The sequence below is a fragment of the Dipodomys merriami genome, unplaced genomic scaffold (assembly GCF_024711535.1).
Source record: "Dipodomys merriami isolate MVZ:Mamm:240054 unplaced genomic scaffold, mDipMer1.0.p SCAF_42, whole genome shotgun sequence".
In the NCBI taxonomy this organism is placed as follows: Eukaryota; Metazoa; Chordata; class Mammalia; order Rodentia; family Heteromyidae; genus Dipodomys; species Dipodomys merriami.
The window spans coordinates 10,405,946-10,543,873 of NW_027205826.1; the positions used below are offsets into that span (position 1 = coordinate 10,405,946).

Here is a 137,928-nt window from a genome sequence, read left to right on the forward strand (position 1 = left end):
CACTGAAGCGAGCCAGCCAAGCACCAGGGGCTCCCCTGCCTTGGGATCATGAGGGACACAGAGACCTATGGCTCCACCCCTTAGGACAACGTCCATGAATCTGTTGAGTTCCACCATGACACACCATGGTGGTAAGGGAGACCAGTGTGCTGATTCTGAGCCCCCCTCCCTTCCTCATGTCCCATGTCCCACAGTCCCTCCCTACAGCCCAGGCTCCTGAGGCCTGGTGACAAGGCCATCCCTGCCCCTCAGGTCAGCATTCTGCGTCTCTGTACCCTCCTCCCTTGACTTCCCCCTAAAGCACGCACCTCCAAATTCACCCTGAAACCACCTCTCTCTGAACTTGTCTCCTGTCAGGACCCAGGAGGCTTCTGGGAGAGTGGGGGGTGGAGGTGGGTTGGGGGTAAGCAAGTGTCCCCCCCAACCCCAGGAAGCTCTTGTTCCCCTCCCTCCCCTCCACAGATGGGCCTTGGGGTGGAGGATATAGGGAGGTGACCTCACCCCCATTCATATATCCCACCCAGGGCCTCTGGTCCAGCTCTCCCATCCCCTCATCCCTCAAGCCTACCCTGCAGTGCTGCAGCTGAAAGGAGGGGGCAAAGCACACACACACACACACACACACACACACACACACACACACACACACACACACACACACACACACACACACACACACACGCCAGAGAGAGCCTGGAGGACCCACACAACCGAGGGCAAGGAATGGAGGAAAGCAGAGAGGGGCAAACGAAACAGTCAGACAGACAGAGGAGGTAGGGAGCTGGCAGAGCACAGGGTGGAGGGCTGTCTAGGAATTGGCTATTGGGACAGAGTCAAACCTTTGTGGGGGGGGACTTCCAAGGAGCATTCAGCAGGGAGAAAACCTCCCCCACAGAGGCCCTGCCCAGGACCAAAGCCCACCCACAACACACACACACCCCAGTCACGGGGTTATCTCTGATTCAGTTACTCCTACACCGCCACCACCACCCACATCCTCCATCCTGCATTCAATCCAGCCTCTTCAAGGGACCAGCATGTGAATGACCAGCCACAGACCTGGCCACCGGCCTTCCCCCCCACCCACAGACTCCCACCTAGTGGGGAGCCCACCATCCTCCAGACACAGCTGCTGATACCGCCACTGACATCCAGGACACTCCACACCGTGTGATTTATGAACTTTAATTTGCCCAGATCCTCCGTTATGCCTGTCAGGGTTTTTGTCTCGTGGAACACCCCCTTCCCCCCCGCCCCCCCGCCCCAGCCCCTCTCCCCTTCCCTGATGTTTAATTTGAAGCATCCGTCTGTAGCATCCCAAGGTGGGGATGGCGGCAGGGCTGGATGTATTCACCACTGACAGCGCCATTGATTTTCTCTCTTGGACTGCATAATGCAAGATCTATACACACCGATAGGCTGGCCCCTGCCCTTCCTTTGAAGGAACGGTGCCCTTTTTCTATCTCACTCTGATGTCCCCTCACCCTGGCACATGCTGATATATAGGAGGGGTGTCTGTCCCCTGCACTGAAGATAGATTCTCCTGGGCCCTGGGATGACTGTCCTCGCTGGCGGACGCCGTTCAATCTGTCCTCTTTACAGGAGCAGATTGGACACTGGGGGAGCAGCTTGCAGAGTGAAAGGAGGAGGGCAGGGGAGCTGAGGAGCTGTCATCTATCAGGAGAGACGCTGAGCCCCTTTCCAAGGCTCCTCCTGACTCACCGAGCCTGAGCCAGGGAGCCTGTTCACCTTGCAGCCCTCCTCCTCCTCCTCCTCCTTCCCCTCCTCCCCCTCCTCCTCCTCCTCCTCCCCCTCCTCCCCCTCCTCCTCCTCCTCCTTCTTCTCTTCCTCCTCCTCCTCCTCACTGGGCAGCTGCAGACAGGTGTCTAGATGATCCATTGTGATCTGCAGCAGCCTGGCCCAAAGCAAGAATTAATAATACACCCTGCACCACCGAAGCTGACATTCTGTGGAGATTGTTAGAAATCTCCCAGCTAGGTCTGGAAGCATGGCTCAAGTGGTAGAGTGCTTGCCTAAAAAATTGCAATGCCCTGAGTTCAAAACTCCAGTAATGAGACAGAGACAGATATACACAGAGAGAGAATGAGAATCTTCCAGCTAGAGACTAATAGGGCTGCTTAAGAATGGATTCCACCTCCAGAAAGACTACCAGGATTGAAGTCACTCAATCTGATTGCTCCTTTCGTCTTGTCCCCTGGAACATCCTAGGCATGAGGGTGGCATGTTCTGGCACTTTGTCTGGAGATGTTAAGTGGATTCTTAAGACAAATCCATGTTCTACTCATCCTCACCTGGCCCCCACCCTCTAGTCCCCAACCCAGATGGAGCCTTTTCTGCCCCACTACAGGCCTTGTCATTGTGAGTTCCCTAAGATAAAGATAGAATTGTGTTTTCATGGGGCTGGGAAGGTGGCCCAGTGGTAGAGTGCTTGCCTTGCATGCATGAGGCCCTGGGTTCGATTCCTCAGCACCACATAAGCAAAAAAAAAAAGCCGGAAGTGGCACTGTGGCTCAAGTGGTAGAGCGCTAGCCTTGAGCTGAAGAGCTGAGGGACAGCGCCCAGGCCCAGAGTTCAGGCCCCACAACCGGACCCAAAAAAAAAAAAAAAAAAAAGAATTGTGTTTTCATTTCTTTTGTTGGTGGTGGTGGTGGTGGTGGTTGTGGGGCTTGAACTCTGTCCATGCACGCTGTCCCTCAGCTCTTCAGCTCAAGGTGAGTGCTCTACCACTTGAGCCACAGCACCACTTCCTGTTTTCTGGTGGTTAATTGAAGATAAGAGTCTCACAGACTTTCCTGCCTGGGCTGGCTTTGAACTGCGATCCTGAGTAGTAGGATTACAGGCATGAGCCACAGGTACCCGGCTTTTGTGTTTCCATTTCTTTTTTCTTTGGTCGGTTGTGGGGCCTGAACTCTGGGCCTGGGCGCTGTCCCTCAGCTCTTCAGCTCAAGGCTACCGCTCTACCACTTGAGCCACTTCCGGCTTTTTCCTTTTTGCTTATGTGGTGCTGAGGAATAGAACCCAGGGCCTCAGGCATGCAAGGCAAGCGCTCTACCACTGAGCCACCTTCCCAGCCCCGTGTTTCCATTTCTTTAGCCCATGCCCAGAGCCTAGCACTGAGCTGAAGCCACACAAAATTGCTCTGAATGGATGGATGATGGCTGGCTAGCTGGCTGGCTGGCTGGATGGATGGATGGATGGATGGATGGATGTTGAGGAGGAGAAGGCACTCAGCATGAGCTCTGAACCCACTGAGAACCTAAGGGGTAGGGTGCTTCGCAACTCTGAAAGGTAGTGTTTTTCCTCCCTGGTCTTGTCCTGCCCCCCTCTCCCCAATACAAGGTTTGCAGCCACCCTCTAGGTTGAGGACAGCATCCTGGCTGTCCCCAGGTATGGATGCTACTCTGGTGACTATAAATCATCACATCAAACTTAGTAGTACAGAGCCCTGAGTACAAGGCAGCACCCAGTATGGTAATCCTCTGAGCACCCCAGAAAAAGCTTTTGAACCCCTAATCTAAACACAAATAGGACAAGCAGATTACAAAGACAGTGCTAGGCCCAGAAGCAAGCTGGCCACAGGCAGAGAACTGAGAAACCCACTGGAAATGTATCCCAGTGGTAGCCTGCTTGCCTAGCATGTGTGATGCCAGCCCCAAGGGAAACAAAACAAAAAAGCCAGGTGTAAATGGTGCATGCCTGTAATCCTAGCTACTCAGGAGGCTGAGACCTGGAGGATTGCAGTCCAAGGCCAGCACAGGCAGAATAGTCTGCAACACTCTCTCTCCAATTAACCAGCAAAAAGCTACTTGGAGGCATAACTTGGGTGGTAGAGTGCCTGCCAACAAGCACAAGGCTCTGAGTTCAAACCCATATAAGCACACATTTTTTTTTTTTTTGGGTCCGGTTGTGGGGAACTCTGGGCCTGGGCGCTGTCCCTCAGCTCTTCAGCTCAAGGCTAGCACTCTACCACTTGAGCCACAGCGCCACTTCCGGCTTTTTTCTTTTTGCTTATGTGGTGCTGAGGAATCGAACCCAGGGCCTCAGGCATGCAAGGCAAGCACTCTACCACTGAGCCACCTTCCCAGCCCCAAGCACACATATTTTTAAAAAATCCTACAATGTTCAAAGGAGCCCTACCCTAAGCCCCCAAACAGCATGATCTGGTCCAAGAAGGGACAGTCAGTTCTGCTCTGATCAACCCTGTTGCAGCCCTATGGCCAGGCTCTGGCATTTAGCTCCATGTCTAAAAGAAGCTTAAGCCTGTCTGCTCCTCAGGGCCACCTAAGGGCCCTGTCTTTTAGTGGGCTGAAGAAAGGAGATTCCCTGTGTCAACTCAACATAAAATCACGAACCCCTTTCCTACACCTTGCATTCTTCCTCCACCTGCCCCACCCTGACCAAGAGGTTTGACTCCTGGGGAGTGGGCACAAAGGCCAGCCTGCTGACAGCCAGAGGTGTGGTCCTCCTGGAGATTGAGTGAGGTGGCAGCTGTGACTGCCAGGCATGAAATGCCATCAAATGGCATTTATAATTTGTATGTATGTATTGCTCAGCCTGAGATTTCCAGTTTCCAGCACAAGGCTGGTTGCGTCCCTTCCCACCTCCCATTCAGGTCTGTGCACCACCTGGTGGCCAGTTTTAGCCACTGCACCCAGGGTCCCGAACAGCCCAGGGAGGGAAGCCATGGTTGGACCTTGGTTCATATTTCGCTCCCCTACTTCCCCCCCCCAGGCCCCGCCCCGTGTGTGTGTGTGTGTGTGTGTGTGTGTGTGTGTGTGTGTGTGTGTGTCTGTCTGTCTGTCTGTCTGTCTGTCTGTGTCTCCATCTCTGTCTCTCTCTGTCTGCCTCTCCTCTCTCTCCCTCTCTCTCTCTCTCTCTCTCTCTCTCTCTCTCTCTTCTCTCCCACTCCTGGGGTCTTAAGCATCTGCCTAAAGCCTCTCAGCCTTTCCTCTACCCACCCCAGACCCTAGTTGCCTGTGTTCCTACCACATGGAACTTCACACCATCCCAGAATGCACTGCATTCTCCTGACTGTGGGCAAACATCTCTTCCTTCCTCCTTCTGATTGGAAGCTGCTCACTTCTATCATCCACCTTTCCTGGCAAACTTCTACTCACCCCTCAGGAAGCCTTCCATGACTCCCTCAGGAGGAATTATGTCCACTGACCTCTAGACCACACATTGCTCTCAGATCACAGCAGCCTCAAGGTCCCTTTGGATCATGTGTGTCCCACATTAGCCACCCATGGGTACCATTCTTGGTTTCTAACAGGTCCATGGGCCATTAAGAATAAAGGAATCTGCTGGGCACTGGTGGCCCACGCCTGTAATCCTAGCTACTTAGGAGGCTGAGATCTGAGGATCATGGGTCAAAGCCAGCCCAGGTAGGAAACTCCGTGAGACTCTTATCTACAATAAACCACCAGAAAAACCGGAAGTGGCACTGTAGCTCAAGTGGTAGAGCGCTCACCTTGAGCTGAAGAGCTGAGGGACAGTGCTCAGGCCCAGAGTTCAAGCCCCATGACCCACCAAAAAATAAAAAAAGAATAAAGGAATTCAAGCTGATGGGCTTCTAGGCAGCCAAGTTGATTCCTGCTGGAGCAGACAGGAGATGTGTGCTTTCTGGTACCTGCTCTGCCCTGCCCTGCCCCAGCTCCCACCAGGGCTAAGCCTGAGCCAGGCAGACTAATGGAAGACCTGAAGGAGACCAAGACTGGAATTCATCCCATGGATCCAGGCCTCCCCTTCTCTCCACATCCAGCTCCTGCTTCTGACCACCCTGCAAAGACCCTCCTCCTAGGCTCCAAGGTCAATGGTACTGCCCACCCCCAACCATCCCCAGGACCTCCAGCCTTTCACAGTCCAAACCTTCAAAGCTCCTGTTACTGCAGAGCCCTTCCCTCTGGACGCCCTGCTCTGCTTTTCAGTAGCTGCAGTTTATTTTGCTATTTGTTCCCCCCCTGGATCTTGTTCAAGACCTTGGATACTTGAACAAATGTGCCTTTGGGTTTGGTATTGTATATTTGTGCTCTCTTAAATTATATGATTCAAGTGGCCAACATCTGTCTTCCTGGATCGTTGCCAAAAAGGAAGCGCAGCTTCTTCCTCCTACCCCAACCCTCTGGCCAGCAGTGAGAAGATATGCCAGCCATTCACTAAACAAATAACTTCCTAGCACCTACCGCATGAAAGGCCCTGCTTTGAGTATATTAATCCTCCACTCCATCCTTCCTCTGGGTCCTCTCTCCACCCATTCTTTCCTCCCTCTATCCCTCCATCTCATGGTCCCTCCCTTCATCTGGCCCTACATACAGAGTGCTCCTAGATGGCTCATCTATTTAAGGATCTTTCAAGGACACCATTGAGCACCTACTGTGTACTCAATACTATTACCTTTGAAAGCTACTGACAGATGCTCAACCTTGACCTTTGCCCTCAAAGTAGAGTCTATGCGAATGTATAAAGGGATTAATGCAGAGCCCTTGGGAAAGTGCTCATCAGGATCAACAAGTGACAGTCAGGTCAGAGGTGCCTGATGACAGAGCTAAACTGTGAAAGACCATTAGTATTAGAGAAGATAGAAGGTACCCAGGACATTAAAAGGCCCTTGGATTGGCTCTAAGACAATGTGCAGGACAGAAAAGACAAGAATGGCCTTGAGTTGAGAGGAGTCAGGCTGAGAAATTCAGGGATGTCCCCTGACCAGGACTGAAGTACCCAAGAACCATGATTCTCAAATTACAGACCTCCAAACATTTAAAATGAAGCTTCTCCCTATTAGCTTTTCCTGCAGCCACCATCAGACACTTTTATGGTTGCAGAAGTGTGGTTGTGCTTCTTTCAAAGACACTCTAGCACAATTAGAGCATTTTCCAAAAAACATCTCTGCAGCAAAGAATTCTTCCTTTATTCTTCTTTATGTTGCCAGCCTCCTAGAAGGAGCTCAGCCTGGGCTCCCTCATCAGAGAGGAAAAAGAGGAGGTCAAGTTCATAGCAAAGTGCTCTTTCTCCTTAGGAGGACTACTATGTAATAAGTCCAAGGTAATTGCATTCTGCTGTGTGGTTATTAAATTTGGGGAAAACAAATATAATAAAATATAGATGTTGGTAGGGATTGAAAATAAAAGTGGAGGATAAAAATAACACCGATAACCACAGGTTTCCTGGAGCTTACCTTAAAGGATATTACTCAAGAACGAGGACATCTGTGTGCCCAGAAATTTACGACAGGCCCAGGATGGGGGCTGGAAGAGCCTTCCCAAAGCTACCCCTACTTTCCTGGGTCATGAAGGAGAGGTGGGTGGTGGGAGCTAGGCTGGGGAACCTGGCCCTCATGTCCTGGCTTGGGTAAGGTACTGCAGGGAACAGTAGAGAAAGCCTCCTGTTACTTGAGTAGGCATATGGGTAAAGCCCTACCGGAAGTAGTAACTTGATTTCACTTTATTCCAATTCCTGAAGGAATGGGAGCAGGAAGTAGGAAGGAGCCCTTGGCTGAACAGAGAACTGGGGAGACCCTACTGCTGACATTAGATGTTCTCCAACTGGAAGAGCAGCAGGAGACAGGTGCTTAGAGTTCCTTCCATTAAATGAAGAAAATACCTGCACAGACGCCCCAATGGACAGGTCTCATGAATCTCAAATACTACCTAGAAACGCCAAGCAAGGGTTTGGAGGATTTCAGGGACAAGAAAAGAAATGGTGGAGTGTGAAAAGAAGATGGATGAGGGGGTGGGAAAAGGAGGAAAGGGGAGGGAAGGGAAGAGGTTCCATGCTCGGTGGAGCTGTAATTACTAACAAAGACCAGAAAGGGGCAGGGAGGCTGAAACAAAACGCGTGGATGACTCTTGGCCCTTGGCGGACACCGTAATATCCCGGTTCCTCCGCCGGGAGGGTTTAACTACCCGGAAGCGGAAGTCTCGTTCTCTTCCGGTCTCTTTGGCTCCTGCCGCTTGCTGTGAGTGTCTGTGCTGGTACGAGGCGCAGAGGGGCCGATCCGGGGCAATCCTCGGCCGGGTGGGGTTCGGGAGTCCCGGGCTGGCCTCTAGGGTGCGCGGGGGAAGGACGGGGGTGCGGCGACCCGGAGATTTAGGAGAAGGAGGGGAGCAAGGGCGCGCTACGCGCTTGTAACACCGAGGTCTGTTTCCAGGCTCCGGCCCGCGCCGCGCGTCGCCATGGTGAGTTGGGCCTCGGCCCGGGCCCATCCTTGGGGGTGGAGGGTGGGAATGGTCATCCGGGGGGCGCGGGCCCCGCCGGGCGAGCGCGCGCAGGGTCTTCCCGAGATTCAACTCCTCTGTTGTTGCAGCCTCGCAAAATCGAAGAGATCAAAGATTTCCTGCTCACGGCCAGGAGGAAGGATGCCAAATGTAAGCGATGGCGGGCGCGGGCCAAGCCGGGTGGGGTGAGCATGCTGGGCCCCGCGGGGCGGGCCGGAAGCACGGGCCTGGCTGTCATTTCTCCTCCCAAAGGGCCAAACCCAGGGGCGAAGAGTTTGTAGGGCCGTCTTCCTTACTGGCTGTGAGAGTCGTGGGGTTTTGTTGTATGTGTTGGAAAAGAGGGACCTCTTAGAAGTTTTGGTGGGGATTTTTCGGGACAGGCCAGGCTATCCTGAAATTCCCCATCCTCCCTCTTGGCCCTCCTGAGGGCTGAGGTTTGAACTTGAGACTTGGGTAAATGAGTGCTCCACCATTTGAGCCATTACCTCCCCTCACACACCACCCCGAATCAAGGATTCACAGCATAGGAATCAGTTTAGCGCTGGCTGTGCATAGGTATCATCTTTAGTAGTCTATTGTCTTGCTATATTGTCCGCTTTGTAAATAAAGAGGTGAGGAATCACACCATAAGGGAGCAGGTGGTCTTCTGTTCTCAAGATTTTATACAAGGGAGGGAGTTGCTGATAACAGGTCTTGGGTTTATATACGTTGTGTTACTTGAGCCCCATGAAGACCCACATCATTCATGGAGGTGTAACAAAGTTGAGCTGAGGTGTTCAGGTCAACCATCTATACCATGGGGCAGTTACAACCAGAGGGTGGATAGGAAATGCTTTATATTTAGGCCCCCATACCAAAAGAGGGCCTTTGACTCCATGGTGCTGTATGAACTGGTGGCAGGGTGTGCCCGTGTGGCACATGGCTGCGCTATAAAGAGGCTGTCATTGGAGTGCCTTCCTTCAGTCTGGTTGTCCCCTGTTCAAGTCCAGCTCTCACAAGCATTTCTTACATTCCCTGGAAGGTTAAGAAATGATTAGGTGTATGGGGCTGGGAAGGTGGCTCAGTGGTAGAGCGCTTGGCCTTGCATGCCTGAGGCCCTGAGTTTGATTCCTCAGCACCACATAAGCAAAAAGAAGAAAGCTGGAAGTGGCGCTGTGGCTCAAGTGGTAGAACACTAGCCTTGAGCTGAAGAGCTGAGGGACAGCGCCCAGGCCAAGTTCAGGCCCCATCACCGGGAACCCCCCCCCCCCCAAAAAAAAAAGAAATGATTAGGTGATGTGTCTTATAAGGGTGGGGTCACAGTCCCCTAGGTGTGAGGTATTCATTAATTGGTCACAATAAGCTGGGGGTCTTCCACTTTTTTTTTTTTTTTTTTGGGTCCGGTCGTGGGACCTGAACTCTGGGCCTGGGTGCTGTCCCTCAGCTCTTCAGCTCAAGGCTAGCGCTCTACCACTTGAGCCACAGTGCCACTTCCGGCTTTTTTCTTTTTGCTTATGTGGTGCTGAGGAGTTGAACCCAGGGCCTCAGGCATGCAAGGCAAGCGCTCTACCACTGAGCCACCTTCCCAGCCCAGGGTCTTCCACTTTCAATTGAATAAAATCTACCATCCAGGCATGCAAGGCAAGCACTCTACCACTGAGCCACCTTCCCAGCCCAGGGTCTTCCACTTTCAATTGAATAAAATCTACCATCCTGGCCATTTTGGAACATAATGTCTTAGAATTGGTTTGGGGCTGGGTACCAGATTGCATGCCCCTATCATCCAAGCTTACAGCAGGCAGGATAAATTGGAGGGTTGGAGTCCAGGCTAGCCAAGGCAAAAGTAACCACAACAGAAAAGACTAGAGTATGGCTCAAGTGGTAGAGTGCTTACCTACTAAGTCTAAAGAGCTGAGTTTCCCCAGTACCTACAAAAAAAAAAAATTTTTTTTTACAGCTATCTGTAGAGCAATACAGTATACCTAGGGTACTGAAACAGTATGAATGGTTAAGTGTTCTGAGGTATTAAAAATAAGGCCAGAGCATTGGGCACCGGTGGCTTATGCTGATAATGCTAATCTACTGAAGTCTGAAGTATCAGTCACCAACAAAAGAGCAGGACTGGGGGCATGGTTAGCACTACTTCTTTTTTTTTTTGGCCAGTCATGGAGCTTGAAGTCAGGGTCTGGACACTGTCCCTGAGCTGCTTTTTGCTCAAGACTAGCACTCTACCACTTGAACCACAGTGCCACTCTGGCTTTTCTGTTTATGTAGTACTGAGGAATCAAACCCAGAGCTTCATGAATACTAGGCAAGCACTCTACCACTAAGCTACATTTTCGGCCCCTGAAAAGCTCTCTGATGCAATTAACACAATGTTCTCAGTGGTGATACTCAGTGTGACAAATACCTGTCTTAGATAGGCGGGAGTTCAGATGAAGTAGCTCCCAAGCTCTTGAGTACTGAGAGATTTCTGCCTTTGGGAGGCAAGAGGCAGTGTGGTGAGGTAGGCTCACACAACTCTATTCGTGGTTGCCACTCAGCAGTGTGGTCAGGTGATACTATACACATGAGGAACAGGAGCCTGCATGCTTCTGTAGCATTCTTAACTGCTCTGTTCTCACAGCTGTCAAGATTAAGAAAAACAAAGACAATGTGAAGTTCAAGGTGCGCTGCAGCAGATACCTGTACACCCTGGTCATCACAGACAAGGAGAAGGCAGAGAAGCTGAAGCAGTCCCTGCCTCCAGGTGAGGGCACCTGAGACTGAAGCTCATACTGGCAGAATGGAAGCCCAGAGTTTCCCTCCTGATCTCAGAAACGGGGAATTGGCCTGCAATTGACAGCTCTTATTGTTCTTAGCTCAAGGGCCTGAGTTCAAGCCCCAGTACTTTGAAGATATTTAAACTGAAAGCTCCCTGTGAAGACATAGATTCAAATGTAAAGCATCTTTTTTGTTTTTCTCCCCTTCTAGGTTTGGCGGTGAAGGAGCTAAAATGAACCAGACACAGATCGGAACTGTACATTAAAACCTTGAAAAGTCAGTCCTAAGTGTCCTTTGTCTTTAGAGATGGGAGGGTGTCTTGTCCCTGGAATTTGGGCTGGGGTCTCAGTGGAGAACTAAAGTGGGTCTTCTCAGTCCCCGTTGCAAGGTAAGTTGATAATGGGAACAAGGAGAGGAGCCAGATGCTCCCATACACCTGAGACTAGACAGCTGGTTTCAGGAGAATAAACCAATGAGAATTGAAGAGGGGGGAGATAGGAGGCTGCAGGCTAGGTCATCCTGAATACAGTGGGAGGCAGGAAGCTTACTGGCCTTACAGATGAAAGGACATTTAGATGAGTGGGGTCGATGGGCATGGAGCGGTGGGCTTGCGTCAGTGAAGGCAGTAATGGGAAGTGGGCCTGTCCCATCTGTGGAATAGTGTGGGACAGAGGCTGGTTCCTTCCTGGCGGATCTTAGCTAGGCCTCAAAGGCAGTGGGAATCCCCTGGCCAGCAGGGGGTGAGGGCCAGCTGCTTCCACATCCCCCAAAGGCCAAGGTCAACATAGAGAGTCCAGCCAATCTTGATCCTCTCTTAATCTCTGCCTCTTGTCCTATTATGTGGAAATTAACCAAACCTAGTAATTGTTAGCTTAAAAGTTTTGAACTTTTACTGGCACTGTCAACATGTGGAGTATGTTGAGATGAGCCACAAGGTGGCGTCACAATACAGCAAGTAACCATCTGGAGAATGGTTTGTACTCAGTTCCATTTTCAAGATGTCTCCTTTCCCCCCTTCTCTGCTTTTAAGAAGTATGGTATGGGGTTGGGAATGTGGCATAGTGCTAGAGTGCTTGCCTAGCATGCATGAAGCCCTGGGTTGGATTCCTAAGTACCACATACATAGAAAAAGCAGGAAGTGGCTCAAGTGGTAGAGTATGATCCTTGAACAAAAGCTCAGGGACAGTGCCCAGGTCCTTAGTTCAAACCCCAGGACTGGCAAAAAAAAAAAAAAAAAAGTATGGTATGTACCCCCTGTAATCCCAGCTACTTGGGAAAGCCAAAGGTAGAATTACTGTCTAGGCTGGCCCCATTGACCTTAACCTGAAAAAGCAAAGGGGGTTGGGGCTAGTGTTCAGTTGAGAGCCTGGCAAGTATGAGGTCCTGAGTTCAAGCCCTAGTACTGCCAAAAGAGTGAAACACTGCTTGGTTTATCTTGATGGTTCACCTAGCAGGGTTTGTAAGGGAGTGAGGTCATTTTGTGGGATCTGCTGCGTGTCTGGGAAGCCATTGGTTTTGTTTACCCCAGTAGAGGTTGGTACACAGGCCGCTTGCAGATACTGACATCTGAAATATGGTATCCTTGAACAGGATTCCCTAGGAAGAGAGTTGACAGCTCTGGTTCTTTTGTCCCTAGTTCTTTGTCCAGATGTTTGTCTCAGCTCCTAGGAGACCCTGTAGGATTTGGCTGGCTGGGCCAGAAAAGTCTCCTTTTCAGGCACCATTATTCAGTCTACAAGTGCACCTTGGGGTCAGGGCTGAGCCCAGAGATTGTGCTTGGGTAGGACAGTTTTGTGTTCGGGGTGTGTGCGCACTTGTTCGTGCTGGTCCAGGGGCTTCAATTCTGGGCACTGTCCTTGAGCTTTTGTGTTCCATGCTGGTACTCTACCAGTTGAGCCATACCTTCACTTTCAGCTTTGTGGTGATTGATAAGTGATGAGTTTACAGATTTTACTACCCAGCCTGGCTTTGAACTGTAATACTCAGATCTCAGCTTTCTGAGTAGCTAGGATTACAGGCATGAGCCACCATCGCACAGCTGAGTAGAATGGTTTTGAGCATACAGGTGCTGCTAACACTTAGCTATAGTGAACACTCAAAGGCTACTCCTCAGGTACATGATAAAGTGTGGGCCACAGTTGCTGGTTTCAGATTCATCTCTGGGAGGTTGGTTCCTGATCAGCCTCTGCTTTCCTGGCTCACCTAGTGATCCGCTGGCTTTCATAGAAACTGCTAGAACCCTGTCTCCCAGTTTGCAAACTAGCTCAGCAGGTTTTGATGGCTGGCTAAAGCTTTCTATAGCTCTGGCCTCCAGCCCCTACTCGTCTCCCCTGCACCATATTTAGTCTCCATCCCCACTGCTGCCTCCCTCTTAGGAACTTCTGGTTTCTTGCCCTGTCTTCTCTCAGGCACTATGTTTACCAGCTGGGAGGGAAATGGAAATCCAGGGCCTCACCAGTCAAATGAAATGGAGTGGTGGTGACAGGATGAGGAGCCTCAGCCTTCCCAGTGCCATTTGCCTGGTGGAGCAGGGGTAGCCCCTCTCCAATTCCAGGGGAAGGTGGCCTGTTACTCCCCATGAGGGCAGGGATTGTATTGGCCCATCCATGAAACTTTTCCATAATAGCCAAGATACAGAAGCAACCCCACAATGGATGAGTAATCCGAAAAATGTACTTCTACACAGTGGAGTTTTACACAGCTAGTAGAATAACAATGTCAAGCCAGGTGTCAGTGGCTCATGCCTATAATCCTAGCTACTCAGGAGGCCGAGGTCTGAGGATCACAGTTTAAAGCCAGCCTGGGCAGGAAAGTCCCTGCGACTTTTACCTCCAATAAACCACTAGAAAACTGGAAGAAGCTCTGTGGCTCAAGCAGTAGAGCGCTCACCCTGAGCTGAAGAGCACAGGGACAGTGCCCAGGCCCAGAGTTCAAGCCCCACGACCAACCGGAAAAAAAAAAAAAGATCATTGGCTGGGAAATGGAACTAGAACAAATCATGTTAAGTGAGGTAAGCCAAGATCAGACAAGTGGCGCATGTTCTCCGATATGTGGAAGTTAAATCTAAAATGCATTAGGATATGATAAAATACACAGGATTCTAGATACAATGAGACCAAAAGAGTATATACTCTTAGGAGAAAAACAAAGATGCAATTGCCTAAATGCCTGTTCATATTTATATAAAGTAATACACATCCTGAAATGAACTCTTAAGATATGGAAACACAAGTTTGCTTTTTGTTTTTGATTTGCCAGTCCTGGGGCTTGAACTCCAGGCCTGGATACTGTCCTTGAACCTTTTTTTTTTTGGGGGGGGGAGGAGTCCTGTCGTGGAGCCTGAACTCTGGGCCTGGGTGCTATCCCTCAGCTCTTCAGCTCAAGGCTAGCGCTCTACCACTTGAGCCACATCACCACTTCCAGTTTTTTTCTTTCTGCTTATGTGGTGCTGAGGAATCAAACCCAGGGCCTCAGGCATGCAAGGCAAGTGTTCTACCACTGAGCCACCTTCCCAGCCCTCCTTGAACTTCTTTTGCTCAAGACTAGCACCCTACCACTTGAGCCACAGTGCCTCTTCTGGCTTTTTCTGTTTATATGGTACTAAGGAATTGAACCCACAGCTTCAATGCATGCTAGGTACTAAACAACAATCCCAGCCCCAAAATCTTTGTTATTCATTTTTGTTGTTATGCCAGCCTGGCTTTGAACTGGGATAATCAGCTCTGTCTCCAGAATAGCTAGGATTACAGGTATGAGCCATCTGTGCAGCCTGTTGTTTTTTTTTTCTTCCTAGTTTCTTTTTTTTTAATTTTTATTTATTTATTTTTGCCAGTCGTGGGGCCTGAACTCTGGACCTGAGTGCTGTCCCTCAGCTGTTGAGCTCAAGGCCAGTACTCTACCACTGCAGCCACAGCACCACTTCTGGCTTTCTCTGTTTATGTGGTGTGGAGGAATCAAACCCAAGGCCTCATGCATGCAAGACAAGCACTCTTACCACTGAGCCACCTTCCCAGCCCATGTTGGTTTTTTTTTTAAGAAATATTTCTTTTGAAGTGCTGGGATTGAACCCAGGACTTTGGATTCTAGGAAGAATTCTGGGCAAGTACTCTACCACTGTTTTTCATCCCAAACCCTTTAGTTTTTAGGATTTTTGTTTGCTTCTTTGTTTTGTTTTGTTTTGCCAATCCTGGGGCTTGAGCTCTGGGGCACTGTTCCTGAGCTTCTTTTGCTCAAGGATAGCATTCTACCACTTGAGCCACAGCGCCACTTCCAACTTTTTCTGTTCATGTGGTACTAAGGAATCAAACCCAGGGCTTCATATGGTAGGCAAGCACTGTATCACTAAGCCTCATTCCCAGCCCTAGTATTGCAACCCACCATGTGCTCCTTAATCCACCATGACCAGGAGCAACACAATAATGCAGACCAGACAATGAAACTGAGGTTTGGGGGTACCAGGGGACCTTAGCTCTCCGCCAGCAACAGATCTGAAGGTTCTGTTAACCAAGATTTTTACTGGTCTTGTGCAAGGAAGTAAGGTACAAGCTTCAACATATGACAACATTTTGTATATAAGTGGCAGGTAACCTTATTCTGGGAAAGAGCTAAACAGCAACAGCCTATAATTTGCATAAACCTTAGGCTCCCACACAGTTCTGATTGACCTTTTCCAGGAAAATTCGGCATTCTGAGAGTATATTGGTAGAAGGCATTCAAATTCCCAATCCCTTCTGGGCCTCACAGCTTGGATTTGTGGGCTCTCACATCTAGGCTTTAGTTTTTGATGATTCTGTCTTCTTTACCTTATGTATGGTATATTCAAATGTATATCTTCGGGGCAGGGGTGGCCATGGGGAGGGTACAGAACCTGAGGGAAAAAGGGTGAAAAAGTGCAGCATGGAACTCACTGGACATGGATGAAAGGCAACTGCACAACTCAGGTGGAGATGAGAGGGAGGGGCTGGGAGAGAATGAGGGAACAGAAGATATTGTCGGTAAGGAAATGTGCTCATTATCTGACTCATGTAATTGTAATCCCTCTGTACATAACCTCTATAATAACAATAATTTTTTTTTTGGTCAGTCTTATGGCTTGAACTCAGCCTGGGTGCTGTCCCTGAGCTCTTCAGCTCAAGGCTAGCACTCTACCACTTGAGCCAAAGCACCACTTCCAGTTTTCTGGTGGTTAATTGGAGGTAAGAGTCTCATAGACTTTCCTGCCTGGTCTGGCTTTGATCTCACCCTCCTGAGTACCAAGGATTACAGGCATGAGACACCGGTGCCTGGCGAAGTAAAAAATAAAAAAAAATGTAAACAAATGGAAGCAAAAGCTCTGTGTTCTAGTCTTAGCTCTGATTTTTGACAAATCCTTGAGAGAAGTGTTAACCACTTCTCCACTTGTGAGGACATTTCCATCACCTCCAAAGTCCCTCCGCCACCTAGTCCCAGGAAAGCAGCCCCAGGTGTGCCCTTCCCTGTGTTGGCCAATGTCTTCTTGCTACTGCCCCCACTCCAGTTTTCCACTACTGGGGAAACTCCAGGGGAATCCTACTCCTGTTCAAGCTGATCCCCTGATCACAGGTCCTCATCTGATCAGACTGCACAGAACTCTTCCCCTCACCTAGTTCATCTAGTCTGGCCTAGACCCCACCCTCCCTTTACAAGTGCACTCAGGGCTCTTCTTACCCCTTGAGGAAAATCAGAAAGGAAAAGGAAGGGCATGTAACTTAGCCTAGGATGGTGGCCATACTGGCCTCAGCTAGGATATTGAACTAGGGACCTGATGTGGCACTAATTCCTGTGGCTGGGGTGCTTGTAATTAATATACTGCATAATAAAAATCAGCTTTGCCTTCACAACTAGATTATCGATTTATTCCAGCATCTATTATGAATTTATCCAGGTCTTGTGGTGCACACCTGTAATCCCAGCACTTGGGAAGCAGTGGCAGGAGGATTTCAAGTTGGGAGGCCAGCCTAGACCATATAACTCCTGTCTCAACAAACAAACAAAACTCAAGAGCTAGGAATATAGAGTGCTGGGCTGTGAAAGGCCCGGGTTCGAATCGGGGAGGAGAGCGGATTTAGAGCAAGCCCTCCAGTCTCAGGCCACCCTGCTTGCTAGTACACCGATAGACGCTTTAATTACTTTGACTTGACTTTGTAGTAAGTCATTAATAAGAAGCCTGGGGACTTAGAGACGGTTTTGGTTGGAGCCAGTGGGAGTGCCCAAGGGGCCAGGTGGAGAAGGGGGAGCAACCGGGGGGCGGGGTCTGATCTGGGGCGGGCCAATGAGGGGAAGGATCCACTGAGGGACGTGGCTGAGGCGGGGGCGGAGCCAATGCGGGGAGGAGCTGGCCGGGTGGGGCGGAGCTGGCCGGCCGGGCGGGGCGGGGCCGGCGTGCGTCCCGGGCCGGTGGCAGCCACAGCGGCAGCCGCGGCGAGCGGACGCGCGGCCCTCGGGACCAGCCATGCCGGCGGCGCGCGTGGAGTACATCGCACCCTGGTGGGTGGTGTGGCTGCACAGCGTCCCGCACCTGGGGCTGCGCTTGCAGCCGGTGGACAGCACCTTCCGTCCCGGCGACCCGAGTTACCAGGAGGTGAGCCCCGGACGCGGACCTCCGCGCCGCCGCGCGCGCCCGGAACCCCGCGCCGCCCCTGCGCCCCTCGGACCGGCGCTGCGTCCCGCCGGCCTCTGCTCCCCTCTCTCCTTTCTCTGGACCTCGGGCCCCGCGTCTCCTCTCCTGGCCGGGGACCTTGGGGCTTCGTGAAAACCGGAAAGATCGGAGCGAAGCCGGAGTTGGGAAGGAGAGGACGGGCGGCGTTGGGAAGGGACGGCCGGGCGGCCGGGGCCGGGCGGGGGCGGGGCGCTAGGGTCCGGGGACCTGGCGCGCGAGGGAGGTGCCGAGACGTCTAAAGGCACCCCAAGTTCTCCCCAGGCTCTCGGAGACTCGGGGCCAGAAGTTGAGGCAGAAAGTGACGAGTCTCTGGAGTCCGAAGCCTCCCCCCTTCCCCCCCAAGACCGGGTGCCCGGGTCCCATCTGCCAAGCTGGAGCAGGCATGGGGGTGGGGGGTGACATCTCTCCTGCGCACAGATAACCTCAGCCCGGGTGTTTGTTTCAGGGATCAGTCCCCCCTCCCCTCCCCATCCGGTTGCACACCACCATCCTGAGCCCCCTCTGATGCTGATAACTAATCTCTCTTTGCCCTCCCTTGAGCCTGGGCTGTCCACCCCTCTCCCTCTTCCCTTCCCTCCCAAGACCTGCTGGGTCTTGGAATTGGGGGGGGGGGGTCGTCTTGACCACTTTCCTCATCCTTGTGTTTCAGCCTGTCCATCGGGGCTGTCCCTTCTATACAGATTTCCAACCCAAAGCCAGCCTCTAATCTCCCTTCCAGACAGCTGCAGTCTTGGCCTGTCTCAGGTGTGGTCAAGCCTGTCTAGGCTCAGGCCTCTGAGTCCCCCTCCCTTGAGTCCAGGACAGGCTGATGCTTTACTGCCCATCGGAGGACTTTGACCCCAGTGGCCTTTGCCTGATTCCATGGCAAGGCACAATCTCCTGATCCTCAGGAGAGGCAGTTGGGCTGAGGCCTCTGTGGAGGCTGTGCTGGGAGTCACCAGCTCCCCTCTTCCTCCTCAGACCTTCCTCCTTCAGGGCATAAAGGATCCTGATTGGGTAGCGTGTGCATTGCCCAAATGACAGTGACCCGGAGTCTAATAATAACTTCTGCTGCCTTCAGACCCCTGTAGTTGGTGCCTGACCTTTGGGGAGAGGGAGAATGGACTTCTGGAGTAGCTGGGGACACTATAACGGGGAGGCAACTCTGTGGGCAGGCCTGGCTCCTTTAGATCTGTGCTCATCTGGGCCTGCCCTGCCCTTGCAGGAACTAGGAGCTGCTGACTGGGATTGCCCCCAGGGAACCTTCCGCTCCCAGCTTATACGTGAAGCAAGGCGGATGTGACTTCAGAGACAGCTGTGTTGTTGGGGTTTGCCTCAGATCCCACACCCGGGATCCCAGCCATATCTTTATCTCTACTGGAGAAAATCTGACCACCGCCCCCTCCATCCAACTGGGTTCCCCCCTTACCCTCCAGATGGCACTTGCCAGCCGCTGTGGCTGGAGGGCCTGAGCCTGTCCCTCCTGCTCTAGTGCCAGGGACAAGTGGCAGCTGAACCAGGGGAATCCATTTACAGCCCTACCCCTCTCTTCCAGCCCCCTCCAAGGCCACTGCTCCTGCCCAGGCCCCCACCCCTATTCCATCCTGGGTAGAGACCTAGCACTGAAAGGGAGGTGATCTGAAGGTGTTACTGAAGGCCACTCCTAATTTATTTAGTTCCCCTGTTGTCTGACCATGGGTTTCTCCTATCCCTCTGAACACCAACCAGTTACTACCAGAGTCAGGTAGCCGGTAGTTCACCAGTTGAGTTGGACACCTGTTATCACCACTACAAACTTGATTTTGGCCTAGCACTATGCAAGGCCCCAGGTGACATGATAACCAGGGCCACAAGGCTTTGGGGAGTGGCCACTGGGGAGTTTCTGGGCTATGGGGCCTTGGAGAACAGCCACTGGGGAGTTTCTAGGGCCCGCCTTTGGGAGCAGCGCTCTGCAGCAGCCAATCATTGGGGCAGGAGCTCCTTCTATTCCCATGTGACCATGCATTGTTGTCTTAACTTCCCTGAGACTTACTCTCCTCATAAGTAGGAAATGAAATGTTCCACATAACATGCCTAGTACAGAGACTCCCTTAGCACATCAAAGGACTGGGTAACACAAACCTAGACCTAGCACCACACCCTAGGAAAGAGCTGCAGGCAGTACCTCAAATGTCCAAACCAGTCCGAGACTGGTGGCTCCCACTGGTAATCCTAGCTACTGAGGAGGCTGAGAGCTAAAGATTGTGGTTTGAAGGCAGCCCGGGCAGGAAAGTCTGTGAGATGCTTTATCTCTAGTTAACCAACAAAAAAGCTGGAAGTGGAGGTGGGTCTCAAGTGGGATGAGCAAAAAAGGTCAAAGACAGCTCCCAGCCCCTGAATTCAAGCCCCAGGACCAGCACACACACCAAATAAACAGGCAGGTTTGTGGACATACGTAGTGTGTGTGCATGTGTGGAAATAGGCAGCTCCAAGTCTCCAGCAGCCATGGAGAGTGTCTAGATTGTGTGTGAGACCTAGAAGGCAAATGGAGCCTTAAGAAGAACAGAGCAGAGAGGGAAGAGGTGGTCACCTGATTTGCAGCTGGTTACCTGGTGAGCCTTGAAGAACCTGACCAAGATGAATCCCAGAATTTCACTGAGAAAGCAAAGCCACCTCCTCACCCTCTGGGGTGTTTGGGGTCAGTGAAAGCCATGCCCCCACCCCTGTTCTCTGATGGTGGTTCCCTTCCCCCTCTCCTCAGTGAACTGGAGCCTGAGTCCCCAGGAAGGCCACCTGTCCTGCATCCTCCCCCCCCCCCCGCCCCCCAGCCTGTAGTAGAGATTGCCTTGGGGCCAGGAGAGGCCAGAAGAGCAGAGGAAAAGGAGAAACAGGGTCAGTGGCCTGGGTGGGTGTCCAGCTTCAGGCCACCAGGTGTGCTATCTGGAAAAGAAACAGCCCAGATCTCCAGCCCCAATTTTGTCCCCTCCAAAAACAAAGATGGTGCCTGTTTCAAAGAGCTCCAAGTGAGGGCTGTGAGCCAGCAGACAGGAAGTGGCTTCCTGCTCCTCTCTCCCTGTCCTAAGTGGCCAGCTATTCTCAGAGGTGAGTTAGGAAGTAGAAGGAGGTGTTTTGCCAGATGCTGGTGGTTCACACCTGTAATCCTAGCTACTCAGGAGGCTGAAATCTGAGGATCACAGTTCAGTGGCAGCCTGGGCAGGAAAAAGTGAGATTCTTATCTCTACCACCAAAAAGCTGGGAGTGGAGCTGTGGCTCAAGTGGTAGAGCGACAGCCTTAAGCAAAAAGGCTGAGAGATGGTGCTCAGGCCCTGAGTTCAAACTCCAATCCAGCACCCCAAAAAAAGGAGGTGTCTTACTTTGCGTAATTAGACAGATGGATTCCTGTGCTGCTTTGAGGGGATTGAGTTCATAGGCTCCCCAAGGGGTTCCAAGGGCCTGTGAGGAGGAGATAGAGCACAGAAGCCTGACCCCAGTGGGGCGGGGCGGGGGGACAGATCTGGGGAGGAGAGAGCAGGTAGTGAGGCATGTGGGAAAAGAGCTGAGATCCAGAGGAAGCCTCGTCCATCCCGTCCCAGATTGAGTCACGGTCACCAGACTGTCATGCCTGGTGGGCCGACTGGGTGCTCTGGGCTCTGAACCCCAGCTTCCCCCACCCCTCACTTCTACCCAGTGTTGACCACCATCCCCCCTTGGAGCCCAGCCTCAGTAGTCATGGCTCCCAGGTTTTGGGTCCTGGCTGGTGCTTCCTACCACGGGTTCACCATTGCCAAATGACAAACCACAAACCTTGGAGTCTGGGGAGAAGGGGTATGTCCCCCACAGCCAAGCTTTTCTCTCTCCCCTTCCCTCCCCTGCCCCTCACACTCCTTGTGCTCTAGGACTTGGGTGTTAATTAGGGGCAGCAAAACAATTGCTTACTGGGGAGCAGTAGGTGATACCAAGTGTGGCTAGTGTGGTTCCCGCTGCTCTCTTCCAAGCTCCCCTTCCTCTCTTTTCCCTTCCCTCACCCTGCCTCCTCTGCCCCTGTCCCACACACCCCTAGCTTCCTGCTCCAGTCCTCCCCCAGGGAGCCGAGAGTCCCAAGGCAAGCAAATTAAAAAAAAAAAAAAAAGCTGGCTGTGGGTTTCTCAGGCCTGGCCTTCCTGCCTGGGCTGTATCAGTGACCTAATTGAGACCAGCTGTCCAGCCTGGAGAGGCCCCAGGCCACCGAAGTCCAGGGCAGAAGTGGAAGAGGACTGGGCTGCAGAGGGTCAGAGAGGACAGGAGGCTTCTCAGAGCCTACCCACCGTGGGGACTTGGCTGGCTTAGTGGAAATGAAGTAACTGCACCCTCATGTCTTATCTAGACCACTTCTGGAAAGATCTTTCCTGGCCAGATGGGGATGCATGGTTAAACCCATGTTGTTGTTATTGTTGTTGTTTTGCCCATCACAGGGACTGAACTCTGGGCCTGGGCGCTGTCCCTCAGCTCTTCAGAAGCTCAAGGCTAGCACTCTACCACTTGAGCCACAGCACCACTTCTGGCTTTTTCTATTTATGTGGTACCGAGGAAGTGAACCTAGAGCTTCATGCATGCATGCTAGGCAAGCACTGTACCACTTAATCATTCATATTCCCAGCCCAGGAGCAAGTTCTTCAACAGTCAGGGAAGCCTGGACTAAGTCACATCCATCTGTTGCCCGCAGTGTGCTGACCCACCATGCGCTGACCCACCTGGCCTCTTTGGCTGTCCTCACCACTTCTGCCAGCTGTCCCTGAGACTAAGAAGCCTGTCCATCCAAGGCGACCGTCAGAGCCCATCGGGGCCCTAGTGGCCTGCCTAGGTCCTCACAGGGCTGGGCAGCCTGCAGGGGGAAGGGGAGGGGGTACCGGGAAGGGGAACCATGAGTATCCATGCCACTGTGCTCTGCCCATCTGGAAAGTGGCAGAGATGTCAGACCATAGCCACTCACCTCAGGCCATCTCCCTGCGCATGTCTGGGCACATGGCCTGTTCCCCTACAGACCTCTGGGTCCTGTGGTATCCCTGCCCTGCTCATGGCCACCCCCAGCCTACAGATTCCCTGACACAGGCTGTCCGGACCCATGCGTGGAGCATTCTAGTTGGGGGTCCTGGAGAAGCAAGGAGTACTGGCCGCTCACGTCCAGCCCTAGCTGCTGGCTGTCAACCCCAGAGGCCATCTGGTGTCCATCTGGCCAAATCAAGAGATTATCTTGAGACGGTAGTGGAGGAGGAGAACCAGACCTCTCGACAAACCTCAGCCTTTCCCAGTACAAGACTGTGAGATACTTGGAGGCCCGAGAAGGCTTCTCCGGCCCCCCTCAGGATCCTGGCTTGGCTGCTTCCCTTGGTACTGGGTGGGCCATCCCTTACAGGATGTTTCTCTCCCCGCCCCCCACCCCACCCCACCCCCAGCTGGTCTTTTGGGAATCTGGATAGGCCTATACCCAAATGGGCACATTTGGTATAGGATGGCCTGGCACGGTGAGACAGTTGATGTGCCAGTGTCCTTCTCTTGACCTGTCTGAATCCCAGGGCACCCTACCCTAGCTCTGTCTTCTCCTGAGGCCCCTGGATGCTCTGGCCCTCTGCAGCCTCTTCCTGTCTATGTTCCAGGGCGAATTGTATAAGTCTTGCTCTAGTTCACCATTCAGGCTGGTCTCAGAATTTATCATCAACCAGATTCTGGTGGCTCATAGTTGTAATCCTAGCTACTCAGGAGGCTGAGATCTGAGGATCGTGGTTTTGAAGCCAGTCCTCAAGGCAGACAAAGTTGAAAGTCTCTTATTTCCAATAAACCAGTTTAAAAAAAAAAAATCCAGAAGTAGATGTGTGGCTCTAGTGGTAGAGTGCCAGTCTCGAGCAAAAAAAGCTGAAAAAGTGGTCCTGGTTGGACCTGATCAGTATCTTCCTCCAGGTTTACAAGCCAGAAATCTGAGCTAGCTATACATAGCTTTCCTGCCCCTGCAGCCCCTCGTGACCCCCAAGGCCACCCACTCTTTCTTCTGAGCACCCCACTAGGCCCAAGTGCCAGCTCTCTGTGTTCAGACTGAGACTGGTCCTAGAGACAGAAGTGGATGGCAGACACACCGCGTCTGTCCTGCTCTTACTGCCAGCCTCCCACTGCCAAGGACAAGAACTGACCCGGCCCTTCCCTCTTCCAGTCCCTGCTGTTCCTGGGGCTGCTGGCCGCCGTGGGCCTGGGGCTGAACCTTGCCTTCCTCGCCACTTACCTGGTGTGTACTTGCTGCTGCCAGCAAGACCATGGGGTGCAGAGCAAGCAGCGAGGCTCCTGCTGCATCACCTGGATGGCGGTGGTGGCCGGGCTCTTCTGCTGGTGAGTGTCCCTGGGCCTGCCTGGGCCTGGGCTGTCTATGGTTTTCCTAGCTCATCTGTGGTCATGACACTCACCCTCCCCAAGCCCAAGTGGCTCATCAGCTGTATGGCCTCGTGCTCCTGACCCAGCTCTAGAAAGTGGACATCCAGGTTATCAGGACCCATTACCACCCTGAGTCTGTGAGGTTGAAGGCAGCAAGTCTGTCTCCAGCCCAGATCAATTCTGTTTTTTCCTGAGATCAATACCTTCCAGTGCCTCTAACTGGCTCTTCTGTTTGTGCTGGGTGAGGAAGGAGGACTTGTACCACGTGGAGGAACCTGAGTTACGTGGCCCACTCCACCTGAACAGTATCAGTGTGCACACACATGCCAGCTCTTACCAGGAGTTGTATCTTCTCTTGTTCCTGTCTCTATCCTAGAGACTTTTCCAGAAGCCTAGAGTCCCCCCTGATGTGCCCCTGGATGAGGCTACCCTGTGGATAGAACCCCTTATTTCTCCTCAGCAGGATGGGTCCACAGGCAGAGCACCTCGCTAGCCTGCTTTTCTTTTATTAGACATGTTACCATGCTGGGCCTGTTGATACATGCCGTAATCCCAGCACAATCAGGAGGCAGAAATGAGAGGATGGAGAACTTGAGGCCAGCCTGGGCTACTTATCAAGTTCTAGGTCATTCTGAAACTTTCAGTACTTGTGATACAGGGATCTTTGGCTTCTGCAATTCAAATTGAGCCCTACAAAACAGAAATTGGGCAAAATTACCAACCACAAAGCCTATTTCATAATTAAGTGTTGCCTGCCCTGTGTGTGTGTGTGTGTGTGTGTGTGTGTGTGTGTGTGTGTGTTACCAACCACAAAGCCTATTTCATAATTAAGTGTTGCCTGCCCGTGTGTGTGTGTGTGTGTGTGTGTGTGTGTGTGTGTGTGTGTGTGTGTGTGTGTGTGTGTGTGTGTGTGTGTGTGTGTGTGTGTGTGTGTCCTAAGGCTAGAATTCAGGCCTGGGTTCTGTCCCTGAGGGTTTTTTTTGTTTTTTGTTTTTTTTGGGTCCGGTCGTGGGGCCTGAACTCTGGGCCTGGGCGCTGTCCCTCAGCTCTTCAGCTCAAGGCTAGCGCTCTACCACTTGAGCCACAGCTCTACTTCCGGCTTTTTTCTTTCTGCTTATGTGGTGCTGAGGAATCGAACCCAGGGCCTCAGGCATACAAGGCAAGCGCTCTACCACTGAGCCACCTTCCCAGCCCTGTCCCTGAGTTTTTTTTGCTCAAGGCTAGCTTCTACCACTTGAACCACAGCTCTACCTCTGACTTTTTGCTGGTTAATTGTAGATAAAGGTCATAAACTTTCCTGCCTGCTCTGGCTTCCAATTGTGATCCTCAGATCTCAGCCTTCTGAGTAGCTACAGGCATGGATCACCAGCTCCTGGCTGTTGTTGCTTTTGACACATGGTGTCTCACTATGTAGGCCAGACTGGCCTCAAACTTTGATCTTCCTGTTTCAGCCTCCCAAAATCTGGGATTATAGGTATGTGTCAATATGCCCTGGGTATTCCACATGATTCTGTGACTACAGTCCATGGACCTCATCCTGAAACCATTGAATTAGGAGTTGAGGGCACCCTGAAAGAGGTTCTATAACAGTCTTTCAGAGAATTCCATCCTAGACTCTGTCTTGTTTTTGAAGAAATAAAAAGAGCCAGTGCCAGTGGCTCACACCTGTAATCCTAGCTATTCAGGAGGTAAAATCTCAGGATTATGGTTTGAAGCCAGCCCTGGTAGAAAAGTTCATGAGACTCTTATTGCTAATAATCTACTTAGAAAAAGCCAAAAGTGGCAGTGTGGCTCACGTAATAGAGCTCTAGGTTTGAGCTGAAGAGGCTCAAGGGACAGCACCCAGGTCCTGAGTTTAAGCTCCAGGACCAGCAAAGAAAGAAAGAGAGAGAGGGAGGGAGGGAAAAAGGGAGGGAGAGAAGGAAGGAAGGAAGGAGGGAAGGAAGGAAAACTAAATATATTGTAGGCATGCATTCATTGCTCTTTCCTCCTCTCCCCAAATTAGTAACCAGCCTTTCTGGGATCCCAAGAGGTGTGGGTCAGATGGAATATGATCGATTACAGAGTAAAGATTTGAAATCATTCATTCAGTTTGCCATGTTGGACTAAAACCAACCAGTGAAATTTCACAGAGGTAGCTTTCAAGCCTGCTTTTGGTTAACACTGAACAAAAATCAATACAGCTGTAGAGAAAGGAGAGGAGACTGGGCTTAACAATTCCTGTGAAGGAATTTGGGGCAGTTTGCATACCCTAAAGTCAGTGGAGGCTAGAGGAGACACCCAAGGTCAAATCATTGGGGGAATCAGGGATCCCAGAATAGGAACTCCCTTCCCCTGCTCAGAGCTAGTAGAGACCAGAGTTGGCACTAAGCCTGGGGCCTCAGCAGTCCCAAATCTGCCAGTGCTGAGTTGGGGGTCCTTGTAAGTTTTTATTGTTGTTGTTTTGTTTTTTGTCAGTCGTGGGGCTTGAACTCTGGCCCTGGGCTCTGTCCCTGAGCTCTTCAGCTCAAGGCTAGCACTCTACCACCTGGGCCACAGCACCACTTCCAGTTTTCTGGTGGTTTATTGGAGATAAGAGTTTCATGGACTTTCCTTCCCAGGGTGGCTTTGAACCATGATCCTCAGATCTCAGCCTCGTGAGTAGCTAGGATTACAGGCATGAGTCACCTGCACCTGGTTTTTGTGGGGTTTTGGGACCCCACCAGACTCAATGCAGCACAGTCCCCCAGGGTTGGTCCTGGGCTCCCATCCTTTAGCACCTCAGCTTGGACAGCTTTTTCTCAAGGTTAGCACTCTACCACTTTGAGCCATAGCTTTTTTGGTGGTTAATTAGAGACAAGAGTCTCACAGACTTTCCCTGTCCGGGCTATCTGTGAACTATGATCCTCAGATCTCAGCCTCCTGAGTAGTTAGGTTTTACAGGCACAAGCCATTGGTGCCTAGCTTTGGGCAGCGTTTCTTACTGGCCAAATGAAATATGTTTAGATCCCGTGTGCCAGGACAAGTTGGCTTTTGCTGGGTGACTTTGGGTGGCCCTGAACTTCCAGGCTTCAAACTGTTCCGCCCCAGCCCTCACCTCCCCTTACAGTCCCAGGAGGAAGGCCTTCTCAGCTCATGTCAAAAGCCTGAACTCAGCGTTTATTCACAGCTGCCAAAATGTGGAAGCCAGGATGTCTTTCAAGAGCTAAGTGGGTAAATAAAAAAGAGCTCCAGCTGTTTTTGCTTTCATTCTTTTTCTTTTTCTTTTTTCTTTTCTTTTTTTGCCGGTCCTGGGGCTTGAACTCAGGGCCTGGGCGCTGTCCCCCAGCCTTTTTGTGCTCAAGGCCAGTTGCTCTACCACTTGAGCCATAGCACCACTACTGGATTTTTTTTTTTTTTGGGGGGGGGGTCTGGTCGTGGGCCTGAACTCTGAGCCTGGGCGCTGCCCCTCAGCTCTTCAGCTCAAGGCTAGCGCTCTACCACTTGAGCCACAACGCCACTTCCGGCTTTTTTTTTTTTTTTTTTTTTGCTTATGGGTGCTGAGGAATCGAACCCAGGCCTCAAGCATGCAAGGCAAGCGCTTTACCACTGAGCCAACTTACCAGCCCCACCACTACTGGATTTTTGAGTAGTGTATTGAAGATAAGAGTCTAATGAGCCAGGACTGGCTTCAAACCATGATCCTCAGATCTCAACCTCCTAAGGAGCTAGGATTACAGGCATGAGCCACTGGCACCTGGCTCATTTTTTTTTTAATGTGTGTGTGTGTGTGTACGTGTACCAATACTGGGACTTGAACTCAGGACTTTGAACTCTTGCTTGGCTTTTTTTGTTCAAGGCTTGTACTCTACCACTTGAGCTACATCCACACTTCCTGATTTTTTTTTCTTTTTCTTTTCTTTTTTTTTTTTTTTTTTTTTTTGTTGTTGTTGTTGGTCATGGGGCCTGAACTCTGAGCCTGGGTGCCGTCTCTCAGCTCTTCAGCACAAGGCTAGCACTCTACCACTTGAGCCACAGCACCACTTCAGGCTTTTTTCTGCTTATGTAGTGCTGAGGAATGGAACCCAGGGCCTCATGCAAGCGCTCTACCACTGAGCCACCTTCCCAGCCCCACTTCCTGCTTTTTGCTGGCTAATTGGAGATCGGAGTCTCTTAGGTTTTGAACCAGGATCTTCATATCTCAGCCTTGAATAAGCTAGAATCACATGCGTGAACCACCTGTACCTGGTTCACTTTCATTATTTTTCAAACAAGTCTTTTTTTTTTTTTTTGCCCCAACCAACCAGCCTGGACCACAAGCCTCTGGCTTACACCACTTCCCAAGTAGTTAAGATGACCAGCACATGCCAGCTCGCCCAGCTTTTCATTGTTTGAGATACTCTCTTGCAATGCATCTAAGCAATAGGACTAAAAGGAAATAGAGGCCTAGACTTTTCAGTGAGTTTTTGGAGGGTAGGGTAGTACTAAGGTAGTACTCAGGGACATTTTCTAAGTGACAGTTGAGTCTGGGTTTTGTTGAATCTAGCCTGGACACAGTCCTCATAGTCATGCCTTCCTCATTGCTGAAATGACAAGTGTGCACCACGATGTCTTGTTTTTTATTGGTTGAGATGAATCTTGAGCGCTTCCTACCCAGGCTAGCCTTGAACCATAATCCTCCTGCTCTCAGCCAAGTAGCTGAGATTATAGACATGAGCATCTGCATCTGTCAGTTTGTTTTTATGTATTCATTGTTTATTTTTCAAAACTCATTTTCCTCTGGGTGTCTCTCTGACTATTATTTGGGATCTTGCTTGTAGTGCTGCGGTGGGCGTCGGTTTCTATGGAAACAGCGAGACCAATGATGGGATGTACCAGCTGATTTATTCCTTGGACAACGCTAACCACACCTTTTCTGGGATCGATGAGCTGGTAAGGCTAGGGGCAACTGGCTGGGCAGGGACATAGCCCATGAGGTCAGCATGGCTAGAACAAGAGTGCCAGTCAGATCCCAGGAGGCAGCTGCACACTTGGGCTCTGAGGTTGATACAGGGCTGGACTTCCTTCCCTAGTTACAATGGTGGTTTTTACATCCCAGGTCCGAAGTGGCTTGGGGGTGAGGGGGTAGGGGTGCTGTGGGGTTGAATCACCTTCTCAGGATGGATGAACACTGCTATTTGCTGAAAGAGACCTTAAATATGAAAACTTAAATATGAAAAATGCTAGAATTATAGGTGTGAGTCCCTGGCACCCTCCAACCCTTAGCTTTTTTGCTCAAGGCTAGCTCTCTTGGGCCACACCTCCACTTCTGGCTTTTTGCTGGCTAATTAGAGATAAGAGTGTCAGGGACTTCCTGCCTGCTCTAGCTTTAAATCGTAATCCTCAGATCTCAGACTCCTGGGTAACTAAGGTTGCAGGCATGAGCCACTTGCGTCGGGCTTTTTATGGTCACTTTAAGTATTTGCTGTGGACAGAGTCCCATGGGGTCCAGGAGATGTCCAAGGAAAATGTCTTCTGGAACAAAGAAAGAGCCCCTGGAGTGGAAAGATTACATCCAGACCCCAATACTGTGCTAGGCCAGCCAGACAAGTAGGACATTCATAGGAAGGAAAACACTGCTCTGCTGAGTGACAGACACTGGCAGGAGTGACAGACAGGCAGCACAGGAATTGAGGTTTCTCTTCCCATGTGCCTCTTGCTCTTTTCCACTGATTTTCTGGGCACCCAGGGCAATCTTGGGTGCTCCCCTACAAAGAGACTCTTGATAGAAAAGGCCTCAGGGCAGCATTGAGTAGCTCCACCTTGGTCCTCTGCCCCATTTCTGCCCTTCTCTGGACTCAGTTCTGAGCAGAGGGGTGACAGCCCCAGTCCAGAGGGCCATTTATGTTACGCAGCCTCCACCTCAAGATCTAGCACCAGCCAGAGAAATAGGTGACTGCCCAGGCATCCTGGGGGGAGGGGGGGGGCTCAGAGGACTGACCTCATTTGCCCCCCCCCCACCTCGCTGCCTTAAGCTCCTCTAAGGCTCTAATCCCTCACATTGTCCCTGGAGGGGGGAGCCTCTCCTTAAAGAGACAGCCGGGCTGTTCATGATGTCCTGGCATTTGGGGGAAGATGGCCTCCGGCCTCCAGAGAGGGGCCTTCCAGAGGCTCAGAGCAGGAAGCCAGGCTAGAGCCTCACACTCCTGCAGAGCTAGTGCACGCACCCTGTGTCCACTGGGAAACAACCAAAGTTCCAAGTGTCTGGATGAGGTAGAAGGGCCAAGGGACAGCCTCAGAGGGCTGGTCTGACTTACTTTCAGGTCAGCATGGGGGGGGGGGGGTGGCATGGCCCAGTCTAAGGGTTTACCCTCTTGTCCCCCACCCTCCCTCACTGCAGGTCCTAGTGGGGAGGAGCACCAAGGTCACAGCTCTCTGGGCTCAGTCTGTCCCTCCACCCACAGAACGATTGGGAGAGGAACTCAGCCCTGGGAAGGAGGAAAGCCCCAGAGCCATGACCTTCACTGGTTGAACCACCAGTGGGAAGACGAGCTCAGCCTGACTCTGCAAAGTTCTTATCTCCCAAGAGGAAGTTAGGGAAGAGGAAGAGGAGGAGGAGGAAGAAGAGGAGGAGGAGGAGGAGGAGGAGAGGAAGAAAAGGAAGAGAAGAGGAGGAGGAAGAGAAAGGAGGAAGAGGGAGAAGAAGAAGAGGAGGAAGGGGAGGAAGAGGGAGAAATGGAGAGAATGAAGCGGGAGAGAAAGGGGAATAGAAGGAAGAGGAGGAATAGAAAACGGGGAAAGGCGAGGAGGAGGGGGAATAGAATGAAGAGGAAGGGGAGAAGATGGGAAGGAGGAACACAAGCAAGAGGAGGAGGGGAAGGAGGACGAGTCTAGTTGGCCAGCCACAGGGCCAGCCTTAGATGCTTGGCTACAAGTCTGCTCCTGTCCCCCATACATTCCTGGAAGGAAGTCTTCCCATGGCCCCTACTCACCAGAAAGTGCAGTGGGCCATCTGGCTGGGCATGGCTCCTGACCCCTTGCCAGGCCTGGTGTGGTTGGATTAGGGGTGGGACTCCTGGAGAGGAGGCCGATCTTGGGAGAGCTCCAGGTGGGGTGTCTATGTGTCAGAGAAATGGTGAGGTGAAGTACAAAGTGGGTGACTCAGAAGATGAGGTCCATTATAATAATGACTGTAATCAGCGTGAAGTGGAGGGGCTGGGGTTGGAGGGAGTTGGGGTGCGGAGCTCTGGGGCAGGGCCGGTGACTGAGCTTTGCTAGGAGCCACATTAGATAGCCAAGTGGTCAGCAGAGGCCTTTTGGGGCTGCCCCAAAGCAGAGCCAGCTGCTGGGCCCTCTTCTAGAGGGCTCTCCCTGGATCGGAGGCCCTACCTGCGCCCTTCCACCTTGAAGAGAGTGGGTTGGGTGGCAGCTCAGGGCTCTGGGCCAGCTGCATGGCAGAGAAGGCTCCTGTGGGAGAATTGGGGAACAATTGCCAATGGTTCCTCTATATCCAGGCACCTAATGAAGGGACTCCATGTTCCAGCTCCTTCCCTAGGGGACCAGGCACACCTCCTCACCCCGCAAGATTTAGTCAGCTTTTTCGCTGTGGTTGTCTTTGGTGAAGGTACTGGGGTTTGAACTCAGGGCCTGGGCACTGACCCTTAGCTTTTTTTTCTGATGCTCTACCACTTCACCATACTTTCACTTCTGCTTTTTGCTGGTTAATTGGAGATAAGAGTCTCACAGACTTTACTGCCTGGGCTGCTTTTGAACAGTAATTCCCAAATCTCAGCCTCCTGAGTAGCGAGGATTACACGTGTGAGCCACAGAGCCCAGCACAAGTCAGCTTTAAATGATACTTTGGATTCCGTCAGGCCCATGAGCAGTGCCAACCTTGGTTTTTGTCTCGTTCTAGGGTCCAGTATGGCTCTGTCTTTGGGCTTGTGAGCTGGAAAAACAAGCACAAGGAGGTGGCATTGGTTGAAAAGTAGTGTGGCACCCAGCAGGGCCGGAGCCCAGGCCTGTGGTCTTACCCCATGCTCCTTGTTGCTCCACACCTCACACCTGGCTAGCTGCTTGCTCTCAGATAACCCAGTGACGCCAAGCTTCCTCCTTCCTTCCCTCGCGGAGGTTTCAGCCTGGAGCTTGAGTCCCAGTGGCCTGGAGGGCTGGCTGAACTCTGGCGGCAGAACCCGCCCCTGAGTTTCCTACTCTGTACTTCTGGGCAGTGCTCGGAGTTTGCATCTGCAGGGAGTTCTGAGGCCTGGAGATCCCACTAGAGAGCCAGTCCTTGCCACACTGCCTTCTTGCGGGTCTCTGGCCCTGCCTCCTGGGGAGCAGAGCTGCTTTTCTCAAGGAGGTTCTCCTCCCAGAGGAGGGAGCCAGGCTGGAGAAGCAGTCAAACTCTGCACACCTGGGGGAGAGCCATAGTGGTAGGTCAGTGTTGTGATTTTATTTATATATGTTTAATTTTGTTTTGCTCCCTTTGGGAAGACACCAAGAGGAAAGATGGCCTTGGCAGTTCATTATGCTGGTGGTTTTTTTGTTTGCTTGTTTGTTTATTTTTGTGCCAGTAATGGTACCTGAACTCAGGGCCTTGTGTTCTCAACTGGCCAACTACTACTTGAGCCACATCTCCACTATTGGTATTTTGCTGATTAATTGGAGATTAAGAGCCCATGGACTAGATTTCTGTTAGGGCTGGCTTCAAACTGCTAGGCTCAGATCTCAACTTTCTGGGTAGCTAGGATTACATGTAGAAGCCACTCAACAAGCCCCGCTTGTTTGCTTGTTTGTTTTGACAGTACTGGAATTTGAATTCAACCCTTGGGAGTCTGATGCTTCAAGATTGGAGCTCTATGACTGAGGCACACATCCAGCTCTCCAGCGTGTGTGTGTGTGTGTGTGTGTGTGTGTGTGTACAGGATCTCACGGATCTCACTATGTAATAATCCAGGCTGACTTTGAAATTCTCAATCCCCCTCCTCCCAGCCTTCCAGAGTTCTGATATGACAAACATGGGCCTATAATCACAGTGGCATTGTGATTTGTTTTCTGTTTTCATTTTCAAACAGAACTTTGAGAAAGAGAGAAGTTAAAAGTAGTGCCTGAGGGGAAAAAAGTTTACATAGAACTTTTTGCAGCCCTTTGTCCTAAAGTTTAATGTTGGTGGATAAAAATAACACACAGTATCATGTTTGTTCAGACTCTTATTTTATAATAGTGCTATTTGTCTTCATAGTATGAAGTCCTTGTACACTTATCTTATTAACTTAACCAATAGCCAGGCACAGAGGCACATGCCTGTAATCCTAGCTACTTGCAAGACAGAGGCAGGAGGATCACTAGTTCATAATACAAAAGAAAAGAAAAGGTCTGGAGGCATGGACCAGTGGTGGAGAACTTGCCTACCACGTACAAAAAGCCCAGGTACTAAAAACAAAAATTAACCAAGAAAGCTTACTAGGGTAATGCTTAGTTAACTAATGGACTCTGACATGTTTTGGAGTTTTCCTTCCTGTAGAGTATGGAATGACTCTGCCCTGGTGTCTCCTAGTCCCTCAACTGGCTCCTGAAACCCAAGCATGCACCAGAAAATAGAAGAAGCCATTGACATTGAGGAAATCAAATGAAACAAAGAACCAGGGCTGGGAAGGTGGCTCAGTGGCAGAGCGCTTGCCTTACATGCATGAGGCCCTGGGTTCAATTCCTCAGCACCACATAAGCAGAAAAAGCCAGAAGTGGCGCTGTGGTTTAAGTGGTAGAGCACTAGCCTTGAGCTAAAGAGCTGAGGGACAGTGCCAGGCCCAGAGTTCAGGCCCCATGACTGACAAAAAAAAAAAAGAAAAGAAAGAAAGAAAGAACCATCTGAGCCCAGTGCCACTTGCTGGCTCACTCTTATAAAATCCTAGCTACTCAGGAGGCTAAGATCTGAAAAAGCACAATTTGAAGCCAGCCTGGGCAGGAAAATTTGTGAGAATCTTATTGCCAGTTAAGCACCAAAAGTCTGGAAGTGGAGCTGTGGCCCAAGTGGTAGACTGCTAGCCTTAAGCTAAAGAGCTGAGGGACAGCGCCCAGGACCCGCACAAAATTTAAAAAAAAAAAAAAAGTTTTTAAAGAGAAAACTACAGTGTTTTCTGGAACCGGGAAGTCCCAGTGTAGGGCAGACCTGAAAAGCTGCAAGGTCGATGAAAAATTCCTGTAGTGCCTGAGCACTGCCCCCCCTCCCAAGCTCACTCCCCCAAGATGTCTCCTGGACCCCTGTGGGAAGGCCCCGCCCCTCCCCCCCTTCATTTTTATCTTTCAGGCCTCTGGGAGCCAAGGCCACCAGAGAAGGATTAGTAGGAGCTGCCTCACTCCCAGCCCTGGTGCTTCTGGGTTTAGCGTGACAATTTCAAAACAACACAATCCCTCTTCCTCCCAGCTGCTGCCTGGCCAGGCCTGCAGGCTCAGGCTGTGAGCTTTGGCCCCAGGCCTGGCCCCTATAGCATCTTTGCAAAACAAGCCACTCTGTCCTATTGTTTAGAAGCCAGCAAACATAGTCCCTGCCCTTGTCCTCTCATTTGCACAGACAGGTGCTCCTGTGGGGTCCCCTCAGTTGCGAGGACCAGGAGCCTATCCACCCATGGACAGGACAGACAGACATACCAAAGCCATGAGCCCAGAGCAGGCACCGGTTTCCTCCTGTCTCTTCAGGCTCTTCAGAAGACAGACCCAGTCTGTGCTTTCAAAGTCCTATTGTTCTGCCTTCGCTCTGAGTTGGGGATGCGTCCAGCTGTTGCCAACTGGTGACAAAGCGCTTCTCTCCTGGGGCAGTTTAGATCCTGTCCGTGTAAATAGAGGTAGATAGGAGCTCTTCAGTTTGAATGATTTATGTCTGCAAAAGAGAGAATTCACAATAGAAATATTTAAGGAATCCTTCAAGGAAGAAAAAAATTGATCATTTAATCTCCCATATCATTTTTTTAGTGCCAGTATAGGCTTTGAGCTTAGGGCCTGGGCAATGTCCCTTAGCTTTTTTTGTTCAAGGCTGGTGCTCTGCCACTTGAACCATACCTTCATTTGCGAGTTTTTTTTTTTTACTGGTTGACCAGAAATAAGAGTCTCATGGATTTTCCTGCCCAGGCTGACTTTGAACCATGATCCTCAGATCTCAGCCTCCTGTGTGTTAGGTTTTTAAAAAGAGGTAGGCGAGTAAGAACCGCACCAGCACACACGTGGTATTCAGATAAGGGGTAGGTTTATTCAGTAGACCTGCTGGGACCAGGCAAGGTTGGCACTCCACGTGGCTGGGAAAGGCCTGGGAATGAGAGAGAGCTGGGAAGAGAGGAAAGAGAGAGAAAAGAGCAGAGAGAGGGGTAAGAACAGTAGCACTCACGCGGTATTCAGGTAAGGGGTAGACCTGCTGGGACCAGGCAAGGTTGGCACTCCACTTGGCTGGGAAAGAGAGAGAGCAAGAGAGCAAGAAAAGAGCAGCAAGAGCTAGAAACGAACAGAGAGAGAAAAAAGGGAGAGTCTGGGCCTGGGCTAGCCCTTATGTAGGGTATGGGTGGGGAAAGGTGTGGCCACATCAAATTCAGATGTGACCTCAGCGGATGCAGATGTGACCTCTTCCAGGTGTCCCAGTTGCCTAGGTAACGCAGGTACTGGGTGGAGACTGCTGCGAGGAGGGTGGAGTCTGCTCGCCATCCAGGAGCGGACCTTACACTGTGTAGTTAGGGATTACAGGCGTGAGCCACCGGCATTAGGTCCCTATGTCTTCATGTAGCTTGAATATCCCTTATGCAGAAGTGTTTAGTGTTTGGGAGTTTTTGTAGTTTTGTTTTTTGAGTTTTGGAATATTTCTATATGTTAGGTTTTTAAAAAGAGGTAGCCAAGTAAGAACAGCACCACACGTGTGGTATTCAGGTAAGGGGTAGGTTTATTCAGTAGACCTGCTGGGACCAGGCCAGGTTGGCCCTCCATGCGGATGGAAAGGCCTGGGAAAGAGCTGGGAAAGAGAGCTGGGAAATAGAGAGAACTGGGAAAGAGCTAGAAAAGAGTTAGAAAAAAGCTAGAAAAGAGAGCATCTGGGAAAGATGGGAAAAAGAGAGCTAGGAAAGAGAAGAGAGCTGGGAAAGAGAAGAGAAGGAAAGAGCTGAGAAAGAGCTAGAAAAGAGCAGAGAGAGGGCTTCTGGGCCTGGGCTAGGCCTTACCTAGGGTATGGGCAGAGAAAGGTGTGGCCACATCAAATTCAAATGTGACCTCAGCGCATGCAGATGTGACCTCTTCCAGGTATCCCAGTTGCCCCTAGGTAGCGCAGGTACTGGGTGGAGACTTTGCTGCGAGGAGGGTGGAGTCTGCTCGCAGTCCAAGAGTGGACCTTACACTATAGATTTTACCCTTAAAGCTTTAAGTTTTGGCACATAGCCAATGACTTAAAGTCTTTTCACTTGGCTGCAGCCCTTAAAGTTCCAGTACCACCCAAACAGTACCAAACTGTTAACACATGAGCTTTAGAGGAAAGAACATTCTAGATCCAGAGTATATCAGTGCGTGATGGGACTTCTGTCTCAAGTCCCTCTTCCAGGTCACCACTCCTGGTCTGGGCATTGTGGTGCATCTCTTTAATCCATACCACCCAATGCTGCTGCTTCCTCCAGCACCACAATCAGGTTCTTTCTCCTACCCCAGGGCTAAACGCAGCCTCTGCCCCTTCCTAGGTGTCTGAAAACACTCACAAGATGAAGGAGGAGCTGGAGCAGCACCTTGACCGGCTCAGTGAGATCTTTGCTGCCCGGGGTGACCACATCCAGACCCTGAAGTTCGTGCAACAGATGGCTGGCAATATCATTGTACAGCTTTCGGGGCTGCCGGTGTGGACGGAGGTCACCACAAAGCTCACCGAGATCTCTGACCAAACCAGCTTTGTGGAACACTACAGGTGAGGGCCAGGGAGACAGCGGCAGGGGATGAAGGGCACCACCCACCCTTACCACCAAATTCATTCCTACCTCATCTTGTCTTTGGGTATCTGTTTATGTCATCCATTCCTGGCTCTGGACACAGGTTAGAAACCTCAGACTAGCTGCTACCCTCTGTGTGTCATGTATGTGTTTGTATATGCATGCACATGCATGCATATACATACACATGCTTGTGTAAGGCAGTACTGGGACTTTGAACTCAGAACCTAGGTACTGTCCCTTAGCGGTTTTCACGGGCTATCTGCCCCTTGAGCTATAGCCCCACTAACAGCTTTTTGCTGTTTAGTTGGAGATAACAGTCTCACAGACTCTCTGCTGAGCTGGTGGCTCATGCCCATAATCCTAGCTACTCAGGAGTCTGAGACCTGAAGATCACAGTTCAAAGCCAGGCAGGAAAATCCATGAGACTCTTATCTCCAAGTAACCACTAGAAAACTGGAAGTCGAGCTGTGGCTCAAAGTAGGAGAGTGCTAGCTTTGTGTAAAGGAGCTCAGGGACAGTGCCCAGGCTCATAGTTTAAGCCCCATGACTGACAGAAAGAGAGAGGAAGGAAGGAAGGAAGGAAGGAAGGAAGGAAGGAAGGAAGGAAGGAAGGAGTCTCATAGCCTTTCTTGCCTGTGCTGGCTTCAAACAACAATCCTCAGATCTCAGCCTCCTGAGTAGCTAGGATTACAGGTGTGAGCCCCCTTCCCAGCCCAGTATCAGCATTTTGAATGTCCCCTTGCTCTCCTCCCAAACACACAATGTTTTGGTTCCTTTTCAAGACTTCGAGGAAGGTCAGAGCCTTTATCTTGGTCTTATGCAATGTACCCTGGCTTTCTCATTTATTGTGTCATAAAGCCCCACCCTGGGAGGTGATTGTTATGTTGAGGAAATGGTCCAGGGAGAGACCTGTCAGGGCCCCTTCCAGAGAGGAGTGCTGATGAAATCCTGGCTCTCTGGATAGTACATCTCCTCCTCCCACCAACCATGAGGTCCTGGGCATTCCAGAATGACATGGACCTTGGTCCACCTTCCCAACAAACAGATACTCATGGAAGTCCCTCCCCAGGGACTGAGAGAAGCTGACTTCCCTGAAGACTGCCTGCTATTTCCTGTGTCCCTATGACTCGTAGGCCAGTCATAGTCTGAGCTGAGCCTTTGAGGGAGGGGTGGAGGGTCCAGAGTGTGTGTGTGGGGGGGGGGGGGATCCCTGTTGACTAGGCTCTTCTCTCTGGAATGCATACAGTAGATGAACTGTGGGTATTTTGGTAATAAAGATAATGAAGTGAGGATTTGCAAATCAAGACAGGCTTATTGGGGTTGGAGGCGTGGCTCAGTTGTTAGAGCACTAGCCAATGAGTGAAAGCTTCAGGTACTACATTCAAAAAGAAAGAAAGGAAGAAAGGAAGGAAGGAAGGAAGGAAGAAAGAAAGAAAGAAAGAAAGAAAGAAAGAAAGAAAGAAAGAAAGAAAGAAGAAAAAGAAAGAAAGAAAGAAAGAAAGAAAGAAAGAAAGAAAGAGAAAGAAAGAAAGAAAGAAAGAAAGAAAGAAAGAAAGAAAGAAAGAAAGAAAGAAAGAAAGAAAGAAAGTTAGTTTATGTTCGGGCACCGTGACTCACTCTTGTTCATTCTAGCTACTCAGGAGCCTGAGATCTAAGGATGTCAGTTCAAAGCCAGGCCAGGTATGAAAGTCCAGGAGACTCTTATCTCCAAATAACCACCAATAAGCTGGAAGTGGAAGTGTGGCTCAAGTGGTAGAGTACTAGCCTTGAGCAAAAAAACAAAAGGACAGCACCCAGGCACTGAGTTCAAGCCCTCGTTTTACACACACACACACACACACACACACACACACACACACACACACACACACACACACACACACACACACACACAGAGATCAGGGGAGGCAGGAGAGTGAAACACGGCAGCTGCTTCAGTGAGTGAGTGAAGAGCCCCTCTAGCCCCGTCTCTATCCCCAGGCCCCACCTCAATCCCTCACCCCTTGTTCAGATTGTGGAGAAAGGCTTCTCACCATGGTGGGCCCTGCATGTGGCTCCTGAAAACTGATGACATTTTGTTATGGCCCCCATCTCTGCTGACATTTGTGTCCCCACCCCCACCCCCCACCCCAAACTGCTGAAGCTCTCAAGGTGCTCCTGTGAGCCTCCCCAGCCTGGCTTTCCCATGCTCCCTACACTGAGCCATCTGGTGAAGTAACACTTCTGAGTACTTGGCGGAAAGCCCCGTGACTTGGAGAGGATGAGCCAGAGGCTCCGGGTCCTGGGGCTAAGGACGCCGACACCTTGCCAGCATCTGCAGAGGCCGGATGTGGTGGGGTTTGGGGAGTAGGGCAGACGGGAGAGGCTCTGCAGACCAGGGCCAAGTTCTGGGTGAGAAATCCAGCCCTCGGTCCTGTGGGAGAACACATCTGCCTCGGGTTGCTGTTTCTAGGAACTGCTTACGCACACGCATGGCGTGGGTACAGAGAACACACGTGGGATCCCAGCTGTGGAGGGTGGTACACACACACACACATGCACACACACACACACACACACACACACACACACACACACACACACACAGCTGAATAAATTTCCTGAAGATGAAGGGTAGGAGAAGGAGTTATACCTCTCAAGGAATTCGGGGAGGTATCTGTGGCTGACGGACTCTTCTATGACTACTACTACTATTACTATTGTTATTATTATCTTTAAGTAGCTGTACAAAGGAGTTGCCGTTTAACAAAGCAAGTGTATGAATACAAATTTATGATCTGTGTCACCCCCTTCAATATTCTCACCCATCCCTCCCCTGCCCACCCCTTCCCTCACTCTTCTGAATATTGTAGGATATACATTGAATTCTTGACTGCATTTTCCCCCTCTTCTCCCCTTCATTTGTCTACCCCTTTCCCCTTGATGCCACTACACCCTTTTCAAGTATTTGCTTCTTGGTGTTTTATTTTGCTGAATGGCTGTGTCTCTTGTAGGAAGGAGGATCTTGAGTTCCAGGAAGCTTCTGGAATTCCTAGGCCAAGCTCCTTTGCTATGAGCCTTGACTTTCCAATCTGTAGCATGGGGTAGAACACTGAGTGGTTTCATGTTTCTTCCAACTCTGAGTTTGGGGTTTGTTTCCCTCCCTCATCCCCCCCCCCCCCCCCGCTCATTGTTACTGGGGCTTGAATTTAAGGCCAGTGTACTGTCCCTTAACTTTCTAGTCAAGGCTGGCATTCTGCCACTTGGGCCACACCTCCACTTCCAGCTTTTAGCTGATTAATTGGAATTAAGAGTCTTGCAGACTTTCCTGCCCAACCTCCATCCTCAGCCTCCTGAGTAGCTAGGATTATAGGTGTAAGGCTGCAGGGCCCAGCCCAGCTCTGCTTTTAAGAAAACTTGCCTCTTTGGTGACTGAGTCCTGGACACCTGTGTGGGGGTCGGGGCTCTGCTTTGGCCATTAAGGCTTTTGGCCTCAATTCATAGAGGCAGAAGGAACTGTACTTGGCTTTCAGAGGCCTCCAGCTTTCTTAACTCCAGCTCCCCCTTGGAGCCTCTTGGCCACTCTCTGCCAAGCACCACCCCTCGTCTCCCGTCTCCCACTCCACTGTCTTTGTCCTGCATGGTGACAGAGAAGCAGAAAGTCATGCGGGGGAGGGAGGGTCAGCTAATGTATTTGGTGCTTGCATTGAGAGAAGTCACAATCTAGGGTTCCACATGCAGGACCTGAGAAGTCTCCTGTCTGTTTTCTCCCCCACACCTCCATCTTCCAGACTGGCCCGCAGCACAGAGCAGATGAAGATGGCTGGTCTTGTGTGGTGAGAGTCACCTGGGGTTCTTAATTGGAACCGAAAGGTTCCAGGGCACTTTGTTTAGGATTTTCTGTGTGCCCTTGGCCTTAAGGCATTCAGATTCCTCAGGCCATATTCTGGAAAAAGAGGAGAACAGGGACATCAAAATCCCTAGCTGAGCCAGACACTGGTGGCTCAGGCCTGTAATCCCAGCTACTTAGGAGCCTGAGATTCTGAGGATTACAGTTCAAAGCCAACTCGGGCAGGGAACTCTTGTAACCAACCAGGTAAGAAGTGGAGGTGTGGCTCAAGCGGTAGAGTGCCAGCCTCGAGTGAAAAAGCTAAAGGATAGTGCCAAGGGTCCTGTGTTCAAGTCCTAGTACTGGCGCACGCGCGCGCGCACGCGCGCGCGCACGCACGCGCACACACACACACACACACACACACACACACACATCCCTGGCTGCCTCATCCTGGTCCCCATTTGCATTCAGCAGATGCTTAATCCTTGCCCCAAGAGCTCTAGCTTCTTTTACAGGTAGAGAAACGGAATGGAAAGGCTAGCTGGTTTGCTGTGCTATAGCTGGTGTGTGACTGCTTCCAATTAGCTCAGCCCCGGGGGAAGTGATGGGCTAGGATGCCTGAGGTGAAAGGTTGCCCTGAGATGCCCCATCCTGGCTCCCTGCCCTGCCTGAGCTCCCGATGGCCAGGACCTTCTCTCACATGGGCATCACTGGCACCAGGTGCAATGCTGGGCACAGATATCACCTAAGCATTCCATATCACAGATCCCACACAGCTGGCAGCAAAAGGAAGCCAGGCTGTGTGGTCATCAGGGAAATGGGCATCCCGAGGGCTTTCTGAGACCTTATCCTGGCTTCAGGAAGTAGGGATAGAGCATGGCCATTCCTTTCTCCCTCCCCCACCCCCCACCTTTATTCCCCTTTTAAACCCTATGCAGGGTGGGTCATCCTCTTAATCCTCTTAAGCAACCACCTCACAGAGACACCCAGAGGGGTGCCCCACTAATCTAGGTGTCTAAATCCAATTAAGTTGAAAATTGATTACCCAATCCCGTTACAGTCCTGCAAGGTTGCCACTAGCCATGTGCTGCTGTTTGAATTTGGTTAAAATTAGGATGTGGTGTTCATTGCCTCACTATTCACAAGAGCCAAGACATGGAAACCGGTGCCCCACAATAGAGTGAATCCAAAAAATGTGGTACCTATGTACAATGGAATTTCACACAGCCACTAAAAAGAATAAAATGAGATCATTTGCAAGAAAGTGGATGGAGCGAGAACAAATCATGTTACTACGGGAGATAAGCCAAGATCGGAGACCATCAGCACAAGCTCTCCCTGATACGCAGAAGTTAGATCTAAAGCACACTGCGATAAGACAAATTACACAGGATTCTAGATAACCAAAAATATACAGTGAGGCCAAAAGAGGGTAGTCTTAGGAGAGAAGCACAAAGGTGCAGCACCTAAGTGCCTCTATATAAAGTAATATACACACTGAAAAGAGCTCCAAGCATATGGAAACAAAAGACTTTTTTAAATTTATTTTTTCTTTTTCTTAGGATTATTCTTTACCTCATATATGATGCATATCTGTGAGAGGGGCAAGGGGCAGGCACAGAATCCAAGGAAAAAGTGCATCAGTGGAGCTCACTGGACATGGATAAAAGTCAACTATAGAATTCATGGGTGGAGACGGGAGGGAGGAACTGGGAGGGAATGAGGGAACAGATGAAGCTTCACGTCAGGAGATGTACTCGTTTCCTGACACATGTAAATATAACCCCTCTGTATAGCACCTCTGTAATAACAAAGTAAGCTCTCAAAAACAATTAGGATGTGGATGGAGGTATAGTTCAGTGTCATTATACTTGCTTATTAGCATATGCAAGGCCGTAGGTTAGATTCTCAGCACCACAAATAATAACAAAAAAAAAAATGCTTTCTTTTTTTCTGCCATTCCTAGGGCTTGAACTTGGGCCCTGGGCACTGTCCCTGAGCTTCTTTTTACTCAAGGCTTGCACTCTACCCCTTGAGCCACAGTGTCACTTCTGGCTTTTTATGTTTATGTGCTACTAAGGAATCGAATCATGCATGCTAGGCAAGCACTCTACCACTGAGCCACATTCCCATTATAACAACAAACATTTGAGAAGGTTTAGAAATGTATTTCCTCCTTGCTCAAGCTGTGTCTCTAGTTCTCAGTAGCCATCTATGAGCAGTGGCAGATAAAGCAGAACAACACAGATGGAGAGTGTTTTTATGCCTCGGTGGAAAGTTCTAGTTCATAATGCTGATTTAGACTTCTGCCTGGTGATTGGGGAAGAGGTGGGGGAGACAGCTTGGTCCGGGCAGATGTGTAGTCCCCAGACACACACCCCCCTCCCCCCCCCCCCACCGAAGCCCATGTGCTGGCTATTCCTGGCAGGGCTGCCATGCCAGCTCCAAGGAAGTAGCAGGTCGGTGCCTCCTGCCATGATTGTCCCTCTGTCTCCACCTAGGTGGCTGTCTTACCTCCTGCTCTTCATCTTAGACCTGCTCATATGCCTTGTCACCTGCCTGGGACTGGCTAAGCGCTCCCGGTGTCTCCTGGCCTCGTAAGTAGCCCTGCCCCATAGGCTCGGGCAAATTGCTGAGCAAGGCGCCACCCCAGAGGGAGGCAAAGGCCCAGCCAGGCCTGAGCGATGTCACTGACCATCTCAGCACCACACTATGGGGAGACAGCAGGCAGGGGTTCTCTGCTGGGTCTCTCCAGCCCTTAGGGGAGCAGCATTGTGCCCGCAGGGTGGGAGGGAGTGTAATAGGAAGTGGGTGGGGTGGCTACCATCATGGAAGACAGTCTATGTTGTGGGGACCCCTCTTTCTTAGGACGCTGTGCTGCGGGGTGCTGACACTGCTCCTCAGCTGGGCTTCCCTGGCCGCCGACACCGCTGCTGCTGTGGTGAGTGGGGACAGGGTCTGTCTGGTGCTACTGAGTTGGGCTAATTTCCAGCCCCAGCCCCTTACCAGGAACCCCAGGATCTCAGAAGTGGAGGAGCTCAGATCACCTTGGTCAGGCCCTTTACCTTCCAGACTGAGATCAAGCCCAGGGACAAGAAGGGAGCTGCCATTCAGAGCAGAGCCAAGATAAGACACCACTGCTTGTATGCACATGCGTGGATGCATGCAGGGTCTGGTGTGAACAGCTAACCAGGGTACACTGGGGCAGGTCCAAAGGCTGCATCTGGAGGAGCCCCCCTGGATGCTGAAACTCCTTCCTTTGCTGTAGCTCCCAGCACCAGGACTGTGGAGGGAGCATTTATCTTGCCTTCCATTGGATTGCCTTCACATTCACACACTCTAAAATGTGTGTGTTACTGCATGAGGTAGCTCAAATCTTATTAAAAAAGTGGGAGCACTGGCCATAGTGGCTCTCACCTATTAACCTAACTTTTCAGGAGGCAGGAATCAGGAGGATCATGGTTCAAAGCCAGTCTAAGGCCAAAGCTCACCAGTCTCCATTCTAACCAATGAGTTGGGGACAAAAGAGGTGCATACCTCTCGCCCCAGTTATATGGGAGCCATAAATAGGAGGATCGCAATCGAGGCTATCCTCAGCAACGAACTCAGGGTGTGGGCGCTGGCCCTGAGCTCTTTTGCTCAAGGCTAGCACTCTACCACTTTGAGCCACAGCTCCACTTCTGGTTTTCTGGTAGTTAAAGTCTCCCAGACTTCCCTGCCTGGCCTGGCTGTGAACCACAATCCTCAGATTTCAGCTTCCTGAGTAGCTAGGATTACAGATATGAGTGACAGGTGTAAGGTGCTATTTGAAAGATAATGAAAATAAAAAAGGAGCTGGAGTTATAGCCGAAGTGATCAAGCGCTTGTCTAGCAAGGGTAAGGCCTTGAGTTCAAAACCCTGGTACTGCACTGCCCCCCCACCCCGCCCCTCAAAAATAGAGCCTTCTTATATGGGAGTATTTGGTCTTTAGTAGACACTAGATACAACAGGGGTGCTCAGCCACATGCAAGAGTCTGTCTGCTCATGAGTGTCCACTCAGCAGACAGCTTTGCTGTGGGCCACTCAGCAGGGCCATGTACTGAGGGCACAAACCACAGGACATAATGCTATCCACTGTTTAGAGGCTCAGTTGCATCACACATCCATGACTTACACCCATCATCCTAGCTACTCAGGAGGCTGAGATCTGAGGATCACAGTTCAAAGCCAGCCCAGAAAGAAAATCTGTGAGACTCTTAGCTCCAGTTAACCAGCAAAAAAGAAAAAAGAAAGCCAAAAATAGCAGTGTGGCTCAAATGGTAGAGCTCCACCCTTGAGTGAAAAAGCCAAGAGAGAGCATAAGGCCCTGAGTTCAAGCCCCAATGATTGGCATGTGCGCGCGCACGCGCGCACACACACACACACACACACTAGTGAGTAGCACATTTTGCTCGTGGATTTCAAGGAACCCTAACCTGATTTGAGGACCACAAAACAAACGCTGAGTCTGCATCCATTCTGCCTAGCCAGTTTAAGGCTGAAAGGATGCGGGGGAGGAGTGCGAGGGGAGCATGGAGTCATGCTGGAAACCTCTTCCCAAACTCATACCTTCCCCAGTGCCCCCAGGCCTGACCAGGAGCTCTGGCCTTGGGCATTTTGCCTCTACAGTGCCCATGGAATGAATGGCCCCTGGCACTGCTTGGCTCTGTCCCCTTTGGGCAGGAGGTTTGTCCAGAGGAAAAAGAGGTGGCTCTCTCCCATCCCCCACCCCACATCTTGGGGGAACTGGCACCCCAGTCATGTTCACAGTGTCCTGATGGCCCTCAGAGCTGGAGAGAGCTGTAAACAGGAGCGGGAGGGTGACCAGCCCGGCTGTGGCTGGCCGGCGGCCTCTCCTAGGACAGGCCCCAGCATAAGGGACTTCCTGTGGTGAGCACTCCTGGGGTATGTGCTGCTTCTGGGCAGCCTCTGCCTTCCAGAAGCAGGGGGAGCTTCCAGCTTGCGGCCATCCACTGCCCCTTGTGGTCCACCCACTCTGGGCCAGGGGGCTCATCTTCCACCAGGCTTCCCGGCCAGGGAAACCACAGGCGATTCCCTCTGCAGCCGGGTGCCCTGGAATGCCAGGAGCTGGGAGCGGTGCCATTTCCCTAATTCCTTTAGTCAGGCCCTTGTGCAGGAGAAGGGGGGTATGAGGCCCTGCTGAATGGGCCTTTGATAGGGCCAGGGTGCTGCTGCATTCTAATAGGAAGAGGGGCCAGGAGGAGCGAGGGGGAGGGGGGGTGCCCTGTCAAGGGGTCATTGTACAGAGCTTTTGTGTGGCCTCAGCTGCCACCCTGTTCTCCCAGGCCTGTTTTGAGATCAATAGGGCCAGACTAACCCTTCCCCCGCCTGTCCCTCCAGAAGGGCCTCTGGAGGACACGCCATCACCCCAGGAAGGCCCGATAGGAGCTGGGGAGCCAGACCTTTGGCCCCAATTGCCCCCCACCCTCAGTGGTCCAGAGTGTCCACCCTCACCTCTGCCCAGCAGTAGAGCCTCAGGGATGCTACTGAAGTCTCTGTGCCTCAGTTTCCTCCTGTGTAAACATGGGAGAATGATGGTAGCTGCCTCGCAGGGCTGTGGAGAGGGAATGTGGATTGAGTGGTGTTAAAGGAAACTCACAGTGAGGGTTCCGTACTCCGTAGCCATCTTGGCTTTCTGCATACTGACTCACAAGCCGGGATCATGTGCGTGGTGGGGGGACGGGGCTCTGCTTCAGGCGGTCACCTCTGCTCTCGGGAAATGCTTGCACATCAGTCAGGCTGGGTTCTGGGCAGCTTTTCCTACCCACCCTATACTAGGCACCCCTTCCTCAGTCCCCCCTTCCTCTCTCTGCAAGTCACATGACTAGTGGACATGTACATACACACGATGCTAGTTAACTGGAGATAAACATCTCACAGACTTCCTTGCCTAGGCTGGCTTTGAACTAAGATCCTCAGACCTCAGCTTCCCAAGTAGCTAGGATTATAGGCATGAGCCACCAGCACCTGGCACTCTCTTTCTTTGAATGCCAGACTTCTTGACCCACCCCCTCTAGGTGTTCCACAAGGCCTCCCCACTTCCCCCCTCCCAGGTCTATGGCTGCCCTCTTCTCCACCACTCCATCAAGCCTAACAGTGTCGTAGTTCAGACTGGTAAGGATAAGCCAGCTGATTTATTATGTATGTTGTGGTTTGTACATAAAGCATGACTACCAGAGTCCTGAGCTCATGTTGATAACTGAGAAGGAGAGAGGGGGCAGGGGAGAGGGAGAGACAGATAGGGGTGAGGGTGTATATCCAGGGGGCCTGGTATTCCCCAATACCCCCCTTACATTTTCAGGACTAGGTACCAGGGCACAGTTCCCCCCATGCTCCTCCTAAAAGCTGCAGCTCAGTGAATGAGGGGGGCCATGCTGCAGTCCAAACCCCTAGGCGGTGGCCCTGGAAGACAGAGTCCCTGGAGCACAGGGTTATCTGCAGGACCCCTGCCTGGAGATGGTGGTCCCTCAGGACAGGCTTAAGCGCTGCTCTTGAAGCCTCTTTTCCCTCCCACCCTCCCCAACCACCCCCACCCCCCACCCCTGTCCCGCACTCCATACTGAACCCTGAGGGCCTGGCTCAGGAGGGCATCCTTGCTGCCACCACTCCCAGGGCCTGTGACTGCTGCATGCAGCCACACAAAGCTAACTGTTCACACAGCCAGGCGGGGCTCCATGTCCCCCAGTGACTCAGCCCCACGTGTTGCCTGTGCCCAGATACTCCCCAGATGGATTCAGCTGTGGCCTCACTGGGTAGGAGACGTGTCAGATCCATAGATCGAGCAGGCGGGGCTTGCTAACAGCAAGAAGACCAAGTCAGGGACAAGAGTATGAACCTGGGCTCCAGAGAGCCCCCCACAGCCCTGGAGTCACCCCCGGAGCGACAGCCCCTGAGCAGCACCCCAGAAGATGCATTTGAGGACCAGAACAATAATAAACATACTCCCTGACATGCTCACCTTCTAGAACATTATTCCTAAAAGTACTATGAGGGTCAAGGCCCTAGTGACTCATGCCTAGCCACTCAGGAAACTGAGATCTGGAGGATTGAAGTTTGAAGCCAGCACAGAAAAGTCCATAAGACTCTCATCTCTAACTAGCCAGCAAAAAGCTAGACTGGAGGCATGACTCAGGTAGGAGAGTGCCAGCCATATATAAGAAAAAGAAATGAAATCATGAGTTCTTTTTTTTTTTTTTTTGAGGGGGGGTCTAGTCGTGGGGCCTGAACTCTGGGCCTGGGCGCTGTCCCTCAGCTCTTCAGCTCAAGGCTAGCACTCTACCACCTGAGCCACAGCGCCACTTCCGGCTTTTTTCTTTTTGCTTATGTGTTACTGAGGAATCGAACCCAGGGCCTCAGGCATGCAAGGCAAGCACTCTACCACTGAGCCACCTTCCCAGCCCCAAATCATGAGTTCTTGAGTTCAAGCCCTACTCCTGGCACACAGGTCCACAAGACGGACTGGACCACTGAGGCACAGAAACAAATAATATGCCCAGGGTTATAGCTTGGAAAAGGCAGAGCCACGATTGGAACCCAGGAGGTCGGGTCCCTCCTGTCTCACCCTTCTCCACCCTTTCTTGTCTCTGTGACTCAGAGCACCAGTGACTTCTGCATGGCTCCTGACGCCTTCATTCTGAACGCCACGCAGGACCAGATCAGCACAGGTAAAGCACTCTCCCGCCTGTTCGGTAACAGCTGCCCTTAATGCCCAGGCCAGGCCTGCGTGGCCAGCCCATCTGAGCCTGCACTTACCCTCTCCCAGCCCTGAATGGTCACCCTAGTGCCTCCTGCCCCAGACTTAGGGCCTAGCAGGACCTCTGAGCCATTTCCTAGAACCCGCCTCCCTTGGCTCCTTGGGGAGGGGACACCGGCCTGCATGGAGCACTGAGGACGGCAGAGGGCATCATGCTCTGTGGGTTGTCCGATGGCAATGACGTCCATGCTGTTGCTTTGCAGAAGTGATCCGCTACTACCTGCACTGTGGTCAGAGCGTCAGCAGCCCCTTCCAGCAGGTACGCAAGCCCAGACACACCTTCATCCTCTCCCTGGTCCCTCTGGCAACTCACCCCTCAAGCCCCACCACTGACCAGAAAGGTAGCTGATGGGGCCTTGTTTCACTGTGCGCTTGGTCAGTGTTTCCCAAATGTTCGTTGACACCTCTGGTGGTGGCTAAGTGGGGGCGGGCCCAAGGTTTGACATTGCTCATTAGTTCCCCAGCAAAGCCCATGCTGGTGGTCCCAGGACCACATCTAAGTAATGGGAAGCAAAAGATTACCAGGTGTGGTAGTGCATGCCTGTAATCTCAGTACCTGTCAAGCTAAGGTGGGAGGATCTCAAGTTCCAGGCCAGCCTGGGCCACATAGCATGACCTTGTCTCAAATAAAGGACAAGGTAGTCAGGTGCCAGTGGCTCATACCTGTAATCCTAGCTACTCAAAGAGGCTGAGATCAAAGGATCCTGGTTTGAAGCCAGCCCTAGCAGAAAAGTCTATGAGACTCTTATCTCTAATTAACTTGCAAAAAGCTGGAAGTAGAGCTGTGGCTTAAGTGGTAGAGTACCAACCTTCAGCAAAAAAAGCTAAAGGATAGGGCCCAGGCCCTGAGTTCAAGGCCCAGGACCAGTACACACGCAAAAATAAATAAAAATAAATGTTCAAAAAGGGCCATGTAGCTCTCTAGAAGGCAGAAGGATGGTCAGATGCTATGGAAGGACTGTCTGTAATCATAACCGCAGTATTCACATTGACCAGATGGCTGGAGTGGATGGCAAGGGACCAGCCCCCTCCCTGTAGGTCAGGGTCCTCCCATGTTCTAGAATTAACTCCTTTCCATGCCCCCTGCATTCAGAGTGAGCAGCCCCTTCTGGAAGGTTCGACCTCCCCCTCACCCCATCCTGTGCATTTGTAGCGAGGGAAGAGGGAGGTGTAGCCGTAGATGCTCCTGAGTAACAGCGCCTCACAGTGCTGTGGTCTCCCCACCCAGACACTGACCATCTTCCAGCGCTCACTGAGCGCCATGCAGATCCAGATCACAGGACTGCTGCAGTTCGCCCTGCCCCTCTTCCCCACGGCCGAGGTAAGATGCCCCCCTCCCTGAGCCCCTGATGGACCCCAACGGCCCTCTCCCATGGCTCATTCTCTACCTCTCTCCCTCTTCCCACTTCAGATGGATCTCCTTGGGATCCAGCTCCTCCTGAACTCATCTGAGACCAGCCTTCACCAGCTCATGGCCATGCTGGACTGCCGAGGCCTGCACAAGGTGCCGGGGTGACCGTGGGGGCCCTAGGGCCTGGCCTTTCCCAGACAAGACAGCAGAGACAGGAGAGGAGTCCTCTGTGCTCCTTTATTGTCCAAGAATGAGGTTGAAGTTGGACAGTAGATTATTGGGAGGAGATGGCATGGCTCATTGGGGAACTCTAGGCCATCTGGTCCATCCTTCCATTGCCCTGGGTTCCAAGTCAATAACAGTCTCATTGCCAAGGTCATCTTTCCAGAGTATCAGATACATGCAATAAGCTGAGTGACGTAGTTCATGCCTGTAATCCCAGAACTCAGGAGACAGAAGCCATGGGACTCTAAGAGTACATATGAGACTGCAGGGAACACACAGTGATGTATGAGCCGTCCCTGCCAAACAGTGATCTCAAATCTTCCACCTCCCATATGGATTTAGGGCCAATAGTCATGATAATGATCATGACCATGATTCGGAAGTGCTCAGTGCTGTGTGGTGTAACTTATATCCATTTGTCATTTGGTCCTCACAGTTAAACGGTGAAGTCATTATTTCATGGGAAGTTTTATAGATAAAGAAATTATAAATGTGTTCAGGATGGATGGATGCTTTAAGAGTGTGTGTGTGTGTGTGTGTGTATACAGCTAGGAAGATTTAGTTCATTGAAGGTTTCCAGAAATGCTAAGTCAGGGACTTGTGTTTGGTTTTTGTTGGTGGTAGTGGTGATGGTGTGTGTGTGTGAGTGTGTGTGTGCACACACATGTACACTGGTACTAGGACTTGAACTCGGCCTGGGTGCTGTCCCTGATCTATTTTGCTCAAAGCTAGTGCTCTACGCTTGAGCCACAGCTCCACTTCCAGCTTTTTGTGGTTTATTGGAGATGAGAGTCTCACAGACTTAACTGCTTGGGCTGGCTTAGAACTGTGGTCCTCAGATCTCAGCCTCCTGAGCATCTGGGATGGCAGGGGTGAGCCACAGGCACCCAGCTGGGCCTTGGGCTTTGGATCCTGGCCGTGGGACTTCAGAGCTGAAAACATGTCCCCTCTCCCCTGACAAGTTGTAGCAGCTGTCTACTCAGATGAACCCAACTCTGTCCATCTCACCACCACTTCCTGGGTGACAGCCATACCTCCTACTGTTACCCTGGGAGACAGGATGCCCTGCGCTTCCTCTCATCCCTTTCCACCTCAAGGCCTTTCACAGTGGAGACCCAAGTGGCATAGTTCCTAGCCCTTCCTCTCCTAAAGCCAGAGCTCTTTCCTCACTATGGTAAATGGATGGCAGGCTTCTCCGCTGGCTTTCTTCCTCATTTTTGAGCATGTGCAGTGTGGCCTTCCGCCTCCTCCATGCAGGACTGGCTTCTCCTTGCCATCCTGGCCACAGGTTGTACCACCTAGGTGTGGCTCTACCCCGCTTCCCCCCGCCCCACATATACCCTGAAACTTCATCATCTGCCTCAGAGCCAGCCTTTCAGCGCCCTGCACACCCTAAGTGCTCAGCAAACATTTGTAGACTGTGTGGTTACAAGGAGCCCTATGGTTCTGGGGCTCCAGAGTAGGGATCATGAGTGGCGTTGAAAGGAGCTTTGGGTTGGGGAGCAGGCAGGTCTGGAGGAGAGGGGCTTGAGAGAAGAGCTGGGACCCCAGGCATTGACTCCCTCTCCTCTCTCCCCTGCCCCTCCTGCAGGACTACCTGGACGCCCTGACCGGGGTCTGCTACGACGGCATCGAGGGCCTGCTCTTCCTTGGCCTCTTCTCTATGCTGGCCGCCCTGGCCTTCTCCACCCTCATCTGTGCAGGGCCGAGGGCCTGGAAGCACTTTGCCACTCGGTAGGAGGGGCGGGAGGAGGAGCTGCTGGGGGGGGAGGGGGGAAGGGGCCGGGTTGGGCAGTCAAGGCTCAGGGGTCAGCCACAGCAGGTCAGCTGAAATCCTAGAGATGTCTCTATGAGAGTCCAGACAGGTCCCCTTGGGGGACCCAGGGCAGCAGCAAAGCCAAAGAGAGCAACGGCCCTCATGCCCCAGCCGGCATGATGCTTTTCCTCTTTTCCTTGACAAGACCTGGCAATGAGAAGTGGTGAGGAGGGGACTGCTCCAGGAAAAACAAAGAGGGGACCTACATCTCACGGGGGAGATATCTCACACACACACACACACACACACACACACATGCACATGTATGCACGTATGTGTGCACAGTCATCATGGTGGACTGCCTAGAAGAGTCGGAGGTGGAGTTGGGAGTAGAGTGATAGGTATGCGTACAAGGTTGCAGATTGCTTTTTTTCTTCTTCTTCTTTATTTTTGGTGCCAGTAATAGGACTTAAACTCAGGGTCTGGTATTGTTTCTTAGCTTTTTCTTTCAAGGCTGGCACTCTGCCATTTGAACCGCACTTCTACTTCTAGCTTTTTGGTGGTTAATTGGGGATAAGAGTCCCGTGGACTTTCCTGCTAGGGCTGTGTTTGAACATGGTCCTCAGATCTCAGCCTCCTGAGTAGCTAGGACTACAGCTGTGAGCCATGGACACCCTAGCTAGCTAGAACATGCTTTTGAGGACTCTCAACTTGATGCATGGGGCCAGAGTGAGCAAACATGCTAGGAAGAAAATTCAGGAAGCAGTACAGGACGTAGCATCCACCAGCCACCCGTGCCTTTCACAGCTGGCCAAATTCTTTGTGTCATTCCAGGGACAGAGCCTACGACGACATGGATGATGATGACCCCTTTAATCCCCAAGCACGGCGCATCGCGGCCCACAATCCCCCGCGGGGACAGCTCCACAGCTTCTGCAGCTACAGCAGTGGCCTGGGCAGTCAGAGCAGCCTGCATCCGCCTGCCCAGACCATCTCCAATGCCCCGGTCTCCGAGTACATGTGCGTACCCGTGGCTCCCCACATCAAGGCTACCAGCCTTGGGGGGAAGCAGAGTCCTGGGTTCCTCGACTCCAGCCAGGCCAATGCTACTGAGAGTATTAGACATTCTCCACACCCATGTGTCCAGCCTCAGCCTATATGGCACGCCCTGGATGTGTGTGTGTGTGTGGGGGGGGGAAATGTCTCAGGTTTCTCCAGGCTATTCTGCTCCCAGCAACTGTTCCCTGCCCCCCACCTCCACCAAGGATCTTCCCTCTATTTTCTTTTCTTTTCTTTCTTTTTTTTTTTTTTTTTGTCAGTCATGGGGCTCGAACTCTGGGCCTGGGCACTGTCCCTCAGCTCTTCAGCTCAAGGCAAGCACTCTACCACTTGAGCCACAGAGCCACTTCTGTTTTTCTGCTGGTTACTTGAAGATCAGGGTCTCACGGACTTTCCTGCCTGGGCTGTCTTCAAACCATGATCCTCATATCTCAGACTCCTGACTAATTAGGATAATAGGTGTGAGCCACCATGCCTGGCCTTCCTTCTTATTTTCTTGCCCACTTTTCCCCTATTTTATTTATTTTTATTTATTTATTGGTGCTGGTATTGGGACTTGAAGTCAGAGCCTCACCCTCTCACTTGGCTTCTACACTCAAGGTTGGTGATCTACCACTTGAGCCACTTCACTTCTGGCTTTTTGCTGGTTAATAGGAGATAAGAGTCTCACCAACTTTTCTGCATGGGACTGGCTTTGAACATCACCTCTGAGATGTCAGCCTCTGAACAGCCAGTGCTTTACCCGTTTCCACTCTCCACACCCATGAGACCCTCCTGTGGAAATCTGTGATCTGTGTGCATGCACACACACACTGTACAGGCTGCCTGCCCCCTACTGAGCACCCCCTTTCTCTGCAGGAACCAGGCCATGCTCTTCGGTGGGAACCCACGCTACGAGAACCTTCCACTCATTGGGAGAGGCTCTCCTCCACCCACCGTAAGTGGTCCTCCCTGTCAGTCCCTCTCTGCTCTCACTGTGTGTGGGGGGGGGAGGGGAGGAGGGGGGAGATGTGTCAGACAAAACCTGCCCACCCAGTAAAGGCAGAAGAAAAAAGAAAAGCAAATCGTTTCCTTATCAGCTAAGTGCTAAGCCCTGGGTCACAGACATTGAATACCAGAAGCAATTGCATAGCTTGTCTCAAGATAAATGATGCCCAGCTTCAGGCAAGAGGGCCCGCAGCACTGTCACATTGGCTCATCCCCAATCTGCCTGGTAATTAAGGTGGCCAGCCTTGGAAGGTAATTGCCTTTACCAAAAGGAAAAATTAAGTTTCTTTTATCTCTGTAACAATTGGAGGCCGGAAGGAAAAGGTACTGCCCTGGATGGTCACCTTCCCCTGGGCAGGACTGGAGAGCCATTAGCCTCACCAAGATGTGAATACAAAGCTGAGCAAGCTTGCTTGTCTGGTGTTCTACCACTTGAATTGTACCTCCAGCCTAATTTTGTGCTGGCTATTTTATTTTATTTTTTTGGGGGGGGGTCTGGTCGTGGGGCCTGAACTCTGGGCCTGGGCGCTGTCCCTCAGCTCTTCAGCTCAAGGCTAGTGCTCTACCACTTGAGCCACAGTGCCACTTCCAGCTTTTTTCTTTTTGCTTATGTGGTGCTGAGGAATCGAACCCAGGGCCTCATGCATGCAAGGCAAGCACTCTACCACTGAGCCACCTTCCCAGCCCCTGTGCTGGCTATTTTAGAGATAGAGTCTTATAGACTTTTCTGCTCAGGCTGGCCTCACACTATGATCCTCCAGATCTAAACATCCTGATTTAGCTGTGATTACTGTCATGAGCCCTAGCAAAGAAACGTTAAATACTTCTCAAAAGGACAGAGAAAGCCGGGCGCTGGTGGCTCACGCCTGTCATCGTAGCTACTCAGGAGGTTGAGATCTGAGGATCTCAGTTCAAAGCCAGCCCAGGCAGGAAAGACCGTGAGACTCCTATCTCCAATAAACCACCAGAAAACCGGAAGTGGCGCTGTGGCTCAAGTGGTAGAGTGCTCGCCTTGAGCTGAAGAGCTGAGGGACAGTGCCCAGGCCCAGAGTTCAAGCCCCACGACCACCACCACCAACAACAAGGATAGAGAAATCATTTAGTCATTTTTCAAAGAAAATACTCCAAGCAGAGAAGAATCACTTTTTTTCCCCCTTTTTGTACTAGGGTAAGTTAAGGAGATTCTTTTTTCCTTTTTTTGTGCCAGTACTTGGGCTTGAGTCAAGGCCTGAGTGCTGTCCCTTAGCTTTTTCACTCAAGGCTGATGCTCTGCCACTTAAATCACACTACCGTGTCCATCTTTTGGCTGGCTCATTAGAGATAAGAGTCTCATAGACTTTCCTGCCTGAGCTGGCTTTGAACCATGATCCTCAGATCTCAGCCTCCCAGGTAGCTAGGAGCCACCTGCCCTGGCCGGATGCATCTTTTAAATCTTGTATTTGTGGTTGGTTGACTCCATGGCTATGGAGCGTGGCTACAGAGGGCGGGTGGGCCAGCCCATGTCCGCTTTCCCTGCTACCCAGGTGTGCCGGCCTGACTGCCTCCCCTCTCTCCCGCAGTACTCCCCCAGCATGAGGCCCACCTACATGTCCGTGGCCGATGAGCACCTGAGACACTACGAATTTCCATCCTAGTGGACTTTTGGGACTTCTGGGGGGCAGGTCTCTGCCTCCTCCTTCCGGTTTGGTTTTTAATGAATGCAAACATAAGCTGCATTTCTTTACTGGAAACCAAAGGCACGTTTACACTGACAGGTTCCTGGGGCCACAGAGGTGCTATGGGGACCCCTGACCAAAGCTCCTGATATGCTTGGCCTCCCTCCTGCCCCGCTCCCTCCTCCCAGAACAGTTAGGGCCTGGCTAAAGGCCCCGAACCAGCTGTGCTCGTCAGTCACCCCTATGTCAGATCCACCCAGATGGGGAGGGGCAGGAGGAAGGGGTCACCTCAGACATAGCCGCCACCACCCTGAGCACTCAGACACCAGGATGGACCTTCATTCAGCTCAGGCAGCCACTCTCCTGGCACCTCGGTCTCCGTTTCCCAGCAGGAAACAGCGGAGGGCTGGTCGGGAGGTAGGAGTGTAGAAGTGGCATCCTGATGAGTCCAGAGCATGATGGAATATGAATTCTAGGGCTGGTGGCCCAGAGGGCCAGCATCAGGATTACTGTATCCTAGGTGGCTGGGGGCTGCCCACGCACCATAGCTCGCCAGCCATCCAGAGGCATTCTCCTGTGCTCTACCATCTCTAACCTCGGCTGTTCACCTCCATTCCTGAAAGGATGCTGGAAGCCGGTGTCACTTAGGACTGGTCTCAGGTATGAGCAGACCCTTTGCAAGGCACTTAATGCTCTTTCCCAGTGTTTTTAACACGTCGATGCTCCAAAGGATGGTGACTCATAATAAATACATCCATTTTCTGAGAGTAGATATGGGGCTTGCTTCTCACATCTGGCTTTTATACCACAGCTTTGCAGAATTTGCTATTCTCAGCCAGTTTCTGTGTGTGTGTGTGTGTGCGTGTGCGTGTGTGTGTGCGTGCGTGTGTGCGTGTGTGTGTGTGCGTGCATGTGTGTGTGCGTGTGTGTGTGTGTGTGTGTGTGTGCTGGTACTGAGGCTTGAACTCACAGCCTGTGGCTCTTGCTTGACTTTTTTACTTGTCAAGGCTGGTGTTCTACCACTGAAGCCATACCTCTACTTCTACCTTTTTGGTGGTTAATTGGAGATAAGAGTTTCTCAGATTTGTCTGGCCAGGCTGGCTTTGAACCATGATCCTTAGGTCTCGGTCTCATGAGTAGCTAGGATTATAGGCTTGAGCCACTGGGACCTGATTACCAGCCAGTTCTTTACTGGTCTTTATTGAGGCATGGAAACATAGATTTTTAAATAAAATAAAAATCAGTAAGACATCCTGATGTCTACTGCTGCTGAAAGCCATGGGAGACCTAGTAAGAGGAAAGAGTCTGAGGGACATGGTTCAAGTGGTAGAGCTCCTGCCTAGCAAGTGTGAAACACTGAGTACAAACCCCCACGAAAGAAAGCAACAGGTAAGGCTAAGTGGAACCTCCTATTCTTGGGGAACAGAATGCCCACAACAACTGACCCTTCTTTTTTGTCTTCAAGCAAATTTGCCATCCAAGGTTTTAGCACCGTGGTATGATAGTTCTTCTTGTGAGGACTAGAGTTTTCCTGCCTCTTCCACCATCCATCTTGCTCCAATCTAGTGTCCCAGGCCCCTGACCTGCCAGGCTGCAAAGTAGCTTTTTGACCAACAGGAAATAATCTCTCTCCCAGCCATCCTGCCCCACTGAGGGGCCAGATTAGGGTCTATGGTGCTTCCAGCCTCCTGCCAACCTTCAGGGCACGATACTGAAGCCATGCATACTGACATACCATAATGGAATTGCTGGGAGCAAGGGCAAAGATCCCTGTTCCCTGCTTGAAGATCCACTTACTGTGACAACCCCCACAGTGAGTGGCCCTCAGCCCCCAGCCGAGCCATCGCCACAGAATGGGGCCACAGGGCAGCCGGACTTACTTTGTGTCAGCTACATTAACTGTGAATACCTGAACACCTGTGCAAGTCCATGACACATGCAGATCCACAAGCTCTGTGACCTCAGGGTCTTGCTTCTAGCATTTGATTATCAGCAACTTAGTTGTTTTTAATGCATGTAAACTAAACTAAAATTCTGTGGTGGGGGGAGTTCCTATAGGAGCCAGGGAGGAAAACCTCAGCCTGTTACCTGTACTCCTTCACCCAGAAGAGAAATAAACCACTTTTTACTAAAATATGCAATCTTTGGCTTCCTAGGCCACAAGGAAAGGAACAAGGTGTTTCCTGGCCCCTCCCCGGAGGGTTGGGGTGAGGATGGACTGGCAGATTCCAACAACAATTTCAGATTTCACCAGAGATTCAAAGGAGGGGAGGGAGCTTCATGTTAGTGGCTCACACCTGTAATCCTAGCTGTTCAGGACACTGAGATTTTAGGATCACAGTTCAGAGCCAGCCTAAGCAGGAAAGTCTGTGAAACTCATCTCCAGTTAACCACCAAAAAGCTAAAAGTAGAACTGTAGCTGAAGAGGTAGAATAGCAAACTGTCTTGAGCAAAAAAGCTAAGCAAGAGGAAGAACAGGAGGATCTGAGTTCAAGCTCCAGTATCAGCACAAAAAAATAGCTGGGTGCTAGTAGCTCATGCCTGTAATCCTAGCTATACAGGAGGCTGAGAGCTGAGGATTGTGATTCAAGGCCAGCCTGGGCAGGAAAGTCTGTGAGACTCATATCTCCATTTAACCACTAGAAAACCTGAAGTGGCTCAGAGTGGTAGTGGGCTAACCTTGAGTAAAAAGCTCAAGGACACCGCCCAGGCCCTGAGTTCAAGCCCCAGGACCAATAGAAGGAAGAGGGGTGGGGAGTGACTATCGCAGGCTTTACTTTTGCCCTAGTTTTTCCTCAGATTTCCTGTAAAGACCCTTCATTGTTCATGTGTGCATGTGTGTGCATCAATACAAGTTCTGGAGCTTGAACTCAGGAGAGCTTGGTCCTTGTCCCTGAATTTTTGTTAAAGCTCAAGGCTGACATTCTACTACTTGAGCCACAGGTCTACCTTCAGCTTTTTGCTGGTTAATTGGAGATAAGTTTCACAGATTTTCCTGCCCAGTCTAGCTTCAAACCACAATCCTCAGATTTCAGCCTCCTGAGAAGCTAGAATTACAGGCGTGAGCCTTCGGCGCCTGGCTCCTTCATTGCTCTTTTGGTTACTAATAATAAACATTGATTAAGTGTTCGCACCCTGTGCCAGGGACTGTCTCTGGTTTGTATTAGTCTTTCATTAGCCCTCACAGTATCCCTAAGAGGCCATCCAAGCGAGCGGGGACACCTGAGACACAGCGTCCCTTATGCGGGTGGCGTCTTGACGAGCTCCAGCTGGCTAGGGCTCCTTCAGTGACTGGGGTTCAGCTCTCCCACAGGACTAAGGGTCCACTTGTGTCCCAGCACCATGCCTGCCCAGGCTGCATTTCCAGGAGCCTCTGAAGTAAGCTGAAGAGTGCTTGGGGAGCCCTTGAAACTGCACAGCCCACCAGGCTGAGAACTGGGCGCCAGCTGCTCTTGCAGCTTTGCCTGGCCCCTGAGCTGTCTCAGGATACTGAGAGAGCAGGGAGACTGCATGACTGCTTCGATGTCTTGAAGGTTCCTGCTGCTCAATACCTCCAAGGAGGTGGAGACTGGACCTAAGGACTTTCCTTATCTGGGCTGTGGAGTAGGAACCCCACATGAAGAAGAGCAGCCATGGGAAAGCACAGGCCCCATCAATACCTCGTGGGTCACCTCTCTTCCCTCCAGAGGGCCTGGCAGTGCCTCTTACCCAAGGAAAATCAATAGGGCCAGCCACCCCTGACTCCTGTGGAAATAATCTATCAGCTGACAGCAACCTGACTGAAGACCCAAGAGAAGACAGTGGTTACTGTGCCACACCTGGAGCTGGAGCTCAGCACCTTGCACTCTTACTTGGCTTTTTCATTCAGGGCAGGTGCTCTTGAGCCACTGGTCCTCTTCTAGATTTTTTGCTAAGAGTCTCACAGATTTGTCTGCCTGGGCTGGCTTCAAACTGCAATCCTCAGATCTCAGCCTCTTGAGTCGCTGGGATTACAGGCACGAGCCACTGATGCCCATTTGGAATAGTATTTTCATACGAAGTTATTACATGATTACAGACAGGGCCTCACTGTATTGTCCAGGCTGGTCTTGAACTTCTAGGCTCAAATGATCATCCCACTTCAGCCTCCTGAGTGCTGGAACTTATGAAAAGCAAGCTAGTTTTTACATTCATTTATTCACCCACTCATTCATTCAAGGCACTGCTATTACTAGGTAAGCACTCTACTACTGAGCTACATACCCAGTCCTAGTTTTTACCTTTTTAAGGTTTGTTGGGTTTTTTGTTGTTTTGTGGGTCGTGAGGCTTAAACTCTGGGCCTGGGTGCTGTCCCTCAGCTCTTCAGCTCAAAGCGAGCACTCTACCACTTGAGCCACAGTGCTATTTCCAGTTTTCAGGTGGTTAATTGGAGATGAGTCTCATGAACTTTCTTACCCGAGCTGGCTTTGAATCATGATCCTCAGATCTCAACCTCCTAAGTAGCTAGGATTACAGGTGTGAGCCACCAGTTCCTGGTCTTTTTTTTTTTTTTTAAGTCAAATATTTGCAACTGATTTTATTGGTAGAAAATTCTCTTTACTGGGCTGGGAATATGGCTTAGTGGTTGAGTGCTTGCCTAGCACATATGAAACCCTGTGTTCAATTCCTCAGTACCACATTAAAAAAAAAGCTAGAAGTGGCTCTGTGGCTCAAGTGGTAGGCAAAAGAAGCTCAGGGACAATGCCCAGGCCCTGAGTTCAAGACCCAGGACTGGCAAAAGAAGAAGAGAGAAGGAGGAGGAGGAGGCAGAGGAGGAAGAAGAGAAGAAGAAAAGAAAAATCTCTGAACTGCAATTAAGCAAAAATTTCAAGGAATTCTATTTTTCTCAGTAATAGATCTGCATCACTATAAATGTAAATAAATATACATATATATAGTCAATGACTTTCTTAATGCATTAATCAAAAGTATAGAAACTTGCTTTCTGAAGGTTAAACTGTGTGACTTTAAGTATGACTATCTCACAATACTGTGAAATTTATGTAATCAATCTCAATAAAAAAATTACAAAAGAATTTTTTAAAAGAAACTGACTTTCTATTTTTTCATATAAACACCTATAGAGTAAATTTGACTTTTGCATGTTGATCCACAAAAGCTAAAATTCTTACTTTCTCCAAATTCTGGGTCCTGGACGACATGGACTTTACAGATTAGCAAGCAAGCAAATCAATGGGGATTTGCTTAGATCCAAGTTGTCCAAGTGTGGACAAGATGCCTGGAACGCATGCTTCCTGTCTAGGATTTTCTTTGTTTGGTTCTTGTGGTGTCAGGGATGGAGCGCCAGCCTTGTGCTCCCTAGGCCAGTCCCATCTTGAGCGACAGCCCCCAGGCGTTGGTTTCCTTTCATCATTTTTTGTTTTGTTCTGGTTACAAAAACAAGTCTGTAATGCAAACATTCCAAACTTCACAAAAATGTGTGAGAAAATGAAAAATCTCCCCCTACTGAATCCTCAACCCGGAACACAGCTCTGTGAAAGAAAAACACAAAACAAAATGTGATGTAGGTTCTTCAAGTTTTCCTCTAAAGTATTTGTAGAAATATAACCCCACTGCACACAGAGTGCTGCCACTGGTGTTTTTCTACTTAACATCTTAGACAAATTCCTGTTATTCTTTTTTTTTTTTTTTAATTTTTTTATTGTAAAGATACTATACAGAGGGTTACAGTTACATGAGTGAGGTAATGAGTACACTTCCTCTTGAACATTGTTACCCCCTCCATTGTTTTCCCCCTACCATCCCCTCCCTCCCTCCCTTCCCCAAGGTTCTTTTTTTTTTTTTTTTGATTGTGATTAAGTGATTACTTAATTTCCGGAAATTCACAGTATTGTGGAATAATGATGCTCATTTAAAGTCACAAGTTCATTCTGACTTTCCTGGAGCAAATTGTCTATCACAGTCTGTAATATATAACGGTGCTCATATGTTATATGTGATCAGCAGCATGGGGATATTTAGTAGTGGTTCAACCAGATGAGTGGGAGTTAAGTCCTGTTAGTTTTGTCATATCACCTAACATTTTGGATTCATCATCCACTTATCAGGGAGACCATGTACTGTTTGTCTCTTCGTTCTTGGCTTACCTCGCTCAACATGATTCCTTCTAGCTCCATCCCCTGTTATTCTTTTTTTAAAAAATACACTCCTCAGCCAGGGGCTGTGGCTTAGGCCTGTAATCCTAGTTACTTGGGAGGTTGAGATCTGAGGATCATGGTTTGAAGCCAGCTTGTTCAGGAAAGTCCATAAGACTCTCTCTCTCTCTCTCTCTCTCTCTCTCTCTCTCTCTCTCTCTCTCTCTCTCTCTCTCTCTCTGTCAGTTGTGGGGCCTGGGCACTGTCTCTCAGCTCTTCAGCTCAAGGCTAGTACTCTACCACTTGAGCCACAGCGCCACTTCTGGCTTTTTCTGCTTATGTGGTGTTAAGGAATCAAACCCAGGGCCTCATGCATGCAAGGCAAGGCAAGCACTCTACCACTGAGCCACCTTCCAAGTCCCATGATGAGACTCTTCTTTTCTTTCTTTCTTTTCTTTTTTTTTTTCTTGTCAGTTGTGGGGCTTGAGCTCTGGGCTTGGGCACTGTCCCTGCACTCTTCAGCTCAAGGTGAGCGCTCTACCCTTTGAGCCACAGCTCCACTTCGGGTTTTTCTGATGGTTTATTGGAGAGAAGAGTCTCAAGGACTTTCCTGCCCAGGCTGGCTTTGAACCAGGATCCTCAGATCTCAGCCTCCTGAGTAGCTAGGATTACAGGCATGAGCCACCAGCACCCAACTGAGACTCATCTTATCTCCAATTAACCACCAAAGACCCAGAAATGGAGCTGTGGCTCAAGTGGTAGAGCACTAGCCTTGAGTGAAAAAGCTCAAAGACAGTGCCCATGCCCCTCGTTCAAGCCCTAGGCCTCACACACAGACACACATACACACACAGAAATATACACTTCTCTTTCAACTCTTGATAGTGCAGAGAGGAGGATATGAGACCCCAGGACTCTACTGAGGAAGTAAAGTCTTCCTGCCTCACAGTAATGCTCTGGCTCCAAAGGATGTTTTCCGCCAGCTCAGGGTGACCCTTCCTGAACAGCAGTCAACAACCGTCACCCAACTTCAATACACACACACACACACACACACACACCACACACACAGCCTCAGTGGGGTGAACAAATAACTCCTACCTGATAGTACTGTAATTACACATTGTTTGCCAAAGAAAGCTAAGAGAAAAAGTGACCAAGAAAGTTCTCTGTAGAAGAGGTCCATGCTAGCTGCAGTGGAGGTTGAGATTAGGAGGATCGCAGTTCCAGGCCCATCCGGACAAAAAAAAGTTCTCAAGACCTCATTTCAACAGGAAAAAAAAAAAAGTGATGAATGCCTTTCATTTCAGCTATGGCAGTTAGTATAAATAGGAGGACATTGGCCCAAGCCAGGCTGGTCAAAAAGCAACACCCTATGTCAAAAGTAACCAAAGCAAGCTGGACACTAGTGGCTCATGCCTGTAATCCCAGCTACAAAGGAAGCTGAGATCTGAGGATCATGGTTCAAAGCCAGCCCGGGCAGGAAAGTCTGTGAGACTCTTTAATAAACCATAGAAAACTGGAAGTGGCGGTGTGGCTCAAGTGGTAGAACGCTAGCCTTGAGCTGAAGAGCTGAGGGACAGCGCCCAGGCCCAGAGTTCAAGCCCCATGATTGACAAAAAAAATAAGTCACCAAAGCAAAAAGGGCTAGGGGCATGGCTCAAGTAGCACAGCACCTGCACAAAGCCCTGAGCTCAAACTCCAGTAAACCCCTCTTTGGGGAAAAATTTTTTTAAAAGATACAGAGGATGAGGAGAGGAAGTGGATGCTGTCAGGGGCAATAGATTTGGAGCCAGCCTGGGAGATGGACAGGGACAGGGGTTGCACTCAGCAAGGAATTTCTGTTGCTAATTAAACTGGGATTGGGTGGGGAGTTGAGAGATACCACATTTAAAAAGAGCTAGTTCTATGATCTCATGCTGGCCAGCCACCCAGGCTGCTGAGATGCCTGCCAAGAGCTTGCCAGTGAAGTTTACAGTTTCTGGTCGTGGTTGGCAGTGAACAGGCCTGAGCGTGGGGTAAAGAGCCTCCACTAAATCATGATAAGCCATGATAAGAGCAAAGTGACTGAGGCTTCCCTTCAATTTCTCCCATTTCTCCTGTGTTACCCACCCACCCCCACTTCTCCCACAGAATAATGGTCATTGGAGTCCTCAGCTTCCTGAGCTGGGGGGGGGCAGGGAAGGTGGTAGAGGGATCACATCCCCACTCCCCCAAATCTGGAAGGCTCTTCCCACTCCTGGCAGCTCATGATCACTTTCCAGGGCCCAGTTCCAACCCCCCAGTCCCTCTTTTGGGATGAGTCATTCCTTGTATGCCAGAATCCAAATCCCCAGCTCTATCCCTGAACTCAGGTTAACCTCACTCCATGCAATGCTGAAGCACAGTGCTGGCTTCACTCTCGCTCCATCCACCCAGCCTTCATGGAGGGGCTGGACATTCCCCTGTGTCTTCCCAAATTATTCTGCAGGAACTGCCAGTGACCCCATTCTGCAGATCAGGAGAGTTGGATGTTAGAAGAGGAAAGTGCTGGGCACTGATGGGTCATGCCTGTGAACCTAGCTATTGAAGAGACTGAGACCTGAGATTCATGGTTCAAAGCTAACCCGTGCAGAAGAGCTAAAGTGAGAACATGACGCTCTTGAGTTCAAACCTCCCAGGATCGGTATAAAAGAAAAGAAGAAGAAAAGAGGAGGAGGAGGAGGAGGAGGAGGAGGAGGAGGAGGAGGAGGAGGAGGAGGAGGAGGAGGAGGAGGAGGAGGAGGAGGAGGAGGAGGAGGAGGAGGAGGAGGAGGAGGAGGAGGAGGAGGAGAGGGGGGAGGGGGGAAGCAGCTTGTTGAAAGTCATATAATAAAGAAACACGATTCCTTCCTGAGCGTTCATCCCTTCAGCGAACCACAACGACGAATGACAACGTGCCAGCTACAATCGTGGGAATGCTGAGTTCTGGCGAGGTAGCCAGCCGTGTGCAGGAGAAGCTACAGAGGAAGGGGGAAGGGGAGGAAGTTGCAGGAAGGAGTGGCGAGGTGGCCTGCCAAGACCAGAAGCAGACAGCAGAGCAGAGCCCGCCTCCATCCACCGGGTCGGCCAGGGCTCGGGGCTTTCCCAGCACTGACCGAAACCTTTTTGCCTTTTCTCGGGACTCAGCCAGATGCGCATCTGTGCGTCTTGGATGCGCTTCTTGGCAAAGCCGGTGGAATCCCGTGTCCCCAGGGGCTGGGTTTGTAACTCGGCTGACTTTGCCCCCCCTCCCTCACCCCCCCCCCCGCCCGCCAGCCCCCGCCCGCCAGCCCCGCGCTGCAGACACGCAGGGGAGGGGCGGGCCGGGCCGGGGAGGCGGGACCCGCGGACGGCGCGCGCTCCATGCTGCCTCCCCGCGGCCGGCGTCTCGGCCCGGCCGGGGTTGCTAGGCAACCGGTAAACTCTGCGGCTCCCAGCGGTTTGAGCCGTGCAGGACGCAGACGCGGCGGGCGGGGTGGGAGGGGGGAGAAGCGACCCGAGGAGCCAATCCGGGGTTTAGGGGTCGACGCGGGGAGATCCGTCCAGGCCTGAAGAGGAAAGTGATCGGTGAAGAGGAGGGAGTCCCACGGGTAATAATCACTAATAGTGCATCAATCCCCCCCCCCCCCGTGCTGTCCTTCTGGGATCGTTCTGCAGGGTGCTGGGTCAGGACCAGCCTTTCCAATGCCCTCCACTGCACGGGTCCTCGCTGCCCTGGAGACCCTTCCGGGACCCTGCAACCCCGAACACCTAAACCTCCTGCACCCCTACCCCATCGCCCCCCCCAACCCCGCACCCCTGTGAGACCTCTGCTGGGTTTACAGTTCGATGGGTAGAAAATCCGCCCTGAAGAGAACTTTGTGATGAGAGAGGGAAGGAAATAAAGAATGATGTGCATCTGCTAGGTGCCATTTGTGGGGGGCACGGAGGGTTTGAACTCTTGGCCTTGGAGTTCCTAGGCAAGGGGTCTGTCTACCTCTGAGCCATGCCTCACTTTGAATCCTTTCTTCTGTCTCTCTGGCTGAGAGGTGCCACTGTCCAGGATCACAGTCGGTAGCCCACAGTTGGTTGAGTCTTCATAGCCCATGCCGTTGTTTTTTCCTGCAACAAGATCCTAGTTTGCTCCTTCTCTTGAACTGCGGAAGTGCATCCTCTCCTAGCCTTCAGATCCTGTGTCTCTCTTCAAGTCCCTTGTTTGTTTCAAGTCTCCTCTTTATTTATTTGGGGGGGGGTTGGGGGTTAAAGAGGAAGAGGAAGAATGGGAGAGGAGCTGTAGAGAGCCTAGGTAGAAGGTTGGTGTCAATGGCACACGCTCAGCAGGTGACAAAGACAGGCTCAGGCTTCTCTGTGTGAGGGTGAATAAAGGGAATAGAGGGTGAATAAAGAAGGCCACCTCTCAGACAGCAGAGGAGGCGTGGCTCAAGTGGTAGAAGGGCATTGGCCTTTGTGTATGTACAAGACTAGGGCTTAAACTCAAAGGTCTCTGTCTCCCTGTGTCTGACTCTGTCTGCCTGTCCGCCACCCCCTCACTCTCCTCCTCTTTCTGTCTCTCCCTCTCCTGGGGTTATACACCTCCACTTCCTGATTGGGTGGTAAATTGGAGATTAGCAATGTGCCTGAACTGTTTTCAAACTTCCATCTTCAAATCTCAGGCCCCCAAGTAGCTAGGATGACAGGTGTGAGCTGTCCGCACCTGGGAACAGAGCCCAGGGATCGCCCACAGCGCTGAGTTGTGAGCATTGTTGGAGGAAGATTGATGGAGGAAGCATTGTTGGGAAGATCTGTAGGCCTATGTCACTCTCCTAATTCTGGGACCTCCTCCTGCCTCTCCTTGCCCTGACCTTCCTCCTTCCCGCCTGGGTCCACCAAGCTTGGGGCAGGGGCCCAGTGTGAGCAGCGGGGAGGACTAGGGAGGGAAGGGTCTTTTGATGGCCAGGTGAGTCCCTTAGAACCCCAGAATGCCAGGTGCCATGGGTCAGCCATGGGTCAGCCATGGGTCAGCAGGAAGGAAGCTCCCACTGCATGTTTGCCAGGTAGGGCTGGACAGTCCTGGGCACACAAACTGGGACTGCCCCTGGATTAGAGCAAGAGGAAAACGTCCTCCTCTTATTCTATGGCGGAGTCCTGTGCAGGGGTCAGCCTTCCCCTTCCCTCCCCCACCAGCCCAGGAATGGAGACCCTCTTCCTGCCTTTCTCCACACTAGAGAAACACACTTCCTGTTAAGCCGCAGGGGTCCTTTCTTCTCCAGAAATGAGTCTGCTCATTCTATCAACAAAGGGGTGAAAGGGGTGTGTAAGACAGGGATTAGCTATGTAGCCCAGATAAACCTCAAAATCACAATCATTCTGCCTCACCCTCCTGAAGTCAGTTTTAGACCCCTAGGCCCAAAGTCAAGGAATTCGAAGTTAGGTCCAGCCATTTACTCTATATGCCAAATAAATAAGATAGTGGCTCACACCTGTAATCCTAACTACTCAAGAAGGCTGAGATCTGAGGACCAGGATGTGAAGCCAGGCCAGGCAGGAAAAGTCCAGGAGACTCATAGCCAATTAACCACCCAAAAAACTGAAATTAGAGGTATGGGTCAAGTAGTAGAGTGCCAGCCATGAGTGGAGAAGCTAAGGGACATCATCCAGGCCCTGCGTTCAAACTCCAGTACTGGTGCATGCACGCATGCACACACCCACATACCCAACCCCCCCACACCCATACACACACATGCTTTATCAGTGAATATAGTCTTTCTTGCAGCCCATGATTGCAAAACTGACTACAGTAGAGAATAGCTCTGATCAAAGGGCAAAAAGTTGGAGAGCTTTTAGTTAATTCATAGGAGCTAGCAAAAGCATCTTTTAGGTTGGCTTAGACTCCCAAGGACACGCACCTCCACACCCACTGTGAATTTTATTTCGGTAGTGAGTAATGGTTCCAGTCTGACTCCCGGCCGGTAGCTCATCTGAGTGCTGTGCAGCCCTGTAGGCCTCCAGTTTCCCACAGAGGTCAGGCACCCTCTGAAAAACCAGGCAGCAGTCAACACAACTGCTGCCCCTCTTTCCAGGCCCCCTGTTCAGCCCCTGATGAACAGTATGGGGACATCTGCCTCATACTAATTGTCTCCCAAGAAAGGGGAGCCGCCCCTTCCACCCGCTTGGCTGACCTCTCTCTCTATTCATCTTCATGCCTTGCTGGCGCTGGGGCGGTCTCCCATATTGGGGCCAGCCTTAAATGTCCCTCTGTCTGCCTCCAACCAAAACAAAGCCAGTGTTCTCCCTCAGGGCTCGGCCTTGGGAGAGCAAAACTGTTAAAAATCTGATGGGGATGAAGAGGCTATTTTTGTCTTCCTGGAGTCTCCTCCTTCTCCCAAGCCTCTTTGTTGAAAGAGGGAGGGAAGGAGGAGACAGGCAGACACACGACAGACAAAGAAAAGACAGAGACAGCGGGGGAATGAGGCTGAAGCAATGCTGGGTCCTGCAACCTTCCCTGGGAGGCACAGGGGAATAATTTAATTAACTTTGCATGCTTTTTCCCCAAAGTCCTATCTTAGTGTAAAAGAAAGATATCAGGAACCAAGCACTGGTGGCTCAGACTTGTAATCCTAGCTACTCAGGAGGCTGAGATTTGAAGATCGCTGCTCTAAGCCAGCCTGGGCAGGAGAGTCCGTAAGACTCTTATTTCCAATTAACCACCAGAAAACCAGAAGTGGTGCTGTGGCTGAAAGTGGTAGAGCTCTTAACCTTGAGCAAAAAGGCTCAGGGACTGCACCCAGGACTCGAGTTCAAGCCCCACAACTGACAAGAAAAAGACATGAGGGCCCCCTGCTGCTGTGGGCGTCTCCCCTCACCCCTCTGTTACTGCTTCCACCCAGGAGAGAAGCTGCTAGAGTCTGACTCAAGTTGGTGCTAGAAGCGGTTTGCCATTATGCTGGGTTGGTTGGTTGGTTGGCTTTTGTTTTGTGCTGTGCCAGTACTGGGACTTGAATTCAGAGACTGGCACTTTTTTTTTACTTGAGCCACACCTCCTCTTGCAGTTTTTTGCTGGTTGGAGATAAGAGTCTCACAGACTTAAGTTGGTTTGAAACCATGATCCTCACTTCTTTGCCTTCTGAGTAGCTAGGATTACAGGTGTGAGCCACCAGCACTGCAGCTCAGATGGGGTTTTAAAATACAAAGGTACTTCTGGAGGGGGGGGGAATCTCCCGTAGGGTCTCTGCCACCCTTTGAAAGCCAGATCACACCACTGGAGCTGCCCCAGGAGTAGGGGCAGGGGCCAGGTGCAGCCCCATAGCCCTGTCTCCCCCTCTCCCCCCTGCAGCAGCTGTTGCCATGGAGATTGTGTACGTGTATCTCAAGAAGCGCAGTGAGTTTGGGAAGCAATGCAACTTCTCAGACCGCCAGGCCGAGCTCAACATCGACATCACGCCCAACCCCGAACTGGCCTTGCAGTTCGTGGAGCGCAACCCAGTGGACAAGGGCATCCAGTGCTCTGCCAGCATGTCGGAGCACGAGGTGGGTCCCACTTCCCACGCCCCGGGTTGGGGGCCAGAGCAACCAGGTGACAATAGCCTGTACAGGTGCTAGAAGTGGGGAAGACCAGCCTTGAGTCACTTTGGGCATTGGGTGTGGGGGAAGAATTCAGGGGATTCAGAGGAAAGAGAACCCATCTCTTAGGAGTAGTCCACAGGAAGTTACAGACAGGGTGGGTGGGGTTCTAGATGCTCCGGAGAGACCCAGAGAAGTCCCGCCCATGAACCAGGGGGCTAGGTCAGTAGCTGCTGAGAGAAAATTGGGCAGAATGAGATCACCCACTTTATCATGTCCCCAAACACCTGTGTGACAGCCATGCTCAACTGGACCAAAACACCTTTCATTTGGGTGTGGCTGGTCCCAGTGTAATTAGTTTAGATGAGCCTGACACTCATGGTTCATGCCTGTAATCCTGTAATACTCTGGAGGCTGAGATTTGAGGATCATGGTTCAAAGGCAGCCCAGGCAGGAAAGTCCATGAGACTCTTATCTCCAGTAAACCACCAGAAAATGGAAGTGGCACTGTGGCTCAAGTGGTAGAGTATTGGCCTTGAGCTGAAGAGCTGAGGGACAGAGCCCAAGCCCAGTGTTCAAGCCCCATGAACAGCAAAACAAAATAAGTAGCAACCCAAACCAGGCACAAATCAGAAAGTTCCCGCTAAGTGGCTTTGGCGAGGGCCCTTGGCATCCATCCTTGGTTGCTCAGGGTCCTGCAAGCCCAGGGTCATGGTTTGTAGAGGTGGCCAGTGTCTTCTTCCCTGTGGCGCTCACCTATTGGCTCTCTGTTTAGGCCAATACAGAGCGCTTCGAGATGGAGACCCGGGGGGTTAACCACGTCGAGGGGGGCTGGCCCAAGGACGTGAACCCCCTGGAGCTGGAGCAGACCATCCGATTCCGCAAGAAAGTGGAGAAGGATGAGAACTACATCAACGCCATCATGCAGCTGGGCTGCGTAAGCCTTTCCCCCAGCTCCAGCCACGGGCCACACCCCAACTTCAGTGTCCACCGGGCCTGCCATACCCCTGCTGTTCCTGCCCTCCGTGGGCTTCTGTGTCTATCAAGGGGAGGGAGATTGGCAATCCTTATACCACTTTGCCCTCAAAGATCCATCAATAAATACTGCCCCCGTCCATCCAAAATGCACAGACTGAGTCAGCCACTGGTGGCTCACACCTGTGATCACAGCTCTTCAGGAGGCTGAGAGCTATTTAAAGCCAACCCAGGGAGACAAAGTTCCCTAGACTCTAGCTCCAAAAAATTACCAACAAAAAGCAGGTCTGGAGGTGGTGTGGCTCGAGTAGTAGAGTGACAGCTGTGGGCAAGCAGGAGGCTCTGAATTCAAGTCTTGGTACACACACAAAAAAAGTGCCGGGTGCCAGTGGTACACGCCTGTAATCCTAGCTACTCAGGAGGCTGAGATCTGAGGATGGAGGTTCAAAGCCAACCTGGACAGGAAAGTCCGTGAGACTCTTATCTCCAATTAACCACTAGAAAACTGGAAGTGGTGCTGTGGCTCAAGCGGTAGAGCACTCACCTTGAGCTGAAGAGCTGAGGGACAGCGCTCAGGCCCAGAGTTCAAGTCCCACGACCGATCCAAAAACAACAACAACAAAAAGCAGCAGCACAGAGAGAAGGATGGGCAAAGGACTCCCGTATGTTCCCCCCAGATCATGGAGCACTGCATCAAGCAGAACAATGCCATCAACATTTATGAGGAGTATTTCGATGACGAGGAAGCTGTAGAGGTGACGGAGGAGGCCCCTTCGGCCAAAACACTCAATGTCTTCAGGTAGTTCCCCTGGAAGCAGGCTCTGGGCCGCTGCCAGTCCCCCGGGTGGGCGCTCCATGCCCTGGGCATTATTCACTTCACCAGGGGCAGAGTGACAGGTACCCAACAGAGATGTGACTCGTGCCCCCTCCCCCACCCCACCCCCAGTGGGGAAGAGCATCAAGGATGTGCAGGCTGTGTACAGGTGGGGTTAGTTTCTGCCCTGGAGTCAGCCAGAAGTGCTGGACCTCACAGCATGGAGGGCAGAGAGATCACCCGTCCCACGTTCTTGGGTGTCAACTCCAAGGACAGCAGTTTGACCACAGGTCTTAATCCATGTTATACGTGTGAAATCCCTGCATGTAGGAATTCCTTGCAGCAGGAGTGTGTGTGTGTGTGTGTGTGTGTGTGTGTGTGTGTGTTGGCCAGAGCTGGAACAAGCTAAGTCCATCAGTACAGGCTGCCCAGCAACTCTGGTACACCCAGGGAATACTATGCAGCTGGTAAAACGAATGGGATCAGCAGCCAGAGTCCATAGTTTATTGTTTTGTTTATTTTCTTTGGGGGGGGGGCTAATACTGGGGTTTGAACTCAGAGAGCTTCATTTTTAATCCATATAATTGCTTGGCTGGTGCTCTACCTCCTGAGCCACACTTCCATCCTGACATTACCATTAAGCGTAATTGGAGATAGATTCTCATGGACTTTTCTGACTGGGCTGCCTTTGAACTGTGATCCTCCAGGGGCTGGGAAGTTGGCTCAGTGGTAGAGCGCTTGCCTTTCATGCCTGAGGCCCTGGGTTCGACTCCTCAGTACCACATAAGCAAAAAGAAAAAAGCTGGAAGTGGTGCTGTGGCTCAAGTGGTAGAGCGCTAGCCTTGAGCTGAAGAGCTGAAGGATAGCGCCCAGACCCAGAGTTCAGGCCCCACGACTGGATCCTCCCTCCCCCCCAAAAAAATGTGAACTGTGATCCTCCAGATCTCAGCTTCCTGAATAGCTAGAATTACAGAAGTGATATTCTGGGATTCCTTGGGATTGGTCACATTCTGTGGGTTGTGACAAATGTCGAATGAGTGATGTGTCTACCATGACAATATGCTATAGAATGGTTTCACTGTCCAGGGGAGTCCTCTAGCTGAAGGCTGCCCTGTCTGCTCCTCCAACCCCTGGTCTTTTCATTATCTCTTGAGTTTGGCGTTTTCCAGAATGTCATGTAGTTGAGTGGTGAACAATGTGGCCTTTCTTTTTTTCTGTCAGTCGTGGGGCTTGAACTCAAGGCCTGGGAGCTGTCCCGGAGCTCTTTTGCTCAAGGCAAGCACTCTACCACTTTGAGCCACAGCGCCACTTCCAGTTTTCTGGTGGTTCATTGGAGATAAGAGTCTCCCAGGGGCTGGGAAGGTGGCTCAGTGGTAGAGCGCTTGCCTTGCATGCATGAGGCCCTGGGTTCCATTCCTCAGCACCATATAAGCAAAAAGAAAAAAGCCAGAAGTGGCACTGTGGCTCAAGTGGTAGAGCGCTAGCCTTGAGCTGAAGAGCTGAGGGACAGCGCCCAGGCCCAGAGTTCAGGCCCCACGACCGAAACCCCCCCCCAAAAAAGAGTCTCCCAGACTTGTCTGCCCAGGCTGGCTTGGATGGTTTTTCCATTTATGGGAGTTTTGACAACTTTATTTGTAAAATCAGTTGTGTCTGAGTGAAGGAGATTTTGAAGGATATATTGGAGCTTTGTAAGGAAAAACAAATCTACTCAGTAAGGAACTGGGGGAGCCCCACCTTTCAGTCTTCTGCCCTCCTTGCTCCCCCTTCTGAAGGGACCCTCAAGAAATCAAGCGGACAGCCACGCACCTCTCCTGGCACCCAGATGGCAACAGGAAGTTGGCAGTGGCGTACTCGTGCCTGGATTTCCAGCGAGTGCCTGAGGACATGAGCTATGAATCCTATATCTGGGACCTGGGTGAGGAGGAGAGGGGGTTCCACCGGGAGGCCCCAGGGAGGGCTAGGGAACCAGTCCAGAGGCTAGAAAGAGGGTCAAAGATACAGGCCTGATGGAAGGCACTCTTCCAGTCCTGTTGTGTCCACTTCCTTTCCTGCCTGGGCTCAGGTGCTGTCCAGTCAGGAGCAGGAAAGCCCTCTCAATTCCTGACCTTTTTGTGTCGATTTTTTTCTTCCAGTGCTAGAGATTGAACCTAGCCCCCTGCCTAGGCTCCATAGGTGCTCTACCTGGTGCCGGTGGCTCACACCTGTCCTTGAAGTTCCTCATGAGGCTGAGATCTGAGGATCTCAGTTTGAAGCCAGCCCAGGCAGGAAAGTCCTTGAGATTCTTTTTTTAATTTTTTTTGTCAGTCATGGGGTCTGAACCCTGGGCCTGGGCGCTGTCCCTCAGCTCTTCAGCTCAAGGCGAGCGCTCTACCACTTGAGCCACAGCACTACTTCTGGCTTTTTCTGTTTATGTGGTGCTGAGGAATCAAACCCAGGGCCTCATGCATGCAAGGCGAGCGCTCTACCACTTGAGCCACCTTCCCAGCCCATCCTTGAGACTCTTACCTTCAGCAAAGAACCAGATCTAGAGCTGAGGCTCAAATGGTAGAGCACCAGCCTTGAGCCTGAGGCCCTGAGTTCAAGTCCTAGTACAGGTAACCCCCCTTGCCAAAAAAAGAGGGTAGGGGACAGAGCCAAGGAGGCAGAAGAGGGGATCCTGGCTCCTTCGCCACCCCACCTGTAGAAGAGGTTAAACCAGTTGACCCTGTCTTTTCTGTTCCAGCCTGATGTGACTTTTTTTTTCTTCCCATTCTATAGAAAACCCCAATAGGCCTGAGATTGCCTTGAAGCCCTCCTCTCCACTCATCACCTTGGAGTACAACCCCAAAGATGCCCACGTGCTCTTGGGGGGCTGTTACAATGGGCAGATAGGTAAGGAGGGACCCCGGCTCTCAGCCAATAACTAGCCATGGTGTGATCACTCTAAGTAAGTCTAATATTAGCACAAAATAAAAAGGCTTTTAACAACTATCAAGACTGGCTACTGAGCCTCAGGTCTATAATCTTAGCTGTTCGGAAGATGGGGGATGAGGAGGATCGAGGTTAGAGGCCATTCCAAGCCTCTGTCTCCACAGAAAAAGCTCAGAGTAACTTATGAGGCCTGCCATCCCTGCTACTTGGGGAGGTGGAGGGATGCAGGGGGGGATAAGGGGGGGAATAAGACTCTTACCTCAAATATAATCAGAGCTAGGGAAGGAAGGAGTGACGTTGTCCAAAGAGAAATGCACTCCTTACCTGACTTACAAAATAGTACATTTCTGTGCATCAATTTTGTAATAATCATGTAAAATAATAATAGTAATCAGAGCTGAGGAGTGCTGTGCCACACACCTGGAATCCTAGCTACTCAGAAGGCTGAGGTGCAGAGGATCATACTTCAAAGCCAACTCAGACAGAAAAGCCTGCTAGACTCCATCTCCTAAAGAACCAGCAAAAAGCCAGACTGGAGACATGGCTCAGGTGGTAGAGCACCAGTTGAGCAAACAAGTTGAACAAGTGCAAAGTTCAAATCCCCAGCGCAAAGAAAGAGTTGAGAAGGACATGACTCAAGCAGTAGAGTCCCTGCCCAGCTAGAATAAGGCCCTGAGTTCAAACTCCAGGAATATTTTTCTTCCCCAAATATACTAGGGACCAAGTCTAAGGGATAATGGGAGCACTATGGAACCCCATCTTGGGAGATGCATGGGGAGACCTGGATGGTTTTGGACGTCAGAGAGGAGGGGAGGAGAGGAGCATATGCTCTGGGCCAGGCTGGGCAGGTCTTCTAAGGCCCTTGGCCTCCGCCTCAGAGCTGCAGCCTCCTCCCTGAGAAGCAGAGGCCGTGGAACAGACCAGGGCTCCTGTCAGTTTCCCTGCCAAATTATCTGGGTGCCGGAACTCCAGAAAGACCAGAGCAGAGCGGCGCTGCCATGATTTATTCAGGAGCCTGGCCTTACTCATTATTCATGTCCCACTCAGTGCTCAGCGCAGCCTAGACTCTGGAGCTGTGCTCCGGAGGAAGGGGCTGAGAGGGTACCTGAGGACATAGGACCCCAAAGGGCTGCCATGCCCAAGCATGCCAAACAAGAAAGCACAGGCCAGACCTGTATGTGTGTGTGTGTGTGTGTGTGCTGGTCTTAGGGCTTGAACTCAGGGCCTTGGCACTGTTCCTGAGCTTTATATGCTCAAGGCTGGCAATCTGTCCATTGAACCACAGCTCTGCTTCCAGCTTTTTGCTAGTTAAAGATAAGAGTCTCACAGACTTTCCTGCCCAGGCTGGCTTCAAACCTCCATCCTCAGATCTCAACCTCCTGAGTAGCTCGGATTACAGGAGTGAGCCACCTGTGCCTGACTAAGGCTTCCATCTTAAGTCAAAGTTTCTGATGCTTTTGATCTTCTGCAAAAGCAGAATGGGCAGAGTAAGAGGGCAGGTCCTGGGTGCACGCACACCCGTGCGCACGTGCAGGGAAATGAAAACCGAATCCATCCACGAGGACAGAGAGCAGACAGGCCTCGGCTTTGTGGGCAAAGCACCCCGCACAGTCACAGTAGAGGCAAGATCCTTTGAGTTGATCTCTGGAGGCAGCAAAGAAAGGTCTAGAAGCTCATATCAATTGTATTCTATTTGCCCACATCTTCTGACCAGGGCTTCTCGGTGTGCTTTTAGCCTAAGTAGAGCCTGGCTGTACTCCTCTACCTGGCCTGTTCCGCCCCAGGCCTGCCCTCCATCTTAGCTCCCTGTCAGTTCATGTCCAAGGCCTGCCGGAGCACCCTGTTCATTTCTTTCTACAGTAGCCATCAAGGTCTGGGCATCATGCAAGTCCCCTTCCACCTCCCCTGGGACTGGCCAAGTCTATTCCCAGAGGCTTCCCCACTGTGGCAGGCCACACTCAGCACACAGTAGGGACACAACACACTGAGTAAGGCTTCTACTCTATGGATCTCTTCCAGAGATTCAGAAAACTCAAAGCTGATTGGAACTTAGCCTCTATTATGCCAGTATCTGGGGCTTGAACTCAAGGCCTCTCGATCTCCCTTAGTTTTTCCACTCAAGGCTGGTGCTCCAACCACTTAAGCCACACCTTTACTTCCAGCTTTTTGCTGGTGAATTGGAAATAAGAATTGCACAGATTGTACTGCCTGGGCTGGCTTTGAACTATAATCTTCAGATCTCAGCCTCCTGAGTAGCTAGGATTACAAGTGTGAGCCACTAGCATCCACTAGCATCCAGCAGGACCTAGCTTTGGTTTGGGGGGGGTGGAATCCACATACTTGCCAAAACTAGAGAGGCCAACCATCCGGCCCTGCTCTCCCCCTGAGGGAGGGAAGCCTGCATCTCCCTCACCTCCGCTTGCTTCCCTCTCACCAGCCTTCTGGGACACACGCAAGGGCAGCCTGGTGGCAGAGCTGTCCACCATCGAGTTTAGCCACCGAGATCCTGTGTACGGCAGTATCTGGCTGCAGTCGAAGACGGGCACTGAATGTTTCTCGGCTTCCACAGATGGGCAGGTACCAGCCGGCCAGGCCCGGGGAAGAGGGCAGGGCTCACACACACGGTTCCCTGCTGTCCTTCAGAATCACCCAGGGGCCTGGGGATGTAAGCACTGGCCTAGCATGTGTGAGGCCCTGGGTTCAATCTTCAGCACTGAGCATGTGCAAGGCTCAGCACTGTGCACGTGCAAGGCCCTGGGTTCAATCTTCAGCACTGAGCACTGTGCATGTGCAAGGTCCTGGGTTCAAGCCTCAGCACTGAGCATGTGCATGGCCCTGGGTTCAATCTTCAGCACTGAGCATGTACAAGGCTCAGCACTGTGCATGTGCAAAGCCCTGGGTTCAACCTTTAGGACTGAGCATGTGCATGGCCCTGGGTTCAATCCCCAGCTGTGCATTAAAAAAAAAATCCATCCAGGCATCAGGGGCTAATGCCTGTAATCTAGCTACTCAGGAGGCCGAGATCTGAAGATACTGGTTTAGAGCCAGCCAGGGCAAGAAAGTCCATAAGACTTACTTCCAATTACACACAGAGACACACATCCAGACACAGACAGACAGACACACACACACACACACACACACACACACACACACACACACACACACACACATCATCCAGAGGATGTTTCTTTGTATCTTATTTTATTTTGCAGTTCTGGGAATCAAACTTAGGGCTTCAATCATGCCTGGCAAGCACGCCTACCTCTGAGCTATACCAAGCTCCTCCAGCCCTTTAGCCTAATAGCATAATAATGTGCACACAAACCAAACCTCAAACAGACAAAAAGACAGTCCAGGAAATCCTGCCCCCGTCTTGTGTCCACAACCCCCAGTCCCTCCCCAGGGCGCTAGTTTCCAGCTCTGCCTTTAGAGTTGGTCTCACATGTCATAAACCGCTGCCCCATGCCTCTAGGGTCAGGAGGGTCCAGCTACCTCGTAATTTATTTAAGCGGATCTTACGTTTTTGTGGTTATGGGAAAATGCATAGCAGAAGAATATGTCGATACCTGGAGTTTCGCACACAGGAGCAGATTTTTCTGCAGCATTCATTATGGAGTCACATCCTAAGTCTGCTTTTTGCCACGCTGCATGTGAGGAGCCCTGAAGAATGCAGATTCTTGGGCCCACACCTGGCAAGGCTGGGGTGAGGCCACGGCATCGGGATTTTTCTTTTTGCAGCTTGTCATTGTTACTGTGGGATCTTGTGGCCCACAGCAGCGGGTGTCAGAGGGTTGTTTGCTCATGGTACCCACATCCTTGTACCCTGGGAAGTCAGACAGAGGGCAAAGAGACCTCGAGGCCTCAGAGTTGCCCTCCTTGCCAGGTCATGTGGTGGGACATCCGAAAGATAAGTGAGCCCACCGAGGTTGTGATCATGGACATCACCAGAAAGGAGAATCTGGAAAATGCCTTGGGTGCCATCTCCCTGGAGTTTGAGTCTACGTTGGTGAGTGTTTCTTGTTCTGCTTTCCTCGATTCCCTTTGTCTGGATACCTGTTCCCCACCTACACTCTGCCCCAGCCAGGCCCTCAAAGGGCCTTCCTTCATGGCTGAGTCCCTCCTCTGTGGGCTTTATAGCAACCTTCCAGCAGGGGGCAGCAGAGCTTCTTGAGAAAGGCCACCATTCTCCCAGTGGAACAGAGGATAGTCTTAAACTGAACAGGATCTATCTATCTATCTATCTATCTATCTATCTATCTATCTATCTATCTATCTATCTATCTATCTATCTATCTATCTATCTATCTGTCTGTCTGTCTGTCTGTCAGTTGTGAGGCTTGAACTCAGGGTGCGAGTGTTCTCCCTGAGCTTTTTTGCTTTACCACTTTGAGCCACAGTGCTACCATTAATCACCATTTTCTGGTGATTAATTGGTGATAGGAGTCTGACTTTCCTGCCCCCGATTGCTCTGAACTGTGATCCTCAGATCTCTACCTCTGAAGTCGTTAGGATTACAGGTGCAAGCCACCAGCAACTGGCTGTATTTTGTTTGTGTGTCAGTTCTAGGGTTTGAAGTCCTAGGGCCTGGGCACTGTCCCTTAACTTTTCCACTCACAGCTAGCACTCTACCACTTGAGCTATAACTCCACTTCTGGCTTTTTACTGGTTAATTGAAAATAAGAGTCCTATGGACTTTCCTGCCAAGGCTGGCTTTGAATCTTGGTCCTCAGATCGGAATCTCCTGAAAAGCTAGGATTACAGGCATGAGCCACCAGCACTTGGCTTCTGACTATCTCTGAGTGATCAGGGCTCCTCCCGCACTCCAATCTGGGCCTTCTTTCGTCTATCTATCAGCACACATTCCAGGATCCTTCTGGCTAATTGCTTAATGGACACTAGCTAGTCTCTGGGGACAGGAAGAGCCAGGGAGGGCTTCATTAAGCATAGGATCGTGAAGCAGGTTCCCCAGAGGGAGATCTAAGGAGGCTGGGAAGGGCAGGGACAGCTTCTAGGAGCAGAACACCTGCCTGAGCAGAGCCTGGTACCAGCCCCGCCCTGAGTTCATGTCTCATGGCACCTTCCATGCGCATCACCCTTTCCACAGCCAACCAAGTTCATGGTGGGCACCGAGCAGGGGATCGTCATTTCCTGCAACCGCAAGGCCAAGACCCCCGCGGAGAAGATCGTATGTACCTTCGCCGGCCACCATGGCCCCATCTACGCCCTCCAGAGGAACCCCTTCTACCCAAAGAACTTCCTGACCGTCGGAGACTGGACAGCCCGAATCTGGTCTGAAGATAGCCGGGAGTCATCCATTATGTGGACCAAGTGAGTAGGGGTGGGGTGCAGGGACGGGATGGGGTGTAGTGAGGGGAGGGGACCAAGGGGCCACTTCAGAGACCTGTCTGCTGATAGAATTTAGCATATAAAGCCAGAAGCTGGTGGCTCACACCTGTAATCCTAATGACTCAGGCGACAGATCTGAGGATTGTGGTTCAAAGCCAGCCCTGGCAGGAAAGTCTGTGAGACTCTTATCTCCAATTAAATCACAGAAAAAGCTGGAAATGGCACTGTGGCTCAAGTGGTAGAGTGCTAGCCTTGCTCTGAGACAGTGCCCAGGACCAGAGTTCAAGGCTTGGGAAATAAAATGAGGAAATAAAAAAGACAGAAGCTGGGTGCTGGTGGCTCACACCTATAATCTTAGCTACTCAGGAGGTTAGGATCTGAGGATCAGGGTTCAAAGCCAGTCCAGGCAGGAAAGTCTGTGAGACTCTTATCTCCAATGAGCCACTAGAAAACTGGAAGTGGAGCTGTGACTCAAAATGGTAGAATGGTAGCCTTGAGCAAAAGAGCTCAGAAACAGTGCCTAGGCCCGGAGTTCAAGCCCCAGATCTGTCACAAAAATCCAACAAACAACAACAAAACCAAACCAGAATTCCAGTGAGGTTTAAATGTCAGTAAAAACAATGAATCATTTTTTTTTAAGTTTAAACATGTCCCCTGAAACATTTGGAATATAGTTGCCCTCACAATTATTCATTGCTTGTCAGAAATCTCCAGTGTTTCTTTTATCCTGATCATTTTTGGCTGTAGCCTGGTTGTTTGCACACCACTGCACACATGGCTCGGAAATGACATCTCAGCCATGGTCAACATGACACAGCTGGAGTTGTAACACTGTGCAGGAAGGGAGAATGGGGTTGAGCGGAAGACTTGAACTCTCTACCGTGTGTGCACATATGTGTAAATATATGTACATGTGTGTATGTGGAGGATTTATTTTGTCTTAAATTTTATTTTTGTTTTTACTTTGTGTGTATGTGTGTGGGCGTGCATGTGTGCGCATGTGTGCTAATTCTAGGTCTTGAACTCAAGCCTGGTGCTATCACTAAATTTTTTCACTCAAGGCTGGCTCTCTACCATTGAGACATACCTCTACTTGCAGCTTTTTGCTGGTTAATTGGACATAAGAATCTCATGGACTTTCTCCTGCCTGGGCTGAGCTTTGAACCATGATCCTCAGATCTTAGCCCCCTCAGTAACTAGGCTTACCCGTGTGAGCCGCCAGCGCCTTGCTGGTTTTCTTTATTTAAGTTCTATGTTCAATAATAAGAGTTGAGGAAATCCAAAGCAAGTAGATAGGAAGTATAGCCTTCATGGCATCTCAGAATTGTGACTTCCTTCCTGCCCTTTCTCTGACCACACCTATGTATGGCTCCATGACAGGGTTCAGGTACAGCTGTACAGATGTGCCAGTGGCCTTGTTAGCTGAGAAGGATCCACACCTGACCATCCCCATAACCCTGTCAGGAGCAGCCCGTGAGCTGTGGATGGGAAAGACTTCCATGCTACAAGTTAGACCCAAGGAAGAACTTCCAGCCCAGAAAAGACTCTGAGGCCTTGAAGCCCAAGAGGGCCTGGGGTGAGGGGAGGTGTATGTAGCTCTCAGCAGGCTCTCCATCCCTCCCCATGACAGACCCTGACTCATGGCACTACCTCCCCTTCCCCCAGATACCACATGGCTTACCTCACCGACGGAGCCTGGAGCCCTGTGAGGCCGGCAGTTTTTTTCACTACCAAGATGGACGGGACCCTGGACATCTGGGACATTGTGTTCAAGCAGTGTGACCCTGCCCTCAGCCTGAAGGTCACGTGCACCGCCCCCCCTCCCCCATCCTTCTTGGATTTAATTCTTTTGCACTAGGCTGGTGCTCTCCCATTGGAGCCATGGCCCCGTTTCCTGATTTTTGGGGGGTACTTCATTGGAGATAAGAGTCTCACAGGCTTCCCTGCCTGGACTGGCTTTGAACCCTGATCCTCAGATCTCAGCCTCCTGAGTAGCTAGGATTACAGGCGTGACCAAAGATCTTGACAGTCTCCCAACAAATGTCACCGCATCAGGCAGTGGGGGTCACCATGGGTGCTGCGTGGGGGGGAAGGCGAAGCTCCCGGAGTCAGGTAACCACGCAGAGGGGTTCGTGCTCCTCCTCCTCCTCTTCCTGACCCACGCTGTCCTCCCAGCAGGTGTGTGACGAGGCCCTGTTCTGCCTTCGGGTGCAGGACAATGGGTGTCTCATTGCCTGTGGCTCCCAGCTGGGGACAACCACCCTTCTGGAAGTTTCCAGCGGACTCTCCACCCTCCAGAGGAACGAGAAGAACATAGCTTCCTCCGTAAGTGCCAGGCGCCCAGGTGAGGGCCCTGTGTGAGCAGTGCCCAGACCCGGCACCTAGAACAGCAATGAGGAAGGCATGTTCCCACCTCCCTCCTCCAGGGGGCAGCATGGGGTCCGCCTGGCCTACCTCAGCCCCTGTGTGGCTCTGGGGCCCAGGCCAAAGCCTTTGCCTCCCAGGGCCTCCATTTCCTGGTCGTAAATCAAAGTGCTTTTGACTGGGTCCATGTGGCTAATTCCAAACAATAGAAGGTTTCGACAGCCCGGCCATTCAATACAGAAGACAGATGATGAAAGTAACCTCAGGGACGCTGCATCCATGACTGCGTCTCCCAACCCTGAGTGCACTCCCCAGCAGCAGGGATGCAGGCCTGGTCCTGGGAGAGCATCCTGGTTCTGCTGGAGACAGGGGTCTTACCACTGTGCTGGGTCTCCAGAGGGCTCAGGGTCCAGAGGACGGTCTTTACCTTGTAACCTGTGTACCCCATGCTCCCTGAAAGCGAATAACTAAATCCCTGCTCCAGTCCTCCAGGACCAGTGTTTAGTCAGCCTCCTCTCCTCTGTCTGTCTGTCTGTCTGTCTGTCTGTCTGTCTGTCTTTCTGCGAGTACCAGGGCTTGAACTCAAGGTCTGGGCACTGTCCATTTGCCCTTTCCACCCAAGGCTAGTACTCTATCACTTGAGCCACAGCTCCACTTCAGGCTTTCCTGCCAAGGCTGGCTTGGAACCATGATCCTTAGACCTCATCCTCCTAAGTAGCTGATTACAGGTGTGAGCCACCAGCACCCAACTAGCCCTGCGTCCTTGGCTTTAACCCTGTGTGCAGACATCTGGCCCTGAGCTGGCATTGCCAGCTGCCTACCCTTTCCTACCAGACTCTGTCCTTGTGTGTCCCAGATGTTTGAGCGGGAGACCCGGCGAGAGAAGATTCTGGAAGCCAGGCAACGAGAGATGCGGCTGAAGGAGAAAGGCAAAGCCGAGAGCAAGGATGATGACCGCAAGGATGAAGAGATGGGCGTAAACTTGGATGAACTGGTCATCACGGCTGAAGAGGAGTTCCTCAGTGTCATCCAGTCAGAGATGAGGAGGAAGGAGGTGGAGGCCATGAAGAAGAAGGCAAGGGCTGGGAATTTGGCTTAGTGGTAGAGTGTTTGCCTAGCATGCATGAAGTCCTGGGTTCGATTCCTCAGTACCGCATAAACAGAAAAGGCTGGAAGTGGTGCTGAGGCTTAAGTGCTAGAGCACTAGCCTTGAGCACAAAGAGGCTCAGGGACAGTGTCCAGACCCTGAATTCAAGCCCCAGGACTATCCAAAGAAGAAGAAGAAGGCAAAGCTTGTAAGGGCCTCCACTAGGGCCTAGGTGGGGGAGGCAGGACCTGAGTCACGCCTGCTTGCTGTTCCTTCCTGATTGGACCTTCATTTGTCCATCAGACAAGTGAGAGGACTTCCCGCCTCCTGAGGAACAGTTTCTCCAATCAGACCAGGGCAGGAGCCTTGCTCTGTACCTCCTGGCCTCCTTCCTCCCCACCACGGAGGATGCATCTTGAACATAGGTGCTGAGCTACCTAGGATCCATGAGTTATCCAAGGAGCTGGAGCCTTGAGTCCCGTGGAGTAAAGGGCTGCCATTCTTTCTTTCTTTTTTTTTTTTTTTTCAGTCGTGGGGCTTGAACTCTGGGCTTGGGCACTGTCCCTCAGCTCTTCAGCTCAAGGCGAGCGCTCTACCCCCTGAGCCACAGCACCACTTCCGGTTTTCTAGTGGTTTACTGGAGATAAGAGTCTCACGGACTTTCCTGCCCAGGTTGGCTTTGAACCGCAATCCTTAGATCTCAGCCTCCTGAGTAGCTAGGATTATGGGCATGAGCCACCAGCGCCCGGCAAGGGCTGCCATTCTTATTGGGTGTGCTGGTCTGGTGTCAGAAGCGTGAATTGTGCCTTTGCCCTCTGCCCCAGCTCTAAAACACTTTTTTTTTTCCTCTGTTGCCTGAGCTAATTGCTTTACTTCCTGGTCCCTTAGTTTCCATCTGGGAAAATGAGGAGATTGAGCTGTAAAGATGGCATCTGGCTGGGCATCTAAGTACTCAGGAGGCTGAGAGCTGAGGATCAAGGTTCAAAACCAACCTGGGCAGGAAAGGCTGTGAGACTCTTATCTTAAGTAGAGCAGTGGCTCAAGTGGTAGAGCACTAGCCTTGAGCAAAAAATAGCACAGGTCCTGAGTTCAAGCCCTAGGATCAGCGCAGGCACACACACACACACACACACACACACACACACACACACATACACACACACACACAGTTTCACACTTTTCCTGCTCAGGCTGGCTTTGAATCATGATCCTCAGATCTCAGCCTCCTGAGTAGCTAGGATTACAGGCGTGAACCACTGGTGCCCAGCTTCCTCCTCTCTTGCTTAGTAGTCTCAGCAGTTGGCTCAAAATTCTGAGGTCAGAGAGCATCTCCCAGGACTGAGGCCTTGCTCTCTGTGCTGGCTTCTCACGCTCTGTGTCTGATGCTAGCCCAGGCCTTCAGGGTGCCAGGTCCACATTACAGATGATGGTGCCAAGGTACCCAGGAGGAACAGGCTCGAGACTGCTCAAGCTGTACATGACAGAAGGGAGACTCCTGGCAGATTCTCCTGGCCCTGCCCACCTCCTCCACACCCTTACAAGTTGGCTGCTTTTGACTCTTCCCAACTTTTCTCTGCTCTTTCCTCAGAAGCCACTAATCTTGGAGGCAGAAGAAGAGGTGGTGGTAGAGGAGGAAGCAGGGGAGGAAATTAAGAGCAACGAAGAGTCCCCAGCCTAGGTGGCCACCGCAGCGCCGCCCGCAGGGTCCACTCCTCACCCCCTTCTTGGCATTTCCCTGGTCTTACAGTGGGGAGCTGAGCATCTCCCTTAAAGCATCATAGTGGGGGTGCACTGGGGCCCTGAACAGCCCTTTGTAGGGAGGAAAGACACAGAGCCACAGGGCTTGTTCCTAGGCCAGCTCCCCCTGCCTCGGCGCCCTGCTCACTCCATGTTAGGGTGCACAGCCTCACGTCTGGTCCAAGGTATTTCCTTAGAGTCTGTTTCTCATCTGTTCCCCAACAATCATCTACCTTCAGAAGTGTGTGAGCTCCGACGGACTGGCACCAGCCATGGCCAGCTCTCAGAAACTCCAGCAGAGGGGGAAGAAGGGTTCCTCCTCCCTGCTTTCGATTCCCCTCCATCTACCTGCTGACCAGGAAAACTGCCCGTGTCTATGGAGGCCTTTCTAAGCAACCCTCTCAGCATATCAGAGGTCCCCTGTGGAATGTGTGGGAGTAGGAGGGGCGGGGGCTGAACGACCTCATACACGCGCATGTTTTATTACCTTACTTCTTGTAAAAACTAAATCAATAATCACCATGTCAACAGTGCTGGTTACGTGTCCTGCCCTGAATGCTTTTTGAAGGTGCTCGTGTAATTCTTTCGAATCTTCTGGAAGGTTCTTGCTACAACTGTCTTTATTCTGCAGAGAAGAACATGGGAGGCTGCAGGCGAGGTGCAGAGACTGGCCCTCAGCCACAGGGCTAGTGAGGGGCAGACTGGATGGGAGCCCAGGAGTTGACTCCCCACCCCGGGAGGCAGTTGCTCAGGGCTGCTGAGACTCCAGGTAGACAATGGGTGGACAGCCGTGGGCATGCCCTCAAGCCACACTCAGTAGAGCAGTAGGTAGGGTGAAGGCATCTCAGAGTCAACATTGTGCCTGGTGAAGTCCCCGACTGTCATTAATTCTGTGGTGGTCAGCGGACCTTGGCAAAGATCCAAAGCACTCTTTAAAAATAGCTGTAATCTGGCCGGGAAGATGGCTCAGTGGTAGAGCGCTTGCCTTGCATGCATGAGGCCCTGGGTTTGATTCCTCAGCACCACATAAACAGAAAAAGCCAGAAGTGACGTTGTGGCTCAAGTAGTAGAGTGCTATCCTTGAGCTGAAGAGCTGAGAGACAGTGCCCAGACACAGAGTTCAAGTCCCATGACCAATGAAAGAAAGATAGAAAGAAAGAAAGAGAAAAAAGAAGAAAATAGCTGTAATTGGGCTGGGAATGTGGCTTAGTGGTAGAGTGCTTGCCTAGCATATATAAAGCCTGGGTTCAATTCCTCAGTACCACATACACAGAAAAAGCCAAAAGTAGAGCTGTGGCTCAAGTGGTAGAGTGCTGGTCTTGAGCAAAAGAAGCTCAAGGACAGTGCCTAGGCCCTGAGTTCAGTCCCTAGGACTGGCAAAAATAAAAATAGCTATAATGGCTGAGCATCAGTGGCTCACGCCTGTAATACTAGCTACTCAGGAGGCTGAGATCTGAGGATCCCACTTTGAAGTCAGCTCGTGCAGCAAAGCTCAAGAGACTTATCATCAATTAACTACCAAAAATACTAGAAGTAGAGCTGTGGCTCAAGTAGTAGAGCCTTGAGCAAAAAAATAGCAAAAGGACAATGCCTAGACCCTGAGTTCAAGCCCCAGGACCAGCACAAAAAAAGTAAATAAAAATAGCTGTAATGGCCAGGCACCAGTGGCTCATGCCTGTAACCATGTCTGTTCAGAACGCTGAGATGTGAGGATTGAGGTTCAAAACCAGCCTGGTCAGAATAATCTGTGAGATTCTTAACTAATTAACCACCAAAAAGCCAGAAGTGGAGCTTGTGCTCAAGTGGTAGAGTACTAGCCTTGCACAAAAAAGCCAAGCAAAGGTGAGAATCCCTGAGTTCAAGCCCCAGTACCAGCACACACACACACACACACACACACACACACACACACACACACACACACACACACACACACAGGCGCGTATGTGGTGGCACATGCCTGTAATCCTAGCATATCCTAGCATATATGGAACCAAGGCAGGGCTGCACATAACAAGACCTTGTCTCAAGAAAAAAAGGTATTAGGAAGAACCCAGGCTATTATCCCTGGTGGCCTAAGAGTGGGGGACACATTGAGTTACTTTGACTAGACTTGCACGCAAGAGGGATCTCCAGGACAGAGCGGCAGGAACTTGACTAAAAGACAGCTATGGCTGAGCCTGACCACAGCAGAGGTGGGGGATGGGGGGCTGGAAGGGGGGTGGGCGGGGGGGGGGCATGAGGAAGCAGGGGAGGTCCAGATGTTAAGTAAAGGGAAGACTCCATTTAGAAGGCAATGGGGAGCCACTGGCTTTCCAGGGAGGTTACAATAGTGCTGCCTTTAGAACAGAAAGGCTGTGGGAAGTGATGGGAAGAGAGAAAAGGAGATAGAGAGGCCCAGCAAGCTGCTGGCATCATTGAGAAGTGAGACTGAAGTCACAGCCTGAAGGCAGTGCAGTGGGGACAGAGAGGAGGGACAGAAGCAATGGGGCAGGCTGAGTGAGCACATTCCAGAGCACGTGTGTGGGCAGCGTGTACCCAGCGCCCAGCGTTTGTGTGTCTGCCTCGGAAAGTGGATGGCCCTGGAAGAGTGTAAGCAGTTTCATGGAGGAAGAGAGGAGGGTCTGACATGGAGAATGGAGACAGAAGTAAGTTAGAGACCACAGGGAAGAAGGCTTCATAGAACCATCAGAAAAGCCAGAAGCGGAGCTGTGTATCTCAAGGGGTAGAGTGACAACCATGAGTGAAAAAGTTCAAGGACACTGCCCAGGCCTTGAGTTCAAGCCTCAGCACCAACACACACACACACACACACACACACACACACACACACACACACACACACACACACACACACACACATACATTCTCTCTCTCCCTCTCTCTCACACATACACAATGATTAAAAATAAAATATACTTCAACAAAAAGCTGTGGAGAAAGAGCAGCTCAAGTAATAAAGCTCTAGCGATCTTTCCTTAAAAGCTGCTTATTAATCTTCCTAGCATATTCTGGGTAGGATTTATGCACATGGAGGAATTTTTTTATAAAGGAAAAAAAAACATTACCAATAAAACCACTTGACCAGGGGCTTCCATGACTTATCCAAATAGTCAATTCAGGGATCTAGAACTGAAGCATGAGGCTGGCAATGGCAACTCACATCTATAATCTTAGCTACTCAGGAGGCTCAGCTCTGAGGATCCTAATTAAAAGCCAGCCTGGGCAGAACAATCTGTAACACTTTCATCTCCAATTAGCCACACACACACACACACACAAAATCCAAAAGCAAAAACAAACAAAAAAAAAAACAAGTGGAGGTGTCAAGGGGCTCACAGAGTGCCAGCTTTGAGCAAAAAAGCCAAGTTAGAGCACAGACTGAGTTCACGTGCCAGTAGTGGCACCAAAAAACAAAACAAATAAAAGCATGGCACAACTTGTAACTAGGTAGTTCCTGGGGTAGCATGCCCCTTTGAAATCTGCCAGCGCCAGAGAGCAGCCTGAACCAGAGAACAGCAGAAAGTCTGGTGACTCCTGGTCCCCCAAGCAGGGTTCTGTTTCTACAGAACCTTTTAGTTGGTCTATGTATTTCTCAAACCTGAGGCCACCAGCTGCTTCCTGCTTCTGTTTATTAATAGCTATCCTAACACAGGTTCCTCAGGGGCAGCCCAGGAAGCCAGTCCCAGGGCCCAGGCTGGCACTACACTCTGCCTCTGGGTGCCATCTGAGACGGTCCCGAGGGATGTGATCGCTACCTTTCCCAGCTCCTTCTCTGGGAAATGACACCATCCCCCAATCAAGACCTCCTCTCTGGTCTGTGCAGGGGCTTCTGGGCTCTGCTTCAGTGAGGGACAGATGACACCCAAGACCAACCACCAGTATCAGAGAACCCCCTCCCCCTGCCGGCCCCACGACATCATCTAGGAAATGGGCCAGGAGGTGGCAGAAAGCAGAGCTCCCAGAGGCCGAGGGCCGGGGCTGCAATCCTGTTTTCCTGGGGCCTCCTGAGGCCAGGAAGCTTTTCCACTGTGCGCCCTGAGTGTGTGTCATCGTTGCCATTGTCACCCGGAATGGAGCACGCTGCGTCTGACTTCCTTGCCCAGGGTTGGACTCCTCCAGTAGGCAGGAAGCCAGGCGAGGGCCCGGGCCCGACCCATCCACCTAAGGCCTGGACTCGGGGTGTGAGCCTGAGGCTTCGTGCGGTAGTGGGGAGGAGCACCGAGGGGCGGAGCCAGCGCTGCCCCCGTGGCCAGGGACAGCCCCTCGCCCGGCCTGCCCACCTCCCCTGCGCCTGGACAGGGGCACGGGCCACCCCCGCGATGCCCGCGGCGCGCATGGAGACGGGAGGCGCCAGCCGCGCCCTGGAGGCAGCAAACAGTAGATGATCGCGGCCTGAGGGGCGGGGGCCGCGAGGTGGGCCCAAGGACGCCCAGGTGCTCCGCGGGGGCAGCCCGGGGCCCGGGGAGCGTGAGCAGGACCTCAGGGACTAAGCAAACGGACGCCGGGCGGACTCACTGGGCTTGGGGCCCTGGGCCTGCGCCCCACCAGGCTCAGCGAGCATTCGGGGCGGGTCTCGCGGGTAGGGGACCCGGCTTTCGCTCACGCAAGGGCGTGGCCTCGCCGGGCCCGGGGCGTGGCCTCGCCGCTCGGGGCGTGGCCTCGCCGCTCGGGGGCGGGGCCCCGCCTCCGGGTCAGCTCCCCAGGCCGCGGGCGCGTTGTTGGTTTCGGGTTGTCAGGCAGCAGCAGCGGCCAAGAGCGACCCAGTCAGACCGAGGTGGGGGTACGGCTGGGCCATGCCCTCTGTCCCGGCCTGAGCCCCGCCACCCTCCGCAAGCATGAAGGACGGTGGGGACTCCAAGGACCAGCAACTCATGGTGAGACCCCCTTAATCTCCCTCCTCCTTACCTCCACCATCCCTGAACCCAGCCAGACCCCCCACACATACAGACAGTGTCCCCTAAGGGGCGAGGGACAGGAGCTGGGACCGTGCAGGGCAACTTTGCCCAAGTCCTGGAGAACAGGTGTCTAGGAGGTTATGGTGTCCTCCTGAGTCTAGAAAGTCAGCCCGGCCTCCCTCCAACATTCCCCCTCGGTCCCCACTGGGGCCGACAGCTCCCCCATCCAAGACAGATCTGCCTCACTGCCTGAGAAGGGAAGCAGGGGTCTCCTGATGGGTGTCAGAAGGAATCCCAGCCTTGTGAGATCTGTTATCCGGGAGCCCAGGGTGTGCCCTGGGCTCTGGAGTGGGTTAATCCATGGCAGGCAAAGTCAGGACCAATTACCTCAGAGTAGCGCTGGATGCAACCTCCATGGCCCCCAGAGCCCAGGGAGCCTGGGAATCGAATAGCGAGGTGCGAGGGAGAGTGGACAGGTAGAGACTGAAGGCCAAGATTCCAGGTCATCAGGGATACCAGGATGGAAGGATGAGGGGGAGACCCCTCCACAAGATGTGGGTAGATACATGGGAGTCTTTCTTTCCAAGCCCCATCCCCAGGCCTCATTTGCGCATACAGGCTAATGTTATCCCTGATACCCCACTTCTGCAGGGCAGCCTTAACTCCTGCAAAGGGAAGCTTTGGTGGGAGCCACAGGCAAGATCCAGGCTCTGAAGCATCCTCTCTAGCAGTGGAAAAGGGCTTGTTTGAAACAGCCCTGTGCACTGTGCACTGGCTAGGCACGGACCAGCGCCTTGCCCCCCTCCTCTCCCCTTCCCTCCTTTCCTTCTCCCTTTCTTTTCCCCTCCTCTCCCCATTGGAGTCCTCCCGGGAGGCTGATAAATATGATCTGCTAGGCAGAGTGCAGCTGCCTCTAAAGTGAGGAGAGGGCTCCTTAGTTCCACCCCCACTCCAGCAGCTGTTTCTCTTGGAGCAGCACAGCCCCATCCCCCACGCCATTCTTTGGGAGACCCATGCACTTGATGAAGACCTATTGTCTTTTATTGGCTAGAGAGTAGAGATGGTGCCATTCCCCTTGGGAGCAATCAGGATGTGATCACAGGTCATTGGCGTGAGGGGGAAGACCATCATTCCCCTTGGGAGCAATCAGGATGTGGTCACAGGTCATTGGCGTGAGGGGGAAGACCATCATGCTATCCTAATCCTAACCCCCATCATCCCCAAGCATCCACAGAGGTGCCAGCAGCCTGGGAAGGCTCCAGGGTCAAGCCCAAGGGAGCTCCAGGTGTTTAATTCAGGTGTGTGACTGATGCAGCCTGGCATAGTTCCCTCCCTCGAGACTTTCCCTGCAACTTGGGCTCAGACACAGCCTGACATCTTGTGAACCTGCTGCCCTCTGACCCGGGCAGTGAACTTGACCTTCAGAGTTTTCCTTAGGACAAGTGGTCTTAGGGTGGCCAAACTTTGGAGAACGCAGAGGGTTGCTTTGGGGAGAGAATCCTGAGGCCCGCCCACCCTTCCCTGTGTGGCCTAGTCTGGAACAATCTATCTAACCCCAGGCCCCTGGTCTCTCCCCCCCCCCACCCATCCCCAGGTGGCTCTCAGGGTTCGACCCATCAGTGTGGCAGAGCTGGAGGAAGGAGCCACCCTCATTGCCCACAAGGTGGATGAGCAGGTATGTGGGGCTCACAGCCAGGAGCTGCAGGAGGGGAGACCTGCTCAGATGGTTGGTGCACCTGCTAGGAGCAGAAAGGGTACTGCCTCTCTCTGTTCCCTGAACTCTGGCTGGGCCATTGCCGGCAGTGTTGAGGAAGCCAAGGGCTCTTCTGCCTTTTCAGATTTCTTAGATTGGTCTAAGGAAGGCTGAGAGGAGCCCTGGCCTAAGTGCCAGGTACCCATGGCTTCTCTGCTGCTCCCTGGGCATGCATTTCCTTATGATCAGAACATCTTCAAGGTGTTTGTGTTTGCTTAAGCCCTCAATGGCTGTTTTTTCTCTCTCTGTCTCTCTGCCTCTTTGGCTCTCTGTGCCAGTCCTGGGGCTTGAACTCAGGGCCTGGGCATTGTCCCTGAACTTCTTTTGCTCACTTGTGCCACTGTACCACTTCCGGCTTTTTCTGTGTATGTGTTACTGAGGAATCAAACCCGGGGCCTCATGCATGCTAGGCAAGCACTCTACCACCAAGCTACATTCCCAGCCTATGGTGGCTGTTCTCTTGCTCCTTATGTCACTGTGATGCAGGCAGGCACGGCACATGAGATCAGAAGTGTTTATCAAGGTGCTAGAGACTACTGTGAATAGGAATGAGCCTTCCCTCCCTCTGTTAGTGACAGTCCAGTGTGGGATATCAAAGAATTGAAACAAGTGAGGGTTTGCAGCTGAGGGCAGCAAGAACAAAAATATGAAGTGCCAGGAAAGTAAGTGGGTGAGGTGACCTAGTCCTGGAGGCTGAGGAGGGCTCCCTTAAGACATGGTTCTTGAATTGGGCATGGCGGTGCACATCTATAATCCCAGCACTCAGGAAACTGAGGCAGGAGGATTTTGAATTTGAGGCTAGTCTGGTCTACAGGTGTAATAGAAGAAACCTGCAGGTATAAAGACCCAGGTGGAGCTGTGGTGAGAGGGATTATGTACAATTGCATAACAGGAAAGACCAGTGTGGCTCAAGCAGGAAAGGGGGGAGGAGGAAGAGAAGAGAGGTAAGATGTTGATGCATGAGATGATAGCCAGGTGCCAGTGGCTCACCCTTGTAATCCTAGCAACTCAGGAGGCTGAGATCTGAGGGTCGTAATTTGAAGCCAGCCTGGGTAGGAAAGTCCAGAGACTCTTTTCTCCAATTAACCACCAAAAGCCTGGAAGTAGAGCTGTGGCTCAAATGGAAGAGTGCCAGCCTTGAGTGAAAAAGCTAAGGGACAGTGCCCAGGCCTTGAGTTCAAGTCCCAGTACTGACTGATACAAAATAAAAAAAATTTTTTAAAGGTGTGAGATGAGACTGGACGTGAGTCAGGTCTCACTGTGCAGACATGGCTGGGATGTTTTCTTGTGCAGACAGTTGAAGACTCAGGTGGTCACAGTGCGGGGGGGAGCAGCAGGTACAGGCTGGATGCCCAGGTGTCATAGGCCTGACAGTGGCCCCTTTCGGCACTGTGGCTGGCTTCTCCCGGAATGCCAGGGCGGTGGGTGGAGCTGGAGGATCCAAGGTTGAAATGGTATCCTGTGATTCAGAGAAAGGTACGCGCACACTGGAGGAACCTGGGCCAAGGTCCCTGGGGCTGGACCGTCATCCAAAGCACAGCCTCCTGGGGTTCCCCAGCAGGTACCTTCCCTACCTCGTCTCTTCCCTCAGCTGAGATAGCTGATTTGTCCCCCTCTCTCCTTATTAATTTTTTATCCATCGTGGAGCTTGAACTCTGGGCCTGCACACTGTTCCTCAGCTCTTCAACTCAAAGCAAGTGCTCTAGCTGGGCGCCAGTGGCTCATGCCTGTAATCCTACCTACTCAGGAGGCTGGGATCTGAGGATTGTAGTTCAAAGCCAGCCCAAGCAGGAAAGTCTGTGAGACTCCTATCTCCAATCAACCAACACAAACTGGAAGTGGCACTGTGGCTCAACTGGTAGAGTGGTTGCCCTTTTTTTTTTTTTGTCAGTTGTAGGGCTTGAACTCTGTGCCTGGTGCTGTCCCTTAACTCTTCAGCTCAAAATACCCGCTCTACCCCTTGAGCCATAGAGCCACTTCCATTTTCTGGTGGTTGATTGGAGATAAAAGTCTCACAGACTTTCCTGCCCGGGCTGGCTTTGAACCGTGGTCCTCAGACCTCAGCCTCTTGAGTAGCTAGGATTACAGACATGAGCCACTGGCGCCTAGCCCCTCTCTCCTTCAAAGACCTCCAGATAAGCAGGGGTGTCTGGGGGAGATCCAGGCCAAGCCCAGCAGAGCAGTGTGTGCATATGCAGTACAAAATGGGTTGTGCTTGGGCTGGGAAGGTGGCTCAGTGGTAGAGCGCTTGCCTTGCATGCCTGAGGCCCTGGGTTCGATTCCTCAGCACCACATAAGCAGGGAAAAAAAAGCTGGAAGTGGTGCTGTGGCTCAATGGTAGAGCACTAGCCTTGAGCTGAAGAGGTGAGGGACAGCGTCCAGGCCCAGAGTTCAGGCCCCACAACCGGACCCCCCCCCAAAAAAAAATGGGTTGTGCTGTTTGCCATCTGGGTGGCTTTGGGTGGGGGTTGTTTGTTTGCCGGCGCCGCCCTTGCCCCTTCTTTGAATGAGGCCAACAGTCATGATGCTTTTTCTAAAGACCTTGCTGGCCATACAGTATGCTCACCCACCCAATCAATGCCTGGCACTTAAAGACAGCTTTAAAAAAAAAAAAATCATTACAGCCGGGTGCTGGTGGCTCACGCCTGTAATCCTAGCTACTCAGGAGGCTGAGATCTGAGGATCACGGTTCAAAGCCAGCCCGGGCAGGAGAGACTGTGAGACTCCTATCTCCAACAAACCACCAGAAAACCGGAAGTGGCGCTGTAGCTCAAGTGGTAGAGTGCTTGCCTTGAGCTGAAGAGCTGAGGGACAGCGCCCAGGCCCAGAGTTCAAGCCCCAGGACCGACAAAAAAAAAAAAAAATCATTACTGAAGCTTAAACTCAGGGCTTCACACTCTTTTTGTTTGCTTTTTTGGCTGGCACTCTACCACTTGAGCCAGGCCTCCAGCTCTGCTTTTTTTGCTGGTTATTTTGGAGATGGAGTGTCAAGGACGTTGCTTGGACTGGTCTCAAGCTATAAAAAATCCTGTGGATCTCAGCCTCCTAAGTAGCAGGAGGGAGCCACTCTGCTGGGGAGAGTCCTTTGATGTTGACCCATGGTCACCTGTCAGAGTCCCCAACACTGTTGGGTCACACCCCTTCCCTCTGCCCCCTCCCCCTCCTCACCCCACTTGACAAGCTGGAGAGCTCAGGAGAAGAAAAAAAAGCCTCATCATAGTCCAGGTCTCTCCCTGGGTTGTCCAGCTTGTCCCCAAGGATATCAAGTCTTCAGGGTTGGGACAATGATGTCTCTTGGCTGCTGCTGGCTTCCAGCCAGCACGGGGACCCGTTAATATGAACCAGAACACTCCCCGTGAAGGGGGAGCCCATTGTGCGCCAGCCCTGTAAACACTGGCTCCATTCTGCTTCTGCTGAGCAGGGCAGGGGCTCCCTCCAGTTCTGGCCTGGTCCAGCTGGGGCACCCCACCCACCAGGCCTGAGCTGGGCAGCCCTGATGGGGCTGCAGAGAGACTCAGGGCAGGCTGAGCAATGTGGGCACAGAACTCGTCCCACCGGCCCTGTGGACTTCCATCCCCAGGGTGATCAGCAGGGAGAGGCCACTGCCACGGCCCACCCACAGGGGGTCCTCAGTGGGAAGAGGTGAAGGGGACTCAGTCACCTACTGGCTTGGGCCACTGAGAGGGGTCTGGCAACAGCCTTCCTTAGGCTCAGCACCATTCTCCTGGGGACATTTGGAGCTGGAAGGCCATCACCATGAGGCTTGGCAGAGGTGGGCATTCCCATAGGCCAAGTATCCTCAGAGCAAGAGTGAGGGTAAGCCAGGTGCCAGTAGCCCCTGTAATCCTAAATACCCTGGAGGCTGGGATTAGAGGATCAAAGTCTGAAGCCAGCCCAAGCAGGAAAGTCTGTGAGGCTCTTATCTCCAATCAACCACCAAAAAGCCAGATGTGAAGTTGTGGTTTACAAAAGCCTAAAGGATAGCACCTGGGCCCTGAGTGGAAAGAAAAGAAGGAAGGAAGGAAGGAAGGAAGGAAGGTAGGTAGGTAGGTAGGTTAGAGAAATAAATAAAGGGAGGAGGAAGGAAGAAAAAGAAAAAAGAGCAAGAAGCTGGGTGCCAGTGGCTCATGCCTTTAATCCTAGCTGCTCAGGAGGCTAAGATCTGAGTGGTTCAGAGCCAGCCAGGGCTGGCTCTTCTTTCCAATTAACCAACAGAAAATTGGAAGTGGAGCTGTGGCTTAAAGTGCTAGAGCACTAGTCTTGAGCAGAAAAGCTCAGGGATAGTACCCAGGCCTGATTTCAAGCCCCAGGACTGACGAGAGAGAGAGAGAGAGAGAGAGAGAGAGAGAGAGAGAGAGAGAGAGAGAGAGAGAGAGAGAGAGAGAGAGAGAGGGGGGGGGGGGGGGAAGGGGAGGGAGAGGGGGAGAGAGAGGGAGAGGGGGGATGGGGGAGGGAGAAGGAGAGGAAGAGGGAGAGGGAGAGGGAGAGAGGGGATGGGGAGAGACAGACAGAGAGCAGAGAGAGAAGAAGAGGGAGAGGGAGAGAGGGGGAAGGGGGAGAGGGAGAGAGACAGAGAGACACAGAGAGAGAGAGAGAGAGTAAGAGTACTGGGTTCTGGGAATCTGGAATTAAGGCTTGGATTTTTAAAGGGGTAATTTCAGGGGCCTGGCAGGCCTGGGGTCCCAGGGCCCTGGCTCTGTTCGGGATGGTAGTCATTACACCTATATTAGAGAGTCCTTCTTGGAGGGCTCTGTATGAACAGTGTGTAACACTTTGCCAGCCTTATGCTCAGAGGTAGTAAATGACCATTTATCTTAAGGGCTGAGCTGTGGGAAGGAAGGTTGCAAGCCCCAGAGTTAGGAAAACCTACCTCCTTCTACATCCCATCCCAGGGCTCCTGAGTGCCCATTCCCCATTCCTAGATACTATCATCACTAAAGCTGGAACCCAAGGAAGGCTGAGGAATGAAGGTGTGTGTGTGTGTGTGTGTGTGTGTGTGTGTGTGTGTGTGTGTGTGTGTGTGTGTGTGTGTGTGTGTGTGTGTGTGTGTGTGTGTATATACTAGGGCTTAAACTCAGGGCCTGAGTGTTGTCCCTGGACTTTTTCACTCAAGGCTGGCCCTCTCTATTTCCTACCTGGTTAATTGGAGATAAGATTTTCAGGGATTTTTGTTTTTCCATGCCCAAGCTTGTAATTGTGATCCTCAGATCTCAGCCTCCAGAGTAGCTAGGATTATGTGCATAAGCCACCAGCACCTAGCACCAGAGGGAGGGGCAGGGCTGAGGGAGAAGCTCCTGGACACAGAGTCACCTTCTCCGTCCCGCTTCCCCCCACTACACCCTACCTGCTGGCCTTCCAGTGTTTACCTGCAGGATTTAAGTCAACTGACAAGGACTGTAATCTCATAATTAGCATTTATCTGCTTGCAGCCCAACTGCCATTCCCTGCTTCTGGGGTCCAGCAGAGCCAGGCCCCCCAGGAGGCCTAGCCACAACACTAGGGCCTGAAGGAGGGTGTGATATGGGAGCAGAAAAAAGAGAGCATCAGAACAGAGCCCCAGCCCAACTATGGATTTCAGAGGACACAGCCCTGCCATGTCCTGGCTGGATGCCCATTAGCTCCCCCCACCCCCATCAGTTTCCTCATTAAAGGAGAATGTGAAGCACTTCTACCCTCCTCGGGAAAGGAGAGGATTAAAGAGGATGTGAGCTGCAGCCACAAATTCAAGGCTGTTGTAATAGGTAAATAAGGTGTAGGTGACAGGTGCCAAGGGCTGGTACTGTAGCTGCCTCTGCCTACTCTACTCACTTGCCCAGGACAAAGTGGGGGTGGGGCGGAGCATAGGTAAAAACATCCCCTTACTGTAATGTTTGCAAGGTTTATTGCTTTTTTTTTTTTTTTTTTTTTTGTCCGTTGTGGGGCTTGAACTCTGGGCCTGGGCGCTGTCCCTCAGCTCTTCAGCTCAAGGCGAGGGCTCTACCACTTGAGCTACAGCGCTTCCGGTTTTCTGGTGGTTTGTTGGAGATAGGAGTCTCACAGTCTCTCCTGCCCGGGCTGGCTTTGAACCGCGATCCTCAGATCTCAGCCTCCTGAGTAGCTAGGATTACAGGCGTGAGCCACCAGCACCCGGCTGGTTTATTGCTATTTTAATTTATAGTAGGACTTTGTCTCTTTTCATGGCTAAATAATATTCCGTGTCATGGAGATGCTGCATTTTGTTTGCTGGTCCTGAGGCTTGAACTCAGGGCTTGGGCTTTTTTGCTCAAGGCTAGTATTCTACCACTTGAGCCACTTGAGGGGGAGATGCCTAATTGGAGATAAGAGTCTCATGGGCCTTCCTGCTTAGTCTGGCTTCAAAACACGATCCTCACATCTTAGCGCCTCCCGAGTAGCCAGAATTACATGTGTGAGCTACTGGTGCTTGGCTAGGGTTTCATTTTTTTTACTCTGCTGTGAGCCTGTCTCCCTGGACTTAGGGTGAAGCCAGAGCCAGCCCAAGCCCTCCTGAGTCAGAGAAAGAAGAGTTGGCATGGCTTCCTTTCTGGTGGCTACGGTCTTGTCCTTCTTGATCTCTATCTGGGCCTAACTTGAGGCCTAGGGAAGTGATGCTTTTGGCTTGAGGTCACACAGCAATGTCGCCCCCGAGGCCCATTTGTGCTGCTGCCCTCCCTCGGGGTTCTTCACTGCCAGCCTGGGAGCTGAAGAAGAATCTAGGTGATTGATTTTCATCCAGAGGCCATTTTTCCCTCTGGGGGATGTCCATCAGGATCACAGCTGGGGAAAGGTGTCCCTGGGACAGAGGTGCGCAGGTGCAGCCAGGCAGGTGTGCCCCTGCCAGGCAAGTGTGCAGACATACACCATGCAAGCTTGTGCAGACTTTCACAAATGGGGAAAGCTCCGAGAAGCAGAGCTCCCTGCCTTCCCTCTCCTGGCCCTGCCTTCTGCCCTCTAGCCAGTACCATGGGGCACAGCACAAGGAGAGATTTCCTGACAGGGATCCTAGCTGGGTGGTGCGTTCCTTTGCAAGCCCTGAGTGTCAGCCTTGGCCTGGTGGCTCGAAGAAAAGAAGTTCGGTATCTCACAGTCCTGGCAGTCCAAGGTGTGGAATCAGGGTGGCAGCAGGGAGGTCATGGTGAGTCTTCATCTTATGTGGCTAATGACCCCCATAGCATTGGATTTCCAAAGCTGCTCGTAATCAAAGGACCTGGGGTTAGCACCTCCGCCTATGAACTTAGGGAGAGAGTGCGGGTGGGGCACTAAGAGCCAGGCAGCAGTCTGTCCACTGGTTCTCTCAGGCAGCAGGTTTGGGTGAGCTGGTATGACGGAGCTTCTGCACGGAACTGAATTGCATTCAGTCTAACTGTGGACTTTGCATAGAGCTTGGGCGACAATCCTGACCCATAATAAGAATGCCTACTCCCAAGTTTCAGAAAGGTCATGTGGGGGGCTCTTAGCACAGTGCCTGGCATACCCACAGCTCCCCTTCAAAGGCAGTTTTATTCTGCAAGTGTTCCCAGGGTGTGTGCTGTGTGCAGACACAGGCTGACATTCACAGGAAGCTTCGGAGAGAGGGTGTGGGGGGCCAGGGTGTGGGCAGGCCTGCGCTCACAGGGGCGTGCACTCCGGGGAGCCCTTTGATGGTGCCTATGAATCAGAAATCTGTACTGCAGAGTCGCCTGGAAGAGAGGACGGGAGGCAAACCCCAGGCTTTTCTTTCTAACTCTTTCTCCCAGGAGTCTGTGAGACGCTTCAGTTAACCAGCAAAAAAGCTGGACGTGGAGCTGTGGCTCAAGAGCTAGCCTTTAGCAAAACCAAAAGCTCAGGGACAGCGCCTAGGCTCTGAGTTCAAGGATCAGTACTGGCACAAGCAAAAAAAAAAAAAAAAACAAATTCGACGTCAGGGCTGCCTCTTCCAGGAAGCCTTCCTGTCCTGGCTAGATTTGGGGTCTCTTCTTGTGCTAGCATTCACCTGGTTATTAAAGCTACCAGGGAATGTCAGAGAGCAAGACAGAAAGCAGGACCCCTGGCCTCACTTCTGTCATCCTGGACCCTTCCTGGCTCAAGGCTTGGCAGGCAGATAGTGCTCCAAAAATGAGTTGGACTGGCTCAAATGCCACAGGCTGGTCTCCTTGGCAGCCTGGGTGCCCCCTCCCCACCCCTTGCCAGTTCAGCTGTGGTTCACCTGGTCCAGGGGGGTACAAGGGCTCCATTGTGTGCCAGTGTGGACAGGAATGGGGGCGATGCCCTGGAGGGCAGATCCCAGACAAAGCCTTCTTTAAAGAAGCCATAGCAGCATGCTGACAGACAACGAACCCAGGAACATTCCAGGTATCAAAAGAACCAGAGGCCCAGGTGAACTTGGCCAAGGTCAGGTGAAAGTCAGCGATGGGGGATGGGCGCCAGTGCCTGCAGCTGTCCTCTCCACCCTCAGCCCCCCAGCGCCAACGATGCCAGAGAGCCTTGCCCCCCTGTCTACAAGGTGAGAGCTGGCAGAGATGGCGGGGCTCCCATTGCATCCCAGGGGACCGATGCCAGGGGGACTCAGAGCCAGGGTTGATCTTCAGCTACACCTGAAACTTGAGCAGGGCCCAAGTTGCTGGCAGGCATGGGCCAGGGAACCAGCTCCTGGAAAAGAGGTTCCTGGCTCAGAGACCCTGAAGACATGGCCAGTGACTGAGGACAGAGGGGTCCTCCAGGGAACAGCGCAGGCCCACATGCTCTGTGTTCTACTTACAGTGGCCGCCCGGCCATTGGCCAGCTGGGAGGGGCCTTCTCTGTGCATAGCAGCTGCCCAGCCTGCCTGCTAGCCTGCTTGCCTAGAATCCCGCTGATGGGATTGGATTCTGCCTCCTGGAACACTTTCCCTTCCCCTTCCCTCCTCCCCAGAGCCCCATAGAAGGCCCAGGCCTGTTTGGATGCCACAAGCATAGGTGCATGTCTGCTGGAGGGAGGGAAAGGACATAGAAAGTGGACAAGAGTGACAATTCCCAAAGTTATTGTCCTTCTGGGGCTGTGCCCCTAACTCCTCAGGCTTGACAGACAAGGGACCCAGAGGGACCCACCATGGCTCTCCTAGGCCCCGGAACCCAGTTTTGCTCCCAGCATGCCCCTCCTGTCAGTTTCTCCCTGTCCCTTCCACAAGGGCTGTTCACAAGGCCTTTGGGACTGTCACCAGCCTTGGTTCTCCTGCTCATCCAGCCACTGTCTCTGACCCCTCAGGGTGGTGCTAAAACAGGTCTGTCTCCCCTCCAAGCCTTGCCTGTGTTAGGACTCAGTTGACATCTTTTGATAGTTGTCCAGGGCCCAGTGAGCATCGTGAGCCATGTGTGGGCCTCAGTCAGATCATGCTGATGGTTGAGGGACCCCCCAACCCACACAGCTCTCTGTGGAGGCAGAGGAGGCAGGGAGGGGTGAAAAGATGCTCAGAGGACAGACACGTACCAACCCAAGAGCTGGCCTGCCAGGGCCCTGGCTGCCATTTCCTACCAAGGATGCTTTGCGCTATGATTTCCTCCACTGAGAGTAATCAGCATGATTTCACGTTAAAGGATGGTGTAAGATTAGCTGTTGCTCGAATTCCTGGGGTGGTGAGGGCACCTCTCTGCCCTCCCTCCGTACCTCTCTTCTCCCCTTAGTAGCAGAGGGCCTATGAGGCGTCCCTGTTGACTGAAACCACTGTCTGGCCCTCCATCCATCTGTGCAGCTCCCCTGGGCCTGGGGAACAGGCGCTGCCTCATTAGGCGGAGAGCACTGGGTGGTTTAACTCCCCTGGCTGTCTGGCAGAGCCAGGGCACCAGGGAGCCCCGGTGTTGTTCCCAGGGCACAGGGCCATGCATAGAGGTGCCAGCCAACCCAGGGGCACCTGCATGGTGCTGTAGGGTGGGGGGCTCAAGATGAGAGCCCTTTACTTGCTTGCTTGGCAAGGATGGGGTCCCCAATTTTGAATGTGTGTGCTTGCATGCTTGAACTCGGGACACTGTTCTTTAGCTCTGTTCACTCAAGGCTGACACTCTGTCACTTGAGCCACAGCTCTACTTCTGGCTTTTTGGTGGTTCATTGGAGATAAAGAGTCTTTGGGACTTTCCTGCCCTGAAGTGGGATCCTCAGATCTCAGCCTCCTAAGTAGCTAGGAATACAGGCGTGAGCCACTGGCTTGACTTTTCTTGTCGAATTTTGGTGTTGTTTTCATTGTTACCTCTCTAGATTTCGTGGCACAGTCCGGGAGGGGGGAGGGGTAACCTCCTTCACCCCTTCCCTCCCCCACCTTCCTCTTCACAGTGCCCTAAAGTGGAGGGGGGCGGGGCATTGAGCACTTAGCCTGTGTTCACACGCTGTCTCAGGCTCTGTGCGGCTGCAGTGAGGGGAACAGGTCTGAATCAGGGACCTGCTGTGGGGTGGGGCACCCCCAGGGCGCTCCCTGCTTCTCGGGGATGGTGCCCATCTTGCAAGGTCACGGGGGGGGGGGCGGGGGGTCAAATGGATCTGGGGCGGGGGTGACCGCAGCCTCCCCGCTGGGTCCTTTGCAGATGGTGGTTCTCATGGACCCCTTGGAGGACCCCGATGACATCCTGCGGGCGCACCGCTCCAGGGAGAAGTCTTACCTGTTCGACGTGGCCTTCGACTTCACCGCCACCCAGGTGAGGGTGCACCGGAGCCCCTTCCCGCCCCTCACCACTTGAGAGGGGCCCTCAGGGGACTCAGTCCGTGACCCTCACAGGTCCTCCCCACTTGCGCAAGGGTCCACCTTCTGGAGCTTTCCCCCATCTGTGAATGTCCGTACACACCTGTGTGATGTTCACCTGTCCATATATGCACCTGATAGACACTAACCTCCGTGCCTGCACACCTACACACTTGCTCAGTGCACACTGACACAGGCACACGCACGTTGCACACCTGGCCTTCCATGAGCATGCTTGGGTGAACACCCGCACCCACCCTGCACAGGTGGTCTCTTCGAACCCCCCCCCCCCACGGTTGGGCTACATGGGGTGGGGCCGGGGGAGCAGGAGGAGGGAGCCGAAGGCCATCTGTTGCAGGCTGGGCAGATGGAGGATTGTCTCCAGGAAGCCGACACCCTCCTAGGGACCCCTACACCCTCCTAGGGACCCCATCTCACTATCTTCCGGATGTTCCTCCTGGGAGCAGATACTCTGTGTCCTCAGAGCCAGGGGCTGGGAGCCAGCTGTGGAAGGAGCCGGCTCAGGTGTCCTGAGCTCTGGGGCAGGCTGGCGTTCCTCCTCCCCCCCTGCCCCAAGGTGTAAGCAGAGACATCCCCTCCTCCCCTTCCTACCCCCTCCTCCCTCCCACATACCCCAGGGGCATCTGTGCTGTGCCCTGTCTGGGTCCCCGGCCCCCTGACAAGGTTTCTTGTCCTTTGCAGGAGATGGTGTATCAGGCCACCACCAAGAGCCTCATCGATGGCGTCATTTCCGGCTACAACGCCACAGTGTTTGCCTATGGCCCTACAGGTGTGGGAGGGGCGTGAGCACGCCCCTGGGGAGGCGAGCCCCCTCGCCCCCCACCCCTGCAGAGACCGCCCAGGCCTGGCTAGGGCAGCAATCAGGATAGGACACGTCCAACCCCACCTAGGGCCCTCCATTCCAGAGACCCCATCTTCAGCCAGGGCTGTCATCCTTCCTGCCCCCCCCCCCCCGCCTTCACCCCTTCACCTCCCTGGCCATCGGGGAGGGCCTCGTTCAAAGACAGACCAGGCTCACAAGTTGTCTCTGCTCAGTGAGGTCTCACCCCTGGTCCCTGCTCTGCCCAGGCTGTGGGAAAACCTACACGATGCTGGGTACTGATCACGAGCCTGGTATCTATGTCCGGACGCTCAACGACCTCTTCCGTGCCATTGAGGAAACCAGCAACGACATGGAATATGAAGTGTCTATGTCCTACTTAGAGGTGAGTACCCCCAGGCTTGGGTAAGGGACACACAGGACCAAGCTGCCCCACCTCCTAGAGCCAGTGACCAGCAGTTTCCTGGGGTGCCCATCACAGTGGCTCTCCCACCTCTGTATTATTAGCCCCACCTTATAAAACTTGAGGACCAAAGAGGTAACTTATTCACAATCAGTGGGAGGGGGTGGGATTCGAACTCGGGACCCTGTGACTCCAAAACCAGGTCTACCCCCATTGTGCCACACTCGCCAGCAGCCTTGTCAGTGAACAGAGTTCAGACACACTCCCTGACTGTTCCCTTCCTCACCACTGCACCAGGAGGCTGGCCTCCATCTGGCAGCTTCTCCTGGTGACAGCTCAGGAGGGGCGGTGAAGGTACCTGCCAGCAGGTGTGGAATCAGCCAGCTAGGCTCACCTTGTTGGACAGCGCCCAGAGGTGGCTGATGGTTGCCTGGCAACGAGCAGGGCTCCCTGATCTACTAGGATAGCCTGGCCCTTGGTCAGGTCCATGCAGTCCTGCTTGGCTCTGAGTCCGCCTGCGATGTTGGTTGGCGCTGAGACCCAGCTGCCTGTGGGTATTGAATCACCTACATTCAGTTCACCATAGGAAGGCAGGGAAACTTCCCAGGCCAGAGACTCACAGGAGCCTGGGGCCAGAAAGTGGGAGCTTCCTGTCCCCAACTTGTCTGGGAGTCATACCCTTAGATTCCCTCCTCTGGTCTCTTCCTCACCTGTCCCACCAGATCTATAATGAGATGATCCGGGACTTGCTGAACCCCTCCCTGGGGTACCTGGAGCTGAGGGAGGACTCCAAAGGTGTGATCCAGGTGGCTGGAATCACTGAGGTGTCCACCATCAACGCCAAAGAGGTGAGTCTTGTGTGGCCAGACCGGGGCCACGAGGAAGGTGCCCGCGAGACCACAGGGCAGGAGAGCGGAGATGGAGCTGGGCTGGGCTCACACAGAGTGTTGAGTGGCAGCAAGACACACGCTCACTCTCCTCCGCCATCCCAATCACCCCGTCCTGGGGAGTGACGAAGTCACGCGGCCTCACACAGCCTCTCAGAGGCAGGACCTCCCCCGCCAGGCCTCCTCTCTGCAGGCATCTCATTCCCTCCTTCGCTCCCTTCCTCCCAGATCATGCAGCTGCTGATGAAGGGGAACCGGCAGAGGACCCAGGAGCCCACGGCCGCCAACCAGACGTCCTCCCGCTCCCACGCCGTGCTGCAGGTGGCCGTGCGCCAGCGCAGCCGCATCAAGAACATCCTGCAGGAAGTGAGACAGGGCCGGCTCTTCATGATTGACCTGGCGGGCTCCGAGCGAGCCTCCCAGGTGAGGCTGGCTCTTGGAGTCTGGAGAAGAGGCTATCTGGATGGTGGGGGAGGGGTGCAGTCCAGAGCACCCCAGAGAAGTAGACAGAGGAGTGGGACCCTCAGGGTGAAGGACTGAAGAAAATGCCAGAAAGTTCAGGATGGGCCCAGGCAACCTGAAGAGCCAAAGGACTATTGTTGGGGTGGGGCAGGGGTGAGGTAGGATGACAAAGAACAAAAATAAGCACCTGACACCTGACTCAGCAGAACATGGAGGGACCTGGAAGAGGGCCTAGCACATCAAGGACATCACTTATGTCACCCAATGTCCCTGTCCTTATCACTCAGCCAAGTTCGCTTGCCTGACGCAGTGGCCCAGCCCCTCTGGCAGGACAGCTTGTGTGATGTCACCATAGCAAAACTGAAGCCAAGAGAAGAGAGAAAAGCCAGGCATCATTGGTGGCTCACACCTGGAATTATGGCCACTCAGGAGGCTGAGATCTGAGAATCACAGTTCAAAGCTAGCCTGGGCAGGAAAGTCCATGAGACTCTTATCTCCAATAAACCATTAGAAAACTGGAAGTGGCGCTGTGGCTCAAGTGGTAGAGAGCTCACCTTGAGCTGAAGAGCTGAGGGACAGCGCCCAAGCCCAGAGTTCAGGCCCCACGACTGACAAAAAAAAAAGAAGAAGAAGAAGCAGCAGCTCAGGGACAGTGCTCAGGCCCTGAGTTCAAGCCCCAGGACTGGCAGGGAAAGAAAGGAAAGAAAGAAAGAAAGAAAGAAAGAAAGAAAGAAAGAAAGAAAGAAAGAAAGAAAGAAAGAAAGAAAGAAAGAAAGAAAGAAAGAAAGAAAGGAAGAAAGAAAGAGAGAGAGAGAAGGGAGGGAGGGAGGGAGGGAGGGAGGGAGGGAAGGAAGAAAGAAGGAAGGAAGGAAAGAAAGAGAGGAAGGAAGGAAGGAAGAAAGGAAGGAAGGAAGGAAGGGAGGGAGGGAGGGAGGGAAAGAAGGGAGGGAGGAAGGAAGGAAGAGAGAGGGAGGGAGGGAAGAAGGAAGGAAGGAGGAAGGAAGGAAGGAAAGAAGGAGGAAGGAAGGAAGGAAGGAAAGAAAGAAACAGGCTCACAGCCTTGTCTGAACACACAAGGCTGGATTGCAACAAGGTGGGTGTTCACAAATTCATCCCTGAGTTCCAGAAAAGCCTCCAGGCCTCCCTAAGGGGACATGGGGAGCAGCCTGGAGGAAGGGGTACCCTCTGGTAACTGGAGCTGTCTAATGCCAGCTCTGCCGGGATGGGCAGCAATGGCTTCCCTGCCCCATGAGGAGAGGAGCCCGCCCCTGCATCACGCACCTGTGCGTGTGTGCGTGCACACACGGCCCTCCTAGCTCTGTGACGCTCCTGGTGCCTTTTAAGGCCTGGGGTCACACTAAGTGGCCCACGACGCCATCTTGTGGCCTGCCATTCAGGACACTATGGGACAAGTCTGGCCACTGCCATAGTGCCTGCCCCAAGGGAACAGAACCAGCTTGGCTCGGCATTCTCCAGAGTCCTCAGTCTAGAAGTTTCCTGGTCATACCTTTCCTCGTACACCCTAGGAGGAGGGGGCAGGACCAAGCCATCTGGTGACCCGTTCTCCCTACATTTCCAGAGTGCACGCCCCCCCCCCCCAGCGCAGGCTGGGGTGTGTATCTAGGATCAGCAGGGTGCTGATGGGTGGCTGATGGGTGGAGCCTCCACCTTGGGCCCTCACAAGGCCACAGCTTTGTCCTCTACCTCCCCCCCCACCCTCAGACCCAGAACCGGGGACAGCGCATGAAGGAGGGAGCTCACATCAACCGCTCCCTGCTCGCGTTGGGCAACTGCATCAATGCGCTGAGCGACAAGGGCAGCAACAAGTACATCAACTACCGCGACAGCAAGCTCACCCGGCTCCTGAAGGTACCAGGGTCCCCTGAGCTCTGTTCCTGCCTTCACCCCCACAAACCTTTTATGTTTACTTTTGTGCTGGGACTTGAACTTAAGGCCTCACACTCCCATTTGGCCTTTTCACTCAGAGCTGGCACTCTACCACTCAAGCCACAGAGCTACTTCTGCCTTTTATTTATTTATTTATTTATTTGCCAGCCCTGGGGCTTGAACTCAGGGCCTGGACACTGCCCCTGAGCTTCTTTTGCTCAAGGTTAGCACTCTACCACTTGAGCCACTTCCAGCTTTTTCTGTTTATGTGGTACTGAGGAATTGAACCCAGGGCCTCATGCATGCTAGGCAGGCACTCTACCACAAAGCTACATTCCCAGCCTCATCTTTTCTTTTCAGGTTAACTGGAAAAAGAATCTTACAAATGTTGGGCTGGGAAGGTGGCTCAGTGGTAGAGCGCTTGCCTTGCATGCCTGAGGCCCTGGGTTCAATTCCTCAGCACCACATAAGCAAAAAGAAAAAAGCCGGAAGTGGTGCTATGGCTCAAGTGGTAGAGCGCTAGCCTTGAGCTGAAGAGCTGAGGGACAGCGCCCAGGCCCAGAGTTCAGGCCCCACGACCGGACCCAAAAAAAAGAATCTTACAAATGTTTCTGTCCAGGCTGGCTTTGAGCCTCCTGAGTAGCTAAGATTATAGGCGTGTACCACCAGCGCCTGGTCCCACAAACTCTTTAGTCTTGTCTGTGGCTTTGTGAGTTAGGGAGAGTTACCTGTGCTGCTGGGGAAATTGAGGCCTGGAAAGACCAAGGAATTTTCCCCAAGGGTTGGTACTAGTCAGTGCTGGAAATAGGTATATGGTCCCTACAGACCCTTCTGTCAGCCTGCCACCACAACTGTACCCACAAGCCAGGGAGGTAGGTGGGGATTCAAGAAGGCTGAGGGGGCTGGGAATGTGGCTTAGTGGTAGAGTGCTTGCCTAGCATGCATGAAGCCCTGGGTTCAATTCCTCAGTACCACATACACAGAAAAGGCCAGAAGTGGCTCAAGTGGAAGAGCACTAGCCTTGAGCAAAAGAAGCTCAGGGACAGTGCTCAGGCCCTGAGTTCAAGCCCCAGGACTGGCAAAAAAGAAAAAAAGAGAAGGTTAGTGGTGGAGAAGCAGTAGAGTCTCCCAGCTACACACCCCATTATGCTCAGCAGCCAGGCTTTTTATATGGAAGCTGGGAGGGAAAAAGGAGAAGGGAGGGGGAGGGGGAGAGGGCACACATACAGCCTGGCAGGAGGAGGCTCTGGGGGAGGGGCCTCCACTGACCACACACACCCCCCCCCCCCCCGCCACCTCCATTCAGGACTCCTTGGGGGGAAACAGCCGCACGGTGATGATCGCCCATATCAGCCCAGCCAGCACCGCCTTTGAGGAGTCTCGGAACACCCTGACCTATGCTGGCCGGGCCAAGAACATTAAGACCAGGGTGAGGGTCCCTAGACTGCACCCCCCAGAACACACCCCTGGACCACGATTTGAACCACTTGGACTGATCCCTACCACCTTCTCCACCCTCGGTGGAGCCAGCCACCACTGCACCAAGGCCTTTCCAGGCACCTTCAGCACCTGCTTATCAACCCAGAAGTCCTCTGCTGGCTCCCAGGTCCCTCTTCTTCTCATTCCCAGTCCCCCTACCTTCTTCTTCCTCTTCAGAGGCTAACTCTGGACTCTAGACCTCTAGGTGGTCGGTCACACCACCTAGGTATACGTGTCACCCATGGGGTGAGGAGGGAGCTTTCCTGAACCCCAACTCTCAGCTATCTGATAAACAGGTCTCCTCCCAGTCCCAAACCAAGCAGGGCCAGGTGCTGGTAGCTGACCTTCTGTAGTCCTAGCTACTCAGGAGGCTGAGCTCTGAGGATTGGGGTTCAAAGCCAGCCCAGGCAGGAAAGTCTGTGAGACTCTTATCACCAATTAATCACAACAAAAACCAAAAGGCAAAGTGGAGTTGTGGCTCAAATGGTAGAGCACCAGCTTTGAGCAAAAAAGCTAAGGCCCAGGCCCTGTACCAGTACCAGCACACACACACACACACACACACACACACACACACACACACACACACACACACACCAGGTGTTCGCATCCCTGCCATGACAACAGAGGACAGTGCGGATTCACACTGTGAGTAACTGCCCAACACATGATGGAGCAGAGTCGGGCGCTGGGCCTGGCTGGTTTTCAAGTTCACGTCCTCTGGTAGAACCTGCGGGGCCCCTGCTGCCTGGTGCACCTGCCTCGGCTCCTGTGTTGGTAGAGGGAGATGGCTAAGCAAGTAGCATCTGCCCAAGAGTGCCCTGGATGCTTGAAGTTGCTACCTCCAGAGCTTTGGGGGAGGGGGGCAGAGGATAGTGGAAAGGGAGACACGCTCCTGAGTAGTTCATTTATTAGTTCAGGTCATTGTCAGTGGCCAGTACATGCCAATAGCAGCTGCAGAGACCAGCTGGGGAAGGGGATGGAGGAACTGGTGCCCCTCCCTCTCCCCCACTCCCACAGGAGGGGAAGCAGCACTTCAGGAAGATCCAATCTAGCTGAGCCATGTCATGTGACAGCAGGCCATGGGTTTGGGTCCACAAATGCTGCTACTGTCACCCAGGAAGGCTGGAGGGGGGCGGGGGAGGAGGACAGGAAGGGTTAGCAGGTGAGCAGGTGGAGGCAGAGCTGTGCCCCCTTGCTCCCCCATCCCGTGCTCCCCGCAGGTGAAGCAGAACCTGCTCAACGTCTCCTACCACATCGCCCAGTACACCAGCATCATCGCCGACCTGCGGGGCGAGATCCAGAGGCTCAAGTGCAAGATGGACCAGCAGGCGGGGCGGGGCCAGGCCCGCGGGCGGCTGGAGCGGGTTGACAGCCAGCATGCTCGAGGTGCGCACGGGAGCCGTTCTGTGGGAGCCTGTCTCCACAGCGCCCCCTCCTGGAGCTGCTTCCCCTTGCTCTGAGGGCAGAGGAGCTGACCCAGGCTCTTCCTGGCTAGGTAGACTGGGGCTTAGTCACTGAACTTCCCTGAGCCAGCCTTCAAGCTCTGTGCCTTGCTTCCTAAAGGCAGAGGTTGCTGGGCGCCGGAGGCTCACACCTGTAATCCTAGCTATTCAGGAGGCTGAGATCTGAGAATCATGGTTCAAAGCAGGCCAGGGGCAGGAAAGACCATGAGACGCTTATCTCCAATGAACCACCAGAAAACTGGAAGTGGTGCTGTGGCTCAAGTGATAGAGCCTTGAGCTGAAGAGCTGAGGGACAATGCCCAGGCCCAGAGTTCAAGACCCACAATCAAAAAAAGAAACACAAAAGGCAGAGGCTAGCCCATAGGAGTAAGGGAGCCTGTAAGACTGGAGACCCAACTCCTCGGATAGATGGATTCTGCTATGGTGCGGGGGCAGCTTTTTATAGTTGTGAGCTCATGGTGTCCCCGTTCACACAGAGGAACTGAGCATCAACTTTGTGCGTAGCCCTAGGCTACACTGTGGGAGTGGGGCATGGGAAGAGAGAGTAATCTAGGAGGTCTTCCTGGAGGAAGTGGCTGGAAAGGCAGTTGGGAGTCGTGGCTGGCTTGGAAAGAAAGTTGGGAGAGGATCTCAGTGGGCTTGAGCCCCCACTGCTGCCCTTCCGCCCTCCACAGCCGAGGTTCAGCTGCACGGCCGGCAGGGAGAGCAGGCCGAGCTGGAGCAGGTTCGAGAGCAGCTCATCAGCACCTTCCAGGAGCAGATGGACGTGCGCCGGCGCCTGCTGGAGCTGGAGAACCATGGCATGGAGGTCCAGATCGACACTTCCTGCCACCTGCTCACCATTGCTGGGTGTGCACCCCTGCCCGGGGACCCTCCCGGCCTGCAGGGATTGGGGATGGAGTTGCTGGGGACCTGGGTGATGCCCTGCCCTTTCCTGGGGCCTGAAGCCCTCGTCTCCTGTCTCCCCGGGGTGGGGCCCTGACAGCTGGGAGCATGAGAAGTCACGCAGGGCCCTCAAGTGGCGGGAGGAGCGGAGGAAGGAGTCCTACTCGAAGGATGACAGTGAGAAGGACTCGGACACAGGTGACGACCAGCCAGACACCCTGGAGCCGCCCGAGGTGGCCGCCGCCCGGGACAGCATCGCCGCCCTGGTGGGGGAACAGAGGAAGCTGCGCAAGGAGAAGGTGCCCAGGGCTTGGGGTGGGCCAGGGGGGGTCCTAGAGAAGGTGGAGGGGCTGGCGGCCTCCGTGATCTTGCTAAGTTCCTGCACCTCTCTGAGCCTCAGTTTCCCCACCTGTAAAGCAGGAGATGCCCTGGTGTTGTCCTCACAAGTCACTGGAGATATTAATGCTTGGCCCAATCCAAGGATCCCAGACAGGGTGCCCAATAGAATCATCGGAGCTTTCTGGGCCACTGGTCATTACCTTCTAGGATGGGGCATAGCCAAACGGGAGCAGGGTGCTTCAGAGTAGCCCCGAGGGCATCACAGGGCTAGGGTGAAACAGATACCCACGGAGCCCATTCCAGGGTAGGTAGTGGCCAGAACAGCAAGAAACAGCACGGGCTGGGTGCCAGTGTCTCCTAGGAAGGGAGGGAGGGAGGAAGGGAGGGAAAAGAGAAGAAGGAAAGAGGAAGGAAGGGAGGGAGGGAAAGAAGGAAGGAACAAACGAAGGAACTAAGAAATGAAGGGGAGGGAAAAGCTAGGAAGGAAAGAGAAAGGGAGGGAGGAAGGGAGGGACAGAGGAAGTAAAAGGAAGGGTAGGAGGGAGGGAAGGAAGGAGGAAGGGGGAGGGAGGGAGGGAAGGAAGGAAGGAAGGAGAGGGAAAAGATAGGAAGGAAGGAAAGAGAAAGGCAGGGAGGAAGGGAGGGACAGAGGAAGAGAAAGGAAGGGCAGAAGGGAGGGAAGGAAGGCGGAAGGGGGAGGGAAGGAAGGAAGGAAGGAAGGAAGAGAAAAGAGGAAGGAAGGAAAGAGAAAAGGAGGAAGGGAGGGAGGGAGGAAGAGAAAGGAAGGGCAGGGGGGAAGGATGGATGGATGGATGGATGGATGGATGGATGGATGGGCCACCTTGGAGCTGCCCTGGTTGCAGAGCACCGGCTCTGGGAGCCCAGGGGCTGGGGAGGCCGCGGGCGGGCGCGGGCGGGCCCTGCCAGGCGCTGAGCCCCGTCTGCGCGCGCAGCTGGCCCTGGAGCAGCGCTGCCGGGAGCTGCGCGCGCGGGGCCGGCGCCTGGAGGAGACGCTGCCGCGGCGCCTGGGCTCGGAGGAGCAGCGCCAGGTGCTCGGCCTGCTGTGCCGCGTGCACGAGCTGGAGGTGGAGGTCACCGAGATGCAGTCGCACGCGCTGCTCCGGGACGGCGCCTGGCGCCACCGCCGCGAAGCCGTGCGCCGCCTGGAGCAGCACCGGAGCCTCTGCGAGGAGATCATCCAGGGCCAGCGGCAGATCATCGAGGGTAGGCCCCGCGCCCCGGACGGGGGGCGCGAGGGGGTGCCGGGGGGAGGGCGAGGCGATCCCCAGGCCCGCGCTGAGCCCTCCCCGCGCCCCTCCCGCAGACTACAACCTGGCGGTACCCCCGCACCTGGAGGCCCTCTATGAAGTGTACCTGCGCGAGCTGGAGGACGGCAGCCTCGAGCGGGCCGCCATCGTGGACCGCGTGGCCTCCAGGGCCCTGCAGGTGGGCGCCGGGGCAGGCCCAGACACCCGCGCCGTGCCCACGGAAGGGCCCCCACGCAAAGCACAGCCTGCCTGCAGGTGGCTGCCGCCACCCTGGACCAAGCTGGTTCCCTTGGAACCCCAGGGAGCTGATTCCAGCCCCTCCTTGCCACGCCCTAAACCATGCCACGCCCAGCAAGGCGTCCCACCCGCACCCCCACACTCCTCTCAAAACACTTGGCCCTGTCTGTCCAAGATCAGAGGGTTCAAGGGAGGCTGTCTGAGAAGGCCCCTCACCAGCTCAGTGGAGCGTGCCTGTAATCTCAGCACTTGGAAGGGCTGAAGCAAGAGACATGCAAGTTCAAGGCTAGCCTGAGTTATCCTGTTTATTTTTGTGCCACTGCTGGGGCTTGAACTCAGGGCCTCAGTGCTGTCTCTGAGCGTTTTCAGGGCGGACACTTGGAGGTAAGCATCTCATGGACGTTCCCCCCAGGCTGGCTTTGAACTGGGTCCTCAGATCTCAGCCTCCTGAGTAGCTAGGATTACAGGCCTGAGCCACCAGCACCCAGCAACCTTGTTTTAACTGGATAAATAGAATACCAAGAAAACAACGGCCCCAGGTCCTTGTTACCCCATGTGGGTGCTGTTATGGGCTCCAGGATCAAGTCTTCTGACTCCCCCTCTTCCCCCCTCCCAGGACAGTTCTTTGCCCAAAATTACCCCAGCAGGAGCCACACTGACCCCAGACTCTGATCTGGAGAGCGTAAAGACAATAAGCTCCGAAGCCCAGCGCCCACAAAACAGCACCCTCCCACCTCTCTGCAAGGACAGGTGAGCCAATTCCTGCTGGGCCCTGACCTGGGATTGCCAGTCCAGATACCGGCCAGGCAGGAAGGCTGGAGCCAGGACAGGGAGAGGGTGGCTGGGGGCTGGAGAAGGATTCTTTGGTACGCTCTCTGGTGGCTCCCCCTGCTGGTGGTGGCAGGGAACCTCAGCGTGACCAGTCTGGTCAACAGCCCTCCTTCCTCCCTGCCATCCTCAGTGAAGCCCACCACATATTCAAGGCCAATTCTCGAGCCTGGCAGGTGAAAGGCTCTTCTGTGCCCACCCCACCACCCATCCAGATCGGCAGCCTAGTGGCCCAGGAGGTGAGCTCTGGATACCACCTGGGGCTGGGCAGTCACCCAGCATTTGGGATGAACCCTGTCCCATCTTTGTTGACTGGGGTGCAGGGGTCCTTACTGTGTTCAAGCCCTTCTTCTTCCCAAATACTACACTCCAGCCCCCTCTGGACAGCCTGGGCAGCCGGATCAACTCTTCTCCAGATAGCAGCGAGAATCTGTCGGAGATTCCCTTATCCCACAAAGGTACAAGTGCGCACCTGCCTGGTCTAAAGGCTCAGATCAGTCCAGCCAAAGCCCTTTTCTGCCCTGAGCCTGGCTGAATGCGCAAGTGTCCCGAATACTTTCTAACCTATAGAGCCATCAGCGCCCCACAGAGGACTGGCTGTGTATTAGCAGTTAGTATCTGCACCTGCTCAAGGGCAGAGATGGGGTTACAATCAGAAATCACATTGGAAGCATCTGACTGGTTGCTGGTGGCTCACACCTGTAATCCTAGCAACTGAGGAAGCTAAAACTTGAGAATCAAGGTTCAAAGCCAGCTCATGCAGGAAAGTCTGTGTGACTCTTATTTCCAATTAACCACTAAAAAAAGGTCAAAAGCAGAGTTGTGGCTTAAGTGGTAGTATTGCTAGCTTTGAGAAGAATGAAAAAAAAAACCCTCAGGGACAGCACCCAGTTCCCAAGTTCAAGCCCCAGGATCTGCACAAAAATAAATACATAAATAAAATAGAATGGAAGCACTTAGGGCCACACACCTCCTTCTACCGAGTAATTAATTGCAATAACAAATGTTAATTGAATCTTGCTCCCTGAGATAAGATTGACTAAACCCATTGGTCAGCCTTAATAACACCAGGGAATTAGTTGTGGCATCTTCAGTTTAGAGATGGAAGGTGACAGTGTGCCCCAAGTGGCAAGCAAGTAGGGGTGTTAGGGATGAAACCCAGGTGCCCTGACTACTGCTTATTTCTGCCATGGTAAAGGAGGGGTGGTGGGAGATGGTCTTGATCTCCAAGTGAAACTCTTGTCTGCTGTAGAGAGGAAAGAGATCCTGTCCAGCACCAAGTACATCTCAGTGAAGGCTGCCGGCCGTCGCTCGCGGGCCCTGGGCGTAGAAGGGCGCCACCTGCTGGCACCTGCCACAGAGTGCAGCAGCCTGTCCCTGCACTCCCTGAGCGAGGCTGATGATGCTCGGCCACCAGGCCCACAAGCCTGCAAACGACCCCCCAGCCCCACGCTTCAGCATGCTGCCAGCGAGGACAACCTGTCCAGCAGCACAGGCGAGGCCCCTTCCAGGGCCCGAGGGCATCGAGGCGAAGACCCTGGGCCCTGGCTGCGAGGCCAGAAGAAAAACCCCGGCAAGAAAAGGGAGGAGTCACTGGAGGCCAAAAGGAGGAAGCGGAGGTCCCTGTCTTTTGAGGTCACAGGCCATGGGGTAAGGCAAGGGGCAGAGGCGAGGTGTCTGGACCCCTTTCTTGTGGGTGGGGGGCCTGAGGGCCAGATTCCTCCAGAAGCCCCAGGGTACTTCAGCCTTGCACAACAGCAAGAGGCTCCACGTCAGCAGGGTGGCAGGGGCAGAGCTTGTAGTAGAGCCCTACACAGCTCTCAGCCTCACCTCCCTATTCTTCAACCACACAGCTCTCTCGCTCCAAGACGCATCTCCTCAGGGCCCGTCCCTTGGAGGACATCTTAGACCACAAGATGCCAGTGTGTGGGCACACAGCCCCTGGTATCAGGCATCTGGGAAAAGCCACCATGCCTTTGGCCCAAGTCAAACTCTCTCCAAGCCACAACCCAGGTTAGTACGAGCATGGGAGGCAGTGGGAAAGGAGAAGTCTTAGCCAGCCCAGGGAGGAGACCATGATTCTCTAGCATACTTGGAGGATCGAGCCCTCAGGGAGTTTGAGGCCACTGGGTGATGGGGGGGGAATGGGCTGAGAGGCATTCCTGATCATGACCTTTCCCCTTTGCAGGATCTGGGGATGCTTCCTCCCTTGCTGGTCCCCCCAACCCAGCTGGCATTTCCCGGAGACGAGCCGCTCGAGGGCCCAGCCTGCCCCATGGCTCAAGAAAAGATGGACACTTCCGGCATAACTGAGGGAACTTACAAGAACCAGCTACTGCCTCCCACCCCCCCCCCGGGTAGAATGGGGTACAGCAGGGAATAGGGGAGGCTGTGAAGGCAGGAGCGCAGAGGCTGTGACTCCTGAGACTCAAGAGCTGTGAAGGTGTCAGCTCAGCCCTTCTGGATTTTCAGTGTCAAGGGATAGGGAGGATACTGGGGTGCCGGACCCCTGGCCTCCAGTCCTGGCCAGAACACGGTTGCCAAAACCCTGCACAAATCTGTGGCCTGCCTCGGCCTTGGCAGAGAGGAGCTGTTAGTGTGCTGAGGCTGCTGGGCAGACCCCTTGGATGAGGGCATCTGTGTGGGTGGGGAAGGGGCAGCCAGTATGGTACCTCACAGGCAGTTGAAGGTTGGGAGTGAATCTGGTTTTGTTACGTGGTAGTGGCTTTTATTCACCTTCCTTTTTAACAATAAAGTCCCATTTGGGTTTTGACGGCTGTGTGGGAAACTAGACCTTGTCTGATGTGGGTGGGATATTTGGCTATTTACCCAGCTCATCCCTTCAGGCTTCATATGTGCCCAGGTCCCCTCCCAGGAGAGAGATCAGAGGCTTGGCTTGTACTGCAGAAAACCCCAGAGTGACTGTCCTGCGATGTCAGGGCTCAGAAACTGTCCAGCTCGACTCCTTAGCTTCAAGATGAGAAAACTGCCTGGCCCAGGGGCCATTTGGATGTTCTTGCTGATCTTGATGCATTCTGGGGACAGGCCTTAGGGAAGAGCTCAGTGAAGGGTGGAGGAACCTCAGACTGGTGGAACCCTTGGGAGCTTGGCTTTTTACCAGGGACTGGTGGCCCGATCATCATGGCTTCTCTGTGATCATTGGTTTAAGAGCACCCCCTTCAGGTTTAATAGGAAATGAGTGCCAGTGCCTGAGACCAGGCATCTGGTCTACCATGGCCCTACTGGATTTCCTGCTAGCAGCCATGGGCTGGTACTGACCGTCCCCCTCCCACCCCCCGGGGGTGGGGACGGGGCGGGGAGGTGACACTGGCTGGTCAATAATTCCATGCTGGCGTTTCCCCATCCCCAAGCCCTAATACCACCTCGCTCAGGCCTTTATTTCCCAGTCCGGATGAGAGTGTGGTAGACGGGCTTGACAATGAGGTGCAGGTGCAGCGCGTTCTCCACCAGGAACTCGGAGTTGCGCCTCTGCAGGTCGGCGTGCGCCAGGAAGTCGCCGGCCTCCTCGCTACTCTGATGGAAACTGTAGGTGTGGCGGACGAGCAGGCGCCCCTGCTGGCGCGCCCCGACCAGCACGGTCTTCTGGAAGCTCACGCCGGCCGCGTCGCCGCCGCTGCTGGCCGGGGTGACCACGAGGCGCGGCCGGCCGTCCTCGGGGCGCGCGGCGGGCAGCGCGGTGCCCGCGGCGTCGGCGTAGACGGGCCGCAGGCTGACGGGCAGCCAGCGCGGGGAGAAGAGCACGTTCCAGGTGATGCGGCGGCCGGCGTCGTGGCCGCTGGGCCCCAGCTGCGTCTGGAAGCTGGTGCTGCGATCGTCCCGGGCCGGGTTGTTGATGACCCACGGGGCACCCCAGGCGGGCGAGAGGTAATTGCGGGGCAGGAAGGCGCTGCCGTTGACGTCGAAGAACTTGGCATAGTGCAGGGGCGAGGCGGCGTGGAACTGGTAGGCCTGCAGCAGGAGGTCGGCCACGGCGGGCCCGTGGCGCGCCAGCGCGGCCGAGCGCGCCTGCAGCTGGAACAGCTGGGCGGGCGGGATCATGGGGTAGCGGATGGCGCGCAGCGCGCGCTCGGCCACGGCGGCCGGCGGCCGCGCGCGCCCCAGCCACGCCTCCAGCGCCTGGAACAGCTCCAGCTCGTCCTGCAGCACCAGGTCCGAGCGCGGCAGCAGCGCCGCCAGCAGCTCGGGGCTCACGGCGCCCCACTCCGCGCTCCCCGCCACGGCCGACAGGTTCCAGGCCAGGAACTGCAGGCAGCTCTCCCGCAGGGCCTCGTCCCCCGTGCTCACCGCGTAGTGGTACCAGCCCACGGCCGGGCCCGCGCCCCCCGCCAGGTGCGCGCGCATGTAGTCGGCCACGCCCCGCTGCAGCGACGATACCCCGTACTTGGTGGCCAGCCGGTGCAGCGGGATGGCCTGCGCCAGCAGCACCACCAGCTCCCCGCAGTACAGGTACCTGCCAGAGAAAGGGGCGGGGGGGGGTTAGGATGAAGTCACTGTACCCCCCTCTCGTTTCCCTCTCTCCTCTCCCTCTCTACCCCACCCTCTCCCAATCTCTCTCCCTTTCTTCTCTCCATGTGCAGATATGCCAGTCCTGGGGCTCTCAGGCTCTTCCTGTGCTCTACCTCTTGAGCCACAGCTCCACCTCCAGCTTTTTGCTCATTAACTGGAGATAAGAGTCTCATGGGTTTTCCTTTCTGGGCTGGCTTCAAACCCAGATGGTCAGATCTCAGCCTCCTGCGGTAATTAGGATTACAGGTGAGCCACCAGCTCCCAGCTCCATCTTTCCTTCCTGAGGAGGCCCTGCCCGGCTGTTTCTACCTCACAGGATCTCTTCTTCTGGTTAATGGGAGTGGTGTGGAAATCACCCTTCCTGCCAATGGGTGGCACAGAGTGCCCTACCTGGCTCTCTGGAAGCCCTTCTGTATGCTCCGCCTTCCTGCTGCCTGGGATTTGGAAGTGATATCTAGAACTCTGCAGCCATCTTGCCCCATTAGAATGAGGCTACCTTCATAGACTACAGTGTATCTCTTCCTTACTAAGCACATTGGCAGGAAGAATGGGAAGTGAGGAAGAGAACCAGTTAACCTTTCAGCTCCCCAGCCCTCGGAGGCCTTAAAATCAAAATAGATTCCTCCCAACTCCTAGATCAGAGGTCAATCACCCAGTGTGGGACCCTGGAATCTGTAGAGCTCTATCTACAAGCTCTCCTGGTCAAGTTTGAAAACACCACAGAAGCCAGATAGATGCTGGTGGCTCATGCTATAATCCTAGCTACTCAGGAAGCGGAGATCTAAAAGTCAAGGTGTGACACTAGTCAGGGCAGGAAATTTCTAAGACTCTTTTCTTTTCTCACTAAGCTAAGGGACAGCAGTGCTCAGACTGAGTTCAAGCCTCAGTACCAGCATTGAAAGAAAGAAAGAAAGAAAGAGAGAAGACAAAGAAGAAGAGGAAAAGGAAGAAGGAAGGAGGAGGAAGAGGAGGAAGGGGAGGAAGGGGAGGAGGAGGAGGAGGAAGAGGAGGAGGAAGAAGAAGAAAGAAGACACTATGGAGCATGTTGCAGGTGTGGAGAGCAACATGAACCCACACAGTGCACAGGCCAAGGCAGGGATTACCCTCACAGTGTTGAGTGTGGACATAACGAGCACCAAGGCCCAGGCTTCTTCCTTCGGCTCACCTGATGAACTTGTCAAAGACGGCGGCACAGTCTCGGGGCTCCTGCAGCACCACCTCACTCTGGTTGCTCAGCAGCTCCTGGAACAGCTCGCTATGCAAGCCCAGCAGTAGGCGGTGGGCATGGAAGACGCGGACCTCGTCGGTGCCCGCGGCCTGCACGCGCAGAGTCACGTCGCTGGCATTGCCCTGCCGCAGCAGCTCCTGCATGCGCTGGAGCAGCACCTGAGAGTGGTTGATGGAGGTGGCCGCTGCCTCTCCGCCCATGTCTGCTCTCTGGGCTGCAGCAGGAAGGAACAGCGCAGGCTGAGAAAGCACTTGAGCCAGGGCCCCAATCTAGGATGCAGGGCGATCTGCAGGAGGGAGCCCTGAATACATGGAACATCTGAGATCCTCAGATCTCAGCCTCCTGAGTGGCTGGGATTACATGAGGGGGCTGTGTGTGCACACCTGTTTGTGCCAGTGAGGCCCATGCATGCCCACAGACACATTGTAGATGGACAGGTCATGGCCATGAGCACCCGAGAGGATATCCTAGAAAAGGGGTGTCCCGGACAGGGACATGGGTCAGCTATGCGACCCATGGAATGGTGACCACAATACCAAAACCACCCCCCTCAGGCAAGGGTTGAAGAAATCCTAGTTCCCCTGCTTCGCTCATTGGCAAACAGTCTCCTACCCAGTCCCTGAAGAAATCTGTGTCTGCGCTAACAAATACTTATAGGGCACCTCACCAAACCTAAGTGCTCATTCTGAGAAGGAATATGACAGTGACCCAAGCAAACCTAGTCTTTACTCTCCCCAAAGCATGAAAGGATGCATAACGGATGCATATAAGCACGCAGAGGAGCCCACCTTTCTCCACAATCTGAACAAGGGGTGAGGTGTTGAGAGGGGGGCTGGGGATAGAGACGGGGCTAGAGGGGCTCTTCACTCACTCACTGAAGCAGCTGCTGTGTTTCACTCTCCAGCCTCCCCTGATTTATTTGTGTGTGTATGTACATGAAGGGCCTTGATGAGGGTGGATTTGTAGCAGTCAGGGGCAGGGAGGAGAGCAGGAGGCAGGGAAGTAAGCTGTTTTCCAGGCCCTGCTCCCTTGGGTTCTCAATCTGTGAGACAGATCAGAGACAGCCCCAAAAGTGAGCAGGTGCTGGAGTAGCTGAGCATCGAGGCTGGCATCTGCTTTCCAGGCTGGCCAGGCAGTCCACCTTTCATGCTTCCAAGGAGGCCATGGAGGGCCAGAGGAGAATGCACACTCAGTTACAGAAAACCCATTCATAGAAAATGCGTAGACAGCGCCCCCTAGTGGAGGGCGCTGCAGGCCTCCTGGCAGAGGGAGCAAGGAGGTTGTCTGTGTCTGAGGGTGGCAGATGGACACCCGCCTGTCTCACACATGAACGCGTGCATGAGCGCACGTGTGTGCACGCACACACACACAGAGGATGTGTGGAGGGAAGGCCCACACAATAGCTAGGCAGGGAGGCCCAGGGATAAAAGAAGAGAAAGAGGCGGGTCATGGATTTCCCAGCCTCCCCAGCTGTCCCTTTGAAAGCCTGCATGCTGATGGCGTCCCCATTAGGCCTGGGCCCAGTGGCCTCAGACAATGGACAATGGAGGAGTCTTCTTGTAGTTGAAGACCCCTGCCTGCCGCTCAGCCCCCCTCCTCCTCCCCCCAGAGACAGCCTGCCCTCCTCCTTTCTGGAAAAGGTGCCGGAAAGCTGAGGGAACCACTAAGGTGCTCTCCAGGGCTGGTTGGACAGCGCCCTCTCCTTGTCATGTATAGCTCTACCCACTGCTGCCCCCTTGCTCTCTGCCTCCTGCCCTGCCACCCTACCCACCACTGCCCACTCACCTGCACGAGTGGCCAGGCCCACCAAGGTCAGGATGGCCCAGAAGCTGCCCCAGGACCCAGGCTTGCAGTGGTCTATCCTAAGCATCATTGTGTTCTGGCCCCCCCTTAGCCCACCAGAGGGACAGTGACGCTAAGCCACATGGGTCCCATCCCATCCCTCCTCCTTATATAGGATCCAGCACAGGGACAGCTCCCCCTTCCTGCTCGGCCTCCCTCCCCCCACCCAGCCTCTGCCGTGGATTGGTGGAAGCTGGCCCCTGCTGTTGCCTAGGCAACCACTTAAGCCAGAGAGTGGCAGCCCCAGGGGCTATTGTGCTGCCCTGGGCCCCCAAGGGGAGCAGATCGGGCACCCTCCTCCCCTGACTCTCCTTAGGAGACCCAGCAAGGCTAGTTCTTCCTCTCCTGGGAAGTTTTAGGCTCTCTGAAGGACAAGCTTAAAAGTTCCAAGATCACTGGAAGTCACAGGCCCCAGGGCCCCTAGCCCCTCTCCCAGCCCCCCAGGCCAGGCGTCAGCCCTGGCACAGAACACACTTGGCAGTGTCCACGGTGAGCCAGCTGCAAAGGAAGGGCCTGGAAGAAGCAAGGAATAGATGGCTCCAACTCCCATCCCTCCCCCACTTCCATTTTGGGGTAAGCTGGCTGTCCAGAGAAGAGGATAAGGATCTTGAATAGGACCCCACAGGGGGTAGCTGGGGTTATTTTGTGTCCTGTGTTGAAGGAAATTCCTAGCACGTTCTGGAGAGGGCAACAGACTTTTAGGAAAGCTCCACAGGGGCTATGACAACCCCCCCAACCCCTCAAGGTGAGCCCATGGTATGGGCAGGCTACCTTCCAGGGGATTGGCCCTCACTCTTGGTAGGCAGCCTGCCATCTTCCTGAATCTAGGCAGGGACCTGAGCCTTGGAGGCTAAGCTCCCATTTGCCCTTCCGCTTCCTTCCTCTTTTCTCTTTTCTTTTCTTTTCCTTCTTTTATTCTTGTGCTGGTCCTGGGGCTTGAACTTTTGCTCAAGGCTTGCACTCTGCCATATGAGCCACAGCTCCACTTCTGGCTTTTGGGTGGTTAATTGGAGAGAAGAGTCTCATGGACTTTCTTGCTTGGGCTGGCTTTGACCTCTGATCCTCAGATCTGAGGAACTATGATTACAGGCATGAGCTACAGGCACCTGGCTGCTTCCTTCCTTGTTTACATCTATCTCCAGATGTGGCACCTGGTCTCTATCGATTCCCCTCCTTGAAAGGTTTCTTTTCATATTTCTGTCTAATTTCAACCTTTTTCCTTCCCAAAGTCCAAGGAGACATGCAGCAGACCTTGTACCCCAGTCTACCCATAGGGAAACTGAGGCAGGTGCTAGATTATAGCCTCAGTTGGGTGATACAGAGGAGGGCTTCAGAAACAAAGACAATGGTGAGGCCTGGAATATAGTGGTAGGTGAGTGGTATGGGCACAGGTGGGTGCCATCCAGGCCTAGCTCTTACATGGAGTCACCTGGATTTTCTCCAGCCCCTTGTGGGAGAGGCGCCTTTAAGTCTGATGAGACCTGGCTCTGCGTTTCTCTGAGGCTGGATTGGGGGGTGGTAGTGCCTTTTACATCTCAGGGCCCAGCTCAACAAATTGGTTTCTGCCCCTCTCTAGTGCACAGAGACCCAAACAGCCCCACCTCTCTGTGGAGCCTGGGGGAGGGAGAGAGGGATAAATTGGGTCTGGCACCAGCCTCTTCCGGTTGGCAGAGCTAGAGCTGTCGGATCAGTGGCATTGCCTCCCAGCTGACCCAACTCTCATGCCTGGTTCTCCCTCAGCCTCATCTACTACCCCTTGCCCACTGGCCGCACGCCTGCCCTTCCTGAGGGCCACACCCAGCAAGTCAGAGCCTCCATGCAGCCGGACGGCCTGGGTTCCAGCACTGGTGCACCAAGTTCATCCAGAGGAGCGTGACCCGTCAGAGAACCCCTGACGCAGAAGATTTGTCTGGTGGTTGTATTTCTCCACTCCTCAAAACTATAAGGAGCGTTCTGCTTGATTTTGCTTCCCACCCTACCTGCCCACCACCCCGAGAGGGTCTTTTCTGGGAACCATCTCCATTGGATAAGGTATCTCAAGAACTGTAAAAAGCAACTGGAAACTACCAAGCTTAGGGCAGAAGGAAGGATGAGCTCTCTCTCTCTCCCCCCTCCCTTCCCTGTCCCCCTCCCTCCCCCTCCTCTCCCTCTCCTCTCTCTCTCCTCTCCTCTCTCCTCTCTCCATTGAGACTTGAATTTATGGCTTCATCCTTGCTTGTCTGATGCTCTTCCATTTGAGCCATGCCTCCAGTCCAGCTTTTGGTTGGCTGTTTTGAAAATAGAGTCTCAAGGACTTTTCAAACCTTGATCCTTTGGTTCTCTGCCTTCTTAGTAGCTAGGATTACGGTGGGGGTGGGGGCACTCAGCAATTTTTTTTTTTTGTCTTGTCATGTCATGCTACTGAGAAGCATAGTTCTGAAGGGGACCCTGGGAGCATTTTGGCAGGTGAATCTGACTCTCCCAACAGGCCCTTCACAGGAAGGGAGTCATGGGAAGAGGTGAGGCCTGAGCTGTGACAGTAGCTGAGGCACATCACAGGAAAGGTTGGTTCTCAAGCAAATAAAGCTGCCCTGGTCCATTGCCTCCCCTGATCTTAAAGGCCTCATTGAAGATATTGACTGAAGTGTTTAAGCATTCTAATAAAATATGTCCCTCAAAAACAATCACACAAAAAAAACCTGTCAGACAGGGTAGGAAGCCCCCCTCAGACATGGCTGGCTTTCCCCCCAGCTCCTCAAAAACAGCCAGGCCTCTCATTGTCATCGTGCAGAGAGGCAGCAGTGTGTGTGTCTGTCTGTCTGTGTGTGTGCGTGCGTGTGTGTGTGTGTGTGTGTGTGTGTGTGTGTGTGTGTCCTGCTCTGAGGAGATAGCACCTGCCCTGGTCCCACAGTGCCCCACGGGGCCCGCATGCTGCTTCCCCAGCCCTAGCCCCCTTTCCAGCCACCGAAGGCCTTTCAGAGCCTGTCATGCCTTCCTCCAGGGCGTGGCCACCCCTTGGGAGAGGCCCGCATGTGGGGTATCCTGAGCATCCTGTCCAGAGAGAGACCTGATCTCCCTGCTTGCCTCACTCTCCCTTCCCTAAGCCACACACAGATCCCTTAGCCAGGCCCCAGCCTCAGTCTTTCTCTTCTGAACCCACCCACCCACCCCCTTGCTTGCCTGTGCACCTAGGAGACCCTGCTCTGCTCCCGAGCGATCCACCAAGCCTCCGCCCCTGCGCATTTGCCCCTCCCTCTCCTTCCCCCTCCTTCCTCCCCCACCCCCACTTTCTGCACAAACAAGCTCAGTACCGCTGGAAGAATCGTGGGGGTAAACAGAGCTTGAGAGCGGAGGTGAGGGGCACAGCTGGTCATGCCGAGAGCGAGCTGTGGAAGTCCCCAGGAGAAGCCGCTGGTGACCTGGGGCTCAGGACCCAGGAGCATGGGGCTGGAAGGACCAGAGACAGGTAACTGAGATGCCGGGGCGTGGGGATGGAAGTCAGAGGGACGGAAGGAGCAAGAGACAGGTGAGGCCTGTAGACACGTGGGAGGAGGCTGAAGCAGGAAATGAATAGGAGAACTGGGCTTCGGCGTGGGGGAGGGGGGAAGCAAGGGTAGGGGGTGTCTCCCATCTTTAGCAGGAAATCAGAGGCAAGAAATGAAAATCTAAAGACACTAAAAGGATGAGTCAGGGGGTTGGGGCCCAAGCAGGTAGAGGGCCCTCATCCTAGATCCACCACAAGCCAGTGGAGTCACCTGGCCCTAGGGACTCAGTTTCCCGATCTGAATATTGGGGCCACGCAGCTGCAGCGGTGAGGTCCATGAAGAAAGTTGTTCTGGCTTAGGAAAGAGAGGAGCTTAGTGGCAGGCCCTCCCAGAAGAGGGAGCAGCTGTTATGTGGAGCTGAGCAGCTGCTGGGAGACCCGTTGGCTCTAACTCACCCAGCACACTCGTTAAAGCTTCAGTTGCTCAAGCCCTACGCCGGACCCTGTGTGTCCGCAATGCTGAAGACCCATGCGAGCAATGTAGCCCCCACCAAGATCTCCTTCCCACGGTGCAGGCCAGTGGGGTGGGCCGGGGGTGAGATTTCCACGGCCACAGAGACTGTCCTGAGTTCCCCCACAGAGCGGGGTTGAGCACAAAGACTGCAGTTAGGTAGGAGCTGCTGCTGCTGGGCCTGGTTAAGAACAACTTTAACCCAGCCCTTGGATCTTCCTAGTTGGCCAGCCACCAGTGACTCTGCTGCCCGCACCCAATGGGAGTGGCCCGGGCCAAGAGTTTGCAGGCCCCTGGTTGGAGATCCCGGAGCGGTCACCGTGTGTAGCTGGCATCGCCCCTGTGATCTACTACAGCGTCCTCCTGAGCCTGGGGCTGCCCGGTGAGTGGGAGCTGGAGGCAGTGATCGGAGGCTCAGCCAGACACCGGACCCTTCTCCTCAGGAGACCCCGATTCTCAGTGGTGCCTCTCTCAGAGACTCGGGATCATAGGTTCCAGGTCTCCCTTGGCCTTTACAGGGTATTCTGGCTCACTGGGGGAAGTAAAGTCTAGGGGAATAAATGTGAGAGGCTAGGATTTGAGGTCCTCAAAGCTAAACACAAGGTTAGCCCTCCCCGCCCCCACTTTCTCTGCAGCAGTGAGGTTTTGGATGGCTGAGTTCACATACAGTCATGCTTAGATCCATGCAGTGGATCCATCCCTAAGTGGTCCCGCTGCCTTCTGGGAGCAGGATTTGGGTGGGACAGGGGTTCAGGTAAGGTGGTCCAACTTAGAGATCTCCTCTAAACTGGCAAATAAGCTTGTGCCTGTGTCCAGAAGGGCCTGTGTCCTGCAGGTCATAGAATACCCAGAAAGGACAGAGAAGTCCCCAGCAGGAAGATACTGATGTGTGAGCTGACCCGGGTGGCCAGCCTGGCTCACAGCCTGGTGTGTGGATAGACAGGACAGGGCTGAGCTGGTTGGCCAGATGGGCAAAAGGGATATTTTGTTTTAGTTTTAGCAGTCCTGGTGTGAAACCCAGGGCCTCAGGCATACTGGCAAGTGCTTTACCACTGAGCCCCAAGTTGTAGTAGTGTATGTGTGGGGAGGTGGGTGTGGGTGTAGTGAGGCTTGAACTTGAGGCCTGGGTGCTGTCCCTTAGTTTTTTCACTCAAAGCTAGTGCTCTACCACTTGGGCCACAGCGCCACTTCCAGTTTTCTGGTGGTTTATTGGAGGTAAGAGGCTCACATACTGGCTTCAAACCATAATCCTCAGATTTCAGCCCCCTGAGTCATTAGGCTTACAGGTGGGAGCCACCAACGCCCAGCTCCAGGGTGGGTATTAAGAAGGATCTTGAAGCCAGGTGCCGGTGGCTCACACCTGTAATCCTAGCTACTCAGGGGGCTGAGATCTGAGGATTGTGGTTCAAAGCCAGCCTGGGTAGGAAAATCCCCACCAGAAAACCCGACGACACTGTGGTTCAAGTGGTAGAGCACTAGCCTTGAACTGAAAAGCTAAAGGACAGTGCCCAGGCCCAGAGTTCAAGCCCCATGACAGAAAAAAAGAAAAGGAAGGAAAAGAAAAGAAAAGAAAGAAAGAAAGAAAGAAAGAAAGAAAGAAAGAAAGAAAGAAAGAAAGAAAGAAAGGAAAGAAAGAAGGAAAGAGAACGGAAAAGAAAGATCCAGAAAGAGAAGTCATCAACACTGGGTTTTAAGAAGGATGTAGAAAGAGAAGTCAGCACTGTCCCCCACCCCCACCCCAACCCCAACCCAGTCTGGGCAACTGTGGGGAGGAGAATCTAGCGTTTACCTGTCTCTGACCTCTCCCCTCCTTGTCTCTGGTTGCCATCAGTCAATCTCCTGACCACAGTGGCCTTGGCCCGTCTTGCTGCCAGGACCAGGAAGCCCTCCTACTACTACCTTCTGGCGCTCACGGCCTCAGACATCGTCACGCAGGTGGTCATCGTGTTCGTGGGCTTCCTCCTTCAAGGAGCCGTGCTGGCACGCCAGGTACCCCAAGCTGTGGTGCGCACAGCTAACATCCTGGAGTTTGCGGCCAACCATGCCTCGGTGTGGATCGCTGTCCTGCTCACGGTCGATCGCTACCATGCCCTGTGCCAGCCCCTGCACCATCGGGCCACCTCGTCTCCAGGCCGGACCTACCGGGCCATAGCCACAGTCTTCAGTGCTGCCCTCCTGACTGGCGTCCCCTTCTACTGGTGGCTGGACGTGTGGAGGGACGCAGACCCCCCCAGCACCATGGATGAGCTCCTCAAGTGGGCTCACTGTCTCATCGTCTACTTCGTGCCCTGTGGGGTTTTCCTGGTTACCAACTCAGCCATTGTCCTCCGACTCAGGAAGAGAGGCCAGCGTGGGGCACAAGCCTGGAGGAGCAAGAGCACCGCCATCCTCCTGGGGGTCACCTCGCTCTTCGCCATCCTTTGGGCACCCCGGATCTTCGTTATGCTCTACCATTTGTACGTGGCCCCCGTCCACCGGGACTGGAGGGTCCACCTGGCCTTGGACGTGGCCAATATGGTGGCCATGCTCAACACGGCAGTCAACTTCGGCCTCTACTGTTTGGTCAGCAAGACTTTTCGGGCCACTGTCCGACAGGTCATCCATGATGCGCACCTGCCCTGCACTGTGGGGGCACGGCCAGAGGACATGGGAGTGGAGCCTGTGCTGAAGCAAGTAGGACTCCCCCAAAGGGACAGCAATGTAGAAGAGGGGCTCCAGCCGGGGGGCCTGGAGAGCTCAGGACCACATGTACGGGCACTTTAGTAGCGGTACCCAACAAAACGTCACCTAACCCCTCCTTTGCAACCTGGGGGAGAGGGAGAGACTCTCCATTTGGACGTGGCTCCCTGGCAGAGAGAACAACCACGTAGCTGGCTCTTAGATTAGCTTCACCCTGATTTCTGTTTCCTGCTTGGGGGCGGGGAGGGGGAGTTACAAGCTCCACAGGCACAAGCTGGTTGAGACAGTGGGGGGGTCTCTTGTTTGAGGGGTGTTTCCTCTGGCACATGATGAATATTAATGTTGGTTGAAGTAATGAATTAATGAATGGAATGGTTGGTGGGTGGATGGAAACCATTTCCAGCCCAGTCCCTTTCTTGAGCTTACCTTGTAGTCTCCAATTTAGTATCTTCTCTGACTCCCAGTGGCAAAGTGGGAAGCCAAAAAGACAAACATCTGCAGGTTTAGAGGCCCTGCCTAGGCCAGGGAGCCAGCACGTTTGACTGAGCAGTGGGAGGCGGCTCACTGGGTGGAGCAGAAGCCCCCAGGACAAAAGGGAAGCAATTGTCTCAACACAGACTGGATGTGCCCAGTCCTGTTTGGCCATCCTCAGGGAGACACAACCCCCTTAGTGTTAGCCATGCTGGTTGGATTCTGCCTTGCCTCCTGCTATGGAGTCATACCTAGTCCTGGAGTCCGCTACAGAGTCTGGAGTTGCAGGCTCTGGGCTGCCATTGAGGTGAAGAGGTGGAGTCAGCCTGGAACACCAGCGGCGAGGACTTGGTTGAGGGCAACTCCTGAACCTCCAGTCCACCCGCCAGGCACACACTCTTTCCCTTTGTGATGGGGGAGGAGATGGCTACCTGGGCTGTCTCTCCTCAGCCTTTCTAGGCCCTTCCTTGCCCTGGCCTGGGGACACAGCTGGGAGAGCTTAGCAAATGGAGCTCCCACCTGCTCCAGATCTTGGGTAAACACATTAGCTGGAGAGCTGGGGCCCCTTTCTGCTTCCCAGTCCAAATGAGCTGACCTTTTCCCTGAATGGCAGGTTCAGGCCCAGCCCCACTGGGTGGGAAAACCCAGGCCAAAGCGCTCATGTGCATTGGGCACACAGCTGGAGCAGAATAAATGCTCAGCTTGCTCCACTTTTCACGCATCCAGACAGAGGGTTTCAGCTACTGCTCAGAAGATAACATGAATCCCCAACTTCTAAGCCACAACTCTCCAAAAGCAAAACTATTGTCCCCAAGTGTGTCACAAACACACACAGTGACACACCCTGACCTGAACTGATGAGGCGATTTCAAGTCTTCACTGTGGCCCATAGTGAATATCTGTAGTTCTGCTCTCTGGGGGTATCGGGGTATGTGGGGAGGGGTATCAGGGGTGTGTGTGTGTACACACCCTTAGCCATACCCTACTAGAGTAGTTCTACAGAGCGTAGGCCACATAGCACCTTCCTCTACTCTGGAAATACTGTGACTGTCAAGGCACCAGTGTTTCTGATTACCGGGACCTGTAAGAACACCTGCACAGGCTCTAGGTTGCTTGAAAGGGTAAGACATGGAGACTCCCAGGGCGCATGCGCAGGTGTGGCTTGGATGGGCATGGTTATGGGTCCCAAGGTGCATTCGCAGAGGTATGCTGGGCCATGCAGGCAGGGGCATTAGGCTGTGCTTAGGAGCAAGGAGGTGTGAATAGAGGCAGCCAGGGAAGAAGCCCTCAGGGAGGGGGTGGTGCTGCCCAGCCCAGTCACTTGGCTTGCAAAGAGCCAAGTCCACCCACACAAAGAGGCTCTGGGAAAGAAAGCAAAAGTTGTCTTTTGAGACAGAACCAAATGGAATACTGGGTTGCAGGCCTTCTGCCTCCTCTGTGAGAAATCCCACTGAGGCCATGGCAGGGGGGGGGGCATCAAGGCCTTGGCAGGATGCTCTTTCCACTGCCTGACAGGCTGTCCCTCAAGAGTCCTGTGCCTGGACACTGGTGAGACCAGTGACTCCCAGCAACCCTTGGGAAGGCACCTGTGAGGTTGGTAGTTTTATGTCTTCTAACAGCCTGTGTACCAAGTATTGTAGCCGTGTCACAGACAGGAAACTGAGGCACAGAGAAATTAAATGGTAGTCTATAGCCCCGAAGCCGATCGAGGACAATGACTCCCCCACTCCCCCCATCCATCTCAGGTATAGAAGACAAAGGAAGGACATTCTCAGGATGCTTTGTATGGCTTAGAATATTCTAGTTTCCAGCTTAGCTGACTGGGCAACAATAGCCTATCTCCCTAATGAAATGTATTAGTGTCTGAGTACATCGGGTGATACCTACAGTCCTGGCTGTTCTGAGGCCTGAACAGGAGGCTGCCTAGAGCTCAGGAGTTCAAGACTAGCCTCAGCCACATCATGAGAGCCCATCCCAAAATATATAAACAAACTGCTTTAGATAAGTTTCTTTTCACTTTTTTTTTCTCCTCCCTCTCCCCCCTTTGGCCCTACAATGCGGTTTATACTCAGGACCTTGTGTTTATTTCATTTCTCAGAGCTTCTCATTTTCCTTTGTTGTTTCCGATCCTCCCCCACCCCCCAACCGCAGCTGTCATTCTGTGTCCCGACTGCATTATCACAACCTCAGCTCGTGCTTGGATTTCTCTCCAATGGGTACCCAGCATGCCTCACAGGAACTCACTGACTCACCGGTCGCCTCTGCCCCTCTGACTTCCAACATACTCCAATTTCCCCCCTTGAGGGAACTTTTAAAACTCCTCCCCTCCCGGTTTTTGTTTGATCTTAGCACATTTTGCAGTAACAAAATACAAGAGCCTGGGGAACTTAGAATTTTATTTGGTTTACCATCAGAAGGTTACAAAGTCCAAAGCAAGGAGAGAGATGATGAGACAGAGCAGGTATGCCAGCTTGGGTCTCCTTTCTTATAAAGCCCCTAGCATCACTGTGCATTGGCCCTAGCCTCATGACTTATTTGGTCCTAAATAGGACTGTGGGGACTGTTTCCAACATGTGCACTTTTGGGGGACACAATCAAACCACTGCATAGTCCCCAACAGACAAAACAAAAGCCTCCACTGCTGTCCAGGATCTTTCAAAGGAGCTCAATAAGATGTGGTTGTTTCTCAATTCCTAAAACGTGACAAGGATCTCACTTCCCTCCAGGCCAAGCCCAAGGGAACGGTTCATCAATGGCATGTGGGCGTGGACATGTAATTGGGTAGAGACTGGCTTATGGAGAGACCTTGCAGTCTTTCAGTACTCCAGCCCAGGGGAGGGAATCCCTAGAGAGCAACACAACGTTCTGAATTAAACACTGAGCTAGGCTATAGAGATGTTGGCAAAGTCGGTGTGACATTTTTACACGCCCAGACTTGTATTTCAGTGTCCTTGGGGGGAAATGAGCTCCTCAGTGGGTTTTCCCGACTCCTTGTGGGGCTCAGACAGCAGGGGGCGCTGCAGGACTGGCTGGCTGGGAGATCCTTACTAGCAGCTCGGAGGAAGGCCCTTTATTGGGATTTGTAGGAATATAGAAGTTGGTGCCGGAAACAGAGCCTGCCCCAGGGCCCACAGCCAGAAGGAATCACTAGTTGGGAGAGTGACTCGCTTCCTTTGCCTTCACCCTGAAGCCATAGCTGCCACGTTGGGTTTGGCAGGCCTTGGGGACTACTAGTCTCTCCTACCACTGTGCTGGATCTCCTGTATGTGGCTGTGTGCGGGGAGAAGGGGGGCTCTTTCATTACCCACTTCCCTCCCTGTGGGTGAGCACCAGTCAGTCCTCCTGCGGGTCTGCCTGTGGGAGCTTGACCCTCCTGGGTTTCATGTTGCCTCACCCCACTCTAGTTCCACTAGGAGCCCCCAAACCAGCACTACCTATCCTCAGCTGTCACCAGGGTGCCCTGCCTAACAAGGGCATTTAAATCCTGGCAGTGATCCTGATCCTCAGGGGAGGGGATGGAGAGACCAGGAAGGTGAAGAGAGAGGAAGTTGCCAAACCTCCCATGAGTCATGCGCAGAGGTGGACAGAACCGTGGGGGGGGGGGCAGGGCCTCCACCCATCTACCACTATTGTCCCCAGAGCAACTCCCTGAAAAGAGGGGGGGTTTGTCCTTTACCTCACCCCACACATGCACACACCCTTACCCACGGCCTCAGGCCTCCATAGTCTCCACCTCCATCCCAAGTTGGGGCTTGGCTTTGCTAGGCAGCTGTTGTGAGCTGGAATCTGGCCTCCACTTTCTCCTCTGACTTAGCTTTCCCTCCTTTGGTCTACTCGGGTGGGTGGGAGGAACAGGGAGGCAGAGTCTGTCTCCTTTCCACAGTAATGGAGAACCCTGAGACCTCATCCACCTGCTAGGCCTGGGCAGAGGGTCCTCTTCCTAGGGTGGGGGGGGGCATCTCCTGCCAGGATGCTGGTGGGGGAAGAGTTAACTCAGCCTGTGGTGGCTCCTTCCAGACTCCTCCTGAGGTATATTTAGCAGGCACAGCAGGGCAGGGCAGACAATGGAGGAATGCCAGGCTGCCCCAGTTACCGCAGCCCTTCTCAAAGGGTGGGAGCCAGAGGGTGCTTTGAGAGCTGGAGGAAATGGGGGGCGGGGAGGGGAGGCATGGAGGTGGAGGCAGGGGTCAGGAGGAGGTTCTGAGGAGGCTTTAAGTGGAGGATGTAGTCTCAGGGAGAACTGAGGACCAGGCCTGTTCTTCAGGGACCCAGTCTCTTGGGGACTGCAGGAGAGCGGGCTGGGAACAGAGTGGCAGGGTGTATGGGACTGGGCGGGGCCATCTGTAGGAGCCCCTTGTTGTGGTGGTAGGGTCCCTTTCCAGTCCCTCTCCTCCTCCCCAACCTGCCCAGCTGTGTCCACTTCAGGACACAGGGTCTGCACCCTTCCAAAAGAACCTAAGGATAATTCCCCACATCGTAGCTGCAGCCCCCCAGGCTGCTTCCAGAGACAAGGGGCTTGGCCATGTTGGCTGATCTCTGCACGGCCCTCCTTTCTTCCTTCTCCCAGGTCAGTGGATGGAATGGAGAAGCCAGATCTCCAATGGCCTGCTGCTAGACTCAGAACTCCTGACCCTGGAGCCCAGGCTGAGGGGCTATGCCCCTCCAGGTGAGGCTCTTCCAGCCCACAGAGACTTGATTTACCAAAGTGAGCTGCATGCAATCTTTCCAGAAATAAATGACCCAGGGACTGCCTACCTTCCGAGCCATGCCAGTCCATCTGGGTTTAGTTTGTGTTGACTCCTCCACCCTGGAGAAATCACTGTCTAAAACCTTCAGCCTTCATCTCCCCCCACCCCCTTTTTTTTTTTGAGGCAAGGGTCCTTTCATGTTGCTCAGGTTGGCCTTGAACTCCCAGACTTAAACCATCCTCCTCAGTTGCTGGTACTACAGATAAGAAAAAAAAAAATCATTTCTAATCTGGGTGCTGCTGGCTCAGGCCTATAATCCTAGCTACTCAGGAGGCTGAGATCCGAGGACCATGGCCCAAAATTAGCCTAGGCAGAAAAGTCCATGAGACTTTTGTTTTGTTTTGTTTTGTTCTGGGGGGGGGGGGAGGGTCCAGTCGTGGGGCCTGAACTCTGGGCCTGGGCGCTGTCGCTCAGCTTTTCAGCTCAAGGCTAGCACTCTACCACTGGAGCCACAGTGCCACTTCCAGCTTTTTTCATTTTGCTTATGTGGTGCTGAGGATTCGAACCCAGGGCCTCAGGCATGCAAGGCACGCGCTCTACCACTGAGCCATCTTCCCAGCCCCGTCTATGAGACTCTTATATTTGGTCATTGAGCAAAAATCCCAAAAGAGGAGTTGTGGTTCAAGTGGTAGAGTAACAGCCTTGAGTGAAAAAGCAAAGCAGGAGCACAAGAGCCTGAGCTTAAGCCCCAGTACTGGCAGAGAAAGAAAAGAAAAGAAGAAAAGAAAAGAGGAATGAAGGAAGGAAAGAAGGAAGGAAGGAAGGAAGGAAGGAAGGGAAGAAGGCAGTCAAGCCTTTTGTGTGTGTGAATGTGCAAGTCCTAGGGCTTGAACTCAGGGCTTGGGCAGGACAAGAACCTGCTAGTAACTGAAGATAGAATTGGAAGGATGCGCTTCTGGAATGTATAGGATTTTGTTCTAGAAAGACGGAGTGGTGGTATTACAGAGAATGGACAGGTATAACAGGAGACCAGAGACCTCTTAGGAGGCCAGGAGGAAATAAAGCACAGGGGAGCAGGGGCAGCTGGGATAAATGGTTCCAGATGTCTTTGCAGGCTGCCATGAGTCTGAGATCCAGGGGCAGGATGCCCACACTCTCTGGGATCCTTCTGGGGAGGGGAGAAGGAAGACTATAAAAGACACACAGGTCGGGGTAGAGGGGTTCTTTTCATCCCGAGGGGAGACATAGGCCCCTAACAGATCTTTAATGCATCTTAATCTGAGCTCCCAATACTAACAGGGGTGGGGGGCTCAGCACCCCCAGACCCATTGACCAGCCAGTGCCGGAGGGGGGGGGGGCTGAGCCCTAGGCCCAGGGGTTTCAAGGTATCCCTCAAGGTTTGTGATGGGTACGTGGAGGTGGCTGGGCAGAGAGAGGCGCCACCCTGACGGGCCTGGGCGCCTGGCTCCGCTCTCTCATTCTCCTTTGGCTTGTCCCACTTCTAGTCCCAAGGGTGCCGGAGCCTGTCCCTATGGGGCTCACGTGGCTGACTGTAAGGAGGCCGCCCCAAACCACCATCAGAGCTGGGACCAGAGGCCTGGAGTAGGCTTGAGGTGACTCTGTGAGTGCATCTGTTAATGATCCAATCTTTCCACCTTACATCTCTTAGGTTCTGTGTGCACGTGCATGCGCATGCATGCATACACACATGGAACCCAGAGCCTTGTATATCAGTACTAGGTTTCCTATCTGGCCTGGCCATGGCCCATTTGTGCAACCTGTGAGTGTCATCATAGGTTTTCAGGCAGGTGGACTAGGAATCAGAATGGTTTGTTGGCTTGGCTAAGATCACAGAGCTGCTAAGTTTCCGCACATGAACAGGCTCTGTGAGCTTTTATTTCTTGTGTGTGGGGGGGAGGGGGGAGGAGTTCCAGTCCTGGGGCTTGAACTCAGCATCTATGAGCTGTCCCTGAGCTTCTTCAGCTCAAGGCTAGCACTCTACCATTTGAGCCACAGTGCCACTTTTGGCCTTTTCTGATTACCTTATTGGAGATAAAAATCTCAAGGAAAGCCCTGACTGACTCCAAACTCCAATCCTCAGATCTTAGCCTCCTGAGTAGCTAGGATTACAGATCTGAGCCACCAGCACCCAGCTGCTCTGTGACTGTGTGTGTGTGTGCGTGTATGCACGCGTGTGTACACACACTGCTACTACACTTGAACTCAGGACCTTGAGATCTCTCTAAGCTTTTTTGTTCAACATGCTCTACCATCTGAGCTACAGCTCCCCTTTCAGCTTTTTGGTGGTTAATTGGAGATAAGAGTCTCACTTGGACTTTTCTTCCCAGACTGGCTTTGAACCACAATCCTCACATCTCAGCTTCCTGAGAAGCCAGGTTGGAAAGGACATGGGCCTCAGGAAATGTGACAGACAGAATTCCACAATGATCCCAGGTCTCCATCCTTGTCTAGGTATGACATCTGTGTCTCCACAGTACAGAGAAGTAGCGATGGCCGGGGGGGGGGGCGGGGGGATGACCTGCTGCTGGTCCTACACTGTCCTTCATTGGCCTCATGGCCCAGGGTCCCGAGCCCCACCCCTCCCCAAGCCCCAGTTTCTGTATCTGTAAAGCAAGTGCCAACCTGAGTAACCTAACTACCTATTGTGAGCTAGACTCTTTGGAGCCCAAGAAAGGCTGGGATTAAGGCCAGCTCCCTTGGGAAATGCAGGTCAAACTGGGTGCTGGTGGGGCCTCCATTTTGTGGAAGAAAGAAGCAGAAGCAGTTACTCCCTACATGGCTGCTGTGTGGATGGGCCATAAAGTTTCCTATTTGTCATCCCACCCCCACCTGCCACCCCCAGTTTCCCTAGGTCAGTCCTCTGGGTGGAAGAGTCACACCTGCAAAGAAAAAGGACTTCCCGTGGGTAACAGGTGTGGCTCTTGGTTCCCCCCCACCATGTGTTTGGTTCTGCTTCAAGCTGGCTGAACACTCCCTGAGGCCACAGAGGAGGGGTGTGGCTACTACCAGATGAAGCCTCAGATCCAGAGCCTGGAGACCACCTGGCTAACCTCCCCGTTCTGCACACTGCTGGTATGTACACAAAGGGTGGGAGATGGCACCAGACAGGAAGAGTGGGAACCTCACAGCCCTTCCTAAGCCCTCTACCTCATGCAGCTGCAGGAGGCTGGGTGGGCAGGGGTCCTGCATGCAAACTCCAGCATCTCCGCTCCCATCGCCAGCCTCCTTTCTTTTCTCCAGAATGAGGTCCAGCTGGGGCTTGTTGCTCTAAACAGAGAAGGCAAAACAAAACATCAACAAACAATCTATGTGGCCAGGCCGAAGGAGCAGGAGGAGAGGGACATCCCTGAACCCCTAAGGTACCTGGAGGATGTTGTTAGAGGACAAGGGGGTGGGTGCCTGACTGTCTAAAAGCCAAAGGGCTTAGAAGGGACAGGATGAGAAAATGCAAAACCAGCAGACTTTTGAGAGCAGCATCTCCTTTGACAATTGCTTGGTGCCAAGTCAGATGGGAAGAGGGCCAGCATAGTGTCCATTACAGAATCAATAGTAGATTATTGGTGTTTATGGGACACGGTGGGGATGGGGGGGGCAGGGAGACTTGCCCATTTGCCTCTTGTCACCTGTCCCAGATTCTAGCTAGCAGTGGCTCTCCTCCAACCATCTTTGCCAACGCAGTCCTGACCCTGTCAGGCCTTGTCACCACAGAAAGCCCTCCGGTGCTCTCCCAGGATGAATCCTGAAATCTCAGCATGGTGGCCTCCAGTCTTGCATCCCCATCTCTCCCAGAAACACCCATGATCCTGCCAAGCTAGAGGGGGGATGAGGATCATCAGATTCCCAGCCTCTAACACAGGGCCTGACAATTGTACATTGCCATCCTTGCCCTCCATACCTAGCATGCGATGCCTGAGTGATAACAAGCCTTCTGGCCTGGTGGATTCGTTTCTGCTTTAAAAGGCAGGAAAGGCAAGACACTTAAGCACACAGATCTTATTGTCCTAGCCGTGCAAAATTCTGTCCAGCTGGCTCTGCAGTCAGCATCCTGGTCCCACAGAAGCTCAAGTCGCTATCTGGGACCCTTCCAGACAGTCCACCCCTCCTCTTGCTCCATCCATGGCATCTCAGGAGAAAGGGATGGCATGAAGATGGGGTGGACAGGTCCCACGGGCCCTCTGTATGAGGTGTTTAATGCTGGGGGAGGTCCTTTGAATCCCCCAGGACTTGGAACTCCCCAGAAAAAAGGGAAGACCAAAGTTGAGTCAGAAACTTAGAGTTCATGACCAGAAGGAAAAAGGTGCTGTAAAAGGGTCATTCTGCCTAGTGGTATACCCTAGGGCACTCTAGGGGGTGAAGCCTTGCAGTTCAGGAAACATTTTAAGCCAGGCATAAAATGATGGCTCACATCTGTAATCCTAGCTATTCAGGAGGCTGAGATCTGAGGATTACGGTTCAAAGCCAGCTCTGGTAGGAAAGTTCGTGAGACTCTTACCTTCAGTGAGCCACCAAAAAGCTAGAAGTAGACCTGTGGCTCAAGTGGTAGAGCTTAGCCTTGAGCAAATAATAATAATAATAATAATAATAATAACTAAGGGGCAGTGGCCAGACCCTGAGTTCAAGTCCTAGAACTGGCATAAAATAAATACAATAGAAATGGAGCATCTGACTAGGATTACAAAGAAAAAAAAACATTTTAATGGTGGTAGCTGCAGGTGGCTACATTCCTGTGTATCTGCAGAGCAGAAAAGCTCCAGGCGGAGACATGCAGGCTGGCCACTTTGCCCTGCTACCAGGAACAGGCATCAGAAGTATGTTCGGGGAAGCCTGGGACACAGGTTGAAGACAGACTCTCAGGAGAATGGGGAGCCAACAGACAGGTAAGGGATGGTTAGGAAAGGCTCCCACAAGTGACTCTTCCCTTTCCTCTCCTCCCTCTCCTCCCCCTCATGCCTGGCCATCTGTGGGGACAAATCAGGAGCTGCCACCAGAGCACCATCTGGGTGGCAGGAGGTGGGCCAAGGAATGCCTGGGGAACTGCCATGTCCTAAAGTCACAGTGCCCAGGCCTGCCCTTCCTTACAAGGAAGGGAGGTATCAGGAAAGCCACTTGAGATCAGTGTGTTTTGCTCAATCAGTGTTTTGCTCTCTGTTAGAGAGCACCCAGTCTCCAGGAAGCTTTGAGATTGGGACTTGGGTTGGGGGTAGCATTTCTTTTCTGTTGCCAGATCTCCCTGCACATGGCAAGAAGTGGGTAAGATCTGTGGATCACACCCCACCATGATTAGGTGGAATCAAGTTAGGCAGCTTTCTGGTTAATTTCCAAGTCATTTTAGCTTGTAGTATGCTTTAAAAATGCAAACCTGGGTCCCACGCACAAAGCCTCAGGCACTGTGGAAAGCAGAACTCTTCCATGGCCCTCATGATCTCTGTCCCTAGCCATTACTCTCAGAACTTACTGCATTATTTGGCAAAAGAAAGGTGCGATGTGATTAAGGTCACTAATTGGTTGACCTTCAAATAGAGTAGCTACTTGGGTGGGCCTGACCTAATCACATGAGCTCATTAAAAGCAGAGAGTTTCTTTGCTAGCAGTGGGGAAGCCAGAGAGATTGTAAGCATAAGAAGGATTTGATGCACTCATAGGTAGGGGGCTACTTGGAAAGGACTTGACTCTAGAAGTGACAAGAGACCCTCAGCCAATAGCCAGCAAGAAAACAGGAAGTCCAGGCTACTGTCCTCAGCCTGGGAAGCTGGGCATAAAATAGCTTAGG

General features: G+C 52.9%; 6 protein-coding genes across 8 annotated transcripts; 5 read left to right on the plus strand and 1 right to left on the minus strand.

Moving 5' to 3' along the window:
- Positions 1–7,918: 7,918 nt before the first annotated feature.
- Rpl38 (ribosomal protein L38) lies at positions 7,919–11,256 on the plus strand. Of its 3 annotated transcripts, none has more exons than XM_069993204.1 (5): positions 7,919–7,991; positions 8,168–8,195; positions 8,324–8,384; positions 10,840–10,962; positions 11,187–11,256. In XM_069993204.1, exons 2-5 carry the CDS (start codon positions 8,193–8,195, stop codon positions 11,210–11,212), a joined length of 213 nt encoding a protein of 70 aa, XP_069849305.1. In that variant the 5' UTR covers positions 7,919–7,991; positions 8,168–8,192; the 3' UTR covers positions 11,213–11,256. The 3 variants fall into 3 exon arrangements, with proteins under 3 accessions (XP_069849305.1, XP_069849304.1, XP_069849306.1); XM_069993203.1 differs by having other exon boundaries at positions 7,919–7,975; XM_069993205.1 differs by having other exon boundaries at positions 7,969–8,034.
- A 6,182-nt stretch (positions 11,257–17,438) lies between these two features.
- On the plus strand, positions 17,439–60,522 carry Ttyh2 (tweety family member 2). Its single transcript, XM_069993206.1, has 14 exons — positions 17,439–17,574; positions 23,792–23,964; positions 28,785–28,896; positions 36,645–36,865; positions 43,203–43,298; positions 43,570–43,642; positions 48,336–48,405; positions 48,698–48,753; positions 49,723–49,815; positions 49,906–49,998; positions 51,662–51,804; positions 52,661–52,846; positions 53,744–53,822; positions 55,432–60,522. Exons 1-14 carry the CDS (start codon positions 17,446–17,448, stop codon positions 55,504–55,506), a joined length of 1,599 nt encoding a protein of 532 aa, XP_069849307.1. The 5' UTR covers positions 17,439–17,445; the 3' UTR covers positions 55,507–60,522.
- A 4,621-nt stretch (positions 60,523–65,143) lies between these two features.
- Dnai2 (dynein axonemal intermediate chain 2) lies at positions 65,144–84,950 on the plus strand. Its single transcript, XM_069993287.1, has 13 exons — positions 65,144–65,230; positions 68,953–69,146; positions 69,955–70,116; positions 70,832–70,953; positions 72,741–72,883; positions 73,726–73,839; positions 76,316–76,455; positions 77,765–77,887; positions 78,986–79,209; positions 80,893–81,028; positions 81,406–81,552; positions 82,448–82,666; positions 84,267–84,950. The coding sequence occupies exons 2-13, from the start codon at positions 68,964–68,966 to the stop codon at positions 84,354–84,356; spliced, it is 1,803 nt and encodes a 600-aa protein (XP_069849388.1). The 5' UTR covers positions 65,144–65,230; positions 68,953–68,963; the 3' UTR covers positions 84,357–84,950.
- Positions 84,951–89,119: 4,169 nt separating this feature from the next.
- Positions 89,120–115,502, plus strand: Kif19 (kinesin family member 19). Its single transcript, XM_069993207.1, has 20 exons — positions 89,120–89,292; positions 90,908–90,988; positions 101,593–101,703; positions 102,450–102,537; positions 102,837–102,973; positions 103,714–103,839; positions 104,107–104,301; positions 106,063–106,209; positions 107,534–107,656; positions 108,930–109,095; positions 109,847–110,021; positions 110,158–110,356; positions 111,350–111,620; positions 111,721–111,842; positions 112,518–112,651; positions 112,863–112,968; positions 113,103–113,187; positions 113,982–114,379; positions 114,583–114,742; positions 114,918–115,502. Exons 1-20 carry the CDS (start codon positions 89,254–89,256, stop codon positions 115,040–115,042), a joined length of 2,988 nt encoding a protein of 995 aa, XP_069849308.1. The 5' UTR covers positions 89,120–89,253; the 3' UTR covers positions 115,043–115,502.
- On the minus strand, positions 115,436–120,393 carry Btbd17 (BTB domain containing 17). The gene is made up of 3 exons (XM_069993208.1): positions 120,270–120,393; positions 118,422–118,698; positions 115,436–117,200 (listed from the first exon to the last, which is right to left on the minus strand). Exons 1-3 carry the CDS (start codon positions 120,355–120,357, stop codon positions 116,126–116,128), a joined length of 1,440 nt encoding a protein of 479 aa, XP_069849309.1. The 5' UTR covers positions 120,358–120,393; the 3' UTR covers positions 115,436–116,125.
- Positions 120,394–123,677: 3,284 nt separating this feature from the next.
- Gpr142 (G protein-coupled receptor 142) lies at positions 123,678–127,063 on the plus strand. The gene is made up of 3 exons (XM_069992831.1): positions 123,678–123,771; positions 124,524–124,682; positions 126,132–127,063. Exons 1-3 carry the CDS (start codon positions 123,678–123,680, stop codon positions 127,061–127,063), a joined length of 1,185 nt encoding a protein of 394 aa, XP_069848932.1.
- Positions 127,064–137,928: the final 10,865 nt, after the last annotated feature.

Excerpts from the sequence above, each read along its gene's own strand:
- Dnai2 (XM_069993287.1), top strand. The coding sequence starts at position 68,964 with ATGGAGATTGTGTACGTGTATCTCAAGAAGCGCAGTGAGTTTGGGAAG. Across the intron at positions 81,029-81,405 it reads ACCCTGCCCTCAGCCTGAAG|GTGTGTGACGAGGCCCTGTT; the intron begins GTCACGTGCACC and ends TCCTCCCAGCAG. Across the intron at positions 81,553-82,447 it reads AGAAGAACATAGCTTCCTCC|ATGTTTGAGCGGGAGACCCG; the intron begins GTAAGTGCCAGG and ends TGTGTGTCCCAG.
- Rpl38 (XM_069993204.1), top strand. Across the intron at positions 8,385-10,839 it reads CAGGAGGAAGGATGCCAAAT|CTGTCAAGATTAAGAAAAAC; the intron begins GTAAGCGATGGC and ends CTGTTCTCACAG. Across the intron at positions 10,963-11,186 it reads GAAGCAGTCCCTGCCTCCAG|GTTTGGCGGTGAAGGAGCTA; the intron begins GTGAGGGCACCT and ends CTCCCCTTCTAG.
- Btbd17 (XM_069993208.1), bottom strand. The coding sequence starts at position 120,357 with ATGATGCTTAGGATAGACCACTGCAAGCCTGGGTCCTGGGGCAGCTTC. Across the intron at positions 118,699-120,269 it reads GGGCCTGGCCACTCGTGCAG|CCCAGAGAGCAGACATGGGC; the intron begins GTGAGTGGGCAG and ends TTCCTGCTGCAG. Across the intron at positions 117,201-118,421 it reads GTCTTTGACAAGTTCATCAG|GTACCTGTACTGCGGGGAGC; the intron begins GTGAGCCGAAGG and ends TTTCTCTGGCAG.
- Kif19 (XM_069993207.1), top strand. The coding sequence starts at position 89,254 with ATGAAGGACGGTGGGGACTCCAAGGACCAGCAACTCATG. Across the intron at positions 101,704-102,449 it reads TCGACTTCACCGCCACCCAG|GAGATGGTGTATCAGGCCAC; the intron begins GTGAGGGTGCAC and ends TGTCCTTTGCAG. Across the intron at positions 112,969-113,102 it reads GCAGCCTAGTGGCCCAGGAG|CCCCCTCTGGACAGCCTGGG; the intron begins GTGAGCTCTGGA and ends ACTACACTCCAG.
- Gpr142 (XM_069992831.1), top strand. The coding sequence starts at position 123,678 with ATGCCGAGAGCGAGCTGTGGAAGTCCCCAGGAGAAGCCGCTGGTGACC. Across the intron at positions 123,772-124,523 it reads GCTGGAAGGACCAGAGACAG|TTGGCCAGCCACCAGTGACT; the intron begins GTAACTGAGATG and ends GGATCTTCCTAG. Across the intron at positions 124,683-126,131 it reads CCTGAGCCTGGGGCTGCCCG|TCAATCTCCTGACCACAGTG; the intron begins GTGAGTGGGAGC and ends GGTTGCCATCAG.
- Ttyh2 (XM_069993206.1), top strand. The coding sequence starts at position 17,446 with ATGCCGGCGGCGCGCGTGGAGTACATCGCACCCTGGTGGGTGGTGTGG. Across the intron at positions 23,965-28,784 it reads GTGGCCGGGCTCTTCTGCTG|TGCTGCGGTGGGCGTCGGTT; the intron begins GTGAGTGTCCCT and ends TCTTGCTTGTAG. Across the intron at positions 36,866-43,202 it reads AGCTTTGTGGAACACTACAG|GTGGCTGTCTTACCTCCTGC; the intron begins GTGAGGGCCAGG and ends GTCTCCACCTAG.